This window comes from Felis catus, chromosome A1 (genome assembly GCF_018350175.1).
Source record: "Felis catus isolate Fca126 chromosome A1, F.catus_Fca126_mat1.0, whole genome shotgun sequence".
In the NCBI taxonomy this organism is placed as follows: domain Eukaryota; kingdom Metazoa; phylum Chordata; class Mammalia; order Carnivora; family Felidae; genus Felis; species Felis catus.
Genome location: NC_058368.1, coordinates 175,458,008 through 175,602,186, shown reverse-complemented (window position 1 = coordinate 175,602,186; position 144,179 = coordinate 175,458,008). Strand labels below are relative to the sequence as shown.

Here is a 144,179-nt window from a genome sequence, read left to right as displayed (position 1 = left end):
GATCAGATTTACGCCCGGTGGTATTTTTAGCCTTCTCTCTCCAGCTCGGGGAACGCACCCCACATGAAAGAGGAGACAAATTTATCTCTGTGGTTGAGAAATACTCACGTGTGAGAGGCACGTGATAGCAGGAAAGAGCACGGGCTTTGGATTGAAGACAAGCTGGGTTTGGACCTCAGCTCTGTCGCTGAACTAGGTGTTGTCCTCAAGCAAGACTACCTCACTTCTCTGCACTTTTGATGTCCCAGCTGTAAATGGCATCGGTAAGAACAGGCGTTTGTAGAACACTTAGGCTGAGCCAGGCATGGTTTTAGGTCCTTTATAAATAGTATCTCGATTCATCTTCTTATGAGCCCTCCTCTTGATTATTATCATCAAGCCCATTATAGTGATGGGGAAACTTAGACCTAGAGGGGATCACCTGCATTCAAATCCAAGCATTCCTGTCTTTTTTTTTTTTTAATGCTTATGTATTTAATTTTGAGACACACACACACACACACACACACACACACACACAGAATCCGAAGCAGGCTCCAGGCTCTGAGCCGACAGCCGCGAGCCCGACGTGGGGCTCGAACTTATGAACTGCGAGATCATGACCTGAGCCAAAGTCAGATGCTTAACCGACTGAGCCACCCAGGCATCCCAAGTGTTCCTGCGTCTTATGTGTGATGCTGTTGGCGGGCATCTCAAAAGAAGGAGGGCCCAGCCTGGGCCCTCACAGCATTTAATCAATCTTCCGCTTACCCTAAGGAAGCCACCGATGCTCAATGTTTGCAAATGTGAGCCGGTGGAGAGAGGCAAAGCTGGTTGGCTGTGTTGCTCACCAGCGTCCCTGACCCAACAGCTGGATGCCCGGAATATGCTTCCTGCCTTTCTGCCATGGAAAAATAAATGGGTTTAACTTCTCCCCACTGAACTAATGGTCCCTCACAAAGCTGTATGGTAATTATCTCACTTGCCCAGGGCCAGAGCCCAAATAGGGGCCCACATATCGTATGTCTAAATATTAGAAGTTATAAATCAAGCTAACAAACTGTTAAATAAAATATGTTCTATCCACATACCTTGACAAATATATGTGCCTAACAATCTGGAAGGCCAAGATGAAATTAGGGATCGCAGACGCCTCCAGATTTTGTGACTAACTCTGGTGACATAGGAAGACTGGTTCCAAGCGGCCCCTAACCCCAGCCTTGTTCTCTGTCCTGTACTGAGATGGGCCTTGTCTAGGCGAACGCCTGAGGGTTCTCCAGCCTGGTGTCCTAACCCCATCATCCGCTCCGTCTCCCCACCAACACCTGCACTTCGGCCTGCCCTGGCCTTCAGGGTTTGCATAAGGGCAGCTTGCTCAGCCTTTGGGAGGACAGACCTGGGGAAGGAGTCTATGCAGTCTCCAGAAATGGGCTCTTAGCCTTTTGAGCACCACATCCCTGGTCCCCAAGTACGGAGCATGATCTAGAACAGTGATCTCTGGTAGAAATGCAACATGAGTCACAGATGCGAGCCGCATGCGGAATTTAAATTTTGCGATCAATTACAAAAAGGTATTTATGAGAAATTTGCCATTGTTGTGCTGTTCCGCTTTGCCAGCACAGCTCAGCTGGCTCTAGCCGCATTTCAGGAGCTCAGCAACCACTTACCAACTAGCGGCTGCCTTATTTGGCAGTTAGGATGTGGAATTCTGCTAGGCCAAGTGTCGTCTGGGGACCGGCAACATCTATGGTACCTGCAGAATGTCAGCGCTTCCTCCCTCCAGACAGAAGCGGCACTTTAGCAAGATCCCCAGGTGATGGATACAGGCATTCAAGTTTTACAGACTGGCTCCTACGGAAGGCCCCTTGACCTGCTGACTCCACCCAGAGAGGGCCAGAGCTAGACTGGGAGCAGGGCGGGGTGCTTTCTAAGGGTGGTTTTTCCAGACTGTTCCTACTGATTCACACTGCCTCCCCTGAGTCCCTTCCAACTGGGCAGAAAAGGCCAGCACAGTGTGAAAAAGGCAAACGTGGGGGGGGGGGGGGCTTAGAGAATAAGAAAAGGGCACATAGGAAGCAGGAATGGAGATGTCTGTGAAAAGGGAAAAAGAGGAGCAAAAGCATGGTTCCAGGGGGACGGCAGGCAGGTCTGGGGAAGGGTGCTCTGCGGAGATTGTCTCAGCTGGGAGATAACGGTAAATAGTTTGCACTGGTTTCTGAGCGTGAAGCATGGGAATCTAGTAAATGAGAGAGAGCCAAGGTCACCACGTGGGAGGCTTCTGGAAATTCGTGATCACAAGTCCTTACACGGCAAAATCAGAGCTATGTCCCAACAGATTGTATTTGGTTCAAACTGACGTTTTATCCTGAAGGTAGAAGCCCGTCCCGTCACGCGCTTTTCGTGGAGGTTTGTCAAACACGCTGGAGGTGAGGGTTTCCATTCAAACTTCCATTAGTGGAAGAGTGCCTGCTTGGCTCAGTAGGTTGAGTCATACTCTCGATTTTGGCTCAGGTCATGATCTCACGGTTGGTGAGTTCACCTCCCACCTTCGGCTCTGCACTGACAGCACGGAGCCTGCTTGGGAGTCTCTCTCAGCCTCCGCCCCTCCCTCACGCATGCTGTCTCTCTGTCTCCCAAAATAAATACATAAACTTAAAAGAAAAAAAAAAGAAGTTATGTAGTGGAAATGTCATTGTCTTTGCTGTTAGCATAATGGACGTTATTTCGAGAAATTACATCCTTGGCATATTGCAGACTCTCAGTTCAAGCTGGGCCTGTGTCAGGTTGGAGCGGTAGGAGAACGCCTGGAGATAAAAAGGAAAGAGAACGAGAGAAACTAAGGCCTACCAGCTGGATACATATGGTATCTCCATGAATGGCCAAATGCCTCTCTCAAGTGTCATTCGATGCGTTGGGGGTTTTCATCAGCAAGTACTAGGATGGGCAGCTAATAGTGGCTTAAAGAGTGGTTCTCAAAATGTGGTTCGCCAGCATCACCACTATCACAGGAACTTGTCAGAAACGCCCATTCTTGGGCCTGTTCTAGACCTACTGAATCAGAAACTCGGGGAGTAGGGCCGGCAATCTGTGTTTTCATATGCCCTTCAGGTGATTCTGATGCATACTCAAGTTTGAGAAAGAATAGCTTAAACCATAAGGACATTTACTATTTCTTAATGAGATGTCTGGAAGCAGACTCCATATGGCCAGGACTGTGGAGCAGCATTTCTGGGATTCTCTTGCCTTTCCCTCGTGGTCCTAAAATGGCTGCCATGGCTGTAAGCACCTCACATCATACTCACCTTGCAGTGTCCCAAACCGAAAGGACAAGGTGAGGGCAGAAAGGGGGTCTTTGCTCCTTAGCACTTTCTCTTTCAGCAGGGAGGAAAACATATCTCAGGAACGTCCTCAGCAGACTTCCCTTCTGAATTCATTGCCCAAACCTGGGTCTCATGCGTGTCCCCAGGCAAATCCTGGGCAAAGTGGGATAGAGTCTGACAAAGACTTAAGCTAACACAGCTCGCCTCCCTGAGTTCACTGGGCTCCTCCTCCAGTGCCTGAACAAAATTATTCTCTACTTGCAAGAACACACCGGGGCTGGGGGTGGGTTAGGGGATGGCTACTTGCTGGTAACCAACAGCGTCTGTCACAATTGTCCCCATTTTACAGATGTGAAAAGTGAAGCTCAGGGAACAGCACATACCTAGGAAACAGCGGCTCTGAGATTCAAACGCACTTTCTTTGGACTCTCCAAATCTTTCCATCGCCTCATTCCACCTATGAATTTATCAACGACCCAGAACTGGGGAGGCATGAAAGATTGGTTCTGTGACGTTCCGCGGTGGCAAACATTCAGATATGGATTATAATTTGGAACACGACACATCAGCAGAAGAGAGGCCACTAGCTGGACACCTGTGCTCCTATGCTTTACTTGGTAAGAGACCTTTCAAGTTTTTGTAAACTCATGTCCAATATCTAATATGGGGAAACGTCACGTTAAAATTTCAACTTCTAGGTGCCTCTGAAGAAACATGACAGGCTCTTGCCACAGACCCAACATCCCCTCATGGCGAATATGGGTAGGAGCTGAGTGGTCTAAGTGTTTTCATTCCCCACCATTCCTTACCTCCTTACCCCTGACCAGGTTCGCCTATTTGTATCACCGGACTTGTCCCAGTTGGCGTTTTGCACGTTCCCCCCACCCAGGCCTGCCCCCCCCAACACCCGCCGGGGACCAAAGCCTGCAATGCCGAGGGTGGGGGATCCAGTAGCATTTATCCTCACCCCCACCTCCCAAATCTGCAGCCAAGAGTCCTCGGGGCCGGGCAGGGATGGGACGGTGGGAGCTTATGGAGGGAAATCTGAGCTTTCCCGTGGGACCGCCTGCCCTGGGACGCTGTCGGACTTCTCTACAGTCCTTGCTCCGTAGGCTGAGACACTACCCCAGGACGGAGGCATGGGGCACCCCCACCCCCAGGGGTATGCCACGGGAGTGGCCCCCCAGGCTGCAAGCAGTTTGGGCAAGGGGGTCTGAAATCAAGGAGGTAGGGACTAAAGCTGAGCTGCTTTACCTCCTAGAAGCTGGTTTCCACTGAAACTCCCTGAGGTTCCCGTGCAGTGTCCTACTCCTCAGGGTCCCTACATGTCCTCTGGGACTTGTTTTCGTTGTAAACACTACCTGGGGACTAATTGTCCTCTCGCTTAAGCCACTACCAGAGGAAGTTGTATATACACCTTGGGCCTATTTCTTTATTTTGCTTTTCAATTCTGAAATACCGTTTGTTTGCTTTTTTCCGAAGTACATCTATGGAACTGGGGGGGACAGTGTTGCCCCAGGAGCACGCTGTTACAAAAAGGAGAAGTCACACCAATAATAAAAATGCTGATGATAATAGTGTAGCTAAGAAATGAGGTAATGCATGGGAAAAGCCCTAGCTCAGCTCTGTGCCAGCTCGGAGGACACAAACACTCAGGGAATTCTCCATCCGTCCGGTGGGAGAGCCAGACACACAAACAGGCCATTACAATGGAATCTGATCAGGGCGGCTCCAGCAGTAAACAGGGGGTGTTCTCAGCTACGGGAGGATCAGCACCTTGAGATGGGAAAGCTTCTGGAGGAAGTGACAATTGAACCTTGGCACAATTGGCTGAGCAGAGAAGAGGGGAAGGGTGAGCAGGCCAAAGGAGGCATGGGAGCAAAGGCCGGAAATAGGTAAGAACACGGTGCAGGTGCATGGTAGCACCTGTATATTCCCGGAACTCACAGGGAAATGTTATGGAGGGCGGGGAGGGGGGAGGCTGGAGGAGTAAGGAGCAAGTCATGAGGCCCGTAGATTTCTCCTGGATGAACGGGGATGCCGTGAAGGGTCTTAGGTAGAGATGTGACCAACCGTGCTTATTGGGATGATCACCCAGGCTTCAGACGTTCTGAGAATAGAAAACAGAGGGCAGTGGATTTGAACCTAGCCACTGCCCAGGACTATTTCCTGCTAAGGAAAGAGGGAGCTGATACGTGACCTCTGTCTCCAGGGCTCTCCATCTCTGTATGCCAGAGGTGTGAAAGCAGAAATTGCAGATGTCCTAAGGCCCAGCCTCCGGAGTCACACAGCTCACTTCTGCTGAATTCTATTGATCGAAGCAAGCCACAGGCCCGTGCAGATTCTAAATAGACTCCACTCTTTATGGGAGAAGAGGCAAAAGTTAGCAGTCATCTTCGTGTGCACCATGCCTTACTTGCATATCCTTTTAAATCGTCCGCAACAGGGGCGCCTGGGTGGCGCAGTCGGTTAAGCGTCCGACTTCAGCCAGGTCACGATCTCGCGGTCCGGGAGTTTGAGCCCCGCGTCGGGCTCTGAGCTGATGGCTCAGAGCCTGGAGCCTGTTTCTGATTCTGTGTCTCCCTCTCTCTCTGCCCCTCCTCCATTCATGCTCTGTCTCTGTCCCAAAAATAAATAAACGTTGAAAAAAAATTTTTTTTAAATCGTCCGCAACAGAATAGGATACGTAATAGGTGCTTAATAAATATTTATTCGGGATTGATTGATTGACCAATTGGTTAAATCATTTATTTATTCGTTTATGTGGGAATCACTGACCATGAAACAGATCAATAGTCTTCTTGGAAGGAAGGAAGGAAAGAAGGGGGGGGGGGAGAGGAGAAGGGGGAGGGGAAGAGAGGGAGAGAGGGAGGGGGAAGTACTGATTCTTGCGGTTTGTCAAATGCCTCTCCAAAGCCTCTCTTTGTCCAGACCCTTCCCCACTTGCCCCAACCTTCTCTTGTCCCTCCACCCTGGCATTCTTGCTCTTGCATATTGCACAGACTGGCACAGATCAGTAAATATTACTGGGGGATTTTTTTTAAGTCTGCCACATCCCCCAGTCACTGCACACATACGTACACCTTGAACGCACATGCGGATGCTGTTAGGTCTATGAGAATGATGATTCACCCCACCATGTACTTCTCTAAGTCCCCGCCACTGACATCCTTGTGAGTCCGAATGGGAGCATGAACTGATGTGAGCTGATGTGCAGAAACATTGCCTACAGTCAAGAAAGAAAGAAAGAAAGAAAGAAAGAAAGAAAGAAAGAAAAGAGCGAGAGAAAGAAAAGAAAGAAAGAAAGAAAGAAAGGAAAGAAAGAAAGAAAGAAAGAAAGAAAGAAAGAAAGAAAGGAGGGAGGAAGGGAGGGAGGGAGGAAGGAAGGAAGGAAAGAAGGAAGGAAGGAAAGGTTGCCCTTCAATGTTTACTGTAACTCTTGATTTTCTTTTCTGAAATCATTTTTGCTAAGTCAGTCTCCATGTGGGATCCCCTTCGGTGGGACTTCCGTGATAGCTCTGCTATTGTTAAATTGCATCCCTCAAAAAGCCACATTGAAGTCCTGACCCTTGGTACCTTGGAAAGAGACCTTATTTGGAAATAGGGCTGTTGACAGTGTCATTCGTTGCGGTCGAGCTGGAGTAGGGAGGGCCTTAATGTGCTAGGACGCGGTGCCCTACAGGAAGAGGAGACACACAGACACGCAGGGTGAACGCCAGGTGAGGACAGAGGCAGAGCTAGAGCGAGGCAGTGACAAGCCAAGGAAGGGCAGAGATTCCCGCCAGCACCCTAAGCTAGGAAGAGGCAAGGAAGGATCCTACCCGGAGTCTCAGAGGGAACACAGACTTGCTGACACTGTGGCTTCAGACTCCTGGCCTCCAGAGCTGGGAGAGAATAAATATCTGTTGTTTTAAGCCCCCGGGGTGTATATTATGTAATGGCAGCCCTAGGAAACTTAATTGACATGGCTCCCCACAGCCGTCTTTGCATCTCCAGTAGGACAAGAGTCTCAAAGGAACAGGGTGATTGATTTCAATTGGGCCAATTGGAATAGAATTTTGGACGTGAAACGCACACCCTCTCACTGGATTCTAAAAAAGGTCCACTTCCTTCCAAATTTCCTATAAAAACTGCAGAGACATTCAAAGATTCAAGGAGGCGCTCTTTTTCTTTTCCTCGAAAACAAACAAACAAGTTCTCAGGATAACAGGGGCAGGAGGACAGCGCGACAGCGACAGTGGACAGAGAATGTGGAGTCTCAGAGCCGCCATCTTGTTGTCAGCTGCATGCTCTCGCACAGGTGGATCAGCGAGGGTCCTGGAGGAAAGGCCACTCACTGCTCATGGCTCTGATGAAGCGATCTGTGGGGAGGGACCACGTAGAGAGGTGCCGAGAAAGTTAGGGGACAAACCAGGGATGGTGAGGCAACAAAGGGAGGCTGGGACCCACTCTTGGGCCAAGGGAGCCAAGGAAGAAACCGTGTTAGTGAAATCCATTGGGAACTGCTCTCCACGGAGGTCCACAGCTCCTGGTAGACACGCATTCGAGCAAGTAGGGGTGAGAATGAAAAATGCCAACCTTCTCTTCAGTCTGTTTTTTTTCCCCAACCTTCTCTTCAGTCTGAACTTTGTCGTTGTTGTTGTTGTTATTGTTGTTGTTATTGTTTTGTTGTTTTCTCTGCCAAATGGACATAAGACTACTGACCTGACAGACTTGGGAGAAGTTAACCTGAATTATGAGGGACCCAGTGCAGTGCTTGGCACAGAGGCGTGTCCCCAATATCAATAAACATCTCGTGAACACGCAATGACGGATGGAATGGATACTTTTATAGGGCACACACCATAACTTTCCTTCAGCAAAAAAAATTATTTATTTATTTATTTTTTTAAATTTTTTTTTCAACGTTTTATTTTTATTTTTGGGACAGAGAGAGACAGAGCATGAACGGGGGAGGGGCAGAGAGAGAGGGAGACACAGAATCGGAAACAGGCTCCAGGCTCCGAGCCGTCAGCCCAGAGCCCGACGCGGGGCTCGAACTCCCGGACCGCGAGATCGTGACCTGGCTGAAGTCGGACGCTTAACCGACTGCGCCACCCAGGCGCCCCTCCTTCAGCAAAAAAAATTTAAAAAGCCTCAAGTGATAGACTTGGATAAATTGTGCCTCCACTCCATGTCATAAAAGGTGCAGAGGGAATTGCACAGCATATCAGAGATAATTAACTCCAAGTTTGAATCAGGGCTTCCAGAATTCAGGAAGGATTCCTCTAGTCAATCTTGCCCTAAAAAGGCACCGAGGCACATGCACAGGAAGGAAAATAGAAGCCAATTAATTCAAAACGTTTGGTACCTTGTAGCCTCAAGAGGTTTGGATGGGAGCACTTAGTGACTGTGACTGAAATAGCGAGCGCGTTGGGCCGCATGGTGGGTGGGACCAAGCTCCCGTCCAGAGTAGGTCCGCTTCTAGGCACTGGTGACTCAAAGGCAAAATGCAAGATGGGGTTTCCTGAGCCCCAGTGGGTTTGGAAGGGGTTTGGAACCAAAGGCCCTTTCTATCCCTGGGGAACGATGTTCGAGTCTTTCCCCGGTTGCAAGAGAGAAAGGAGGACATCATTGGGCGCCTCCTAAAATACCGAGCGGTGGGCTAGAAGGCTCCTGCACGTTGCCCCTGCGGATCCTCACGGGACCCAGGAGAGGATGCAAGAAGAACAAACAGGCTCAGGGAGGGCAGAAATGTTCTTATCAGTTAAGCCACCTTGCATTGGGGTGTTCTGTTACTTTTAGCTGAAGGCATCTGAACTTGGGCACGTAGCCTTGTCTGACCCTCTCCTCCCAGCTGGTTCCATCTCATCCTCAGGTCCAGCTCTGAGGTCACTCGCAGTCACCTCTCTGCTGGACATGCCTCCTATTGGTCCCTCCATTCCATCCTGTTCTGTTTCCTGAAGAACCCTGGTGACTCCTTAAGCTTCCCTTTTTTAGGGATAGCACTCCCTTCCCTGACTAGAATGTAGGCCCCAAAAGGTAAGGGATGCGTCTGCCTTGTTCATCTCGGGTCCCCAGGACCTAGCTCAGTGCCTGGCATACAGTAGGCACTCAATAAATCATCTCTGGGTGAGTGAGAAGTGGAGAGCTGGCATTCTAACCCGAAGCACCTCCCACCTTTGAACTCATTTGAACTTTTTTTTTTTTAATGTTTATTTATTATTTTTGAGACAGAGAGAGACAGAACATGAACGGGGGAGGGTCAGAGAGAGGGAGATACAGAATCTGAAATAGGCTCCAGGCTCTGAGCTGTCAGCACAGAGCCCGACGCGGGGCTCGAACTCACGGACTGCGAGGTCACGACCTGAGCCGAAGTCGGACGCTTAACCGACTGAGCCACCCAGGCGCCCCTCCTCATTTGAACTCTTAAAACACAGCTGACTTACAATCAGGTTCCTGGTCTGCAGTTCATTTCTCCACCCACGACTGATGACCATGGTCTCTGAGTGGGAGATCTCAGGCACAGAGTTAGAATGGCCTTCTCATCCCTCTGGTCCACCTCCCTTCCTTCTCTGCCATAGCCCCCACCTAATTTGCTGCTGGGAGGAAAAGTCATGTTGGCGATAACATCGTCGATCCCAAGAGCTCTTCGGAATGGAAACTGCAGCTCCGAAGGGAACGTGATCTGGTCATCGGCAGTGAGTGGAAGACATGGCAAGAGAACCTAGGTTTCCCCTCTCTCTCTATGTCCCAAGACCTTTCCAATAACTGGTCACTTCTCTTAGGTGGAGACAGAGAGAGTCAGGATCAGATCCCAGAATTGCCATTATCTCCAGGGTAAGCTAGAGCATGTCATTTAAATTCTGTGGGCAGCAAATTTACCCACCTGCGGATTGGGGGCTCCACCAGCCTCTTCCGGGGGGTAGGTACGTGTGTGTTTCTTAGAAGATCATTCCAGGGCTGCTATAAGGCCATAAGAGTTATAGCAATGCTAAAACCAACTTGTCCTCCAAGTCCAGGGTCAAGGGACCACCTAAATCAGGCATTTAAAAACATGACCTCTTACAAACATGCAGCCCTATCCTTAGCAAGATGTTTAACCTGAAGCATCGTCGTCTGCTGGCCTCGTCTGACGGGTCATCTATCCCAGCCGCTGGACATCTGGTGCCTGCGGCTGACCCATTAGCTGCCTCGCCTGCCCCCAGAGCAGAATGATCTGTCCTCCGCCTCCATCCAGGCCACCATGAAATATTCAAGCCGCCCTGAGAGCAGATCACTTATTTTGACTGGATTCTCCTAGGATCATGGGTTGGGTTACAGATGAGAAGTCTGACCAACTAAGAGAAATCAGAGGTCTGGAGCAGGCTGCTTGCAAAATGAAGAATGAACACTGAAAAGTAAATCACAACTCAGGAGCCCAGTCTGCAAGCAAATGCAAACTTGGCGAGCTCAAACTTGCTTCGGGCTCCTAAAGAAGTAGCGGAAACCTGAGAAGATTCCAGACAGTGGAGGATTGCAGTCTTTAGAGTCGTGGAGATCAAGGTTCCAATCCAGCGTGGCCGCTTTCTGGCTCTATTCCTTTGGTAAGTTACTGAATGGCACTGAGACTGTTTTTCTCTACCAAAGTGGGGTAGAATAAGTCCTACCTTCCTCAAATACGGTCAGGTATTTGGAGGGACCTGGTAGGCAGTGACATTATGCAAGTTTCCTCCTCTTTTCCAACCAGGGGCTTCTTTTTAATCTAGGTCAGCTTTAGGAGTGAGAGATAGCCAGGCTACATCTGATGGAGGCAGGATGTCATTCACAGATAAGAAAAAGAAAAAAAAAAAAAAGGCAACATCCTGGCAAGCAGGTGGAAACATGCATGCTAAGCATTGATGGCCCTTTCTGCCTTTAACCCCCACGCAGCCACGAGTTCTGGGTCACGCTTTTGAAATAAATTGTTGCAGTGTGAGCAAAAACAAGAAAAGGGGGAGGAGGGGGCTTTGGACTAGAGATCTCGAGAGTCACAATAATAAAAAGAATTCTTCCTACGGGGGTCCCAGCAGTAAAGGTGTTCTGTAGCTGGGAGTTCATAGCTGTAAAATTGAAATGTCAGTAGATTTAGTGCTATCAGATTAAGTGCCAACCCCCCCTAATGGCCACCAGCTCTGACTTTAGTACTAAACATCTTACAGATGTTTTTTTTTTTTATCTCCTTTATCCTCTTTTCCAGCCAGTGTTATGATAAAGTCTCAAAGCAAATGTTACAACTTCAAAGCCTTTCACCTAATGGCCCCTTTGGTTCCCCAGGGGACTCTGGGGAGCCAATTGTATACCATGAATTATCCACTGGGTTATATCCAGTTTGCATAACGGACACTCACACTGCAGGAGGAAAACCTGTGGTCGAGGCTCCAAGGTGTCTCTGAGCTCCCTAGCAGCCCCTTCCAAAAGGGAAACTCGATGAAGTCCAGAAGGATCTCTCCCTCCTTAAAGGGAGGCAACACATACTCTGGGGGTGGTTTCTTTGGCTTGGCGCCTTTGAAGTGGGTTACCATCTAAAAGGCTTTGGGCTGGATAGTTGGGGTTTGCTTTTCTGGCTGTGGCTTCCGTGGTGCGAACACAGGATGTATCTGCCCTGCTATGTGCAGAACGCCCACAGGATCTGGCAGGCGCTAGGTTCCCCCTCTTTGCCCCCACGATGTGCCGGACTTTGTCTTCATGCGTGGATTCCACCGTCCGGCTCCATACACTCCATTCATACACTCCACTGACAAGTCTCCTGTGAAGTAGACAGTACAATCCCCATTTGACCGCGAAGGGAAAGGAGGCCCAGAGAGATAAGGTAAGCGGCCCAAGGTCGCACGGTCGGCAAGTGGTAGGGCCCCAGCTAGACCCCAGGTCTCCTGACCCCAGCTGCAGCTTCAGAGGTATAATGAGGGGTTTAAGCACACACACACGGAGCAGGTCACAGAGCTGGTACTCAGACCTAGGACTCGAGATTCCAAGTGCAGTGATCGCTCCACAACACTCCACACCCTCCCAGCCTCCCGCCATCCATTTAATAAATATTTACTGCCTACCTGCTGGGCACCAGAGCTGTTGAAGTCCTAAGGATACAGCTGTGAGTAAGACGGACAGCCTCCGTGTCCACGCGGGCTCTCCTTCTAGCGGGGGGGACGGACTATAAATAAGGAAGCCGATAGGCTGACCAAATCATTCTGGTCGAGGTGAGTCTCACGGTGGAAATGTTCAGGGGCCGTGGAGGGAAGGCGGGTGGGGGTGTGGGGTCACCGATTTCGATCAGGAGGGTCAGGAGAGGCTTCTCTGAGGAGGTAGTTATCTGAGAACTGCGAGCGAGAGGGGTGAGGGCCTGGAGGTGTGAAGTCTTTGTGACAGGGACCGATACGAGGGAGGGGTGGGGGGAAGGTCGTGGATGAAGAGCTTCCGGTGAGGTTGGACAGAGGTTAGCCACAGGCCTTGAGTGCCTGTGGAGGGCTGATATTGTCCTGAGAGCATCACAGAAGCGTGAAAGCATTTTAGGCACGGAGGTGACGGGACCCTAATTTGCATCGTAGAAAGATTACTCTCAGTTGCTGTGTGTGCGTGTGTGTGCGTGTGTGTGCGTGTGTGTGTGTGTGTGTGTATGTGTGTATACGCACCCTGGGGCTGGGGGTGGGGTTGCAAGTGGGGGTGAGGGAAGCCAGGAAGATGCTTCTGTGGGGGCCCCAGCAGGCCTGGACCAGGGTGGTGGAGACGAAAATGGAGGGAGGAAGCCAGCGGATTTGGGTTCTATTTAAAAACAAAGTCATCAGGGCCTGTGGGTGACTTGAAAGTGAGCAGTGGTGGGGGTCAGTGTTCAGAATGACTTACAGGCTCTGGGGTCCCTTGAGGATACCAGGTGAAGAACAGGGCCATCTATTTGGGGGCTGCTGGAACAGGACCGCGGGGGCAAGACCTGGGGGCAGTGTGAAGGCCCTGCAGTGAGGCCCGGGTCTCAAGTCTCACCCTGCGGCAGGAGCCCATCCAGCAAGCAAGCAGAACCCTCTGCCCACAGAGCAGGCAGATCACAGTCCCCACTGTGCCCAGAGGCTTCCGGGGGGCCCCAGCCAGCCAGGCCCTGCTGCAGCCAGGGCACTGCACTCTCTAGATTGGGTTCCTGGAGAAACTGTTCAATTATTGATAAGGAACCCTCCTGACATCATTGAAAGACGACAAGGCTCTCTCCTCGCCTAAGTCATGCCTCTCTGCCCTGCAGATCTGGGTCCCCCAGCTCAGCAGTGGGGATGCAGGGCGGAGGGCGGGTGAAGGAGAGGAGGCAACAACTGAAATGCAGTCCTAACAAAAACACTCAGAACCTAAAAATGATGATGTTAATACTGTAATAACGGACATTTTCTGAATACTTGCTATGTGCTAGGCGGGATTCCAAGGGACCATACTCTTCTTAAGAACTCTAGGAGGCAAGTCCTATGGTTATGCCCACTTTACAGGTGAGAAAACTGAGGCCAAAGGAGGTTAAGTAAGTTGCCCCAGGTCACCCAGCTTCGCGATGGCAAAGCCAGGTTTAGACGCCGATAGTCTGGCTCCAGACCCCATGGAAACCCCTACTGCCCTGAACTGCCTCATGTGCTATCCCAGGTACGGTGTGGGAGCTGCTAGCAGAGGAGGCTACTTTCCTTTTCCTCATTTAAAATGAATCAGTTACGGGCTTCTGGGTGGCCCAGTCGGTTAAGCGTCCGACTTCAGCTCAGGTCATGACCTCACGGTTCATGGGTTCAAGCCCTGCATCGGGCTCTCTGCGGTCAGCACAGAGCCCACTTCGGAGCCCCGGTCTCCTTCTCTCTCTGCCCTTCCCCCACTCATGCTCCCTCCCTCTCTCAAAAAACAAACAAATGTTCAAACAAAATTTGTTTTTAAATGAATAAAATGAATTAATTAGATGCAATAATGTGGGAAACATTTAACTAAATCCCTGGTAGGGGCTTATGTTTCCTATTTTACTTAGATTTACTAACCCCCTGTGAAATGAGGACTCTTGTGAGGTATATGTTACAGAGGAGAAAACTGGGGTTGATAGACACGAGAGGGTCTACCTAAGGCTGGGCAGCTAGGGAAGGACAGACCTAGAAATTGAACCTCGGCCATTTAACTCCAACGGTGGTGACTTCTCTAGTTGCTCTGTGCATATACATATATGTAAACTCTATATATACGAATTGCTCAAGTTCATTGGAGAGAATATTGCCGTTTCAACATAGAGCACACGTGCCTTGTAGTGCGTCCCGATGTTGTGACTGAGCCTTCTCATACCCCCAGGAAGCCTGGTGAAAGATCCACCTGAAGCTAAAATTCCAGCTGCTTCCATGTTTCTTTCTCTGATCGTGAGTGTATGCCTTTCTTTCCACGACCTTAGAAGAAAGGAAGTTAGACCCTAGATCCATTTCTTTCATGTTCCACCAATTTACTGCTTTGCAACAGTCTATTGTTTCTCTTTTATTTTGCTGTCTTTGAACTGTTTTCAATATTCCTCCTTCTCCTCCTCCCTCCCTTCCTTCCTTTGTCATTCAACCAACATCCACTGAGCACTCGCTCAGCCGCTGTGATGTTGCAGGAAGATCACCAGTAGTGGGACAAAACAGGCCAGGGCTCAAATGTCCTTGACTGACTAGCTCTGTGACGTTGAGCAAGTTCTTTCACCTCTCTGGCCTCAGCATCCCCATCTGTAAAATGGGCTAATCCTCCAATGTGCTCCGCACGGGTGGCCACAAAATAGAAGCACGGTCACAGCTATGAAAGTGTCTGATAGGGAACTTGGCGTACAATGGGTACTCGTACGTATTGCTGGACACTGAGACTTTGGGTGTGACGGGAGGCTCCGAATGGACCACAGACTCCACCCTGGAAGAGCCCTCTGCCTAGAGGGGGAGACAGGGCAGAAACAAGGCAGGCTGTGACAGGGCCGTAGGAAGGGGAAGACAAAGTGTCCCGAGGATTAGCAGAAAGGAGAAAGTCTTGTCATGAAAGTGCCTTAGGTTCTACAGAACAGCCTGGAAACACATTCCTCTCTTTCTTTCTCTGAGGGGTCAGAATGATGTTTTTCTAGGCCAGATCTGAATCTGCCCTGAATCCTCAGTAAAATAGGGCAGAAGGTAATGAGAAGGAATCGAGGTGATCCTACCCGTGATTGAGGCCAGCGGGCTTAGAAGCTGGAGAAAGCTCCCTCGGGCTGCTCCCGTCTTTTGGCAAGAGCCAAAAGTCCAAGTCTGCCCGGAGTCCTGGTTCTGCCACTTCCTAACTGTGTGACTTTCGACGAGGGCCCCACCACCCTAAAGCTTCGGGCCCACCACCTGGAAAATATGACTAAAAACAGTTCCCACCTGTAGGGCCGTTATGAACACGGAGAGACCTATATGCACATTCAGGGCACATGGGATATGCATAAGGACCAGCTTTTAACTTTTGTTCTCTTCCTCGTAAATGGGGGCATACTGGGGACTCTTCTGAGACAGGTGAATTTTATTGGCCAGTTCGAATTTTGGCGGCTCCAGAACAACCAAAGGGTAAGCTCCTGACAGTTTTCGGTTTTCGATGTTCAACAGAGGAAACTCAGAAATACGTGTGTTTTGAATCAGTGGGAGCAAAGCTATGTACGAGAGAGCCGGGCTCCTGCATTCAAAAGCCAAGTGTAGGGGCAGCCCCCATCCGACCTGATCTCACGCTCACACTGCAGGACGGGTGTAAGGTAGACTTGTTGGGGAGGATATCCAGGAGCACTTTTGTTGGCTACAGCCATCAAACTGGGGCAAACATTGTGTGCGGGCCAGCACCATCGGTATCTTTCAGAGCTTCGCAAAGCACACACATACACAGGGGCTCCACTGGGCTCATTCATGCAGTCAGCTCATGCATATGCATGAAGTAACTGTCCGGTGACCAATCAAGGGACACCATCTGAGCAGGAAAGGAAAGAGCATTAGGCCAGGGAAGCAGAACTCTGTTCAAATCCAGGCTCTGTCTCTTTCGTCTCCTTGAGCCTCAGTTTCCTCATTTGTAAAAATGGAGATAAGAAACTCGGGCTGTGGGGAATATTAAATTAGAGAAGCGATATGAAAATGACCTGACACAGCCCTCGAAGAGTAGTAGGGCCTTAATAAATGCCGGTTAAATTGGAATCTGCCGAGGACTACAGGACATAAAGATTTAACGAATATTTATTGCGATCCTACAGAATGTCAGCCTCGTGTCAAGTTCTGGGCGTGTGGGGATGAATAAAACATGCCATTGTGGGGTTTATATCTTAGACAATGGGACGGACACGCAAATATCAGAAACGAAATCATAGAAGTAAAACTGATGCCCGTGTTAAAGGACATGACTGCGTTTGCAGTCAGAGACACTCCTGGGCTTACAAAGTCCCCTTTGGCTATTTCTGGCTTTGAAGAGTGTAGCCATAAAGAAAAATGAGATTCACTACCCCCAGTCGATTCGAGTTGGTGAAGAGACCCCATCCAAGGTGTAAGGGGCAGAGGTGACGTCAGGCTCCTGGCTTGGCCAGCACAAGTCTGCCAAGCACGTGCACCCACCATCCCACTCCACAAACCCAGAAACGGGCCACCACCATGGAGGTCCCAAACTTCTCTTTGCCTGCAAATGTCCCAGGGAGTCAATGGCCTCTGTGGTTATAGTTGAGACGCAGTGTTCCAGAAATCTTCCCTTTGCCCATCCAGTCCCACGTTCCCACCTCTTCCACTCTGCTCTGTGCCCTGGGGAGGCTTATCTGGGTGGATTGAATCTTTGGACCACCCTCCTTGCCCTCTGGTTCCTGGTTGGGCTCAGACAATGGGGAGCCTGAGCGGGCGATGGGAAGGAGGGAGGAGAGCAAGGCTGCAGGATTTAGTCCCCTGCCTCCGCCTTGCTGGGTCACTGTGGGTTGGCTGGGTCCCTCTACCAAAAGCCACAGCTCCTGCAGGGTGGGCCTTTCGGCACAGTTCAGGTCACCGCTCTGTCCCCTCTCCCTTCAGGCCTAGGGGAGGTGACAGCACTCAGCTATTACTGGCCCCAGGGAACTGCACTACCCCTGTGGTTTCCCCACATCTTTGTAAATAGCTCCTTTATTAAACTCTTCTCGAATCACTAATTTGAGTGTGCCATCTGTTTCCTGCCAGTCCCTGACTGACACCTCCAGGTTCTCGGCCTGGATACTGCTTTACTCTGTGCATATATTTTTCTGGACCAGTGGAAAATAAGGCTGGAAATTTGGCCATGACAAGGTTGTCCTTCCAAATCTTTGCACATCCTGTTTGCTGTTCAGTTTGGGCCACTCACAAGAGTCTTTCCTGCCAGTTCTAAGAAAAAGTGGTTTTCGGCCCTCGTGTGAGATCAGGAATCTCAGACGTCTAAGGGGACAGAACTCACACAAACCACGGGGGTGTATTCACCTACCGTATGTGGTGCTTCTCACGACTAATTTGCAATGACACACACCAAGTCCTCAGGAGAGCCCCTGACGCACAGTAGGTGCTGTTCAACCTTACTTGGTCGTATCATCGGCTTGCTTTTATTCCCTAATGGTTCACACAGACATTGTCCCAAACATCCATTCTGCTCTGTAGCCTTGTTGTTATAGATCTGCAGCATGGAGAAATGCAATTCACGTTGTTTCGAACTCCTACTGGGTGCCAGGCACTTCAGGCCGTGTGGCTGAGCGTGGGACTGACGCGGTGAACAGACATGATTTCTCTACCCATTTCCTGCCTCATCCTTATCCTAGCTCCTACCCTGGAGCCAGTTACATCAGGCCCCTGTTGATGGCTCTGCCTCCCTGTGCGTAAAATCCGTAGAATAATGGTACCTACCTCTTGGAGGTGCCATGATTAAATCAGTAAGATGTGTGAACATGCTTAATAGCACACGTGCTTATTCGAATTTTGTACATTATCTCATTTCGTCTTCAGGGCAACCCTAGAATAGGCAACCTTGCAGGTCTGTGTGACCCCAGAGCCTGGCTCCAGCCCACCGTCTCTGTGGAGATTACGTGGGGGGAACAGAGTTGGAGGAGGGATGTAACGAACGCATTGACAGTTGCCGTCAGGGTGTTGGGTTGTTGCTACGTGCATACAAAAAGGAAAGAAAGAAAATGGCTGTACCCATGGTAGGGAGGTGGGAGGCCCAGAACCCGGCCAATTGGAAAGCAGCAGCTGGCAGGACCGAAGCTGATCACAGTGACCGTCAAACAGGAAGCAGGGGAGGACTCCAACTGTCAGGTGGCCGTAATTCCCCCCTGCAGGACAGTGAAGGATGAGGACACTTTGACAAGGTCCCCACAGCCAGGCCCAGCTGTACAAAGCAGTGTCAGTGGCTCAGAAGGGACCGTATGGGGGACAAGAGCCCCAGTATATATAGTTTCTTCTCTGGGTGGGCTCCCATGTCCCGCTCTGCCTCCGCTCGATGCCTGCACCAGGGCAGGGCAAAACCGCCCCATTTCCCCCCTGAAAGGCATTCACTCGGGGAGGAGAGACGAGCAAAAAGCAATGGGGAAATAAGATCTGGCTTCGTCCGACACAAAAGGGTGGGATAAAGGACAATGTGTATCAAACCTGGCATGAAAGAGACCAGGGACGAGGCTGATGAGGTGGGGACCCTCCCGAGAGAGGCTGCCAGTGGGACCTAACAGAGGGGAGCAGCCACTATGAAGGGCTGAAACTTTGCTAGAACTAGCTCAACTGTGGGTTGAAATCTTCTGGCTGGGATGGCTTCAGGGATTGACAGCTTTGGATTCCACACCTAGCTCAGTCTCCTGGCTGGGCTTCCAGCCACCAGCCTCTACTCTGTGATCCCGCCCCCGGGCATGTTTGACTGGACCAGGGGAAGAGGTCAGCTGACCCTAAAGAGACCAATGAGAATCTCACTGGAGGGGACGCCCCCCCCCACCCCCGGGGGTTGTTTTGATTTGATTTTTCTCCCCTGTTTTGTTCACTGCTACATCCCAAATGTCTAAGATAATGGCTGGCACGTAGTAGGTACTCAGTGTATATTCACTGTATATAAACTGTCCCCGCACGTCTCATCAGGATTCAGCCTCTGCAGAGCTGGCATTGAGGAGCCTGCCTCTAACTTGGGATCGGAGGCAGCCACATTCTGCAAAATGGACTGTGGAATGTGCAGAGGGAAAAAGAGGAGGAGTAAGAAACAGAAAGGAGAGGGAAGGAGGCAGAGAGAGTCCCGACAGGCGATGGGAATACATCCCTGTGTCTTCCCGGTCATGTTCCCTGTTGGCCTTAAGCTAGCCTGAGTGAGTCTTGATATTTAAAACCAAGTCATTCTAACCAAAACAGCATGTCTCCTTAAAGTCCCTCCCCAAAGGGATTGCTGAGAATTCCTGTGCGCTCTTGAAGTATTTTTAGCTGAGTGCACTTGGAGGCATGAAGGACAACTTTAGCCCTTCACCAAATACCTTGTCTGATCTGCCTACTGAGACACGGAGGTGGGAGGGGGTAGGGCAACTCTAGAGCCTGACGACCTGACTCCCAATCCCGGCTCCTTCCCACCCATCCTGCAACCTATGGCAGGTTTTCCGACTTTTCTGAACCTCAGTTCCCTCCTTTGCAAAATGAACATGGGAACAGCTCCTACATCCGTGGGTTATTTGAGAATATAAAGTGCTTTGCGCAGCGCTTAGCACATGGTTCATGCTGGATAAGGGATAATAATGTATCCAATACATCGAACAAGCAAGATTCCTATAAAACAACTTCTTATCTTTGGCCTATCATTTCCCTTTATACCTACTCATTGTGTGCAATCTATTCCTTGCTCCAGAATGAGAATATGGTCAGGCCCATGAGTTTCCTAATCACTGTTAGGTCATAGAAGGTCCAGTGATCATCCTAATTCAGGGACACTGCTTCCATTCATTACCTCTGTCTCCTCTCCTCTTCCTGATAGGGCCTACCGCCAGCATTTCTGCTCCTCCGCGAGCTTGCGAGCCTGTTTTCTGGATCCTCCAAGAAGGTAAGGGGGATAGAAAAGTTCTCAGTTGTGTGTATTGTCGAAGGCTGGCTTTGCACTCTCTGAGTGTGACAGATGTTTTAGGTTGACACTTAGATTTTCTGGAGACGTCCCTGCTGTGACCACCTATGATTACAACCTCTCACCTGCCACCTAGGGTCATATCCCTACTTCCCCTCCTCTGCTGCCATCAGCCACGGTCACTTCCAAGAGCATGCGCCAGACCCAGGCGCCCCACCCCCCACGGCAGGGCACACGACAGGAGCTCTCTGAGAGTCCCCCATGGCCTAAGGGCTAAGGCCGAAGCACAAACTCCTTTTCCGAAGAAGTTTTCACAAACTCTTCCCCACATTTCAACAGCCCAACCCAGTTCTCTCCTCCAAAGTGGTGAAGAGCTTGGAGAAGTGTGCAACTGGTTTTTGGGTTTTTCTTTTGTAAAGGCTTCGCTTGGCTGGCCCCGCCCCGCCCGTGAAATGTAGCCGCTGTCGCACCTTGGTGCCTCTGCTAAAACCCCCATTTTGATCTCCTGTTAACCGACACATGCATTTAACCTTTCCGTTCACAAAACGTGATCAGGTGCGTTGTGTCAATTCGTCACAGAACGTGATCAGGTGCGTTGTGTCAATTCGTCACAGCAACTCTATCAAGGTGGCAATTCTGTTCTCCCCATGTTACTGATGAGGCACAGAGAGGTCGAAAAGCCTGCCTGAGATCGCCCAGCGGAAGATTTGCAGGCAGATTTGCACTGTCAGCCCGATTCCTTTTCACGGCAGCACGGAGCTTCCCGAAGAGAAAGGCACATAAGGGCTCTGTACCCTTCCTCTGTGCTGCTTGGCACTTGGGCTGCGAGCCTTCTATGGCCCAGGGTGCTCCCGATTCAAGGGATGTCCGAGAGGCCTGCCCTGAAAGGCAGCGGCTTTCTTAGCACAGGACTCAAATACAGACCGAGACTTCCTTGATGCGGATTGAGGCAGCCAGCCCTGTGACTGGCAGCCGGGTTCAGAGAACGGGCCAAAAAAAGCCTTGCTTCCTTTGCACATAAAGCGCCCATTCTCAGCCACACACACTGGCACAGACACTCACAGAGCAGAGCCTCAAAGGGCCGGACAATAAAACAGACACAGGCCAGGGCAAGAGATTTTTTTTCTTTCCAAATGCAAAACGCAGATAATACTCAACACTTATATACCATTTGCATAGGAGCTGAAATTTTTCTAGGAAAGGCAGAGATTTCTTGTGCCAGAGTTTTGGGGGCAGATGGCTGGGGGAGGTGTCTATGAAGACAGCTTTATAGCCTGCGGCCACTTCCTCATGGTGATCAGCACATGGGCCCAAAATACACCAGCTCCCTTTCCCCCCATGTTTCTCGTCTTCTACCCATCTTCCTCTCTCCTTGTCCCCTCCCTCTCTCCATTATTGATACCTTCTAGTGGCCAGCCCTGGGCCAGCTACAGAGATGAATGATAGTCAAACCTGTCCTCTCTTGACTCACAGTCAGGTAGGGAAGCAGAAAAGGAAAAACCAACAAAGAAAACCCGGGATAACAAAGACAGAGATACCTGCAGAGTGCTGTGGGACCACAGAGTGGGGAGGAGGGATCGAGAGGAGTTTCAAGATATCTTACAACTGACGCAGACAGACAAGTCTGAATGGTTGCCCAACGCATCAGAACAGATCCCAGCCTCTACACAGAACTGAGGGAATATCAACTCGTGGCGGGCTAAGAGAGAGCTTCATAGAGGAGAGTGTGCTTGAGTTGAGTGGTGAGGGCATGTTCATTAGACAGACAGACTTCAAGAGGGCGAACTGCGGGCCGAAGGAAAGGTCAAGGCAGAGACGCAGGAAAGAGAGTCCAAAACAAAGTTCCTAAATGCAAGCCTGTAGTCCAATCAAAGAAACAGCGGTCTGGTCCAACAACGGAAACTAAACCATCTTATTTATGACGTACATCTGTTGGGCAAGATAAGGAATTTTCAAGCGTGGTTTTTTACAATATACAATGCAGTACAAGCCGTAGAATTTAATGCCCCAGGAAGGTACAGTTGTGCTGTGCACAGCCTCCCAGGTTAGAAATGGTCAGCTGGTCTTCAGGTTAAAGGCCCTTTGCTCCTCTGTCCTTGGAGTGTCTGGAACCCCCTGATTCTCAGTGGCCCAAATACCTAGATTTTGTCCAAAACCCAGTACTGGTTTTCCCAGATGTAGGAACATGATGAAAATCTAATTGACCGCGACCCTGGTCTTGGGGATGCCAGCCCCTGATTCTCAGCTGCCCCAGCCTTTGTGTAATTAACCTTCGGACCCCAGAAATGAAGGCTCCATCACAGAATTCGAAGGTCGTCTCCAGGACAAGAAGGAGCTTCTGGGCTGAGACCTCTTCTCTCGGCACTCTGAACGTCAAAACCCAATCGAGTGTAACCGCCATTGCTTGGATCCATATCTCTAAAGTGACCCAGCCTGAAAGGCACCAAATAACGTCCAAATTTTACCCCCACGCAGTGAGAAAGGAAGAAAAATAAAATCAGGCTACTTCATCATGTGTCTCTCATGAACGCGTCTTATGAATATTTTGCTTTAAAAGACTAATGTGCTGAGGACTTGGGAAAACGTATTTGTGTGCATTCATTAAGTCTCCGACTCAGAAACACATTCTGGGACTAATTATTTTTTAACTAACTAATCAGCATGTTTCATTCATAAATTGGGATTTATCAGTACAGCACATGAAAGGAGAGAACATATTATTATTTTAATTTGGTTAATATGCAAAAACGCGCTGTGTTTGTAATGACCTGCTTTCACTGAAGAGAGGCAGGCTAGAAATAGCAGCAGCTTTCTCTAATGAGGGTGCTGGCTCCCGGCCCCAGCTGCTCGCCACTAGATACTCTGTTTGCTCCCTGACCTACCAGTGCGTGTGTGTCTCCTGCAAGGAGGCAGGAGCGATTTCCTCACGAGGGGAAACCCTGAACGCCCAGTGCGCTGGTTCTGCTGATAGAACCAGTTACACCCGCTTTGTTAGTGGGGGAGAAAAAGGAAATCGTGGAGCACGAGGGTGGACGGTGGTGGGAAGGAGCATTCACTTTTGTTGGCTATAAAACACACACGCGCGCACACGCACACACACACACACACACACACACACCCTGAACCTGTCAAGAATAGGGCCCGAATCCATTAATAAGAGATTCCACTCTAATCTAGTGACTCGTGTCCTCTCTCACCCTATTGTGCCTGCCATCCGAGGTGCTGTTTGTCTGTCATGCAAATAAATCCTATTCTGAAGTCCCCTGATAAAGGGATTTATTTATCAGCCCGACCTGAGTATCCCATTTGTTCCTGCAAATGAGCAGCTCCTCCTGGCTCCCACGCACCCTGATTTAGAGCCACGGAACTAGGGCTGCAGGTTCGCCCAGTTTATCAGGAGCCTGGATTATCTCCCCACCCCCTCCAACTGTCAGGTCCTGCTTTGAACCACAATTGTCTTGCCCCCGTGGCCTGCAGAATTGCTCTGGCCTCACACAGAAGCGCAGTGTCGGGAGGGGTGGGGGCAGAAGTCACCGCTGGCCTTTCAGTGACGTACTGAAGCAGGGTCCAGCTGCATTCTTTCTGTCCAGCCCTGGTGCCAGTCTGCCTCGGTCTCCGGCTGGGGACATCCTGATGTGGCACATTCTAGAACCAGGAGCTGCTTTTGTGTTTGAGAGAAGGACATTTCCTCTTCCGTTTTTTTTGTTTGTGTTTTTTGGTTTTTGTTTTAATTTTTACTCTATTTTTGGAGCTACTTTTAAATTATGAAAGAAATACAACACGCTCAGTATAGAAAATTTAGGAAAAGGGGAAAACGATCCATTAAAAAGTCTATAATCCCACCACCAAGAGTGCACAGTCCTATTTGGGGTGTTTCCTTCTGCCCCTGTGTGCCCGTGGCAGAACAGGCCCTCTCAGTGAGTGAGCAGTCGGGGCTTCCTCTATTTGTGAAGCAATACTGTATAGCAGGGTGGGGGAAAATTATGCTGTATTTTAAATGTTTACATGCAACAGAGTCACATGATTATTAAATGGCAACAGTATATCTGTGAGTAAGTGTAACTATTCAGAGTATCCCTGTGATTATTTATAAAACGGCATTTAAAGATCATGTCGAGGACTCAGCCTGGATGGCTGAGTTGGTTGTGCGTATGACTTCAGCTCAGGTCATGATGTCACAGTTTGTGGGTTCGAGCCCTGGGTCGGGCTCTGTGCTGACAGCTTGGAGCCTGGAGTCTGCTCTGGATTCTGTGTCTCCCTCTATCTCTCTGCCCCTCTCCCACTTGTACTCTCTCTCTCTCTCTCTCTCAAGAATAAATAAATAAACATTAAGAGAGAGAGAGAGAGAGAGAGATTGTGTCAAAAGGCTAAATTTGAGACCTTAAGTGAACATGAGACCCAGTCAAATTGCTCTCCTGGGTCCTGTACCCCACCCTCATGGGCTTTGTCTATGCGCCTTTGTGCTTATATTATATTAGGGATCATACTATCTTCACATTTTTATATTCTGATTTCATAGTACTTTGTTAACATTTTTACAAGTCAATAAAAATTCTTCTGCAACCAAGTTTTGATGGCTACCCAACATTCCATATGAAAACTTACCACTTAAGTTTTACCCATTTAATTGAACACTTCAGATGATTCCTTTTTCCCCCACTATGATAAATAATACTGCACTGAACATCTTTTTTTTTCATGTTTATTTTTGAAAGAGAGAGAGCGTGCGCAGGGGAGGGGCAGAGAGAGAGGGAGACAGAGGATCTGAAGCGGGCTCTGTGCTGACAGCAGAGAACCCGACATGGGGCTCGAACTCACGAACCTTGAGATCACGGCCTAAGCCGAAGTCAGATGCTTAATCGCTTAATCGACTGAGCCACACCAGGAACCCCTGCACTGAATATCTTTATATGAAAATCTTTGTAGCTCTCTGTGGTTACTTCCTTTGGATGGATTTCTAAAAGGAAAATGACTCACTCACAGGCCAGGAACATTTTAGTGTCTTGTTTCACGTTGCTCAATTTATTCCCAGATAGGTGGTACTGATTTATCACGAAAGTTAGAACATTTTCATTGCTGTAATTAGTCTTTAATTGCAGAACTCATTCACAGAATACAGGCTCTCTGTACTCTCCTCCAATCTCTGCCTCCCTCACAGGTAGCCACGGTTTGCGATTCAACAACCGTCCTCTGGTAAAGCATTTAATTTGTTATCTGAGTGTTTATATGAAATGTGTCTCTGTTGAACTAATAAAAACTTGTGTATCTCTCTAACTATAGGAAACATGATATTTTTGTGCCCGCACAATGTAAAAGTCACTTTTTTACACAAATGATATATTGTATGTATGTTGCTTGACTTCCCCCCCCACCCCCACCCCACCTTCGGCTGTCTTGGAGCTTTTACTGTGTGTATATAAATCTACTAACCCTAACTTTCCATACAGTTCCATGGTATAGATATAGCCTAGTTTTGACAACCATTCATCTCTGCACATTTTGGTTGATCCCTTTTTTTTTTTTATTTTTACGAAGAGTGCTGTGATGTATACCCTTTTACACAAGCAAGTTATTTGAACAGGTTTTTTTCTTTACAGCAGAAACCAAGAAATAGAATTTCTGGGTCATGGGCTATGTACATTTTTGACAGGCACTGCCAGAGTGTAGAGGGTGTTTTAAGTTACTTTTATTAGGGATATTCTAGAATGCCTCGGACTTAGGCTTCATTATCGGGATGTAGATCTGAAATGTTCTATTAGGTGGGATGTCACCCAAAGGTCTGTTCGTATAGTCAGTCATTCATTCATCTGTCCATCTCTATCTTCTGAGGATCCAGCATGGCCCTTCAATACATAGCACACAGTTGTCAATGAATGTGGGTTAGGTGCCCTCCTCCTCCCCAGCCGCACCCTTGAGGGGCCTCACCCCGACACCCGATTCCTTTCCACACCTGCCAACCCCTAGCTCAGCTTTCCAGACAGCGCTCAAATTTCGCCTCTTCTTGGAAGCCCTCCCCGGAGCCCAGGCTGAGTAAGGCAGCTTCTCTTCCGTGTCCCCATGGCACCCTTATTCTACTGGCTTGTCATGCTTACTGCAATTTGGAATCTAGTCATCTCTCCCCTCTTGGCCTGGATAGTCTTGGAATCTCAAGGGTGCGTCACCTGATGCATGTGTGCGGACTGCTGACTGCACCACGTGCCATGTACACAGGGCGGTCTGTCACTTTCGGAATGGAACGGGCCAAGCGTAGGCAGCATTTTTCAGACAGAGCACCATGGAAAAAGGCTGTAAACAATTAGATGGCTAATAGTTGACCCTCGATGGTGATCATGATGTTGATAAAAATGATGAACGATCAGTAAGTAGAATATATCATGAACTCTCCCCCACACACAAATTTAGAACCTGGTCGTTCACCTCGCCGGAAAGTGTTCATAACACTCCTCACTTCGATATTTCTCCGTGAAATCGAGAAGTTTCTTAGGCAATTTATCTTTTGAAATGCATCACAGGGATGACAAACAGCAGCAGAAACATGGCTCAAATAGTTGGAGTGTGGCAGCTTACTGTCATCAATCTCTGGGCAGGGTCTCAACTATGAAAAGAAATGGATGAAAAAAAGACTGGAAATAAAGATATCAGAATGTGAATAATGGTGGCGTCCGTGGAGTTAGGACAACGCATGAGGTTCTTTGTGCTTGTTTAAACCTTTTGGATTATTTTGCCATGCATATAAATTCACTTTAAATCAGAAAAATAGAAATCACCAAAAAAAAAGTCTAGAGGGGGCGCCTGGGTGGCTCAGTCAGTTAAGCGGCCGACTTCGGCTCAGGTCACGATCTCACAGTCCGTGAGTTTGAGCCCCGCGTCGGGCTCTGTGCTGACAGCTTGGAGACTGGAGCCTGCTTTGGATTCTGTGTCTCCCTCTCTCTCTCTGACCCTCCCTCGTTCATGCTCTGTCTCTCTCTGTCTCAAAAATAAATACACATTAAAAAAAAAAAAGTCTAGAGGTTAATCATATTTCTAAGGAGAAAACTTTAAATAATTGCGATGTGTGTACATAGATGACAGAAGAAAGTAGTTCCAAAAGGACTAAACTGAAATATTTGCTCTCAGATTACCTAGTCACTCATTCAACATTAATTGGATACATGGCGAGGGGCGGCGTGGCTGGATGCCCCCCTCATGAAGCTCACAGTTTAGTGGGAGCCACAAACTCAAGTACTAATGGGGGTCAGGCAGCAAAGAGAAAGAAGTGAAATCCACCTGCTGGCCCACTATTAATATTTACTAACATTTGCAGGCCCAGGGAAAGAGTATAAATGGAAGTCCATCCACCATATGTCGAAATACTTACAAGTTATAAATAGAATTAATAAACTGAAGTATCGGGTAGTCTCCTACATTGACAAATACACCTTTACAATGACCTGTAAGGCCAAGTTCAAAGTTAGAATTCTCGGACTCCTCAGACTTCCTTACCTAAAGATGATGATACGGAGAGAACCGGTCCCTAGCCCAAGATAACACACACACGTGCGCGCGCGCACACACACACACACACACACACACACTGCAACAGACCATCCACTCTTCTACTCTTCCCATGCCTGACTTGAGCTCACACAGAAAAGGACTTTGTGCAAGTGGATGGGCACCTTGGCCTGCACATTCAAGTTTCATTCCTTTCCCTCCCCACCAAAACACCCTAGCTTTCTCTTGCCATTCCTTAGGCCCAGGGTATGTATGCCATTCACCTTTGGAAGAACTAACTGACAAAGAGGTCCCTACAGGCTCTGGAAGCTGGCACAGGTCATATGGGCAGGGAGTTCCAGGGTCCCTCGGCTCCAGTAGTATGGTTTATAAGAGGTAGTGCAGGCATTCCTTGGCTCAATGAACTTCTGGCTGCATGAAGAAGGGCACCTTTGGAGAGGGGACAGAGTGGTGCCTCTAAGGCATGGGGCCAAAGGCAGGGTCCCACTTGCCTGACTCCTTAGTCGGCATTATCAGCTGGATGGATTGGGACCATGGCGAACTAGATAGCAAACGCCCTATCTTACAAGAGTAGCAACTACTTAACTCCAGCCCCAAATTGCCATATGTAGGAATGCAGATGGCCACATCTTCCATTAAAAAAAAAAATACAAGTCTTGGTTTTCTTATGAAATTGCATAATTTCTACATGATAGCAAGTAATAACTTAAAAAAAAGGTAAATTACTCTGCAAGCCCAATCTAAAGTATCCGTGAACCACCTGTCTGTGACCTCAATGGAAGGAAGGAAAATCAAAATTCCATTTATATGTTGCTTCACCATTATTTGGTTCTGAAAATGATATTCACCAATTCATTCATGTCACTCAAGCCCAGAAGTAAATGATGATATGTCTCCATTGCTGTATGTACGTTTGAATTTCATGCATCTTCTGTTTTCCAGCAGAAATCCAATTTACTTGGTACCTTCCAGTACTGACATATGTCCCCGTAACCCATCAGCAAAGGCCTGACGTACGGATTTTTTTTTTTCCTGATGCTGAGTTTCATCATGTTCTCCTCTGGTCTGCCAAATGACTTGAGCACATACCTCTCACTGCACTTCCTATACACCTGCTGTCATGAGCTCTTTATAACCATCAATTTGAGAATCATCTGTGTGTCCCCAGAGCCTACCACAAAGTCACATCGTAAACTATTTTATTTGTATATGTATTTTATTCGTTCTGAACTGAGTTTGTTGGCAGTTGGTGCTCTGTAATCACCCACATCTCCCCAATCACAAGTGAGTAATAATCATAGCTGACATTTCGTGGACATTTGCTCTAGGTGGGGAGCTCGGACAGGAGCTTTACATGCATTGCCTCATATTATCCTCGCAACTAACTGCTTAACGATTTTTATCCCTGTTTTCCAGATGCAGACACTGAGGCTCAGAAAGACGAGCAGACCTGCTCATGAGTCATCCAGCAAATGGCAAATGGCACTCTGGCAAATGGGATCGAGACCAATCCTGCCCCATTTAAAAGGTGTGCGTTCCTAACCAGTAAGTCAGTGCTTCCCTAAAAGTGCCACCGACAGTCCTTTGAGATGCTTTCAGCATAAACCCTGAATTACTAGACTTGTGTTTGAGTCCATACATGTTTATCTCAGAGTGTGTTAGGAAAAAGTAAATGACAGCATCTGTTTATGACATGACGTTGCTTTTTCTATTTATATTGGTCTACAACATTTTCCTTTTCAACTTATTTAGCTAAGTTCTAAAAAATTGAGTCCATTTACAAATAACATTGGGTGAATAATAGAAAAGGTAATATAATAATACAGCAAAAATTATGTGCTTGAGCATATAAAAAAATTAGAATTCGAAAAACTCTGCCTCGTAAACCACCATCTAGGGATTAAAAAGAAACACAAGCACAATGAAATGAATGTTTAAACTCGTACCATGCACTTGCAAGTTTGTAGAACGTTGCTTAGAAAATGCATCCCAGACCCTGCCTAATGAGGGCTCCAAGCAGCCTCTAAATTCCTAAATTTGAATCATGTTTATTTCTTTTCCCTTTTTCTATTTTTAGAACTTAAATGGCCGAATGGATTCAAAAAAACGCCTCTAAATGAAAAATGAGCGAGGGGCCTGGAGCTCTCCTCTGCCTCATTTTAACTCTGAGCAAATGGTGAATTACAGCACCCTGGACATTGTGGTTTCTAACTGCCAAGCTGCCAGGCTCTTAAATAACAGCCACACAGAAGTGTGGCCATAATGCTACCTATTTCTCTTGCTAAATTATTTATGCATTTATTATATTTTACATGGGCTGTTGAACCTGAAGGTGCTTTTGTGGGGACCGGGTCATTTCTAGAAACCCATTACTGAGAATCAACTCAGCTACCTTAGAAACGGGTACATCCAACTGTATTTTGATCATTAATATTATATAATTACTGCCTCTATAGTTGTTTTGGGGGTGGTGATGACTTTACACATATTCATATGTGTGTGTGTGTGTGTGCACTATCCAATGGCTTCAAGGCAATTCACCTCATTAAGAAGCTGTTTAACATTGAGGGTATATCAATACAGGCTTGCTTAACGCAATCGTGGAACTGTACCTAAACTTACTTGGCCCAACGAAGCTATTACCCTGTATAATGTGCCTTACACAAGACTGAAGGGGTTTACTAAGTTTATAAAACCACTCTCCAGGATTTACAGTGACTGATTCGCCAGAAAGATCTTCAGCATCGTAGAAGTGTTATGCCAATATAAACTTGGTGTATACTAATAGGAGATGGCTGTATTTTTCATAAAGCAACACAAAAGAGCAACGATAAAATCTAGAGTACTCTTTATAAGATCTTCCAAAGTGTGTTCGTTGTTAAATCCAACCTAACATGTATGACTTTGGATTTACTCGTGGCTTGTGTGTCAGAAAAAAAAAATGAAAAAATTCAACCTTAATTCATCACACACTCATGAAAGGCCTACTATGTGCTGGTATAATGTCAGGCCCTGAGGATACAAAAGAGAAAAGAGTGCCTGACCCAGAGGAGCAGCTCTAGTGACTGGGATCTAAAAAGTCATTTACATAATAGTCAATTACATGGCCAAGCGTCTCTGCCAACTTAGGAGAAGACACCACCTTTGCTGGGCGGTCAGAGGAGGCCAACGAGGGTGCTTGAGTAGGAGTTCCCCTGGCAAGCAAAGTAAGTGTTGTTGGCAAACAGACACACATGGAAAGGCCTTAAGGACGTCGTGTGATGAGCTTGGGAGACATTTTTTGACTTCTCCAAAGACTCTCCCTTTACCTTTGCTAGCAGAATTCCGATTTTGTTTTCCGTTTCATGTTGGGAGTTCTTTGGTCTCAGGAAAGGTGGGCCCAGGTTTGCTCTAGATCATGGCATATGACCTAGGTCTGACCAAAAAGATGTAAAAGGAAGTATGCTGAAGGCCCCTGGGAAAGACCTACTCTCCTTGATCAGAAGAAACCTCATGACCAGAAACTCAACTCTTTGAAGCCCTTAGTTTCTTGTCTCTGAAAGTCACAGTACGATGACTAGGTCTGTGGCAGACATCTTAAGAGCCTGAAGGAAAGGCCAAGGACATCTAGAGATTCCAACCCAGAGCTCCGACATCACTGACCAGTCACCTCCCACCAGCAACCACCCACCTCTAGACTCCTTGATGTGTGAGAAAAATAACCTCTTATTGGTTAGGTCATTCTTACTCATGCATTCTGTGACTTGTAGCAAATGGTATTTGTGACTGATGGCAGGTTCATGGAACCTCAAGTTTTTCAGGATGGTTGGAACAAGGTTCTGGGGGAGCTGCACAAAATGATGCTGAACCATCATCTGGTTGGTCAGGTGCATGGGATGCCATGTTAAGGAGTCTGGCAGTGCTTTTCAGACAGTGGGTCCTTTTCTAGTGGGGTCCACGAGATGGTTGCACGTGGTACCCAGACAACGCAGTGTGTACTCCTAAGTCGCACAGTGAGAAACTGAGTTCCCTTTCCATTCTCTTTCAGTCCCTCTAATTATGTAAAGAAGACCTGTCAAGATTGGGCTAGTAAGCCTTTAGCACCTTTCTAACCTTATTAATCTTCCTTTTTAACAAGGAGGAAGAAGCCCTCGAAATTAGGGCCTTTGATTTGTAATCTGGGATCTAGGAGAAATTCACACCATTATTTTGTTTTCAATATTTATATGTCACAGCATACTTTTAGGTTCTAGTGAATGATAATTGTTGTTCCTTTTGAGTGGTAAATCACATTACCTTGAACAAGTTTTTAAGTTTTTTTAGAAGGTAGGCCAACTTAAGGAAACCTATTAAATGCAGGAGCTACCCCCATATGGCAAAAATTGTGAGGCTGGAATGAAAATCCTTGAGGTTTGAAAAATACAGTTGAATACATCACAAAGCCACTGAAAGTGTTTAAACAATGGAGCAATTAGACTCCCCATTTAGAAAGATTCAGTGAGCAAAGCCAGGTATTAAGCCTGAAGATAGCATCTGCAAAAAAATCCAGGCGAGACCTGAGCAGACTTGAACCAAAGTAGGAGATGGAGGGAAGGAGGAAATGCTGAAGAGAGGAAATGAAGAAAACCTGGGGTCCAACTCTAAGAGGATGGAGGAGGAGAGAGGAGGAGTTTAGGATGACTCCTATGTTTGGCTTAGCCAACCGAGAGAATGAATCATGGCACCATTTAGCAAACCAGAGAAAATGGGAGTTGGACTAAGGCTGGTCACAGTGAATTGAAGGCCCAGTGGGGACGTTCAATGGATCACTAGTCCTCACAGCATGTTCCATCAAACCAGCAGCACTGGCATCACTTGAAAACTTGTTAGATGTGCAAATTCTTGGCCCTACCCCGCACCTATTCAATCAGAAATTCTAGTTTTAACTAGTCCTCCAGGTCATTCTGAAATACGCTAAATTTGAGGACCACTGGGAAGAAGAAGAGTTCTGGGTCAAACTATCTCAGCAAAATAACTGATTTTAGATACGGCCCTTCCCTGGACCTGTTTCCTCAACTGCAGAATGAGGGCACTGACTCGAGTACACAATTCAGGTACGACACTGAACTTCTCTAGGCCAAAGTGCCTCATCCATCAGTATTCACCTCCCCTATTCTTCACTGGTAATAGAGTGTCACTTTTTAACGAGTCACCTGAGCGTGAAATAAAGACCATACTTCCCAACCTCTTTTGCCCAAATTGCATATGGCCAAGTTCCTGCCGGGGGAAGGAAAACGGAAGTGATGTGTAGGTCTTTCAAAAAGTTTCCTCAAACAGAAGGGTCATGTCTTCTTCATCTTTTCCCTCCTTCCTTCAGTCTAAAATACAGATGTGATGGCTGGAGCTTGGTCAACTATCTTGGATCATAGGCAGAAGTTACATTTTAGGGAGGGAAGGAATGGGATAGAAGGAACCCAGCTTCTGATGACTTCCTGAAACCACCCCACCAGCCCTCTATTGATTCTCTCAAATCCCTTTTATGTGAGAAAGGAAGTTGTTTTTGCTTGGGCCATTGTGATTTTGTTTTTTTTCTGTGCTCTCACGTAATTTGGAGAGAATCTCTTGTACTTTAAAATTTATGAGAAAGCAGTATGAGAAAAATTTAATCAGAATATCCTGGGGGGACGGGGCCTAGAAATCTGCATTTGACAGGCTGCTAAGAGGCCCAGTGCATACTAAAGTGTGAGGCTGGATGCTTATGAATCAACTCATAACTGTTCTTTAGGAATATAAATACTCCAGGAATAGGGGACCAGGAAACTTGGATATAAAAGAAGTTAGTTACTTAGTAAAGAATTTAGCAATTTTTTTTTTTTTTTATAATGCCTTTCTTTGAACCTTTATTGGTTAAGAGTTCCAAAGTGAAACCCTTTCGGTAGTAAAAATTCCGGCTGAAAGGAAATCATCAAATTGAACCAGTGCCTATGAACTTATGGCTGTGCTGGGGCTAGAATTTGGGTCTGACCTCTGGGCCCTACGTCTTCCCTGCAAGCTCCAAAAAGCTATTCTTTTTCTAGTCTCACAGGTGAAAATCCTCCGGCCTATCCACAGGGTATGAGATGGCAGCTGTTCAGCAGTAAGGCCAGGGTTTGGTGCAGGGAAGTGAAGTGTGTCCAATCAAAACAGCAAGGGGTGATCTAGGTCGGCAGCCCATCCACATAGGTGGCCGAGGCCACAACAGTCATCCCATGTGATGCATGTCACAGTTTGGAAGGTCAACCCCCTGTTCCTGCTCACCTACATCTTTGCCAGGAGAAGGCAATTTCAAGTGAAGCATGTCTGTGTCCAGGACCTTTCCAAGCCATTTAGGCAGTAACAGTGCATTGGAGGAACTGACTTCACCACCCCCACCAAAATGGCTTGTTAATATGGACTCTACGTTAATGATAATAACCTTGAATGAGAAAGCAGGGAGAAAACAGTGTTTAAGACGCAGAGGGTTCGTGCAGATTGTAAAACAACAAACAAAAAGGGAAAATATAACCCAGCAATTAACGATAAAACAAAATGAAACAAAACAGTGTTTTTTTTTTTAAGGAAACATGTACACTTTTCAATATCAAAACAGGGTGGAGATCGGAGGCGGGGTTTAATGAAACCTACTTTCGGGACTTGGTTTTTTTTCTGTCTAGCTTGCCTTCTGGGAGTAAGCTTCCAGATGCTTGTGGACAAGAAGATATTCCAAAAGTAATTCCACTCTTCTCTCTTCCTGTACCTTCACAGGACCTGCCTCTGAATATACTACTCTTATATTTTCTTAGTTCCAGTAAAATATATATTCTACCACTACATTAGAAGGCTTATTAACAGAGCTAGGCAAAGTAGCTGGGTATTAATCTCTTAGGGGACGGGACCATGAACCTGCCCAGACTTGCCTTCTCACTACAGCTCACTACTCAACAATATCAAGGACACCGTGTCCTTCAATTCCATCACAGAAAGCTCCTGGGCCACCAACTCTAAACTCTCAATGGATCAACTGCTTTGAATGTTTCTGCATGCAATAAGAATGTGCTCATATAATTTACAGTAGTACCTAGGTACTTTTTTGTATGGGTGTCATCTTTTCACAAGGTGCCTCTGCGTTTTACTCAGATGAACTGAAGCAGGGCCGCCACGTTGTATAACTCCAGGGGGTGGCATTCCCATAGTAGTCCGTGGCGCCTTATGGAATTGCACAGTGCACAACATGAGTGGCCTTGGGTGGTGGCGCTGGTTACTAAAGTCACCAGACAGGCCCCTGGGGAGTGGGGTGTGTGCTGTTGGGAAGGCTGACGGATGCTTCAAGGGCAGTGGTGGAGGACATCAGAGTTGGGAGTGGGGCAGAGTTCACTCTGGGTGATTACGGGGTGAGATTTATATCACCAGCCAAGCTTTAAAAGAGGCCGGTGAAGGAGATATTAGGGTCATGCTTCCTGGGAGGCTTGGGTTAGGGGTGTGGTTGACCTCAAACCCCAGAGGGGGCTGGGCAACAGCCAGCAAGGTACAGGCATTCACTACGCTACAAGTTCTCTGAAGGTGTGTCAGCTCCTTGCTGGACAGGGAGGGAGGTTTATTTGTTTCGCTTTGTTTGTTTTTATCCGGTAGCACCTTAATGTTTGTGCAGAGCTTGCTTTCTCTGCAAACGGAAAGGTTCCCAGGGAGCATGCTTCATGGAGGGGCTCTCTTCTGCCAGCACAGCGTTCAAGCCAGCACTCATCTACAACTGTAGATCCCTTTGGAGATCCTAAATGGAGCTGCTGAATTGTTGTCATGGTTACCTAGGCCAGTTTCCGAGGCCAGAATGTTTTTAAGGAGGGCAGCCCTGGGGTGGGTATCCTGGGTTTCTGAGTAGACAAATGATCCAAGAGAATTGTTTCCCTCTTCCTTCTCCCAAGCTTCTCCTCCCTAACCAGGAGTCTGGTGTCTATAGTGACAATTAGCTCCAGTCCAGCCTAAACCTACTGCCCATACTTGATTTAGTCTTAAAAGAACAGGCTGACCTAGCAGCACCCTGACTGTGGCTCAGGTCTGCCTCCTCCCCGTATAAAGCAACACGGGTTCCTGGATTCTGTCATGCTCACAGCTGCTTCTAGGCAAAAGACACTTGTGAAGTACAAGTTCTCTGCACTTAATATGTTAATAAGGAACTGATATTTTAAAAAAACCTCAGCCCAGCACTTCACATGTAGCTCGTGTAATTTACTAACCTAGTGAGAGAGGAAAACATCATTCATATTTGGTCTATAAGGAAGTGGGGGCTCATAGAGGTAAAGCCCAGGGTTGTACAACCAGGAAGTAGAAGTAGAGGTGGGATTCAAATTACACTGTTGGGCGCCAAAGACAGTCCTTTTTCCCCCAAGTCATGGCTGCCATTTTAGCCACGGAGAATTGGTAGCTCCAAAAGACTCAACCATCTACTGGGTACTGAACATTCATTCATTCACTTAACAAACGTGTTCTGAGTCTGCTCTGTGCCGGACCCTACGCTGGCCACTAGGGGCACAAAGATAACCAGATAAAACCTTTGCCCTTAAGAAATGAACCCACTGACAACTAGCAGTAATTTCAAGAGAGGAGTCTACAAGATGTTAGAGAGAGGGGCGGTCAGGGCAACCATTCTGGAGGAAATGACACCTTGGACACTCTGGTGGAACCGAACCGGCAAGACTCAAGGTATGTCCCGTCGTGGGGAACAAACAGCAGACTAAGACCCAATCCCTATGCCCAAAGAACTCCAAATAGAATTGCAGAGGTAAGACTCATGGTCACGATAGAAGGAAAGAGAATAAAAATCATGGCTTCAGGCTCTAAACAGGCGTTCTACATGGAAGTGTTGGAGGATGGAGGAACTGCGGCAGAAGAAGAAGTTAGGACCATTCAGGGAAGGCTAACAGATATGAAATGGAAGCCACCTGTGTTCATGAGCTTCTTCCTAAAAGTTTTTGACCGCTCTTTTTTTCCTACTCTGGCTCTACTGTGATTCCTTCTCTTCGTTTTTCATGTCTCATTTCCTACTAAAGGGAAACACTTATTCATCATCTTTAGAGTGAGGCATTACCCTAGTCCCCGATGGCGGTCGTAAGTGGGAATGTACAAAGATGAACAAGACCAACGCTGGAGCAGCTAATGAATCACCCAAATGATAAGAGTTTGAGAGGCGGGAACTCCAAACAGCAAAAGGAATGAATTAATTCCGACTTGGTAAGGGGGCTGTCATTCCAGATAGCGCCCACTGTAGTTGGTTTGTTGATTCATTTCTTCAGCATTCATTCACCCATGTCTTCCTATCCACAAGGTCCTCTCCTCAATGAGCCCAGGTCTGGCAGACATAAGCAGCCATTACAATAAGGGATAAACGAGCATGAGACACACAGGACTAATGGGCCATGGATGCTCGTTAAGAGAATTCAGGAGGCAGAGCTGGTAGTGTTTGAACTGATTCCTAAGATGAAAACAAGAGTTTACCAAGTGGAGAATAAAGAAAAGGGCATGCTAAAAGGCACCGGGAGGGTGTTTGGAGCAGCTTGGTGTGGGGCATTTGTTCGGAGATGAGGTGTTAAGATACAACCGCCCACAGAGCGGAAAGGCCTTGAATACCAGACTAAGGAGTTTGGCCTTTTTCATAGAAAGATCTGAACAGATGAGGGAGACCGTAAGATTTTCGTGTTGGAAATGTCTCTCTGGTACGGTGTGGAGAGCGGACTAGAATAGGACGAAGAGGTCTCAACCACGTACGTTTACAGCAGCTGTATCTTTGTGCCTGATAGACTGCACCAAGTCTCCCAGCTAAGCCACGCTCGGGAGTGGGGGTGGTGGAATGGAAGGTGAAGGGAGAGTCCCGCGTGAGGTCAACAGGCAGGACAAGGACGTACGCAGTTCCAGGCTCGGCACAGAGGCTGGGGAGACCCGCCTCCCCTTCCAGATCCCTCTGGGGCGGAGCTCGGGCCAAAGCACGTGATGCCCGGGGACCCACCTTTACTGTGGGCAGGCCTCCCGTTCATCCTTGGTTTTACCGGTCGCCACTCGGATCCGCAAGACCCTGGCTCTTTTTCTTAGTGCTCGAGGGATCCGTTCTCTTCCGTGCGTCCCTACATGCAACTCCTGCAAAGAGAGGGGAGGGGAGATAAACAGCGAAGGAGTCCTGTGCCCACACTAAAGATGGCAACCTGCTGCGCTCACTCTGGGTGGGGGAGCGGGTTCCAGTCGCCAGGCCTCGCTGGGCGAGGCGCAGACGGAAGGGGCGTCTCTCGAGGTAAGCTTTCGACCTTCCTGGGAGGGGACCGGAGCCGGGGGGCGTGGCCTCGTCTAAATTCTAACAGCTGATTGGTATTTCGGCAGGTGGGCGGGGTGCCCTCCGTACCCCACCCCTCCCTCTTCGAACCGGAAGTGTCTCTCGGTCTTTCCAGCTGGTTGTCATTTCACTCGGCTCGGTCCTGAGGAGAAGGACTCAGCCGCGGCTGCGGGACCCGGACACCGGGAGGCGGTGGCGGCGGCGGCGGCGGCGGCATCGGCGACAGCAGAGGAGGAAGAGGAGGAAGAAGGAGAGCAAAAGAAGAGCCAGGCGGAGTCCGCAACAACGACAGCGGGGACTGCGGGACCGGGGCAAAGTGACGGCGGCGGCGGCGACGACGGCCCAGCAACCGTGAGGAGAAACAAAAGCCTTCTAAATTATAGATTTTTTTTTTTTAATCTGAGGGAAAGAAGAGAGAGCACAAAGGGGGGAGGCCCTTTTCTTTTAGAATAACTACACTAGTGGGTTTTCCCTTTTTTTCCTCTCCCTGCCCCCCCCACCCCCCCCAGCCCCCCCACCCCCCCCTGCGGAGAATCGAACTGAGAGAACTGAACAAACCGCCCCTGGGTCCCATGAGGGAAAAAAACCCCGGAGCCGCAGAGAGGGGAAGAGGCCGAAACTGCAGGACCTTCCAGGTCGCCCCGTTGGTCCCCGCACCCCCGGGCCGCCAGCTCCCTGTCGTCGAGTCTCGCTAATCCTTGCTGATCGCGATCCCCCCAAGAGGGAGAAACGGGTGTTTCCAACCCCTTTCATGGGGGAGAGGAGGCCGGGGGGGAGCCCAGGAACAGCGACCGCAGCAAGATCTGCACCCAGAGCCTCAGGAACAGCCCCCGAGGCCAAAACTGCGCCCCGTGAAAGAGCAGAAACAGGACCGGGAACGGCAGAGACCTCCCTGCGATCATCTTTCCATTAGTCAATGCTGATTTCCTCTCCCGCAACCAGGAATTCACCTCCCGCCCCAGATAACCTAATATAATCTATATATATAAATATATAATATATAATGTTCTTAAATTATTCCTGATTTTTTTTAACCAAGCTGCCAAGAAAAAAACGTATTCTCCTCTTAGCCCTATTCTAATTTTTATGTGAGTGAATCTAAACTGCTGAGGAAGACCATATGTGATTGTTAAATTATATATATATATATTTTTACTCCGCGCAAGGCTTATTCTTCTACATCCATAGATGCTTGAGAAGCTGTGTTTTTGTCATTCATGTACATTTTCCTTTGGAAAAAGAAAGCGCCTATTTTACTAACCAAAGACTTGAGTTTTGCCCTCTTCGTTTTTATTCCCTCCTAGAAACAAGCCCCGTCGGATTCATGTCCATGTGTTAAGAGACTTTTTTTTTTTTTTTTTTAGTTTTTTTTTTCTTTCAGAGACCAGAATTCCAAATCAGAACTATTTCGAGTGATAAGCTGCGATCTTTGAGCTAGCTATATAAATAAGACACTGCAAACAGACAACTGAAATTTCGGGTGGAGGGCGCAAAGACGCGGGACATCGGGTTGCCCTTTTTTTATCATAAGATTCTGATCCTAAAAGTGATAAATGGGGGATTACGGGTTTGGAGTGCTAGTGCAAAGCAATACTGGGAATAAATCTGCTTTTCCAGTCAGATTCCATCCACATCTGCAGCCTCCACACCATCACCAAAATGCCACCCCCAGCCCCGCTGCTTTTATAAATAATAACACAGCTGCCAATGGCAGCAGTGCGGGGTCAGCTTGGCTCTTCCCGGCTCCAGCCACCCATAACATTCAGGATGAGATCCTGGGGTCAGAAAAAGCAAAAAGTCAGCCACAGGAACAGCAAGACCCTTTAGAAAAGCAGCAGCTCTCCCCCAGTCCAGGTCAGGAAGCCGGAATACTGCCTGAAACCGAGAAGACCAAGTCGGAAGAAAATCCAGGGGACAATTCTTCGGAAAACGGCAACGGGAAGGAGAAAATAAGAATCGAATCGCCAGTGTTGACAGGGTTTGATTATCAAGAAGCCACGGGGCTGGGGACGTCGACCCAACCCTTGACGTCTAGCGCATCGTCTCTTACTGGTTTCAGTAACTGGTCGGCCGCGATAGCACCTTCTTCCTCTACAATCATCAATGAAGATGCAAGTTTCTTTCACCAGGGAGGGGTCCCGGCTGCTTCGGCCAATAACGGTGCTCTGTTGTTTCAGAATTTCCCCCATCACGTCAGCCCTGGCTTTGGAGGCAGCTTCTCCCCTCAGATCGGGCCTCTGTCACAGCACCACCCTCATCACCCTCATTTCCAGCATCATCACAGCCAGCATCAGCAGCAGAGGAGGTCTCCCGCCAGTCCCCATCCCCCGCCTTTCACGCATAGAAATGCTGCTTTTAACCAGCTGCCTCATTTGGCGAATAATCTTAACAAACCCCCCTCGCCGTGGAGCAGCTACCAGAGCCCCTCTCCTACACCATCTTCTTCGTGGAGCCCGGGAGGTGGTGGATACGGTGGCTGGGGAGGTTCCCAAGGCCGAGATCACCGCAGAGGGCTGAATGGAGGAATAACGCCCCTGAACTCCATCTCGCCTTTGAAGAAAAATTTCGCAAGCAATCATATTCAGCTGCAGAAGTACGCTCGCCCCAGCTCTGCCTTTGCTCCTAAATCCTGGATGGAAGATAGCTTGAACAGGGCTGACAACATTTTTCCTTTTCCGGTAAGATTATGTTCCATTTATAGATTAAGATGAATAAGGAAATTGTATGGTGTAGTATCGGTTTAACTAAAGAGAGTTTGAATTGTTCATGCGCGTATCAGAACTCTTCTGAGAAAATGAGTTAATTACCAGACGTTATTTTGGCGGGACAGGAGTATAATTCGGAACAAGATATTCAGCGGTTTCTTTGGGAAATTTCTAATTGTAATCTCCCCCATAGATAATAGTATGAATTGGCGTACTTCTGAATACCAGATAGCTAATGATGTCAGAATTATTAACTGTAATACCTTTCTAGCCTGACAGGATCAGCAGGGTTGGTTTTTTCCCTACTTTTTTAGGTGGGAATAAATAATGTAGAGACACAAGTATATTTCACTGTGGAAACTGATGATCATTTTCTGCCCACATGAAGTAACTAGACGACAGAATTCATGTTTTTCCTCCACTGTAGTGTAGGGTAGTGATTCAGTGAGAACCAACTATTGAATTATAGTTTTCTCCCTGGTTACATTTTAAACCTGGAACCTCTCTGAACCTTGCAGTGTGAACAGTCTGAATTCATCAATTCAGCAATTCCTCTTAAACCCCTTTGCAAATTCCGGCCTGCCCTGTTCAGTAAGGACTGGTACAGAAATGATCTAAATGTTTTCTTCATCCCCATTTATTTTCAAATACCATGAAACTGTTGATCTCAGAGTGACTCTTTCATGATGCCTTTCATCCATGTGTTTATTTTCCAGTGTTAACACTAGGGGTGTAGATAAACCGTTCCTAAAAATAGATCCAGGCAAAGATCACTTGTCTTTCTGGCCACCAGTGTATCTTTACTCTGTAAGAGTCACATTGTTTGATGTTTTTGAATTAATGAGCAGCCGGTCTGGTTGACAGATACGACATAAAGGGAATTTCGTAGTTAATTGAGCATCAGATGCCCCACTAAGTTTGTACACTTCGGGGGTATGATTGTTTATATGTGTTTAGGAAATTTATATGGGATGATAAGCTAACACTGAGTCAGGCCTCACAGTGACCCCGCAAGGTAAGTTCTATTGTTATCCCCATTTTGCAGAGGAAGAAATTGAGTATCAGAAAGATATAACTTGTGCAAAAGCACACAGCTGATTCGAGTGCCAATTCTAGGTTAAAAAAACAAGGATTAAAATACATGTCTGTATACCTGTGTATGTACATATGTGTGTATGTACATTGTGTGTGTGTGTATACACATGCATGCACCACAGATAGAGGGTTATTGTAGAGACGTTTTCTGCAAGGGCTAAAGCAGATTACAAAATAGTTGCAATGTCCCCAAATATGATGTCAGCACAAGCAGAATTATCTGTTTTGATTAATCATTTGCTTAGTGGGAGGGGAAGTTTGCTAAGAGAATCCTGTGTCATTCCAAGGAATTAAATGTCCCTTCCCTGAAGGATTCAGGTGTAACAGTTAGGATGTATCTTAAAATATTCCATTAAGTTTATTTTAGAGTTTTAAACTTTTTTTTTTTTTTTTTTTTTTTTTTTTTTTGCCTAAGTATCAAAAAGCTGTTGGCTTTTGCTTTTATAAAGGATTCTTTACTCAAAACTGAAGAGCAGTTATCTTGTGTTAGTGGTTAGGTAAAAAAAAAGGCTCTTTTAGATATTGGCAATTTCATGAAGTCTGTTTTTAAAAAAGTTGCTTTTAGTACTCTCTGGAACATAAATTTAAAGAAAATGTAGTGCAAAGGTGACTATTATGAATTATTCGTATGTTGCTAATTTTTAGATCTGAGATGGCATTCTGTACATTTCAACTGATTAAGATTGGTTCAGAACTGAATACACTTTATTTTACTACTATACTGTGACAGAATGAACTTATGTGACCTCATGCTTTATTTTCTGTTCTCAGTTTACTGATTTTTGATCAAGATTTGCTTTGGGAAAAATAAAAAATTCGGAAAATGAATAAACTATATATATGCACATTATTAGTATTTTGGGGGGGCTAATGGAATGTGTTTAACGTGAAATCTTTCGGTTCAGTTGGAGGTGTATATGAAATAATAATAGAATAGACTAAGATTGATCCTAAAACTAACTAACTAGGAAACTAACTCTTCCCTTAGGATTGTTGTCTATTATGCTGAGGATGGGAAAAAGGATGAGTCAATATACTTGGCTCAAATATGGTAGGATTAGAAAGTAGATTGTTGATTACTGCTCACCGTCCCCACCATTTTTAGGAAAGGGAGTGGGGTTCAGGGAGCCAAGAGCAAGTGTGGTGGTGATTTGAAAGTCACAATAGAAACAAGGGATTTTAAAAAATCCTAATTGGGTTTTGAAAAAAATCACACGAAGTTAGTAAACTGACTACTGTAGTGCTTACTTAAATGAATCTAGTTCTGTGTGTGTGTGTGTGTGTGTGTGTGTGTGTGTGTGTGTGTGTGTTTTAACAATTACTCTTTTGAATTGATTTTTGGCAAAAAAGAAAAAATGCCATTTTGGGTTGGTATGGATTACTTGGTTAAATTTAATATGAAAAACTCAAAGAAACACTTATTTGACTGGGAGCCTGGAGACCTAGGTTATGGTCTTGGCCCTATCAATATCATAGCATTTGGGGATCTCGGTTTCTCCATAAAATGCGGGGGATGATGGAGGTGATGCCTAAGTTCCTTATGATCCTGAAGTGAGCTACTGTGAAATTGCAATTGCTGCGACCACAACCACACTCTTTCCTAACCGCTGCCATTTTTGAATTTATTACCCTAAAAGCTATTAATTTTAGGAAAGAAATTTTATAGATATTAGTAATTCAGTTTCAATGGCTATTGTCAAGAATTCCTAACGTGTTGTGTAGAGATCTGGAAACGCACCACAGAAGTTACAGGATCCAGCTTACATGGCCATATTATAATGTTAGTGTTCAATCAAAGGCCAGCATGGTATTGTTACATTGAAAGGAAAGAATTCACCTGATACGTAACTAACACCAGGCAATGTTTGTTTTAACTTGAAATAAATCAGAATGTTTTTCACATTTGTTTAGTGCAGGTTTGAGTACGTACAGTGAATTGAAATTGAGGGTAACGTCTTCAGTTAGTTTTTTTGTCCAGCCTTAACATTCTCTTTTATCCATGTTTGCGAAGCAAGAACAGAGATTTCAAATATGTGAATAATCCTCTAAATAACTGATATGGCAAGGCATTGTATTTTGTGAATATTTTTTGTATTACAAAAAATAAGGTCTTTTTCTAGTTTTTTGTTTTGTTTTTGCTTAGTTTAAAGCTTTAATTAATACGAACTCAAATGACATGCCTCAAATCCTGTTTTCAGATACCACTAATGTATATAATTATATATACCTAATATAATTATATATATTAGGTAATTAATATAATAATAGCTAACATGCTTATGGTATTCAGTTTTACATATATTAACTCATTTAATTCATTCAACAATCCTATGGGGTAGAAGTTATTGTTACTTTTCAGACACAAGATTTGGCTTTTAACCAGTATACTACAGTGCCTCTTGACATAAACATAATACGGGTTTTGGGGGAGAGTGCCTCCTAGAAGCAAGTAAGATGAGAGGAAAAATTTTATAGTTTGAATGGTTGGTACATGCTAATCAAAAGATGTAAGTTTCGAAAGTGGAAAATAATATAAAATAATAGAATATACTTCTCAACTTTAAAATGTTAAGCTTAGATAATATTCAAGTCAATTTTTTTTTGTTTATTTTTAGTACGTACTATATGTCAGGCACTGGCATAGGACTTCTCAATCCTATGAGGTTTGGTTTTATTGTCCCAATTTGAAAATGAAGAAACAAGGTCCATATTCATGTGATTAAAGGCATGATTTGACTCTTACATTAAGGAGGAAAAAAAAAAAATTCCTTGTCCTGCCAAACACATCCTGGAATTTCAATGTCCAAACCAAATAATATATTGGGGCACTTGCCAATAATTATATTTGAATACAGCACTTCTTTGGAGAGGTGCCTATTTTCTGTCCTTACAGGAAAGTAAAGGAGAATTGTATAGTATATATTCTGATACTCTCTATCTTCAGCTCAGTTATACTCACACCTCCATTAGCCAAATACCAGCAAATAGACAATAAATAAATAAATAAATTAATTAATTAATAAAAAGGGGGGGGTGGGCAAAATCTTTCCTAAAGACCATCCTAAAACTTGATAGGGAGACATTTTGGGATTTAGAGCCCATTTGCTTTTACTTAAGACACAGTCACCATGGATTTGTCTTAACCAGGCAAATAACTCATGTCACTTTAATAACTCTGCTTGTGTTGTAAGTTTATTGATCCTTAAAATGATATATGGCATCTTATATTTGAAAACAGAAAGTTACTGCATTGCTTCACTTCTGAAAGTCATGGTGAATTATTGCAGTTGTCTAAGTGCAACCTCATTACAGTTTTGGTTTTTTTAATAGCGTCCTGGGAGGGAATCTTTGTATAGGAAACATTTTCTATTACTTTGTATTTCTTCATATTAGAAGAAGGAAAATTCATTTTTTAAACTATAAAGTATGGGTTGGATTGTTTTCGCTCCAGCAGAATTGAGATATTGGAACAACTTTGGAAAAAGCCTACCAGATACAAGTTTGTGCCTTTTTGTAGAAAACCTTTCAACTAGGTTTAATTGCTTTTCTGATGGAATCAAAACTTGGGCAGGGTAGAGTGGTTTTTTTTTTTTATTATTATTTTTTGTTGCCTTCACAGAAGCCATGGAGTGTGATCAACACATTGTTCTATGTCTTTCAGGAAAAACCTGTTTATAGCAAGCCTCATGAACTTGGTTGTTGCTAGCTGCAACTAGAAAGATGCTCTTAGTTCGTGGGTTTACGCTTTTGAGAATAATTCTTGTTGGTGTTCATGAGAAAGAATGGAAAAGTAGTCTTAAAGTTAACATATGCCTAGTTTAAATTTAACAGCCCGTGTTTATTTTTTTAAGAACTTTATCTTACTGTAAGGAAAATAAGCTTGAAGATCCATTATCACATATTTTCAACACTACATTGTACTTCAGTTTTTGGTCCCAGCACAGATAAGATAATGTATAGAATTAAGGCAGGGAGCCCATAACATGAGCATTCATTTTAATATTTCCTGACAGACTCATTTTATATTTAATTGTTCAGAGAAAATTGCTCTTGCAGAAATTAAAGTATGTTTTCACCGTGATAAATTGATAGCGATGTGTAATTTTTTAACTTCAAAATTAGTATAGGTTCTCACCACATTTTATATTATTGAAACAGAAGGGGTTCCACTTTCAGGGTTTCAGAAAATTCTTAGTAGCTAGAAAGATAAAGGTACAGTCCTCTTTTTAATCAGTTTTTGAAGGTGAAACTTGAAAAATTATCAAGAAAGCCTATTTTATGACGCCAAACAAACACGAAGTAGAGTGAAGCACAGGCTCTGGTTCTTAGCAAAACAATGAAATTACTTACAATTATGGTGTCTACGAAAGATTTTTAACAGTCCTTTGTACCACCTCTCTCATGCTATATATTTTATTTACATTTTACTCCTTTTGAATGAGCTAGATGCAATCCAGGACAGATAAAACATTTAGCAGAATTATCAATTTTCTTGAGAAGTTTTATAATTGTGTATATGCTTAAAGTTTCATTAGGATTGGCAGACTGTATCAGTACTTTGAAAAATTTTACCTGTAGTTATTTTGAGCAATTTAGAACATTTCATTGCCTTTGTATACATTAAAGGAGACTGTTTCAAAGGAGAATTTGTGATTTTTTTTGGTAAGAGATAGGAAAAGGTACCAGGGATTTGAATTGGGTATATTTTAGCTTTTATTCTGGAATTCAGTTTTGTTTTGTATATTTTAATTTATTTAGCACATATTTAATGAGCACTTCCTATGTTATCGACCAGGGGCAAGACTAGATGTCTCATAAAAGTTGTTTTGGTTTGATTTATAATTTATTTCTGATCTGTGCTAGTCCCTGAATGATACTAAACATACTTTTTTTTTTTTTTATCTCATTATAAATAAAATTGGCAATTGATAGTTTCAGGTCATTTTAATCCATGAGCTGTTTTAATTTTTTTAAATGTTTATTTGAGAGAGAGAGAGAGAGAGAGAGAGAGAGAGAGAGAAGTGAGAGAGAGAGAGAGAGAGAGAGAGAGAGAGGGAGGGGCAGAGAGAGACAGAGACACTGAATCTGAAGCAAGCTCCAGGCTCTGAGCTGTCATCATAAAGCCCAACGCAGGGCTGTAACTCAAGAGCCAGGAGATCATGACCTGAGCTGAAGTTGGACGCTTAACCGACTGAGCCACCCAGGCACCCCTCCATGAGCTGTTTTGAACTTTAAGGCAAATTAAGAGATCCACCTTTAGCTATAACAAAAGCAATGTGTTAATGGTATTTTCAAATATTTTATTAATGGTCACATTTATAAACATATGCTTGGGTGCAACATGTGCTTATTTAAGTTCTGTGGCAAAATGGCAAACTTTAACCTATGGTTAACAGAATTCAGGCCTTATGACACGTAAAGGAGAAAACTCCATCAGCCACTTACAGGTCCTCTCTCATGTTTGCAAACTGAATTAATAAAAGTTCAAAGTCTTTTTTTTTTTTTTTTAACGTTTATTTATTTTTGAGACAGAGAGAGACAGAGCATGAACAGGGGAGGGGCAGAGAGAGGGGGAGACACAGAATCAGAAGCAGGCTCCAGGCTCTGAGCCATCAGCCCAGAGCCCGACGCGGGGCTCGAACTCACAGACCATGAGATCGTGACCTGAGCTGAAGTCGGACACTTTACCTACTGAGCCACCCAGGCGCCCCAAAAGTTCAAAGTCTTAAGCCATGCCAGTACTTTTCATATTTTAGAGTATTTAGATTGGGCAATTTCTGTTTGCTGAACATTTACCAGAAATAGCCCAATCATTTTTTTTATAGATCTGAACTACATTGTAGTTAATCCCTCAGTATTATACATTTTAAAGCCATATTTATATTTAAATATTATGTAACATACTTTTAATAGTAGTTCTTCCAGGGGTTTTTGAGGAACTCATCTGAGTGCTCATCAGTAAAATAGCTGTTGTTATTTTACATCTGTAAGAACCTTTAAAATAAAAGTCAACTTAAGAATGTTGCTATTCAGAAGAATCTCCTAATTATAGTATGGAAGTCAGAGCTGGGTTCCCAATATGGCTCTGCCACTTACTGTACGACCTAGGGCAAGCTACTCAACCTTCCTGATCCTTCATTTTCTCATTTGCTTTGACGGGTGATCACATAGAAATATTGATTCAATGGGGCGCCTGGGTGGCTCAGTCGGTTGGGCGGCCGACTTCAGCTCAGGTCATGATCTCGCGGTCCATGAGTTCGAGCCCCGCGTCGGGCTCTGTGCTGACAGCTCAGAGCCTGGAGCCTGTTTCAGATTCTGTGTCTCCCTCTCTCTGACCCTCCCCCCATTCGTGCTCTGTCTCTCTCTGTCTCAAAAATAAATAAACATTAAAATAAATTAAAAAAAAAAGAAATATTGATTCAAAATCTTTCAATTAGCATGTCTTCTTAAAATATGAAAACCATTGTATAACTTGTGTCTGGTAATTTGAGCTTAATTTTAAAGAAGACTTTCATAACCCAAACTATAATTTTTTTTTTTAACGTTTATTTATTTTTGAGACAGAGAAAGACAGAGCATGAATGGGGGAGGGTCAGAGAGAGGGAGACACAGAATCTGAAACAGGCTCCGGGCTCTGAGCTTTCAGCACAGAGCCCGACCGCGGGGCTCGAACTCACGGACCGCGAGATCATGACCTGAGCCGAAGTCGGCCGCTTAACCGAGTGAGCCACCCAGGCGCCCCAAACTATAATTTTTAAAAAGAAAGTCACCGTACTTAAATGATAGTGGAATTCAAAGCTAGATGATGTTCTCACTTTCTTGAACACTGCTAAAAAAATTATTGACTTTTTTTGGTCTCTATTTTGGCAAAGTGTTTTCCCTCATGACTTTTAAATTTTTTATTAGGAAAAAAATATTAAGCATATTCAATAGTAGACAAAATAGTATAACAGAGCCCCATGTACATGTCATCGGGCTTTAACAATGATCAACTCAACAGTCTCCTGTATCTTCTTATGTTATTTTCATGTTATTTTATTTTATTTTATTTTTAATTAATGTTATGTATTTATTTATTTATTTTTGAGAGAGAGAGAGAGAGAGAGAGAGAGAGTGGGGGAAGGGCAGAGAGAGAGGGAGACACAGAATCTGAAGCAGGCTCTGGGCTCTGAACTGTCAGCACAGAGCCTGACGCGGGGCTCGAACTCACAAACTGTGAGATCATGACCTGAGCCGAAGTTGATGCTTAACCGACTGAGCCATCCAGGCGCCCCACTTTTCATGTTATTTTAAAGCAGTTTCCAGATAGTGTATCATTTTCACTGTAAATGCTTTAGTATGTGTCTCTAAAAGATTAGGAGTTTGCTCCCCCCCCCCCCACCACAACAACAGCAGCAACAACAACAACAACAACAACATTTCATGGGTGTTTTTAAGCCAAGATAGTGAGAGGGGCGCCTGGGTGGCTCAGTCGGTTGAGCATCTGACTTCAGCTCAGGTCATGATCTCGCGGTCTGTGGGTTCAAGCCCCCGCGTCAGGCTCTGGGCTGACAAGCTCGGAGCCTGGAGCCTGCTTCGGAGTCTGTGTCTCCATCTCTCTCTGCCTCTCCCCTGCTCATTCTCTGCCTCTCTCTCTGTCAAAAATAAATAAACTTAAAAAAAAAGAAAAGAAAAGATAGTGAGAAACTGAAGCAAGGCCCACATTCTGTTGCACCTGCTCAGCTTGTTTCACCACTCAAGCTGGTGCTAATCTCCAAGGAAATCACTGCTGGCTTCATTTCCTCCCTCTGGGCAGAGAAGGGTGTTGGTAGTCACTTGGCTATCAGGAAAAAAAAAAAAGGAGAGATCCAACAAAAATGCCAAAACGTATCAATTGATGACCGAAAATTTGGGAGAGGGTGGTCTAGTTTTCTTCTATCCACCTTATTCTTTCCCCAGGTTCAGGCTTCTGTGGACTTGTGAGAAGGATCTCTGAAAGGAGAGAGAACAGGACACGACTGGGAGCTTTTGGGGTGTATTTTTGTTTGTCTGTTTCTGTTTTTTAAGAAGAATTTAGCGATTTGGGGCTTTTGTTGGACTGCGTCAGATTTATTCACCTCTTGCAAATGTCTGATACTTTCAATGGTCCACGCACTGGGAGTACATGACCAAGGCAAGCAGACTTCTTGAAGTGTACAGTCTGGGCCAGAAGTACCTTCTGCTCAGGAAACTCTGGGGAGCTAAGGATATGGGGGTGGGAATTGTGAGGGCCCAGAAAGGCTGACACTGGGCACAGGCTGCTTTTTGACATTGCTCTCGAGGTTCCCAAAAAAGATGTCGTGGGTTATAGGACACGGGCCTCAGTTGAGGAATAAAGATTGTGCATTTGGGTGACCATTTTCCTTGCTGACTTAGAACCTGATCCGGCCCAGCAGACATGGAACAGAGGAACTCTGATAGGCAGTAAGCTTCCAAAGGCAGAAGAAGGGCCAGAAGGGGCTAAATGACTTCATTCCTTAGTGTTGAGTTTTAGTAGTATTTACCTATTTTCCTTAAGCTAGTGACTTCTTGCCCTGAGTAGTTTATTAAGTAGGAGAAATATTTTTTTCCATTTCAGTTTCCTATGAAAATGCGCTATAGGAAATAGCACAGCAGCTGAATTATTCAGATATAACAATTCCTAATTTAGTATATTACTTTCAGGCTCTTTTGCTATTTCACTAGAGAGAGAAGGGGCAGGAAGACTGTTTATTGAATAGATCTACTAACGACCGGGCATTTTGCACAATCTGTTCAGATACCTTATCTTTTTCCTCACCGCGATTTACTATCTTCATTTTGCTGATGAAACCAAGGTTCACAGATGCTGTGGCATCAAGATCACTTGTCTAGTAAGTGGTCATTTAAACTCAGGTCTGAGAATTTTTCCAAAGAAGACATCCAGATGGCCAGCAGACACATGAAACGATACTCAATGTCACTCCTTGTCAGGGAAATACAAATCAAAACCACACTGAAATACCACCTCACGCCGGTCAGAGTGGCTAAAATGAACAAAATCAGGAGACTGTAGATGCTGGTGAGGATGTGGAGAAACGGGAACCCTCTTGCACTGTTGGTGGGAATGCAGACCGGAGCAGCCGCTCTGGAAAACAGTGTGGAGGTTCCTCAAAAATTTAAAAAATAGCATTGCTGGGCATTTGCCCAAGGGATACAGGAGTGCTGATGCATAGGGGCACTTGTACCCCAATGTTCATAGCAGCACTCTCAACGATAGCCAAACTATGGAAACAGCCTAAATGTCCATCAACTGACGAATGGATAAAGAAGATGTGGTTTATATATACAATGGAATGCTACCTGGCAGTGAGAAAGAATGAAATCTGGCCATTTGCAGCAACGCGGATGGAGCTGGAGGGTATTACGCTAAGTGAAATAAGTCAGGCAGAGAAAGACAGATACTGTATGTTTTCACTCTTCTGTGGATCCTGAGAAACTTAACAGAAGACCATGGGGGAGGGAAAGGGGAAAAAGAAGTTACAGAGAGGGAGAGAGGCAAACCATAAGAGACCCTTGGATACTGAGATCAAACTGAGGGTTGTTGCGGGGGTCGGGGGAGAGGGGAAAGTGGGTGATGGGCATTGGGGAGGGCACTTGTTGGGATGAACACTGGGTGTTGTATGGAAACCAATTTGTCCATAAATTCTATTAAAAACATAATAAACTCAGGTCTTAGAATAGAATAGACTTTAATTATTTCTCTCTGCCAGGCAAGGTGAGAATGAACAAATAGTCAACAAAAAGAAGGGGTCTGTTGACCCAGGAATGACTAATCAAGTCTGGAAAGGCAGCCAGCTTGTTTTGTAAATTCAGTTAAGTGGTGACAAGAAGTGTTTACCATTTCAAGGATCTCTAATGCTCAAAATGAGTGTGGTTTATTTAGTGAAGGTGGAATAAAATTTTCTTCTCAAAGGCTTTCTGGAGACATCTGATTCATCAGTTCACATGGGAGCAAATGGAGCTATTGATCCAATCAGAATAAAACACCAACGACATTCACTCATTTAGTTATGGTTTTTTATAGGGAGCATTTGGTAGCCTATGGTCTCTTAAGATACTGCCTTAGTTATTAAGCTGTCATAATGAGAAAGTACTGATGGAAGAGGAAACACGTGAAGAAATATGAGATGAACCTAAGTGTGGTTTCTTCTCCTGCAGATAATTACCTCTTTGACTTTAACCTCTGACACTTGTTCTCTGCATTCAGGCCCTGTATAGAGCAAAGGACTTCATACTTGCTGGGCGTTTACACATTGAAATTTCTAGGTCACGATGAGGCTTACTTAAACAGACCACGTTTCTGAGCTTCTCTGACATCAGACTCTACCACTTACCGTGTGACTTAGCGATTAGTTAACTTCTTATAGCATCATTTACCTAAAATGGGGATGATAATTGTATGCACTTTATGTGATGGTTGTGAGGAACCAATGTATGTATATCATACATAACTCACATAAGATGCACAACACTGAACCAGGAGGAACGTGTTGGCCCCTTTAATAATGGTGGTGACAATAATGAAGGACTTATACTCTGCACATGTGGAACGTATCTGTGGCTGTGTAGATGAGTGGTGCTCACAGTCCACTGGGGGGATGGCTGTGATGGAACTTTGTCAGCATCATGTGGAATGGTGGCATGTTAGGGGGGATGGGCAAAAGGGGCTCGTTTCGGCACAGGGATTTGAGGGTCATCTGGAAGTGGACTCATGAAAGTTGACTTAGGTAGTCTTTTTTGATGCCTGTGGGCTTACATATTTAACCCAAGAGGAACATTCACATCTTGGCAAATCTTGGATTAAAACTCCCATAGTACCTTTGATTAATTATGGACTGTACTGGCATCTCAGACTTCCTATTTATCTTGGCAGCCGACATCCTGGCATAGACTTTCCTTTCAAACCAAAATATTTTCTTTTCCCTTCTTCACTAGGGAAAGTTTAAGCCAGAAAGAGAAACTTCCATTGACTGATAGAGATACATAGTTGTCTGCGAAGTGGTGATCACAGTGCTGTCTGTCTTTGTAGGGAGAGAGTGAGCGAAGGGAGTGGTAGCTGACTTTTGGCTTTGGTTCTTAATAATGTGGCTATATTCAGTTAAGTACTTTTTGTGTGTTAGATCCAGTCTAGTAATGCAAAAACATGCTAACCCAAGTATAAACAGACAAGAACGAGTAATAGAGTGGTCATGGTGGTTGAATTGTTGAAATTGAACTCGATTGTAATCTTTTTCCAAGTTAGGCGTCTCGGGGCTCGGAGAGGGCTTTGTTTTGGGTTCTGAGAGCAATCCCTTCGCTTTATGCAGAAACCTTAAAATGGGTGACGTAGACTATTTAAGCTGGACTGTGTCGTGGCCAGTCAGCCAGGATGTAACTCACAAACACAACCCCAAGTATCTAAGGAAGTTAACCTGTTGAATGTAATTGCTTAACTCCGTGCCACTCAAAGTGTGGTCCCTGGCTTCACTTAGAAACTTACTAGAAACGTGAATTCGTGGATCCTACCCAGGCCTACTGAATGAGATACTTTTGTGGGTAGACCTCCTAATCTATGTTTTGACAAGATCTCCAGATGATTCTGATAGACTCTCGAGCTTGAGAATCACCGTCTCTCATACGCTCTCAAGTTTTAGAATATCCATCTGGATGTTAAAAAGAAAAAAAAAAAGCCATGAATGATGATTTTGGTTTGTGGTATAACTGCAGTCTAGTTGTTCTTCCTGTGTCAATAGACCGACAGGTTCATGTGTTTCTTTTGGCTACTCCTGGCATGTTATGAAAAGCCATGTCATCAGATATTTGCTGATGTAAGGCTTCCTATTTTGCCATGGCAGTCAGGATCACTCAGGTGTAAGTTAAAAGGACGTGTCCTGCTGTTTGAAGTACTAATTTGTTTTATCAGAACATTATTTTTTATCAACTTGGATTTTCATATTGGCTTGTATGGTTTTTTCCCATTAGAGATGGTTCTGTGGGGTACAGATGACAGAAACTGAAACCAACCAGTTACTGACCTGCAACTCTATATGTTAAATATAACAATTAGGATTACAAAATAAAATGAGGTCTAAGTGTTGTAGTCAAGTTTGCTTTGCTGAGCCTTGAAAATAATTGGTGATACTCTTCTATCTTGTTCTAGAGTCGGAAGGCCTGGGTTCAAATTCTGCCCCTCCACTTACCTCGCACTGATACAGTTATTTAATCACTCTAAGTTTCCATTTCTTCATCTGTGAAAAGGGATAATTCCGGAACATACCTAACTGTATAGGATTTTTGTGAGGAATAAAGAAGATCATATATATAAAGCATTAGAGCTTGATAAGTGTTAGCTACTAATGTTAGTGGTATTATTACTACTGTTACTACCACTTCTCCTGTGGTTGGCAGTAAAAGCCTAGAGTGGCATTTGTGGTAGGTTTTTAATTTGTGCACCATATCTATTCGCCACCTAGACAGAAAGAAGGAAGATGAGGCTTCTTTTCGTATCTTCTTGTTACCTCTGACATAATCCTATATTATCCTTATACATACTCTTACACATTTTATTCTTTCTTTCTTTATTGAGAAATATTCCAGTGCCTGCAATTTGTTGGGCACTTGCCAGCACATTCCTGCTCCCTGGACCTTTACAGCAGAGTATCTCATTTATACCAATGTGTGTCTTTTGTTTTATTTTTATTAACATTTTTTTTCTTAACGTTTATTTTTTCGAGAGGGGAGGGGACGAGAGTGAGGGAGACACAGAATCTGAAGCAGGCTCCTGGCTCTGAGCTGTCAGCACAGAGCCCAATGTGGGGCTTGAACTCACGAACCGTGAGATCATGAACTGAGCCGAAGTCGAACACATAACTGAGCCACCCTGGCACCCCTGTGTAAATGTATGTCTTAATTAGTGTGGTCCTTTGACTGCTTACCCAAGGAATTACTGCCTGCTCTGGAGGGCGATTTAGGCTTGAATCCTGACTAAGCTGCTGAACTATGCAGTAACCTGTCTGTGCAGTAAACAGAATTTTCCTTAGTCTTAGTTTTTATCATGAAAACAGGAATAATGCCATCTAACTTAGAAGGAGGTTTGAGGATTAATTAAGACAGTATTAATAAAGTACTTAAGGGGCGCCTGGGTGGCTCGGTCGGTTAAGCGTCTGACTTTGGCTCAGGTCATGATCTCGCGGTCCGTGAGTTCTAGCCCCGCGTCGGGCTCTGTGCTGACAGCTCAGAGCCTGGAGCCTGTTTCAGATTCTGTGTCTCCCTCTCTCTCTGCCCCTCCCCTGTTCATGCTCTGTCTCTCTCTGTCTCAAAAATAAATAAATGTTAAAAAAATTTTTTTTAAATAAAGTACTTAAAATAATGTCAGGGACTTAGTAGGTGTTCAGTAAAAGATAGTTCTGTTTTTCTGCCTTTTCTCCCTTTAGGCTGCCAAGAGAAACAGGTGATGGTATGTTGAAGCAAATATGGTTTCTGGTGTTTTTTGTTTTATAATAGAGTCTTTGCCCTTTCACCTGAAATCAGCACATCCCCTTCAACAAATTGTTTTAAGTATATTTTTTTTATTTAAAAAGCTTATTTTCCATTATGTATAGCATAAGAAAATGTAACGATTGTCCTCCTAAGACTTTTAAGGCTTTGTTTCTTACTAACCTGTGATTGACTCTCACCTTTTCGTGGGCACAAAATGATGAGCTTTCATTAGTCGTTCTCAATTACATTTTTGCTTCCTGCCAATAGTCATCAATATAATTAAACTAAATCTTGGGAGACCACAAACTAAGGACATCAGATAGCTGGAAAACAAATATATTTTGGAGCTAGGAAGAGGTCATTATAGATCTAATCAAATGTTTTCCTTTTTCAGATCAGCAAAGAGGTCTGAAAGGTGAAAGTGCCCAAACTCACATGACCCACCAGTGGAGGAGTTGGGGCTTCCTAGTGTCTAATGTTCATTCCACCGATTTATGCTGATGTTCATATTTTGGTTATCAGCTCAAGTTCAATCTAGGAGAGCTGTCACTTAGCAAGTTTTTTATTTTATAGTTTACTTTCTGGGAAATGGATCCTAGAAAATAGATAAGTGATTATGATATTTGGCCCAATTAGCAGTCAAAAAAAGGCAAAGTCAAAGAACGAAATAGGGAAATCAAAGCCCTCTTATTTTGACACTTTGGTTATTGCGTAGGAAAACCAACATCATTTGTGTTCTTATTCCTTGGGTTTATTTATTTGTGTCTACTTCTCCACCTATTTCCTAGTGGCTCACTTAAATTTTAGTTTTTTTTTTTTTAATATTTTAACTTTTTATTTATTTTTGAGAGAGAGTACAAGTGAGGGAGGGGCAGAGCGAGGGGGATACACAGAATCTGAAGCAGGCTCCAGGCTCTGAGCCATCAGCACAGAGCCTGATGTGGGATTCGAACCCACGAACCATAGGATCATGACCTGAGCTGAAGTTGGACACTTCACTGACTGAGCCACCCAGGCGCCCCTAAATGTTAGATTTTGTTTTTATTTTAATTAGAGGTTAAAAATCGATGGAAAAGACCAGTGAGAGGGAGTAAATCAAGAAGGATAAACTTTAGACCCTCTCTGAGAACAGAATGTTTACTGGACAAAATGTGTGGCTTTTGAACTCTTTGAATTGCCAAGGCATCATAAGAAATAAAATGTTATACGGATGTAGTCATTTTTTTTTTTAATTTTTTTTTTCAACGTTTATTTATTTTTGGGACAGAGAGAGACAGAGCATGAACGGGGGAGGGGCAGAGAGAGAGGGAGACACAGAATGGGAAACAGGCTCCAGGCTCTGAGCCATCAGCCCAGAGCCTGATGCAGGGCTCGAACTCACGGACCGCGAGATGGTGACCTGGCTGAAGTCGGATGCTTAACCGACTGCGCCACCCAGGCGCCCCTGTAGTCATTTATAATAATTGTAATAAGGCTGGACTGTGGGAAGGAATACATATTAGGCGGTTGGCAAGAATGTGGTACTTGTGCCAATGGGTCTGTACCTTGCACTTAAATCATCAGCAGTCTGTCCAGATGCCATTCCCTCTTGAATCCACACAGAGCCTGAAAATCTTTCTCAACACATCACATCTGAGAATCAATACCAATTGATCAGAGTTTGTGTATTGGCATTTATTTGTTAATCTTGTATTAAATCGTGAGAAATGAAAGGAAAGTTAGTATGAGTGTAAAAAGGATAGAGGGTTTGTTTGTTTTTAATCCCATAAAGCATTACTGAAAATTTAAAAATTTCATTTAGGATTTTAATTTTAATATGTTCCACCAGTTACAAGTCAATGGTTATATTAGCAAAAATCTTTATGTTTCAGGCACTATGCTGGGGGAGGAGGTAATGAAGTGGCTTTGGTAAATTTCAGTACCACATTTAGAAACTTACAGGTTAAAAGGAAGCTTATTTTTTGTTTTTTTTAAATAATTTTTAAAATATTTTTTTAAATGTTTATTTATTTTTGAGAGAGAGAGGGGGCCCAAGCAGGGGAGTGGCAGAGAGAGGGAGACAGAGGATCTGAAGCAGGCTACGCACTGACAGCAGAGAGCCCAATGTGGGACTCAAACTCCTAAGCTGCGAGATCATGACCGGGGCCAAAGTCAGATGTTTAACGGATTAAGCCACCCAGGTGCCCCAAAAGGAAGTTTCTTTCTTTCTTTTTTTAAGTGTTTGTTTATTTTTGAGAGAGAGACAGAGCTTGAGCAGGGGAGGGCAGAGAGAGAGGGAGACACAGAAATCAAAGCAGGCTCCAGGCTCCAAACTTGGAGCACAGAGCCCGATGTGGGGCTCTAACTCATGAACCATGAGTTCATGACCTGGGCTGAAGTCGGATGCAGGAAGCTTCTTTATTTAATGGAAACAACTGTCATAAACCAAAACAAACTGCTTCTCTTCAGTGATCTTGTTATTCAGTGATTGGCAAAATGCAAGTTCTGGAAATTCACAAGGTTGCTTACTGCTTTAGTTGCATTAAAAAAGAAAAAAAAAAACAAAAAACAAAAAAAACCAGGCTGAGTATTCTCTACCCCACCACCCAGGACAGCTATTTTGGCAAAAGAAAACCTACAACTCTAAGGCAGGAAAGGGAAAATGTAAGAACAAACCTTAAGGAAATAGGAGGAAAGAAATATTTTAAATATTTAAAAATTACTTGAAGGCATTTATTTATTCATTGCTTCAGCAAACGCTTGTGCTTTCTACCTTTCAGATCCTGGGTGAGGCACAGTGATACAGAAATGTAGGGCAAAGCTTCTCAACCTGTTTCATATCATGACACACCTAGGAAACGTAATATTGAAACAGAAATCATCTGTTAGGGAGTTCCTGCTACATCAGTCCTGTGGGCTTAGGCGATGAATATCTTGGCACACCGCCACCCTTTGGAGTTGTACCCATTGGGAACATTTGATGGAAGACATACTTCCTCACCTTGAGAAACTGACGACATAGGCAAGTTGTCAGACACCGAGAATTCTTGCCTCCAACACTGGTTTTGTATCGGAGGTAGTAGAGACGGTGGATGGCCTACTTATCGGTGTGGCTCGCAGATTTCGGAACAGGGGACAAATCCAGCAACTGTAGAATAAGACAGTGGAATTTTGATTTAACTTCTTTCTCGAGTTATGCCTCAAATCCACCTAGCTTCCAAAAGAATAGGCAGTTTCGATTTAATTCAAGAGTTTTGATTTGATTCAGTGCTTGAGATGAGGAAGGATAAAAAAAACAGAGCAGTTGTCTCCCTTTTTGTGAACACTACTCTTTAGAAATTCTAATTCTGGCCACGTGTCCTCCTGCTTCTCTGTAGACCATATTGAGAAGGTGAAGATGATGAGGAAAGAATCGGGAAGAAAAGTGAGAAAGATACTCTGGAGGGAGTTGTACCAGGTCAGAGCAGAACAGCGTGTTAAGGCTTCTGCTCCCCATCCCCAGCTTCATCCTCTCTACCCCCAACAAAAAACCTGTAATACTCTGTTTTAAATATTGGATTATATCCAAATATAATTGTTCTTGAGCTCCTCAAGTTGCAGAGGTAAAGAAATTGGTGTCAGGGCTGTATCTTTCTCTGTAAATAAACATTAAAAAAAAAAAAAAAAGAAATTGGTATCCTAAAACAATTCATTCAGAAAACATTCTGAATGTCTACATGGTGGAGTGTGGTCAGAAGTGATCCCTATTTCAGGGAAATAGGACAGGCGGTGTTACAGAAGGATGGAGGAGAAATGCCAAGTTGATCAAAAAATGCTCTCCAGTGGAGAACTTGCTCTATCAGTCTTAGGGTTCTAGAAGTTTGCTAGGAAAGAGGAAAAGTGAGATTCCACAAATTGAAAGAAAGGGGTGGGGGATAAAATCAGGGGAACCTTTTTTAAAAAGCCAAAGCTTTGCGTTAGAAAGTAACGTAAGAGGAAATAAAGCTGAAGGGAAGGTTATAGACTCCCGCTTGTCAAATTCCTTTGGAAGCCCCTTTTCTTTAAGACGTTTGGCAGTTGTCTCTGTATGTGCACCTGTTTATTCTTCGGGTGGTTCCGAAACCTGTATTACTGCTTCCTTTCCGAGTTTAATTTTAAAATATTTTCATCTCCTACTCGTCACTTGTCAGGCTAAACTTAATCTTAGTTATCTCTAGTACTTTTCCTCCAGAAGAATGCCAGAGCGGTTGGTTCGTTGTGTATTTTCAGATTTCTCACCCACTCTTGAAATGCATTTGGTTAAGCCAGGGTTTAGACCAACAGTGTTGACCCCCTGTCTTCCCTTTAAAATTATGGCAGCAATATCAAGACTGCCTTGCCACTTAGTGGTCAAAAGACTATTGGATAACGATTTCCAAACTTTGGGTTACAAGCATATGGCTATTCGGTAGCAATCTCTACTGAATGCAGCTCGGAGCCTAAAGTGCTGAAACAAGTTTGTCAAGTTTTGCCACGTTACTGCAATCTTAAGTGGCAGACAGGTTATGAATTTTATTTTTGCATTTGTTTCATGTTGTTGACTATATGGAAACAGGTTTTAGTTGCCTTTGCTTTCTTAGTAAAAGTAAAGCTTTTATTGAAATTACTAGAAATCAAATCACTCTCTGCTGAACCCTGGGTACTTTTGTGCTTTTGATGTTTTGGAAGTGTTAAAAATAAAATGTAGTAATAATGTACCTTACACATAGAGGGAGTAAAATTGCCCCTTTTTGATCTGTGTCCCATCGGATGCAGCTTACTGTCTCCTTTTATAATTAAAAGCTATTTTAAAAGTGGTTTGTGGCTGTTTGTGTTTGCAGGATCGCCCCAGGACATTTGACATGCACTCCCTGGAGAGTTCCCTCATTGACATTATGAGAGCTGAAAATGATTCCATTAAAGGTAATTCAAAAAATCTAACTATTTGGTTTTAGCGAATAGTTAAACATTTGTATTATCTATGTAATCTCGTGAGCAATACGGCAAATATTATGGGTGCATATTTTGTATGTAGTCAGTTCCATCAACTTTATACATGGACCTCGCTTGTGAAAAAATCAAACGTATTTGGTGGGCGTCCACTGTGGGCCCTTCCCAGTACCAATTAAGAGAGCTACAAGAGTTCTAATTTAATGGGAGACACGAACCATACACTTCATTTTTTATTTTTATTTTTTTTTTACATCTGAGGCAAAAAGTGCTCAGTGTCTCAAACCTCTATGTGTCTCTGCTCTTGATAGTGACTGGACACTAGTCAGAGTCCAAATGCTGATAGAGGTTTTGGTCTAGTTTCACATTTTTAAAAACGGCCAGTAGTTTCCAAGTTAAAATGAAGTTTTATTATTGAAATAGTTTTTATGGATTATGTTAGGAAAAAATAGTGTTCTTTCTGCATTCTGGTCTCAATTCTATTGCTGACTGGCTCTGTTATTTTGGATCGTACATTTTCTTTTGCCTAGGCCTTAATTTCTCATCTTTATAGTAAGAGGCTTAGCCTCACTGTTAAAGTAAGGCACTTATAATGGGTAAGCTTTAAAAATAAAATATAGATGCCTGGACCCCATTCCACGTATGGGATGGGACTTGGCATGTCAACTTTTCAGTGTCTCACGTGATGCTCACCGGTAACCAGGACTGAGAATTACCAGACTGGGTATTCTCTAACGGCCCTTCCAGCTCTGATTTTATGAAAACTACCCCACAAAATAAGATATTTTTCTGCACATAAATGTCAGTTTACTGGAAAGCAGGGTTGGGTTTTTTTGTTTGTGTGCTTGTTTTTTTTAAAGAAATTTGGAACGTTGGATACATTTGGTCATCCCACTTACCTGTTCGTACATTCATTCATCCATTCATTTGTTCAGTGTTTATGATCCTACTTTGTGCCAGACACAGCTTTGCACTAGGGTCAAAGGTGGCAAGACAGCCTGTTGCTTTAAGTGGTGACCAGCCCGGCCTGGTTTTCCTTTGAGTTTGGTTGATTATATTACTGCTGCAGTCAAACTTTTAAGTATTTTTTTCAGCAGACGAACAATGGTACATTTTTTTCAGGAGAGCTTTTTGAGGTCTGGGGAGATGAAAAATAATATGTGAAAAAAGTATGCATCCAGCTGTTGAGATAACTTTACCATAATTAAGAATATTTTTGAAGATCTTTACTGAATTCCGCATATAATTCTGACGGGTGACTCTAACCCAGATACACAGTCTGTTTCTGAGGAAAGATGATCTCTTGTTCAGAATTTATTTTTGCCATTTCTTAGCACTCTGACTTGGGGTCAGCCTCTTTGACGTATCTGTTTTCTCATCAGAAGAGTGAGGAGAGTCTAAGGCCCTTTCTAGCACCAGAAAAACTACACACTCTTAAATTAAAAGTATAAGCTAAAGGAGAAATGTGAATAGGGTCTGTAGATTGTACCAACGGCAGTTTCCTGGTTTGTACTCTACTTATGTAAGGTGTCACCACTTGAGGATGCCGGATAAAGGGTACATGGGATCTCTCTGTACTATGTTTTGCAACCTGCTGTGAATCTGCAATTATCCCCAAATTAAAAGCTAAGTACAGAAAAAGTAGCTGAAGGTAAAGGACATTTGTTTATTCTTAATGTATTCGATTCCTTCAGCAACTTTCTTTTTTTGGGTCGGGGGAGAGCCTCTTATGTACTTGATACAAGGGATAATAAATAATCAGAACTCATTTTTCACGATAAGTGCCTGTTTCTTTTTATTTCATGATATTTTATTTTATTTATTTATTCATGATAAGCGCATTTCAGAGAAAACACAGTTTCCAAACGGTAGCAGATGTAAGCAGTTTATTACGTGATGCTTCTAAGAAGCAAGCCCTAACTAGTACTTAGGTGAGAAATAAGAGTTTGCACACATTATTCTAATAGGATTAACAGTAGCATTTCTTTGACTTATCAGATACAGCCAGAATATCTCTCAGGTTTATTTCTATTTCTTCTAGTGTGCTGAATCATCGTATAAAGTTCTGCTTTTATTCTATATTCCCCTTTCAATTTCTTCCTACCAACTTGTACCCAAATCAAGTTTCTTTAAGCTGATTCTGTAGGGATAACGAAAAATTAAGTCCGATGACAGAAAACATCAAATCTGATCGGCCTGGTCTGGAAACATAAAGGTTTTGTAAAAATAGTGATTTATAAAAGGAAGTGCGGCAAAGCAGAAAGGCCATCGGTTTTGGGGTCGGATCTGGATTTCAATTGCCATTCTGTTGCTATGGTTTATGGTGGTCGGGAGGATTGAATGCTATGATATATCCATGAGATCCAGCACACTGCCCAGCCTTGAAAGCACTCAATAAATGGCATAGATTATTACCAAATACCTGTTAAGTCTATTTTCAAGCCTATCAAATGAGAAACTTAGCTCGAACTTAAGCTTAAATGCCAAAGTGACTTAAGTATATTAAGTGAACTTTGTCCCTTTTTTCCTTTAAAGAGTAGTAAAGAATTCATACATGAGTTCTTTGTCCCGAAATGTCAGAGTATAGTTATGTTTGATTTTTGTATTAAAAAAAAAATTTCTTTTAACGTTTATTCATTTCTTGAGAGAGACAGAGCGTCAGTGGGGGAGGGGCAGAGAGAGAGAGGGAGACCTAGAATCCGACGCAAGCTCCAGGCTCTGAAGTGACAACACAGAGCCCTAGATGGGGCTCGAACTCGTGACCTGAGCCGAAGTCAGATATGTAACCGACTGAGCCCCCCAGGTGCCCCAGCTTGATTTTTTTTAAACCAAGATGATGAACTTTATATACCACCGAAATGTAGTTTGGCTCGAGGAAGTACTTTACCTCTTGTCAAGCTCCCTTGGTTTAGATAGCTACTAGGAAAGCTGTGCTCGATTTTAACAGTCATTCTATTGTGAGATTTTTTTTTTAAAGGTGATAACAGAAGTTGAATATCTTAAAAAAAAAAACAAAAAACCACAACAACATATTGTCCTTTTAAAGTAAATATATAAAACCTGCCAATCCATTTTGAAAATAAAGAACCCCTCTGGTTGCTCTGCTACTTTAGAAATGGAGAAAACAGAATATGGGCCTTGATTCTGTGAGACTAGTAGAACGTAATATGCCTCTCAGAAAAAAAAGTATGAGAATTCAATGAAAAGAATTTGAGAATTAAAAAGAGCCCACCATATGGAAGCAAATTTTATATTTGGGTTTATTTTATCTTAAAAATAATTTCATAAAATATATTATGAATGACTTCACTTATTTTTAATCCTTCGTTTGCAGTTCCTTATAGAAATGTGATTGTTGAATGTGTTTAAAGTTGATATAAGACCTAGAAGTTGGATGGATTGATATGGCTATATTATTCATCTAAATTAAAAAAAAAAACAACTTAGGAAACGAAATTTTGCTTTTCCTTTTGGGAAAAAAAAAATCTCCTTTAATGTAGTGTGGTTTAAAACTTAATTTTGCAGTCAACAGACAAAATGCTTAATAGGCCTAGGAACCTTCAAATATAGCTTTTGAGTATCTTTATGAACGTGTTGTTGATTCCAACTGGCTTGTTGAAAACCTTTCATCTTTTTAAAATTTTTTTAACATTTTTAACAAATGTGCAAAAGGAGTACCTGGCCTTCATTTCATAATTTATATTAGTTTTGTTTACAGTGGAAGTAGTTTCTCCAAGAATATTAAGGCTACTGTCATTTTCTTTTTAAAAAAAATTTTTTTTTCAACTTTTATTTATTTTGGGGACAGAGAGAGAGAGAGCATGAACGGGGGAGGGGCAGAGAGAGAGGGAGACACAGAATCGGAAACAGGCTCCAGGCTCCGAGCCGTCAGCCCAGAGCCCGACGCGGGGCTCGAACTCACGGACCGCGAGATCGTGACCTGGCTGAAGTCGGACGCTTAACCGACTGCGCCACCCAGGCGCCCCAGCTACTGTCATTTTCTTCATGGACAGAGGATTAGCTCTTTGGGAGGAAAAGGGTCTTGCCTCTACCTTATCTCCGTGTCCTTTCCCTGATCAGCTGGCATGTCTGTATGTTATTTTTATCCACGAAATTATATATTGCATTCTCCATAACCAATGCCGGTAATAGTCCGTAGAAGCCTTTCCCCAGAGACCGATTTCATTCTCTTTACTGCACACCCAGTCTCGTAAGCTAAGAGCGTGAGCCGTTGACAGATTTTGAATTTTGATCTCCCAGTGGCAGGTTGCTCATTGCCACAGAATTATTAGGCTTATCAAGTATTTCCTTCACCTGGACAGAAGAATCCTTTACTGTTGTAGGTGGTCAGCTGATCATTTGGGGGGATATTCTATCTTACTGTTATTTGTGTTTTTTCTTGCCTGTGAAATTGGTACTTACTGTTTAGAAATGGAGTAGCGTGAAATATATTAAAACCACATGCGAGCACATCTGTTTTCAGCCTTCTGAAGCATGGGCTGGACACAGTGAAATAAAAGATTCACAAAATGGTATTATATTCAGTGTATGGTAGGAAAGACCTCTGACGATTAAGGAGCCTTTTTTTTTTTTTTTTTTTTTTTTTCCTTTTCTGTCTGGGAAGGGAATGAAAGAGTATAGATGTAAACCAAAAAGTAGCTGTTAGGGAGAGGAAGCAGAGGGAGGCCGCACTGGAATAAAGAGAGAGAAATAGTACTTGAAAATGATCAGATGTCAGATGGAGTAAAGCAATCCACAGTTTCATAATAGTGGCTGAGTATTTTAAATCCTGTATATGGAAGCAACTTAGTATATAGTTTGCTTCATTTCACTAGAAAGCCAAATGAGACAGCAAAATTATTGCGAGAATAAAGGCAAATCTGTAAATTGTCAAAACATTATAGCTGCTCTTCAGGTATCAGCTAACTAAATTATGAGTCAGAATATCATCCCATTTTTTCCTCAGAATATTGTGAAATTGGAATCTTCTTGTCTTTATATTGTTACAGAATGTATCTTGCTTTCATTTTTGGAAGAGGGACTAAAAGTATCCACCCAGTGAGTTTCAGGCATCTTAAATACTTGACTTGAATGTAAGCAATAAGGGTTGCATTCAGAAGTGCAAGTTGTTTCAAGTGCCATTTTTTTTACATATCCCGTGGTGCCCAAGAAATCTATTGCATATGTAGAGTAAGCAGTGGGAGTATGTTACACACTTAGACATTACTGCCACACTTGCTTCATGCATTCATTTAATAAGAATTTATTTTGAGAGCTGGATCTACTCCAAAAACGCGATGTATTCGATTCCCGGCTGCCGAAGGTATTGTGACCTTGCGTTTTAAAATATTTTTGATACACGTTTTTCTTTCTTTATTACACGTTAAATCTGGGGGCCCTCCCCCCCACTATTTTTCATTGCTGTGGATTTGTTTGAAACAAATGCTTAAATGAGTAGGCAAGTGATGATTCCATCTGTGCCTCATTTCTTTGTTGCTAAGCAAAAGAATTTATAATGATCTCTCTAGAAGAAAATCATGAAACTCTGTTGAAAGTTGAGTACACAAAGCCTGTTTCATTTATTTTGCATAAGTTTTTTATGTCGCTGTAAGAGAATGACCTTTGGGATAATTTAAATTCCTTACAGTAGGGGGGAGGATAAAGTTAGTGCTGCTTAAAAATAGATACCATAAAAAAGAGCCAGGAAGCCTTACATTTTTCTTTGATACCCAATTCTTTTAATAATCCTGTATTCCAAATTGCAGCCATCTAATTCCGTAGTTTAAAGAACAGATGTTGCAAACTGATACAGATGTTTTAGAACATATATTGCAGAGTGACTTTATGTATACTTGAGATAGCTCCAAGAACTTTTTATGAGAGTTGTTGAAAATAGGACTACATTTAATATCATTGTTATAAAATTGGATTTTGGAGTGAATAAAATTATAAAAAAAGAAAGGAGCTCTGACTAAAAGAAGTTCCGCTGCTGTAATGTTAAAATGATTTATTTCAAATGGTAGTGAGGGGATATCATTTCTTGTAGTATTTAACCTTTATCCCAGTTGAATCAGTTTGCCTGTGGCAATTCTGCACCCCACGCCTCCATCGCTTTTGTAAAGGACAAGATGAACGTTTTCCTTTAAGGGAGATTTAACAGAGCGTGATACAAAGTACCGTAAAGAAGAAACGGATAGTGCAAACCAGCTAATTTTGCTTGTGATGCTTAATCAAATTTCACCTTCCAAGTAAATGACTGTTGCTTGGCGTCAGATGTCTTCTGGTGAATTGGGGGCATCTTTAAATATTACCCGTCTTGAAGATTCAGAGTCCACCAGGCAGCTGCTCTGAAAGTCGGGCGGGATCCTTCCTGAACTCGGCTGGTTCCTTCTTGCTCTGTTTGGGTGATACCAAGTTAACTCAGAGCGGCATGGCAGGGGAGTGGCTAAGGCCTCCAGAGAGAAGAACATGGCCTTGCTTCTAGAAGCTTCGTGAGTAATAGAGTTAAGTACACAGCAAAAAATACAATTTAAACTCGACTGCAGTGAACTGTGTGTGTGGCTGTTTAGAAATGAAACGAAGCGGTTTCCTCTCCTTTCGCTCTCTCCCTTTTATGACCGCTGAAATGGAACATCCTCAACACTCCTTCTCTTTTGCTTGGCTTAGCGGTGCCGCAGGATGGGACCTGGGCTTCTGTGTTGAGGTAACTTCTTTTGTGAGCCAGGAGAGGACAAAGTAGCGGGGCATGATTTCCTTTGTATCACCGACGCAGGGTATATTCTTAATTGTGAACCACTGTCCGCTCTCTGGTTTACCACCGGTCAGGATCTGTTGGATTCCTCAAGCACTGTGTAGGCAGAACTTACAAAGGTGTGGATTTTGACCAGCACGGCTTCACTTTTTCAGATTGGGGATTGCTTTTGTTTTTGGTTCTGTTTATTTATTTTGTTTTCGGAGGGGGGGGGGTGGTGGGGATGGCTGGGAGAACAAAATGTGATGTGTATGAACAGAGCATTGGACCTTTAGCCTCTGAACTGAAACCCGCTCTGTTCATAGTAAACACTCCTTGTGCTGTGTCCAGACCCTCCTCTGCCCAGTTTATTAACATAACATGTCGTGGTAAGTAGATTCTTTGCCCTGCACCCTCCACACATTTGTGATAGAATATTGACTTTTGTTTTTATTTGTTCTGAAAATCGTGTAAGCAGTTGTCACAAAGGGGGAGTTTGTCTTATGTCATCCATGATGTGGGTCCAGAATTACTTAAGCAGTCCTCTTAATCCTGAGCATGGAGCACAAAGAATCTTATTTTGAGTCATTGAAAATTCAGTGATCCTCTTAAAACATTGTTAAACTCCTGATTTTACCTGCGTGAGAGGTGAGGGTAAAGGGGCATGGGGGGTGGGGGGGGGTGAGAGTGAACTGTTTATAGAAGGTTAAAGATCCGAAACATTTCTTTAAAAGAAGCTTTTAACTTCATCACCTTTCCCCCCCTTTACAGTTGTGTTAAGGCTCCCATATTTTATGGCTGTTGTGGCTTAATTTTGTTGGATGTACGTTCAGAGCAGGGACTGGTGATGGAATCAACTACACGTGACAGTTAACACTTAGAGATAACAAGAAAATAGTAACTTGGGAAAAAAAGGCAGCAGTCAGGTAGCAAATTAACAAGTGCTTTTCTGCAGTGTTTTACCCTTTCAGTGTCGTGTACAACTTAGTAAGTATAGGTATTGCCTTATGGACAGGCAATAATATTATTTTTCGTTCAGAAATGAAATCAGAACGATATTTAAGCAGTAAAGTCTTCAGACTTTGCCAACAGTTTGCCAGCGTTACATATTAGGGAGCTTCCTACACTAGAAAAATAGTAGAAGGAAGTCCAGGATATTTATAGAGATCCATTTTGTTCATGCCCTGCCTCCAAATAAATAATAGTATATGTGCACCTTTTGGTAGTGTCACTTAGTACTTTTGGTCTCCCTTCTATATTCTAAGATTCTCTGGAGAGGGGACTTGCTCTCTTATTTCGTGACAGGTAGTAAACCAGCCCTGAATACTAATAGCTACATAATGAAAAGTCTTTTGATAATGGGGTAATACAATAGGGAGTAGTCTGCAAAGATCTTAAGACTTTTCCTTGACCCTGTGATCTGTAATCCTTGAATATGTTATTTGCCAACTTGGAGCTGTCATAAAAATATCCAAGATTCTCTTTGCGTTCAGTTCAGTGACAGGAAGGACAGATCAGTTGCACAGTTGTGCCACAAAATTATTTCTTCCTTGATAGGCATGGAATTTCCACATGACTAGTGTATGCAGGTGATTCATTTAGCACCTATATATATACACCCGGTACGGTGAATTTCTCTACCCCACAGCTCCTTATTTTCCCCCCCTCACGTTGCCACTATCCTCACTACTCAAGTTACAAGATGGAAAAGAGAGAAAACTCTCACAAGAGAGAGTCTGTTGTTGTTCAGCGCTAAAAGTTTGCAAAAGGAGTGCTTTCTAACTAATTTTGAACTAGTTACTGCTCTTTGAATCAGGTATTGAGATGGCCAGGCTGCCTCTGGGCTTCATTATTTTGTCTAATTGACTGATTCTGAATTCAGTCCCACGCCAGTGCGCTCTGGTCTAAAAGCAAGGCTTTGTTTTATTCTGGGTATTACCTGGTAACCAGTCAATTAAGAACGTTAGTGGAACTCTGAAGGGAAAGCAGTTCCATAATCTCTTTGGAATCCAGTTGGGCTGATGCCAGTTGCTATACATCGGGAAAGAGAAGGAGGAATCAACCAATTAGAGGACCCTTTTTCCATTCTCAAGAAACCCACAATAAGTGCAAATCTCAATTCTGAAGAGCAGTCGTGATTAATTGAAGTATAAAGAACTTAAAACAAAAAAATCTAACTTCTACTGGCCCTAATATTCCAAATAATAAATGCCTAGTATGGTTCATTAAATACGGGTGTTTAAATTAGCCACTCCATCTCTTTATTGTAAATGATCAGTGGTTGTTACCTTCTAACCGACTTTCCCAAATTGTGAGGAGTGAAAAGAGAAGCATTTAGGATCGTGCTCCAACCTGGCTCTGCCATTAGCAGTAATAAGGCCTTCGGTCCATCACTTCTCTCTAGATTTTGGCTTCCTCCCCTGGGAATGGAAGGATTGAACACCATGACCTTTAAACTACTGTTAGCAATTCCACAAAGTCTCTCTGACATGGTGTTCCTAAGTGACAAAATTGCAGAGTTTTGTAGTTTAATGACGAAAAGTAGCGAATGGGTTTCGTGTGGGTTTGGGCGTGGCAGTATTTTATACTGATTGGTTGTAGAAAGGGTATACCAGGAATCAAATAAATGTAGTCAGCTGAATGTAGGCTTTGTTTTTAGACTGCATCTTTTCTTTTTGAGATAGGCCTAAAAATATTATGTTTAGGAAGCCTTTGTTTAAACTTGGCGTCATGGAATGTTTTTGTTCTCAATTTGTGGACCATGGGCCTCTTGAACCATGAGAATTATTTGATGGGGCCCCTATGAACCCATTAGGACTAAGCATTCCAGTTAGGTGATAGATATATCATTTACATATGCAGGATTGTCTTTCAGAAGCATGTGGATGCTGATGTAATGTAATTAAAATACATTTCAAGGTGTTGCTAAATTCATAGTAGCCTTCTATTATTAAGGTGGTTTGTTGTTGTTTTACCGGTAGTATTCATGGGAGCGGGGGTCGGGGGTCTCATTTGTTAGTGTGGTGGGGAGGCTCTCCGAAACTTTTTTTTAATATTTTTTTAATGTTTATTTTTGAGAGAGACAGAGACAGTGTGTGAGCAGGGGAGGGGCAGAGAGAGAGGGAGACACAGAATCCGAAGCAGGCTCCAGGCTCCGAGCTGTCAGCGCAGAGCCCGACGCGGGGCTCGAACTCACAAACTGTGAGATCATGACCTGAGCCGAAGTCGGACGCTTAACTGACTGAGCCACCAGGCACCCCTGAAATATTTTTATTAAAAGTAGGTCTTAATAATTACAAAAGGTTATGAAACACTGCTCTAGAGAACTTCTTTAATTGTTCTTCTTTAAACTGCCATTGGAATGTACCCCGTTACCAAAAAGAGTGTAGCGTAAGGAGGAATTTAATAGAGGAGATGGTGAGGATGGAGACATAGAGGAATGAGGAGCTGAACTTGCCTTACCCTAGATTATTAGCTCCACCAAAATAGCACTTTGGGACTTTGTCTCTGACGTCTGAAACCATCTTTTTGCCCTTCGAGGCCGGGCTAGGAGCGTGGGCTGTTTAGCCTACGTCTGGCGCAATGCTAGGGCCCGGGGGAGCCCTGCGACAAGGGGCACACGCGCTCTGGGGTTGGGTAGCATGGCAGCCCCCGATAGCAGGGGGAGACAGCCTTCTTTGAGGCCCACGGTTTGAGCTCCTGCTTCCATTCCAGTTCCACAAATATTTGAGCACACTCTATGCACCAGGTAGTAGTAGATCAGAGGACACATTTGATGCCAGTCTGCGGTTTTCTTTTTTGAGATAGACCTGGACGTTCTGTGTAGCAAGCAGTGTTAACAACCACTTCCGAGTGGAAGAGCTCATCCTTCTGATACTGTTTCTCTGACTTTCACTCTGTGCCCCTTCTGGGATTTGTGTAACTTAAATCCTTACCATAACCTTTTATGTGAGTTTTGTGATCTCCATTTTACGGTTGAAGAAGTTGAAGTTCAGAGAGACACAACAGCTTCTGGAAAAGTCACTCATCACTCAACTAACTGGTACCTAGAAAGGAACACAGAGCTCCTGGTTCCTGGTTTAGTAGCTTGGGTGTTTATTATGTGGCATTTAAGAGGAAAACATAAAAAGAGCCTGAACGTTGTTTTTCTTCTTATTTTATTTTTTTTAGTATGCTTTAGACAGAGAATAGGCGTTAACGTTCCTTAATTTTTACTTAGGACACTGGGTCAGAATTGAAGATCTGCATTTTATCATAATGTACTGTAAAAGATTCAGATCTCAAATCTGCTGGTTTCTTACTGAAGGTTACATTATTGAGGGTAGAGGTCAAAATAGGATCGCTGAGAGAACGTTTCCAAGGTGGCTTATTTTCCCTGATTCTGATTCACCAGGTCTGTCATGAGACTGAAGCATGCGTATTCTCCAAGTGATTCAAATACACTGCTGTCTTGCCCCACGGTCATCTTCACTCACTTTGTGAACCACTTTGGATATAAAATCTAAAGCTGTGGGAGGCCATTCATACAACAAATACATATCAAGAATCAGCCATGTGCCAGGCGCTATTTTAGGCTGTTGGGATATATCAGGGAATAAAAGCAAAGACTCCTGGCCTCATGCATCTTATCCTTCAAATAATTAGCAGATATCTTGGAATAATAGCTTGTTTATTATTTAGTTTTGAAGGCTAGTAAGGCAGAGGAAGCCTCAGTGCCTTAAATATCGATAGGAGAAAATAAAAACTGGGCCTTCTGAGAAACCACAAAAGGTGAAATTACATCAGGTGTGAAATTCAAGTGCATTCTTCATTAAGGTTCAATAAAGTCATCAGACTTTATATTAAATAAGTGATTAGATGGGGCGCCTGGGTGGCTCAGTCGGTTAAGCGTCCGACTTCGGCTCAGGTCACGATCTCGTGGTCCGAGAGTTCGAGCCCCGAGTCGGGCTCTGGGCTGATGGCTCAGAGCCTGGAGCTTGCTTCCGACTTTGTGTCTCCCTCTCTCTCTATCCCTCACCCGTTCATGCTGTGTCTCTCTCTGTCTCAAAAATAAATAAACGTTAAAAAAAATTTTTTTTAAAAATAAGTGATTAGAGTTGAGGATAGGTATGTATGCAGAAAGCCAGTTAATGACTCTGCCGATTGCTTTTTGGGGGTTGGACTTCAGTAATCAGTTTCAGGAGCAGTTTATCACTCTTCTCTAAAGTTCTCAATCATTTGCAAGCAACTTGGCTTCTGGCATCTAGAGATTTCATAAGTTTGTCTTGATCTTTTATGTTCATGTGAGTACAGAGAGCCGTGTCTCAAAATCATTTGTACCTTGGGGTCAGATCGCTATTCGCTGGTTCTTTTAAAATGTGTCTCTTGTAACACATGCCTTTTTTAATCAAACTTTTGCCAAGATAGGAGAATTTCAATTTACTGCCTTGGCTTTTTTCTAGATTACTTAAAACTTTACTACCCGTTGGTCTGTTTTTCCACTTTTCTTTCCATTATATTATCTTTTTGTTTTTGTTTTTCAAACTGGCTTTTTGTTCATTCAAATTTGGACAAAAACTATGCCTAGTTTTTTAAGTTTGAAAATTGCTATTAATCACTGGTATCATAACATCCTCTTAAGGCAAGTTATCTTGTTGCTCTGTCCTCTAAATGTAGCATCCAGAGTCAGAAGGCCTCTGGCAGGGATAAAAATAGCCTTCCTGCTTGCTGGCTTGTTGTTGGTTTACTGGCAGTAGGAAATCTTTTGAATTCCTTAATTGGGTCAGCTGTTTGCTAGTTTCTCTCTAGACATCCCCTTCTGCCTGAAATTCTTAGATGCTTTTTGTTAGGTCTTGCAACTTTGTACCTGCCCTGAGTTCCAGTCAAAGCCATCCTTCTTTTTTTATAGGAAATCTATACTCTATGGAAACTTACCCCTTGACTTTTCCCTGTCTTACGGATAAATGTTATTGTTTGGCCACTATTACAATCTCTTACCACAATTGAAAAATAAATTTGAGGCATTGGTACAAAAGGAAGACCTCCTTGGTTTTTTTATAAGGAACATTTTCAGTTGAATTTTCAGTTTTCATTTCCTAAAACACTTCTGCTACTTTGCCAATTTGGCTATTATAAAGGTAAGGAGTTTGATGTTTTTCCCTCTTCACTCCCCCAAAGAATCACATCCATTTGTAACCAAGAACACCAGCAAGCTCTCATCTCTCTGAAGCTGAAAAATCCCCCAGATGGCCACTCCCTTCTCCAAGTTTTCAGTTTGGATCTTATTTGGCTAAAACAAATCCTTCCTCTTTCTTTCATAAGTGGAAGATTGTTGGTTATCTCTGGCTTGTGGTCTCAGAGGGGAAAAGATTTAATGTTAATAGAGCACCTCTTCTGTACCGGGGACTTTTCTGAGCATTCTGCAAAAATTGTGTCATGAATTTCTCAACAACAGCCTTGCAAAGTAAATGGAAATACTTGTTTTACCGAGGCTCATAAAAGCTACGTAATTCGACCTAGCTCACAAGACAGGAATTGGTCTGCCTCTCTACCCTTTCTACTGCATGTTCCGGGGCAGAGAGACCACCAATTGCTGGCTTTGCTTCATTTGCTTCAGCTATTTATGGAGCATCTTTGCTCGAAGCTCTGGGAGGCAAGACCTCCAAATGTGTCCTGAAAGATTTTGTTGCCTTAGAGAAAGAGGGAGTTTAGAGATAGGTAATTCAAATATCGTGTAAAGGGTGTTGTACGGAGTGCATGAGGTTGTCTGAACCAGAGAGCCAGTGGTTTGGGCAGGCAGGGATGACTTCCCATAGGATGAGAAGCTACCTGGGCAGAAGGGTGGTGGCTTGAGTGGTGAGACCTTGGGAGTAGAGAGAGGAGGGCATTCCAGACAGAGGGTGGAACCCGGAAGTAAAAGTTAATGGGCCAGTAGTTCTGGACTAGCTAATGTGGGAAGGGAAATGGCAGTGTGGAAAGATGAACCTGGGGAGATAGGCAAGAGAAGTCAAGAATTTTTAGTAAGCCCTGGGTTTTAAAGTGAAAGCCAGCTCTTTCTCAGAGAAGGGTTTTGTTTAGCGTGAAGTGTGTCTACGTGTGATTTAAATGTCTCTTTGGATGGGTGAGGGGCAAGATTCGCCAGCTGATGTCAGTCCCAGCCAGTTCCTCCTTTGTGATTTCGCACAGAGACATCTTTACTGGAGGCTGGTGGTATCACAGATAGGTTAGGGGGTAGAATAAGGTCAGTGGAATGCATTAGTAAAAATAATTACACTGGGGCGCCTGGGTGGCGCAGTCGGTTAAGCGTCCGACTTCAGCCAGGTCACGATCTCGCGGTCCGGGAGTTCGAGCCCCGCGTCGGGCTCTGGGCTGATGGCTCAGAGCCTGGAGCCTGTTTCCGATTCTGTGTCTCCCTCTCTCTCTGCCCCTCCCCCGTTCATGCTCTGTCTCTCTCTGTCCCAAAAATAAATAAAAACGTTGAAAAAAAAATTAAAAAAAAAATTACACGATTAAGTGATAGAACATATTGAACACATTTTACAATAGTTCCTATTAATATGTGTTCTGCATCTGTCTAAGTATAAATTTGGTATTCAGAAACTGAATTTTTTGTACATCTCTTTGAGCCTCGCTCTGTGTTGTCTAGGTCCCCACAGCGCCATCTTGCTGCAAGTCTCAGGCAGTGTTGGTAAAAACCGCAGATGCAGAAAGGCAGGTAGAGAGCAACAACACCTTAAAAACTCATTGGTGGCAGTATAGCTTTGACTTGCTTAAATGTGAGCTAAAGAGAATTAGCAGGGACACTGCAGTGAAACAACAAGTGTGTATGTATGTTTATGTATGTATGTATGTATGTATGTGTGTTGGTACTGTGTATAAATCTTTACTCTGCCTTAGAAATGGGCCTAAGCCTATATACTTATCCTTTTCCTGTTAGAAAATTTTAATGGTGTCCACTGAAAACCCTTCTCTTTTCCTCGGAGTATCCAGGTTTTTGTAGGGTGAGTCAATCAAAAAAACTTAGACTTTTACATCACTCGTTACTTTATATAGGACTGCATGGCTGTATTTTGGGCAACCTTGCAGTTATCCCGTATTATCATTCCTTAGCCTACACACGTCACCGACAATGCTGGCATGACTGAAAAAGAAGCTTGTGGCATGAAATCGAATAGCACTATAGAACATTTGACATTTTTCGGTGTTTGTATATGTATATTTCTGTGTTTGAAATAGTAGCATTTATTATATCATTTCCTGCCGAATCATCAGTAGCAGTAATATCTGGGTAATGTTTTAGAAAATAACTTTTTCTCTAATTTTGAAAGTAATGCATACATATATATACTCTAATGTATCAGAGTATCTCCTTCTAGTCCTTCCTCCTTTCATCTCATTGACGAGGTTACTTTAGTTTTCGTCTTAGTATAATAGTACATAGTGTTCTTTTGGGTACTTCTGCCCCCCCCCACCCCCCCATCAGCTGTTCTTATTCTGGTTGGTAAATATTGGTTCTGCAACTTGCAAATGCCTGGCATAAAATTGGCTAGCTGGGGTACAGATCTTTTCCGAGCTGTAGAATTTGGTAGTGTAGTTCCCCAGAGTCTCACACTGTATCAGTTGCCTGTATTTGGCTAGGTTGAGTCATAGCACCAAATATAGTCTCTGCCTTCTGCATGATGTATGCCGGGCTCCTGGCTCCAAATGCCCCAGCTGGTCTCCAGGGACTACTATTTTTCTGTCATAATCTCCCTTAAGATTAGGATGGCTAGCCAGGCAGTATTTCTATATATTCATAACATAATCAATACTAAGAGCCTTCCAAGATTGAATTTTATCCAGTAGGTTCACTTTGCCTGAAACCCCGGTGTCCTCCTTCTCCCTTGAGAAATTCAATTCTAAATGTGCCAAAACCTGGGTTATTTTTATAGATAGATGAGTTATCAAAAAACCAACCAAACAAAACCCACAAACACTGGATTATATTCATATTCAGATAGCTCATTTATTTTTGTTCTACTTCACTTTATTCATTTGTAAAATGCTGGTATTTTAATTTCAGTGGAATGAACTCATTGAATGCTTACCTGGTACTCAAACAGGAAACTCAAGGTACCTAGGTAAAAGTCTAATTCTTAAAGGGGGCTATTATGATAAAGAGATAAAAAAAAAAGAAATTTAGATGATTACCTAACAAGGTTGGCTGTGGCAACATAGTTAGAAATAAAACTTAGTGAGTTAATCTAGAAAGGGGGTTGCCTTTTGGGGAAGGTTGCACTGGAAAAGGGTGAATCTGAAGAGAGAAAAAAAAGAAAAGATTTGAAAAATCCCCTCCCCTGGGAACAAAGGAAGAGAGTACTGTCAGACAAAAGAAGGGATTGTCAGTGATCTAGCTGTGGAATAGAAACCGCAGAAATGTCTGTAAAAATTGGCATCCGTAGAACAGAGGGAATATTCGCACAGAAATGAAGGGTGTACAAGGAGAATGAAAAGGCTTATGGAAGACTTGAATGTCCCATGGCACTTAAAATGAGAGTTTATGGAAGATTCCCAGAAAGGAAGTGATACGTGTCATCCATAATGGATGTCATCAATGGATGACTCTAGATATTTTAATTGTAGAAAGAATTTACCGAAGGGTAGGGCAGTCAGGTTAAGGAAGCATTATGAAGTTTTAAAAAAAGTTTTTTGAAAAAAAATATCATTGCGTATATTTTCTGAATTGAAGTAGAAAACATTACTGATTACTGGTTAACAAAATGTCACAGGTGTATTTGTTACCTGGAGGCCAAAATTGATTCCAGCTTGACAGGACTCATATCACAAGACCAGGTTAGAAAATTAAAAACAAGTATCACTTTCAGAGTTAAACTATGAACTTGGCTGTCGATTCTTCAGTGCCCTATTGTCTTAGCCGAAGGGTAGAGTTACGGCCTTCAGAAGTCCGAAGAGCAGGAAAGGTGTCAAAGGTCACCTACCTTGGCGGTAAAGGGTAGGATCTCCTCAGAAGCTGTGTGTTGAGGCAAACTCAGAACTGAGTTAAGGACATTTTTGTGCCTGTCAAGTTGAAATATTCTTCTTGTCTCTCTCTCCTTAAAAGAGATACCCAAAAGGTGAGTTTCTGATAAGGTGGAACTTGGCTTGTGTAAACTGGGCCAGCCAGTTTGGTCATTTGTCTTTTTTGGATTCTCGTTGTTGGTTATCCCTTCTTGGCGTCAGATAAGAGGCATTTAGTTTATATGGAACAGTTCCGGTTTCACCTGGAATGTTAGCATTAAAAAAAAAAAAAAAATAGAATATCTTCTTAGAAGTAAAACATTTCCTTTTAACTTCGATTAATACAGTTAAATACTTTTGTTTCTGTGTTGACTTACATCAACTTAAAAAATGAAATGGTAAATGAAAATGGTATGTATCATAGTGCTCTTATTTACTAGAGGGTTTTTGCAGCAATAAAATTTATACGTGTGTCCCATTACAGAAAATCAGCTGCTACTTTGAGTTAACTGATTCAGAAACACTACTCACCCGCCCCTGACTTTTTGAACAGTTAAGGTCATGTTCTTTTTCCAGCATCACCAGTCTCTGCTTTAAAAAAAAAAAAAAAAAAGAAAAAAAAATGCTTGTGACAGATCATACGATCCAGGCTTATAGTTAAAAGCAGTTTAGACGGAATTCGCCCGACTTGGATACTTGGCTGTGTATATTAGCGTTAAATAATTGAGCCAACTTTCATGAAGAAGTTGAATATCAGAATTAACTTTTACCTCCTCCTTTCCTATTTCCATCCCTAGCTTCAGTCTAACTAGGAGCAAACTGAAATTTAAGTGAAATAATTAACAACTTAATAATAATCCTTGTATTTGGCCTTAAAGTATAGGAAAATTACGAAGTCCAGATTTTGTTTCATATTAGACTCCCAAGTTTTGGACATGGGTTAACTGAAGCTATTCGCAATAGAGCACAGTTTTCTTTTTTCATGGCATGAGGTCGTTTCTTTGGAGACTATTTCAAAGAAGCAGAATTTGAGAAATCGAAAGATAGTTGGGGCCTAAAGTTCCTTTCTGAGGAGTTGTGAATATATGGCTGGTGGAGCGATAGGACCACATATTGGCTCTGGTTCCCATAGTGTTTCCTGGAGCTAGATAGAGCCTCCTGGCTTGTTGGAAGGCTTGCCTCAGCCTTAAGGCGTGCGAGAACCTCTGCTTACCCACTTTTCCATACCTTCGGAGAGTCTGCTGTGATTCTGTGGGATTAGAGTTTAGTGTGCTATTTCCTAATGAAATGTCTGTAGTTAGGAGTCAGTTTTAAATTCTCACACTATTTCCCGATTTACAAAGTGCTGACCATGGTAGATAATTAACAGTCACGTTCTCCTATTCGTTCTTTAGACTTGTAGAGGGTTTTCCGCCATTCTTAGGAAGGCGGGTGCAGATGAACGTGTAGAATATGGAGACTTAAAACTGTTGCCCCGATGATGTTTATAATTTACAGAGTAGGACTAGGGGTATGGTGTGTACCCAGAAGTAGTGCATGGTACTATGTGGTGTAGATATTTAGAAACTCCTCCAAAACAGAAATGTAATTCCTTATAAATGGAGAGATCCACCCCACTGCTGTTTCCCTCCCTTTATTTGTGGCTACCAATTTAGAAGATGCTGTGGCTTCCAAAAATTTTAGTGCCAACCCAGCTTCTCTTCTGATGGACATCTTGGGTGTCCACTGTAGGTTCAGAACTAGATTTTGAATCACCTCAAAATCAGAAGTAAACCAACCCGGCATTTATTGAGCACCTATTGTGCTCTGGGCATTGTGCTCTGGGCTTTGATATTTTCTGTCACATGTAAGTACAGTGATATGTTTTGCTTACCTTCTGTGCATTTCCTCCCAAATGAGAATTTAAACCTATTAGTGTGTCTGTACATGTAGTTATAAGCCTGGGCTTTTGTTATGAATTATATAGAGAAATCTTCCTGCTACTTATGTACTTTTAAAAAAGCACCAAAAAACTGCACACCTGAAAACTTTCACACTTATGGAGCAAAAAAACTATCATGATGAGTTTGTGTTAGAACATAATGTGATAAAGGAAATTACTTTGTGTGGGAATTTGGAAATTAGAGAGCAAATAGTTAAATATGAGGGATATTTTATTTTCCCACTTTCAAACTTGCCCTTTTTGGATGTTTGTGAACATACTGATTGACATGTCCTCTGACTCATTGTGTTCATTAGCACAGCAAAGTTTTATCCCATAATAAAGCTTTTTAAAAATACCTTACCTATTAAAGCTATTAATTCAGCTTTGTTACAAATACGTTTAAACCATCTATGAAAAAAATAAATTTAGTAACGGCCTTCTTTTACCTTCAGGTCGTCTAAACTATTCATATCCAGGATCCGATAGCTCTCTGCTTATTAATGGTAAGTGATAATTGATTTACCCTAGCGAAGTTCACAGAACTGAACCAAGTTAGTCCTAGATGAGAAAATATAGTAGGTATGCTTTGACCGGTGGAAAAAATGACATTAGTTTGTTCTGTAATCACAATTGCAAGTTGCTATTAATCTATTAGCTGTATAATGAATAATTATGTTTCCTCCTGATTGTGGCAGGAACTTTTTAAACTTTGAGAACCAACTGATTCTCTGTCTTGAAACTGGTGACAGGATAAATGAGAATCACATACTGATACATAAAGAACGGTTTAATCTACCCTTAGATTCTGTGGAGTGACCTTTGAAATGTCAACATAAAAACCATTTCCATGTAGTTAGAAGAATGTTCCAGGGGGAAAGGAGGGTAATCAGAGATCTGAAACCAGAAAAAGCAGCCTGAGACCACAGGGCTTGACATTGTGAAGGACAAGGTCATTCACTGTTGGCTGTCTAATGAGAACAAGAAGGATGAAATTTTATTGGCCTCTACAGTGCCTTTGGTAAATTCTCCTTTCTGGTTCTAAATATTACCCCATTGTACTATCGAGTTCTCTTTTATGCGCATTTGCTGAAACAGACTACCTTTCACCAGGAAGGGGCATCTACTCCTAGAAGGAATTAAAGAATCAAAAAGTGTCTGTTTTGTTCTACTATCGTTTAATTGGGTAGAATTCAAAAGACATATTTACTTCTTTTCTACTCATCCACTATTGAATATGGATCTTAAATTTGTGTGTTCACAATGCCTTCTATCTGCCAAAGTTTAAGTCCCACCATCTCGAAGAAGTATTCCCTGACGAAATAGCCATATTCTTCTCATCATTCCAAAAAGGAAATCAAACCAAACAAGCAAGCAGAAAACCAACACACCACCTTGTACTCCTTGTCCATGGTATATCATGAATGGAGGATTACAAATTATTTTTGTGACTGGATCTGCTTTTATGTTTGAAATCAGTATTCTGAAGGACATAGGATTGTTGAGTCAGGAAAAGTGAAAAGAAATTTGATTGGTGAGAATTGCGATGGATGCGTCAGATCCTCTGGAGACCGTACAGTTGATAAAAGCCTCACTTATTATCAGACTCTTCATGCTACAGCTACCAGAAATAATGTCAAAATATAATACTTCAGCGTAAATGTGTGTAGACCGAAAACCAAACCCAGTGGTGATAATGACATCGGGATAAGGGGGAAGAATATAAGGGGTTGCCATTACAGCAGGATCTTAGCTTTTCTTGTGGAACGAGTTCCAGAGTCTGTGTGCTGGAAATGGCAGTGAACCCAAGATTTGAGATATTGATGTGTGATCTTAGGCAAAGTGGCCAAGTCTTCTTTGTCTCACTTTCCTCATGCAGTTGCTAAATTAGATCATTTGCCTCTGGGGTCCATCTTTGTTGAGGCGAGACTCTCTCATGGGTTTTCTTTAAAGCTAAATTCACTTCAAAATTTTTAGAGTCTAATATTATATATATTTCCTCCTCCCCCCTGCCATTAATATCCTTTTTTTTAATGAATAGATTAGTTTTTGTGACCCCTACTTGGCAAAGAAAAATAAGGGTAACTTTCTCCCCCAAATAATTATATTCTGACATTTTACGGGCCCACAGACTCTATGGTTTTTGCTGTTACATTCATGGAAATTTTGTTTATTAGATATACTGGCTGAGGTTAATATGGTCTCAAACTGAAAGGTAGGAAGATAAAGAACAAAGAGATGTCAAAGAGGGAGAACTTACTGGTTCCTTAAGCAGGATCGCAGAGTGGGGTTATGACTACCGTAGTCTCAGATCTAGTGTTCATCTCAGAGGGTCCTAGAACTTGATTTTGTCAGATTTGATCAAGTGTCAGTTTTTAATCACCAGCCAACTAGGACCAGATGCCAATTTATACATTTTTAATACGGAATAAAACTAGGTTGACCGGATGCTGGAGTTGGCTGACAGGGTCATTTTCTCCCCGGTAGCAAAGTCCAGATTATAGCAGATTACTTTAAAATCCTGGAATTGAAACAAAGTGGGGACGGAGGGACGTTGAGGCAGTTTTCAGTCACCTTGATTAGATGTGGGCATTGCCTGTTCTCTTCAGTCAGACTTATGAAGCATCTTCTATGGTGGATTGCTTCTATAGATAAATTACTCTTATTCATGTGTTGAGTTTTTAGTAACTTTGCTGTCAATTTAGCTCATGTTTTGGAAATCTAGTGTAAAGCATTAATTGTACTTAATGACGATAAACTCACAAATACTACCCATTTCACAGAATTGAGATGAAGATGAAATGCATGTAAACCACTTAGCATAATACATGGCACACAGTCAAATTAAAATAATTAGAATGGTTAGGAATAGATGCTAAAAATTTGTAAGGAAAAAACAAGGGATTAAGAGGAGTCTAAGAATTGTCTATAGTTGACCATGCTTTCTTTGTCTGATTATTAACAGAGGGGCGCCTGGGTGGCTCAGTCGGTTAAGCATCCGACTTCAGCTCAGGTCGTGATCTCGCGGTCTGTGGGATCGAGCCCTGTGTCAGGCTCTGTGCTGACCGTTCGGAGCCTGGAGCCTACTTTGGATTCTGTGTCTCCCTCTCTCTCTGTCCTCCCCCCACTTCTCATGCTCTCTTTCTGAAAAATGAATCAACATTAAACAAAATTAAAATAGATAACATGAAACTTACTGTATTCATTTTGAATTACAGTCCCTTCCTGTCTTATGTCCTTGCAGTCTTTTCTGAACACTGAAGATAACAGCCTAGTTCATGGTGCTGCTGTATATTCATTATTAAGTTTAAGACTTTAAGGAACTATAGGAGCTTTCCTTCCCTGCCCACCATAAATCATCTGTTCATGTTTTAAAACCTTTATAAAAGTGGTTATGTAGCTATTCGACTTTGTGTAACCTGCAGTGTTTCAGAGTTTTTTTCTTCCAAGCCACTGTTGAGTGGCAAGACATTTCTCTTTTGTTCAGATAAAAATATGTAAGAATTGTTTACTCTTTCTCCCATGAATCTCTGAATTTCGACTGATTTTTATCGTACAATTTGTTTTGAAATTTTCAGGCAACCTCCAAGTTCTTTTTGGAAAAAAGTAGGGTTTAAATCCTCAATAAATAAAAAGAAAAAAAGATTCAGGATGTTCAGAGTGGTCTACCAGCTTCAACAGTTTATATTGAGTTTATATTGGAGTAGTGTTGGGATTTGCATGTACAGAGATAAAAAGGGCTTACTCATCTGGTAGATCAAATTACTTTTTTCCCCCTTGGCCATGCTCAATCATCAGTTTTCATACTATGCAGTGACCTTCATATACCACTCATGACTTTTAAAAGACACTGCAAGTATAATTCAACAGATAATAATTGATAACTATGCTAAGAATGTTGTAGTGCACATTCTGGGGGAATTATTCAATTTATTGCCGTTATCAGTTGTAGAGATTTTTTTTTAAGGGACATTCACAGGGGAAATCCTTGGGTTTTAAGTGTATAAAACCCCCAAACTTCGTAGCTACTTTCTGGATGCCGTATTCATTTGCTAGAGCCGCCTTAACAAGTACCGTAGGCTGGTGGTTTAAACAGACATTTTTTTTCCTCGGAAGAAATAAACTCCAGCTTCCAGTCTTGGAGGCTAGAAGTTCAAGATCAAAGTGCCAGGAGGGTTGATTTCTTCTGAGGCCTCTCTCCTTGGCTAGATGGCTGTCTTCTCTCTGTGTTCACATGATTTTGCCTCTGTGCATGAATGGTGTCCTAATTTCTTCTTATAAGGACATCAGTCATTTTGGATTCGGGCCTACCTCAATGACCTCATTTAACCTTAAGTACCTCTGTAAAGATCCTGTTGTCAAACATAGTCCCATTCTGAGGTCCTGGAGGTTAGGACTTTAGCATAGGAATTTTGAGAAGGGGACACAATTCATCCCAGAACAGACACCTTTTCCAAATAAGTTTTATGTAATAGGAATATAGTTAGAACATCCATTTCATGGTTATGAAAAGCAAGCCTGAAACTGACTCAGTTTCTCAGCCAAGTCAGAAAGGAGCTTAGGCCAGACTCTCCTCAGGTCCTTCAGATTCCTTGGTGTAGCTTTGAGACAGACATCAGATTAAAAGATTAATTTTCCCTTTACCCATCTTGAGAATTTATTTTGCCTGAGAAGACTAACGTACAACTACCACCACCTCTGTATAAAAGTATTCGTGCTTGATACTTTTTTTTTTTTTTAATGCGTATTTATTTATTTTTGAGAGAGAAAGAGAGTTCAGGCAAAGCTGAGAGCGCAGAGCCTGATGACGGGGCTTGAACTCCTGAACTGTGAGGTCATGACTTGAGCTGAAGTCAGCTGCTTAACCGACTGAGCCACCCAGGCGCCCCTGAGCTTGGCACTTTTTTTTCCCAACCTCCCATTCCGCTGCTTCAGCCCATAGGATTAACTGCTTCCAAAATAGAACTTCTGGCAGGGAAAGTTAGAGAATAACAGCGGAATATATTAGGTTTTAACAGATTCATGTATGTATTTCCTTTTCTCTGTGGATGTCTTTTACTTGGAAGCATCCATTAAAATATTTGTTTGTCCCAGATAGGAGATTCGTAAGAGATCTTTTAAAGGTTAGCATAGAACAACAACTCTTAATTATAGTTCTTTGGAATGAGAGGAGGAAGATTGTTTGCTTAAGGGTTGCAGGGCGGTGGGGTGGGGGTGGGGGGGGGTGGCGACATACACAGAAATCTATGAAAAGAGAGAGGGTATAATTTACCCAGGAGAAAAGTAGATTATAGTCACTTACTGAAAATGTATATAATATGGTTCTAGTTGCTAGAATAAGGAGCATGTTGAAAGATGCCTTCCTGAAAAAGATAATATGAAAACACTGTAAACTCTAAAGTGCTCTGCGGTTGTTAGCCTTAGAATAGTAATGAAAAGCCGAGAGTAATTATTGAAGACCAACCTCAGAATATAGACACATGAGTTTACTTTTGTGGAGGGAGAAAATTACTATTTACTGAACATCTGGCTATGTGGTCATGATATATACATAGGCTATCTTTTGTTATTCTCTAATCAGCTCTCCATTTTTATAAAAAACTGAGGGTTGGGGATATAGAGAAACGAGAGTCACATCCTCTGCCCTTCTCTAAAATAGCTCTTCACACATAATATATTTGTCTCATCTTATCCGTGTCTTTGAATATCATACCAACAAGTTAGCGTAAACACAAGCCAACGTGACGTAGGAGATTCTAACTGTGAAACGTAGATTTAAAATTTGGGACACTGCGTCCATTACATTAGGGGTAGATTTATAAAATGATTTAAAATGATTCTTTGCCTCTTTGTTGAATTGTAGGCCCCAGTCTTTATGATGATTGCCTGCTTTTTGGTTCTACCATCTTCATTCTTTTAGCTTCCAGCCTTTGATTTATATCTTTTTAAGTGACTACAAATTTGACTAATTCCCCTACATACTTTTTTTTTTAGTCCTGTTGGAAGAATCTGTTGTTCGATAACATCTCTTATTCTGAGCCCTCTCCCCTTGTTTTTCCAAATAGAATTGCTATCTGTGTTCTCAGCTTGGGGGCAGTGAGAGTTGTAGACCAAAGGCCTGAGGTAGGCCAGAGTTGCCGGAGTGTGATCAGTCTTTCATTGCCTCCTAACACGTAGTAATCTCTTATCCCTCATGGCCTAAAGCCTCTTCTTTACAAAGTTGCTTTTCTTTAATGTATCATTTGTTTGTTTTTAATGTCAGTACCAAGAAGAAAACCAAAAACGATCTGTGAGCGAGTATAGTAATGTAGTTGATTAATGTAAATAATACAGAAAAGGATAAAACAAGAAGTGAAATCCTTCTTTCTTTCCCCATGCCAGTTTTTCTCCCTGAAGGTTCTTGTGGTTTTTAGAAAAAAGATTTATGCAAATTCCCACATACCTATTTGTATTTTCTTTATTTTTAAATTTACACATTATGAACCATACAGTACACACATAGGCAACTCATGGAAACTCTCTGAGAGAGCTTTAGATACCAGCACATGAATATTTGCCACTCTTAAAATGGCTACATGCTAGGTATTTACTTCTTAAGATTGTTTCACTGTTATGGATACTTGTTTCTTTTTGACAAGAAACGAGAAACGTTTGACAAATGAGAAACAATGAGAAAAAGATACTTTATAAGAAACAAATAATATTTTCATTTAAAAAAAAATTTTTTTTAAATGTTTATTTATTTTTGAGACAGAGACAGAGCATGAATGGGGGAGGGGCAGAGAGAGAGGGAGACACAGAATCGGAAGCAGGCTCCAGGCTCGGAGCCATCAGCCCAGAGCCTGACGCGGGGCTCGGACTCACGGACCGCGAGATCGTGACCTGAGCTGAAGTCGGACGCTTAACCGACTGAGCCACCCAGGCGCCCCAATATTTTCATTTTTATAATGATCTATAGAAAAAAGATCTGAAAAGTCTATCTCTACCTTCTTTGCAAATCTAGCATCCCAGAATACTGGAATGTTACTAGAGGGAGTTTAATGATGAATGTAGGGCATTTGTAAGCAATCCTGTGGAGACATTTTGGAGAGAAAGGATTTATCAATAGATCTCCTAACAGCATGCATCTAGAAATCATAAAAATTGATAGCTATGGGGCACCTGGGTTGTTCAGTCAGTTAAGCATCTGACTTTGGCTCTTCAGGATCTGGCGGTTCATGAGTTTGAGCCCCGGGTCGGGCTCTGTGCTGACAGCTCAGAGCCTGGAGCCTGCTTGGGATTCTGTGTCTCCCTCTCTCTCTGCCCCATCCCCACTCATGCTCTGTCTCTCTCTGTCTTAAAAATAAATAAAACATTAAAGAATAATTTATAGCTACAATGTTTCCAGTCCATTTAGAGCATTCTTGAATCATGTTAATACTGAACATGAAATTATTGAGGACTTTATAAGTGAAAACTAAGAAATTATAATAAAAGTAGGTAAACATATAAATAGTAGTCATTTTAAATCATATGGGGACTAGAAGATTTGTGTGTAATAATAGCATGCATTTTACAAATATCTTTAACAGTGTACCCTTTGAAAATTAAAGGAAGAATCTGGGCAGAGTTCATTTCAGCCAACTTAGCTAGAATTTTCCAAAGTGTAGATTTCTTTATACATATTTAAGTGATTTTTTTTTTTTTTTTTTTTTTTTACCCACCACTTCCTTGGATGTTTGAGAAACATGAAATAATATGTAACATTTGATGATCATGAGATTTCAAATCTGACATTTTCCTCAATAAAGTGGCGCAGACCTGTGTTTCAAGTATTCCATCATCATAATCTTAAGCCAAGTATAATTTGAAATAGTTGGGAAAAAGATGCTTGTTACATCTTTCCTATGTAGGATGAAGTGGCACCATTTACTACTCTGTTAATATCTGGGTTCTGGTTACATAGGTGTATTCATGTTCTGGAAAATTCATTGGACTCTGTACTTAATGATCTGTGTACTTTATTTTGTCATGTCAAAATCTGCATTAAAAATAATGTATGATTAACAGCGCAATAATAAGTGGAAATAAACATTCTTCTCTTCTGTGTTCTAGAATATCATTGTTTTTATCTTTTGGCACTAATTTATATTAATTTCCCTACCTCATTTGACAGTTTTTGTGGTTGTAAGCGTTGTGTGCCTATCCCTTATTTTTCTCAGTGTGGGAAAGCATTTCTGAATAGTTTTCATGAATTCTTTTTTTTTTTTTAATTTTTTTTTTTCAACGTTTATTTATTTTTGGGACAGAGAGAGACAGAGCATGAACGGGGGAGGGGCAGAGAGAGGGAGACACAGAATCAGAAACAGGCTCCAGGCTCTGAGCCACCAGCCCAGAGCCCGACGCGGGGCTCGAACTCACCGACCGCGAGATCGTGACCTGGCTGAAGTCGGACGCTTAACCGACTGCGCCACCCAGGTGCCCCATGAATTCTTGTGTATTAACCAGCTTAATTTTGTGGTATAAGATCAAAGTTTGGAAGTATACATTTAAAGATTTTTGAGATTTTATTTTTGCCTTTAATCTATAGCATTTACTGTTCCTGAAACTGTATTTATTTTTGATAAGTGGAAGCTATGAGAGCTTTATGTTAATTTTATAGCTTTTAAAAGTCTACTCTTTTCAAATATTTGTTTTCTTAGAAATCTGAGTGGCATCAGTCAACTTTTTAAGTTTGACGGAACCGAGATTTTCAAATCATTCGTTTTCCCAAACTCCCTTGTCATTGAAGTAGTTATAGGACTAGAATGTTCTTAAACAAGCACCTGTTTTTATATCTTTGTCTTTGCAACCTGTGTCAAGTTAACTGAGAAAATACCTCCCCTCACCCCAAATTTAAGACCTACCAAAGTGAAAACCTAGTTGAGGGAGATTTTATGTGGTTTTAATCCATTTGTTCAAGTATTTTGGTGAAATCCAATGTTACGTACTAGTGGGAGAACATGTATTTTGTGTGAGACACTCTCACTTTGGAAAATACCCACACAGTGCTTCTAAGTTACAACTCCCTTATAACCGAATTAAACATCTTAAGCATTTATTTAGTGGGCTAAGAACTAAAACCCCGACCAGTTTGTATAATGACTTCTTCAAGGTACGACTCCACCTTCTAACTCAAAAATCGACCCCGACTTCCTGTTTGAACACTCCTCTGCAGCCAGGTCCTCACTCGTTCCATGTCCTTCTGTTCTAGGCACCTTTTCCTGACCATGACAGCGCTCCTATTTGCTGCATTGCTAGGCCTGCAGTGCCCTTCCTCTGTTTGTTCCTTAAGGTCTCACATGCCATCCCATCTCCTCCAATGCCACACCCCCTCTCCCTGACTCTTTAATCGGAGCCAGTTGCTTTCCTCCTCTGTTTCTGTTGCACCTAACACATAACTACCACTGCAGTAGGCATGCTGTATTATCATTATTTGCTTATGCGGCTGTCTGGCATTTACGTTTGCTAGTTCTGTGTAGTCAGGGCCGTGTGCTTTGTCTGTAGTGCCCAGCCAGATCAGGCATTCAAGCAATGTTCGTTGAATTGGTTTCAGGTGTTTGGGCAAGCCCGGCTTTTAAGTGCCAGTTGGTTTCAGGGGAGCCATTTTCTCAAAAGCTTCTTGATTGAAAGTTTGTACTGCCCTTTTCCTGATATTCAAGGACATACGTATCAGTATATTGTATGCTTCTCTTAGCCGTAACTACTTGGCAATAAAATGCCAGACCTTTTACTTTTCAGCGTTTGGGACATGGTGGGAAATTTGACAAGGGACAAGAAACTTCCTTTGGCTAAAAGGAAGTTTATAAATTGCCTAAAGATTTCATTTGTTACGATTTTCTTTATGAGGGATTAATCAAGCCATCGTGTAAAATTGCTGTTTATCCTGTAGTGGTGAAAAAGTCTTGAATTAAATATCGACATATTTGCTGAATTGCTAGTTAGCAGGGAATTCTGGGACAATGTAAGATCAGTATGGTAGGAGTCGGTTTAGATCGTGTTCCATGTTACCTAGTTTGGATCCTGGGTGACAGTGATAGCCAAAAACTTCTCTTACCACAAGTAAAATTCAATACAGCTTTACAGTGTTCTCGAAGAACTTAAAAACAAGTCAGAAGGGTGTATTAAATTGACCTCTCACCATCCAAATTCCTTGTTTTTGAGACATTTACTAGGAAATGCGGAGCATAGCCAACTTTTTTCAGTTTCAAAAGCTGGTAGTTGAAATCACAGTTGATTATTTTGACAATGTTTGAAAGGTTGTTTTTGTTTTTTGTTTTTTTTCTCATTTGACATGCAGCAAGGACATATGGGCGAAGGAGAGGTAACATTATTGTTTCTAACTTTTGAATGTACCAGTTGTATTTGGAGAGGACCCAAGTTCACTCAATTTCTAACCCTTGTGGGGAAGGGGGGCGGGGGAACGCACCGTAGCTTTGATCCGTACATTATGTGTCATAGTCAACATTATAGACTTTCTAATTTGAAGGAGTCAGCATGGTAGGATTTGGATTTGAATCAATAATGTCCCCGAATTATAAACTCAACTTCTTTGTATCAGAAGATTTATTTTGCTTTTTTCCCTGCTGAAAGGAATTTCTTAGGAGAAGAACCTTAAGGATCTTTAAAAAGGAAAATATGGGGTGACTAGTCTCAAAGTACCTGATCATATTGGAAGCTCTGTTATACTTGAATACCTTATGTCTACTTTTCTCTACTAATTTCAGCATAATACTGAATGAGATTAGCTACACAAATGACAAATCCTATACATTTCCAACACTGGAGGAAAAAACTCGAGAAATTTTAGAGAATTTAAAAGAACCATTTCCTAGAGGTACCTGAATAAACCTTATTTTTGACGCCTGTGATAGCTCTGCCTTTTTACAAGCAAGGTGGATAGTCAGATAGCTCAACTCTGAAATGGAAGTGACTTTTAAAGCCCATATAGGAAATAACCTCCAAAGTCATTTTTTATCTTCATTACATAGCCCTTGAGCTATAGTTTTATGGGATAAATTCATAGCGAGTACACTGTTATTATTTGCGTTCAGTCAGGAAGGTCGAGAGGAAGGCAAGTGTGGCAACAAAGGGACATCGGAATGTTTCAGTGGAGGAAGAGCACTGACCGCTACATTTCTGTAGGATCTGTGAACAAACTCCTCAGGTAGTACCTGCAAGGAAGTTGGCAGCCCGGAAAGTCCCAAAACAGCGCTCGAGATTCTACAGTTATTTGTAGCTCTGTGTTTTCGCTTATGATTTGCAACGTTCATATTTTGCGGTCAAGTACACAGGGGAATAATGTGAACCGCTTGGGCGTCTCTGGTCTCTTCCGCTTATATTTTCTGTATCATAGGATTTTCAAACCGCACACGTAATGCCTAGTTTTTAGAATTAGCTGGCACCGGTGGCAACTGGTCCTTACTCAAACTGAAAGAAAATAGATCGTTAGCATGCCTAAGAATCTTAAATTCTGTAAGACTAGACAGTGAGGTTGGAGAGCAGCATTAAATGGGTTTCGATTAGAACCCACTCAGGTAAACTAAGGTGAGTGCTCACTTTAAGAATGGACTTGTGCATTTTAAGGACAGTCTTAGAGGAGGTCATACAGGCTACGTCATTCTGTGTTTTTGAAAAATTCAAGTGATCTAGCATCTGCTAGTCCAACTTAATACTTGGTATACATGTCTAGGTTGCCCGTGACCATTGGGGCCCTGCCAAGGCAGTGCTGTCTACTGCCAGCTGCTTCCAAAAGAGAGTGCTCCCTCCTACTATACTTCTAGTTCACCTCCCTGAAGTTTCTGGATCCCAGGGGGCTAGTTGAGCAGTCTTCTGTTTAACCGTGTGCTTTTCTCTCTGACTCCATTGAGACTTGAAAGCGATGGGAATTCAAGAGCCTACCTAAGCGATTTGTTATCTAGTGAGAAAAATAAAAGCAGCAGTTTTGTTGAATCTGCCCTTTTCCTGGTTTCTTGGGTAAGGTAATCGGTGGCAAGGAACATTTGCTGTTAGCATTTTCTTTTTTTCCTGCTTTCTATTCCAGGTCAGTCTTCACTGTTTCCAATGGAAGATGGATTCTTGGATGATGGCCGTGGGGATCAACCTCTTCATAGTGGCCTGGGTTCACCTCACTGCTTCACTCACCAGAATGGAGAGAGAGTGGAACGATACTCTCGCAAGGTGTTCGTGGGCGGATTACCTCCTGACATCGATGAAGGTATATTTACAAAGAACGGTTAACTGCACGGTGCCTACTGTGGCACATAGTAGGTAACTCATAGATGGTGGTGGCTGTTATGATACTAACAATCTTGTCTGACTCCAGGTATTCCGTTTTGATTTGGATGATTCTTTTGTTCTATCTCTCTATCCTGGCAAGTGAGAGTAGTTTACGGAGGAAGGGGAACAGGACTTTGGCAACCAGCTGAAGCAAGTGATTGTGCTAGATGAAAAAGAGTAAACATTGGAAAACCGGCTCAAGGAGTCTGTGTGGGCAAACAGTGCTTGCTGCGTTTTCGTCCGTGCGGGCTGCCTTGGCCAAATTCCACTATGTGTTTTCCTATTTGTTTCCTACCTTTTATGAGTGCCCCAAAAATGTGGTTAATTGAACATTTAAAATCTTAGATTAAGTGTGAGCTTTTGAAAAATAAAGCCTGAAGGAGGACCGCAAGAAAGGGAATCTTCAGGGTTTTATCATTCAAGGAGTATTTTTTCACTTGTCAAATATTTACAGGCTTTTAAAATGCCATGCACTGTTCTTAGGCTTGTTTATAGCATAACCAAGATAGAAAGTCCTTGTTTGCATAGAGTTTCAGTTCTAGTGGAGAAAGGCAGATAAAATAGTGTGCAACCATGTAAGAAAACATCAGAGAGTAAGTGTTGAAAAGAAAATAGTGTGATACTGGGCTATTTTGTGATACGGTGATATCTTCTTAGATTAGGTGGTTAAGGAAATCCTCTTTAGGGAAGTGATATTTGAGCTGAGACCTGAATTAGGAGCCAGCCATGCAGAGATTTAGAGGACTAATTGTCCAGTAATATTTTATTCCTCTGTGGGTCTAAATGACCTAGTAAAGACCCAAGGTGCAGACCATAGAGCAACCATATATCCTTGGTGGTGGTGGTGGCGTTGTTTGTCCTAATCTCTTTTGGTTTCCCAAATTGGAAATGGAAATAAACCAATTAATGTTACGGAGAATAGTTTTCTCTAAAAATCTGTAAAGTCTAATAATAAGGTTTAATGGCTTCCCATTAGGCTGAGATTAAATGTATTGAGTCACTTCATTTTCCTGAAGATGATCAATCTTTTGGAAGGTTGAGGCAAAAAGGTTTCAAAAAGCCAAAGACTGAAATAAACACAGTTCTCTTTTGTTTCGTTTGTTTTGTTTAATCTATGAAGCTGTGTTGGGATTTCAGGTGAGACTGAATCAGTCTCCATCCTGTCCTCAGAGGGCACAGCTTTCCAAGGTGTTCATCTTGGGCTCACCACGTGGTCACAAAATTGGCCTCTCTAAGTAAGCTCCGAAGTGCAGCCTTCTCTTTTCTCTGCCTGGAATCCTCATTTTCCCTAGTACCGTAGATTCTAGGTGGTTTTTTGTTTTGTTTTGTGTTTTAACCTTTTAAAGTCTTTATAGCCCAGATGGTGTTTAATGAGTGAATTACATGCTTACATACAAAAAGAGAGAGACGACTGAATTTTACCTGACCTTGCCTGGGATAAACTCCTCCCTGGCCTAGATAGTCTGTATTTTTTTGGAAAATTACTGAGCCATCTTAAATGTGCAGTTTCTAAAACTCTTAGAAGCACAGGTAAATATAACTAACCTGGCAAAGGAGATGGTTTAAACTGAGCCAAATTAATGGGAATTATGGTAGTCATCTTGCATTATCCTTAAGACCAAGCATATTGATAAGTTATTTCTATAACATGAAATATGCGGTCCTGGAGAATATTGTGCTATGTGGAATGGTACCTCAACAATTATAGGGTTTCTGGGGAAATAGGGTTAGAAGCAGCTAATTTCGAACCTATTGAACTTTGTACCCAAAGTTCATTCGGAAGCACCAGCAAAAAGGAAAGTAATGTCCGGAGATAACTTGGACAATGTAGGCAAGTAGGTCAGCATGGTTGGAGGTTACCTCAAGGAATACTGAAAATGCACAAAACCACTAGAGCAGAAACGCTGGCTTGCAAGCTTGGAGGCAGTGCAGATGTAACTGGACCTCGGCACCCGAGAAGGTGCAAACACTCCAGAGAAAAGAGCCCTGCGAGGTTGAGAGTATACCTCTCCAGCGAGAGAGCCCTGGTCGCTGTGCTCATTTGTAATTTTCTTACAAGAGAGAGGGACGGCTCCTGCCAGCATATCCGACAAGCTAGGGGCTTTTTCTTTTCCTGAGGAAGGTTATAGTTCTCCTCCCACTATGCTAGCTCACCGTGCCCAGGAAAAATCACTTGTGAGCCAGTAAAACTTCTGGGTTATACTGATTTCCTTCCTCTATTTACCAGTCTCTCTTACGTGAGCTAAATGGTACTGCAGAAACGGGCATCAAGAGGAGAGCAGACTGTGCTGTTTCACAATCTGGAGGAGAGAAAAACAGTTCTACCAGCTTGGAATTTGAGCACATCTCCCATCTCTTCTTTTCCTCTGACCTGCTCTCCTCCTGGGTCTTATCTATACACGCTTACCTACTGTTTCCAGAACTTCTTTGGAAATTTATTTTCCTAGAGTCTACTCAGGAGTCTGGTCATGAGGAAATGGTACGGGCTGAGAGTCATCCTCCAGAATGAATGGCCTCTATCCTTTTAAGACTGCCAAAGCTATAAAAGATAGCAAAGAATGAGAAGCTGTTCCAAGACTGGAGAATACGGATACCCTAGGGACAGGACATCTAAATATATCACGTGTCCTGGATAGGATTCTGGATCAGAAAGGGAAAAGGAGATACTACCGGGATAGGTCGAAATTTGGGTGGAGTCTGTGAATTGGGTAGTAATAGTGTACGAATATCGATTTCCTGATTGGGAGGGTTACATGGTGGTAGATGGGGAGATGGCCTTGTTTTGAGCAGGTGCCAGCCGTTGTATTTTGGGGTTATAGAGCGCGATGTCAGAAAAAAAAATGATAGGTAAGTAGGTAGGTAGATAGATAGGTTGATTTCATGCATACATACAGGTAGAAAGAAGGGCAAGAAATGTGTAAAATACTAACAGTTGGGGAATCTAGATGAAGGAGGTGTAGGAGTTCTTTGTACTGTTCTTGTAAATAGATTTGAAACTTTTTTCTAAACTACTTCCCCAAAATGATTACAAAACTATTTAAATTTACTGTTTTGTTTTGCTTTGTTGTTCTTTAGATGAGATCACAGCTAGTTTTCGTCGCTTTGGCCCTTTGATTGTGGATTGGCCTCATAAAGCAGAGAGCAAATCCTATTTTCCTCCTAAAGGTAATTCTCCAAATTTAATATACATGTGCAGTGTACCCTTACATTGTTTAATGTTTAGCCTTTTCACAAATGTTCATCTTTGCTATAAAATTTTCCACTGTTAAACTTACATTTTCCCAAATACATCTTTAAAACTTCTACCTAGTGTGTACTCTCTATTCAAATTTCATTTTACTCCAAAATACGTTTCAAGATCTCAAACTGAACGTTAATGTTGATACTATCAGACTTCAGGTAGGAATATTTAAGTTTATTAATTTTTTTTTTTTTTTACTCTTTTTCTCTTCCTTAGTTTCAGTTTATACTCCCTTTCTGTTGAAGAATTATATTTAAAAAAAAAAGAAGGGAAACAAATAAGCCTCTTTTCCCCTTTTTTTCAGGCTATGCATTCCTGCTTTTTCAAGATGAAAGCTCTGTTCAGGCTCTGATTGATGCATGTATTGAAGAAGATGGAAAGCTCTACCTGTGTGTGTCCAGTCCCACTATCAAAGATAAGCCAGTGAGTGTTGTCTAACATGAAAATAGCTTCTTGTTTTTGCCTCCATCTCTGCTTGGTTTGAAAACCCACAGACACCTTGATGTGTTTGTTAATGGATAAGTTTGTAAGTAGAATGTTGTTGCTGTCAACCTCCTAACATTGACATTCTGTATTACTCGTGCACATTCTTTTGACATTGAATTTCTTGGTTAATTAAAATATTGGTAAATCCTTACCTTTGAAAGACTTTACTCGATAATACGTTTGATAAAGTAGCTGAATTTCCTCTGAGTAATAGAACTCAAAAATCACAAATACGTATTTGTCTGTCTCCTTCTTCTCTTTGATCAAAATTTTACCCAATAAATGTCCTTAACTTTTTGCACAAGGTGTTCTCCCAAAGTAAAATGAATTATGTATATAGAGAAAGGTACATGGCTTTTTTCTTCTGTTTTAATTTTTTTTTAACATTTATTTATTTTTGAGAGACAGAGAGAGTCAGAGCACAAGCAGGGGAGGGGCAGAGAGAGAGGAGACACAGAATCTGAAGCAGGCTCCAGGCTTTGAGCTGCCCGCACAGAGCCCGACGTGGGGCTCGAACTCAACAAACTGTGAGATCACGACCTGAGACGAAGTCGGATGCTTAACCGACTGAGCCACCCAGGCGCCCCTGGTTTTTTCTTTTTGAAAAAAAAAATTTTTTTATCAAAAAATTTGGTCTTTAAGAATAGTAGCAACTGTCCTGTTTTGACAAATCTGGCAAATCAACAACTGATTATCACTCAGGTTGATCTAGTAATGGGGTGCAGTTCAGAATGGAGGTGCCTGTGGGTTCATACTGCTCAAGCAGTAATTAGTGGAGCTTCCCTCGGGGTTGTCTAGGTCGGGAACACTCTTCCCAGAGTTCCCATGGCCTAGACTCTTTATACTTGACTTGTTTATGTTCCCCCATAGTCTTCACAGTATTTGAATTTGGACCTCTGGCCTAGGACTTTGTTGATGGGCATATTGGGAATACCCCACTATGAACCTACCCATAGCCTTTGGTATGGGCATTTGTAACAATAAATAAATGCAAACAATTAGGATGAGATACATGATTCTTGGTTGGCTGAAGCAGTGGACCCATTGCTATGTGCAAATATTAATGTTTTTACTTTGCAATGCTTTTTGAAATAATGCAACAGGTTTGTTAGTATTAGGAATAGTTTGCATTTGTAGGATTGGGCACACAATCATAGTTTACTTATTAGCACTGCATTTTTTTTTTTAATTTTTTTTTCTTTTTAATGTTATTTCTTTTTGACAGAGAGAGAGAGAGAGAGAGAGAGAGAGAGAGAGCATGAGCAGGGGAGGGGCAGAGACAGAGAGGGAGACACGGAATCCGAAGCAGGCTCCAGGCTCTGAGCTGTCAGCACAGATCCCGACGCGGGGTTCAAACTCACAGATCGTGAGATCATGACCTGAGCCGAAGTCAGACGCTCAACCGATTGAGCCACCCAGGCGCCCCATTAGCACTGTAGTCTGATTAACCTCAAATACCATGCTAACTTACATTATGTAGATTTGGGGGGATCGGGTGGGATGGAAGCCCAAATAATGTGAAAAACAGCTAATTACTGATAATTGAAGTATTAGTGATTTAAGTTGATAATAGGTAATGAAACTGAACTTTCCATCTTGGTTCACTTGGTTCACTTAACATTGGTTCACTTAAAAAAATCACTTGGTTTACTCTTAAAAATGTAATGAAGGGTTGGGCTATGCTGTTTGTAAGTCTTCTAATTTTACAGCCTTATTGATCTATAATGATGTGGATTATTGTTGCTCTTCAGATACTCTGCAGTAATTTTAAACTTATTTCTCCATAAATTGTCAGCGTTAAGAATGAGACATTATGGTTTGTCTGTTCCCTAGGTGCAGATTCGGCCTTGGAATCTCAGTGACAGTGACTTTGTGATGGATGGTTCACAGCCTCTTGATCCACGAAAAACTATATTTGTTGGTGGTGTTCCTCGACCATTACGAGCTGGTATGATTAGACAAACAAAAATACCCCCTTTATTCTTTAGCATAAGAAATAACCTTATAAAGTTTTTGTTTTTTTTGTTTTTTAATGTTTATTTATTTTTGAGAGAGTGAGAGTGAGCATGCATGCGAGGGTGGGGCAGAGAGAAAGGGAGACAGAATCCCAAGCAGGCTCCGCGTGGTCAGCACAGAGCCTGATGCAGGGCTCTAACTCGTGAATGGTGAGATCATGACCTGAGCTGAAATCAGAAGGCCGCCGCTCAACTCACTGAGCCACCCAGGCGCTCCCCTTATAAAGATATCTTAGGAAAAATTCTCCGTAAGCATTTGAGTGAATGTCCAAGAGAATCCTAGAATCAAAGTATCTGGCTTTGAATTCATGTGCCCTGCTCCCAGTTAATAGTTGAGTGACGTTGGACAAGTTATTTTCTCTAATTTTCAAGGTCCTCATCAGTCCAAAGGAGTAATAAGTGTATCTGCTTCGTATGGAGTTTTGATAGTTTTGAGGATTGAGTGTGATGAGCAGGGCCAAGGGCTCCGTGTGGTGTTAGTGAGCATCACTCTTGTCATCATCTGGAAGAGCCCTTCAAGAGTAGACTAGATGTCGAGATGTTCAGGGTTTGTTTCCCAAGCCCCCAGTTGCCCACCGGCTTTTACTGAGCTCTGAAACATGGGAGGGTTTTCAGCAGTGCACCATGTCTTTAAAAGTAGGACCTACAGGAGAAATTTCGTCCCTGACTTCAAGTAATTTGAGGTTTAATAGTATAAATGAGATAAGATAAAAACGAACGAGAATGCAATTTCAAAATTTAGACATCTCATAGAGAACACAATACGTTCATTATTTCAAGTTTTTATATAAAAAATTGGTGGAAAACTAGACTGTAGGGAAAGGTAACAAGGCTTTCATGGAGATATTCTAGAACGACCTTCATACAATCAATTTGCTAGCATTCACCTGATTATTTATATTAAGCAATACATTATTACCTGTAAAGCCATGGTGGCAACATGGTAGAGAGCGGACAGACCAAGATGACTGGCCCAGCACTATCACTTAACCATCTGTGACCTTGGACAGATTGAGCGTCCATTCAGTGGCTCAATTTCCCCAGGAAATCACTACCTACTTCATAGGGTTGTTGTGAAGATTAAAAGAGACCGTACGTAAAAAAAAAAACAACAAAAAAAACAACAAAAAAAAAAAACAGCAGAGCCCCTGCCCTTATTTAAAAGATTAAAGATTGATTTAATAATTATCTTAAGGACGTGAGCTCAGAATACATATGAACTGCTTTTGATGAAACCTTTGGTGAGCGAGATGGGTTTTCCTGATTTCAAATGCCGTCTTTGTTCCTTTCTTATTTAGTGGAGCTTGCCATGATAATGGATCGTCTGTATGGAGGTGTGTGCTATGCGGGGATTGATACCGACCCCGAGCTGAAATACCCTAAAGGAGCTGGGCGAGTCGCATTCTCTAATCAACAGAGTTACATAGCTGCTATCAGTGCCCGCTTTGTTCAGCTGCAGCATGGAGAGATAGATAAACGGGTAAGTCCTAGATTACATTCTGGAAAGTTCTGGAAATGGCCCTCTCGGTGTGTCATTACCAAGATTGGAATGGGGGAATTTTAATATGGCAATAAAATTGGCAGCTGACAGTTATGCCTGTAGGACCAGTTAGGTGTGTATTCTTTAATGCATCTAAGGGTTCCTATGAATTTTTTCTGTCTCTTAGTTTCTTGAGTAGCCTAATCAGAGCCCTGCATCAATTTACTGTGGTTGATTTAATCTCCTAAGCTATCACCTCCATCCATTCACTTATTCAGTTAGTCATTCAGTAAATATCATTATATCAAGTACAAACATCAATGCCCTTGAGATCCCCTGACCTTTTTTTTTTTTTAATCCCGAGACATCATGACTATCTCAGTAAGCCCTATTTTCCAGTGTGCTATGTAACAAATGACTGAATAAATTCACTTGTAGGACTGCGTTAGAAATATTTCATTGAAACAGATTAAGTGAAAGAAATCGTAATGTTCTTATTTTTAGTGTATTCTACCACCTGAAATTAGGCAGTAACTAGCATTATCTTCAGTACTTTAAATTCCTCTTTGTTGGTTTGTCTTCTGAGTTAAAAAGCTGGAGAAAACCTCGGAGAGAGCGCTCTCCTCTGTTTTCTAAGCTACTGTATTCGAAGCTCTGTGCTCTGTTATCCGTCTTATTTCTTTGCATTCACAGATTTATTTCTTAGTTTTGTGTTTCATGCATTCACCAGATGTTTTAGCACCTAGGACAAGTAGTCGATGTTCTTCTGGGGGAACATCTCCTGAGGAGTTGATGTTCTGATAGATATAACTGTATCTTATACTGACACTGCTCAAAGTGTGGCCTGTGAGCTGACTGCCAGAAGCAACTGGTTACTGGCTTGTGGTGAGATAGGAGTTTACACCATCACACCAGATTGTGAATCCGCTACATTAGGAAGCGTGGTGTTGATTAGTTCAGCCGACTTGGGGTTTTTTGGGGTTTTTTTTCTCCCCCTAGAAAGACCCTCCTGATGAAAGAAGCAGTGTGTTGATTTAGATTCTGGTGTTAGCTCCTTATTTCGTGGGAGACTGGCACTTTCATTAGGACTGACTTAGAGATCAACACTCTGAGGCGCTGTGCTCCAAAAAGTCCTTCCTGATTGATTGTCTCGTGCTGTTCTCAATTCATTATGTAGAAACTATCAAGGCGATGGTGGTTGACACTTACTGCTTATGTTTCATTTCATGTATACGCTGCTACAGTGTCAGTATGAAATACAAGGTTAATAGTGGCCGTCATGCTGTGACTGTATGAAAAGAAAGGTCTAGATTCTAACATAAACACGGAGGGAGAGGGCAAGACACGTTGCAGTGTAAGTGAACAAGCCCACATGCTTTTAGTTCACTGAAAAAATAGCTGCGTCCGACCAAGCAGTGTCTCCTGTCTCGCCGCTTCATCCCGGCAAAGGTGTCAGAGGTGTAAGGTTGGCCGTTGGAAATGCACACTTCATTTGTATTCCTCTGCAATCAAGCCCTTTGACCAGCGTTCTCGCAGCTCCATAGATGTCACGGAGTGGCCTCGGGGCCAGAAGGCTAATGCTCTGGTTTGTCTGCTCTTCCCGTCTTCCTGTCACTCGTCTTCTTTTGTTCATGGCTAACCTTTGTCAGGATTCCTTGTCACAACTGCATGGCACCGGTGGTAGTGATGGCCTGGCATAAGGGAATTTTAACCCTGAGTCTCTCTACGACTAAAAATAACCAACTCTTTTCTCACTGGTGAATTAACAGCCAGGTTATTTTTAATGCTTGAGAGACTCAAATGACAGGTTGGCCTATTGAACACTGGAACAGACCCAGGTTTAGAAATTCACCTCTGACTTTTAGACTGAAGTAAACCATTCTTACAGAGAATAAGGCGAGGTTTTAGACTGAGTACTATGGCCGCGTCTTGTTTGCTCAGAGTTCCGAGTCTGAGTGATTATAACCCACGACGTGCACACTGTAAATAGAAACCGTGACCCAGCCTTTATTACAACTTAGACGCTTATGACACAGAAGTCAGGCATCTTCCCTCTGATGTGAATATTGAAGTGCTATTTTGTGGAACTGGGAAGCCCTTCGTCGGTTTTGTCCAAATTACAATTCCACATATGACAAAAATCCAGATCCACTAATTAAAGCGATGGTTTGTGTCTATAAAAATGCTCCTGTGGGTTTAATCTCGTAATGTTCTCAACAGTTGGCTTCCCTTTTTTATTTCTGGCGGAATTGTTTTTCCTTTGCAAAGTGTTTCTTTAATAAGACAGAAATGTAAAATGATGAGTACAAAAGCCTCGCCAGGTCCTTAAAGATGGACTGGACTGCCTTAATTTCAGGAAAAGAGCTACTGACCCTTGTTTCGGGGCACCCCGGCACAGATTGATTCAGACAGAGGTTGGAAGTGCACGCACCACAGTAAGAGGTGCCTGGACCATTCACTGCAAAGTGTAAACGCCTTCCTTTTATTTTCGATTGCAGGTGGAAGTTAAGCCATATGTCTTGGATGATCAGCTGTGTGATGAATGTCAGGGGGCCCGTTGTGGTGGAAAATTTGCTCCATTTTTCTGTGCTAACGTTACCTGTCTGCAGTATTACTGTGAATATTGCTGGGCTGCTATTCATTCTCGTGCTGGCAGGGAGTTCCACAAGCCCCTGGTGAAGGAAGGCGGTGACCGTCCGCGACATATTTCATTCCGCTGGAACTAAAGGGTAACTACAGTGCTCATTTTCAGGCCTCAGAATAAGTGCACTCTTCTGTTAATTCTGACCCCTTCCTCGACCTCTTCACGCTGGCATGTCCTTTTGTAGCAGCCCGTAACTTAACAATAGCATAACAAAAAGAATGACCTATAATATAGGCGTTTTGTAGATTCTCGTGTCACTGAAAACAGTACGTACGAACTCCTTTTTCATATTGCCATCGTGTTGCACGGAAGTTTTATTCTCTTGCTTTGCTGGAGACCAAGAGGATCCAAAACTTCCTGTGACATTTTCTTAGAGGAGAAAGAGAAATATTAAAAGAGAAATGAAACAATAGAGTATTTTGGGTTTTTAATTAAATTATTGTTAATAATATAACATATAAGAATACTTTTATTAAAATTAACCATGCAACAGTAACACTATCAGTCTGTCCTGACACAGTTTTTCCCCCAGAGAAGTGCTTTTGCCTTTTCCTTTCTTTCTCTTTTGCCTCTCTTTTTTGCCATTCCCCCCCCCCCACCGTTTTATTCATTTACAGCAGTGGAGGAAGTTAACAATTATTAACAGGAAAGAGCATGTTAAAGCAAACACAAATGCATGAGCAAGATCGAAGCAGCATTAGAACAAATTGTTAAGGGTTTCGAGGCCGAGTAGAATTTCATGACGCCTCCGAGTTACTACCACAGCAGAAAAAAAAAAAAAAATAGTAAAGTAGGCAGAGCTAGGTTTATTTTCTTTTCAACCATTTAAAAACCTTTAGAATGTAAAAATTGGGTAAATGTACTACTGAGGGGAGTGCACTTATTTATTTTTAAACTTCCTCGTCTGGTCACGGCCCCAGGAAACCTACCAAAGCTAGAATTAATGACAACTGGTGGGAAAACTAGCATTTCCTCCCCCCCCCGAAGAACAAATGTATAAATTTTATTTTTGATGTTATATATAAACTCTATATCCTAATTTAGTAAACACTCATCAGGTGTCAGCCTTTGCTCTCCATTTTGACGTTAAAAAACAAAACAGAACAGAACGGATCTAGAGATACCTCAAGGACATCAGTTTTGATTTTGTGTTAACAGTACAGTTGTAGCCAAAACTGGGAAACAAGACCAATATACAAATTGGCTGCCGATTGGCTTACTTTTAGATTTAAAGTTGCTTTGGGTATCCTGTAATTTAGTTGTAACATAGACAACGGAAAAAAAAAAAGTTAAAAAAAAAAAAGTTAAGTAGTTGCAGAGTGTTTTGCACTGTTGAACTAAGTAACTGTGTAAATCTGTGCAAAGGTACGTATGTTTATCTTACTCTTCCTATAAAATAAAAATAACATTACCGTTTCAGAACTTAGCATGGGACATAGTCAGTGTTTGAAGTGCCAACTTCATCAAGTAATGCATGCTTTATTATACATAAAATTCTAGCTTCGAAAGGCGTTATTATGTGTTGAACAGTACGCTTCAGGGGTAAATTTAAAATAGTCTCTTGAAGCCCTGGTCATGGAAGTGACTTTTATTTTAATTGACATTCTCGTATCAAATGCCCTACCCACCACCAAAAGGATTATTACCGGTGTGCAAAACATTAAAAAAAAATCCTGCTAGTTGTGCTACCTAACAGTACCGTCTTGGATCCTTCAAAACCAAAGACTTGCCCCCAGCACTACGGTGGAACCACCTGGCTGATGACCCCTGCTGATTATCGTTAGGAAAAGCAGTCCTTTATTTTTAACACAGGCTTTAACGAACTGCATACCTGTTAAGTTCCAAAGGTCAAAATGGAGGCATATGCTGTCTAATGGTCAGACACAGAAAGGGAGCTGCTTTTAAAGAATTCCCTGCAAATACGGAAAGCAGTCATGCGAATGGAGGGTGCTCTTGTGTAGCTGGTCAGGGACTTTTTTTTCTTTTCTCCTGAACTACATAATTCTAACCGAAACGTTCATTTGCCTCTTTTTATTCTTTTCGATGCTTGTAGGTGGCTTGGGGTGTGCTATTGTACTGTTCCTACTCAGTAAACAGGTGTGATGAGTTAACAAGAAATAACACTGTTTGAGAACTAGCTTTGAATAATAATTTTTCCCTTTGTACATGACCTGCTGAATTTCGGTACAGTGTTTTTGTAGCTAACTTATTTTGTCATGCACATAATGTATATTTGTTATGCACTACTTTTGTATATCTTGTTTTTCCAACAGTGAACATTTTTAGGCACACTTTTCACTGACGGGATATCTCTTTATGCAATACCTCAATTTTTCATATTGCAAAGAGTAGCTTTTTGTACTTTTATTACTGAGAGATCTTCATATACTTCATTTTTTAATATAAATAATTTTAATAAATTTTATTTTCTTATATTCTGCTTTTTATACATTTCAGTGCTCTGCATACATTTTAAATTATGAATGTTGTGCACTGGCAATGCTATTTTAGAGTCTGCAGAGAAGAGAAAGCATGTTGCTTAAACATCCTTCCCCAGCACCAGCTATTGGTGTACCTATAATTTAAGAAATAGTCTATGTAAAGTCACAAATTAATGAAAAAAAAATTCGCATGAAAATGACAGATAACACGGTAGTTCCTAAAAAGACAAAAAATTAAATGCATAAGCATAGGGTAGAAATTTAAAATAACAAAATTGTCTACAGCTTCTTACTAAGTTTTTAAAATTATTCACAGCGCAGACATTCTTGGTGAATGTTTAGCCATTTTTAATATTAATAAATTGATGTTAAGTGTTTGATTCAGAGATGTCTGCTCTTTTAATTATATATAAAGAAAAAAAAAATAGCCTGCCGTGGGACAGGTGTGTAATGTTAGTATGCATGACTAATGTAAGAAATTGTTATTCTACTAATATTTACTTGTGATTGTGTGACAAGCGTGTTTACAGATTATTTGGTTACACTTCAATTTACAGGGCATAAACAATTATTATCTATTACTCTGAACGTTATTGATTACATGTCCTTCAGATTACACGGGATTGTAGTTGGGAGTTACCATGTAACTCAAAACATAATTAACATGGAATTAGTTTACAGATTTTAGGGTATCACTTCAATTTACCAAGCATGTAGTTCTAGCACACTAGCATGGCACCAGCCATGTACTTACAATGTAGTTACAGAGTAATTACATGGTTATTTTTGCAATGTAAAATAAAGTGTTTCTGATTATTTTCTATGTAAAGGAACCCTCTCTCCCTTCCCCTTCTGGTCCCCACGCTTTGGTATAATATATATACTTCTCCATACACAGACCTCTGCAGAATGCAAAATAAAACTTGCAGTGAACGAATTTAGCATTTTATGAGAGTGCTGTTGGAAAGACTTGATAATTCACCCCTTTTGTTTTGAAGAGTTGAATCTTCTGTTAAAAGGTGATTTAAAACTTGAATGTGATGAATTGTGGCAAGTTAACTTCAAGTTATGTGCAATACTTATTTCAAACTTTTGAAAGATCTTTGCAGTGTAATTCTTTGTTTTTAATTGCAGACATTTAAAAATGTCATTTTCTACTGTTAAGAGTAATCCTCTTTCTTGCTGGTGTTTCTAAAGAAAAGAATCAGAAATCAATCTTTCTACTAATGTAAATTTGAGATTATTTTTAAAAATGGAATAAAAGAGGTTTTGGTCATTTGCTTTATTTTATTATCTTATTTTAAAGCTACTGTGATTGATAGCATTGTAAGAATTGGGACAATATTGTATTCAACTGTTTTATTTTTTATATTTTTAAAATTTAAAGTATAATTAGTTTTTATAATTTTCATCAGATTTTTGTTATATTTTTTGGAAGTGAAACTTTTAGCAAGTGGGTGTCTAGTTTTTACTAATCCCTAATGTTTTTTTTTTTTTCCAGTGTATTGCTCATATTATCAGAAGGAAAAGTTATTTAAGTATGTCAGTTAATTGTACTACTTGGCTGAATTTCCATATAGTTTTTACTGTGTATGGGGAGGTTGTAGTATTTATTATAGCATTTTAAATAAGGGTAATTCATTTTTTATTAAAGTCATTTTCACGTTAAGTTCCTATTTTTGTATGTTCTACTCTTAAGTTATATAACACAGTTCCTTTTTTAAAAGAGTTCATTTGTTGAAGTGCTAGTGGAAAATTAATGTTATTAAATAGTTTGCAAATGACTATTTATACCAGTATGCATATAATTTTTAAATATTTGTAATGTGAGATGTTGAATGAATAAAACTTTTAACTCAGCTTTCTTTTTAATATACTTATTTATTTGCAACATGAGTAGGTTATGCTTCCATGATCAGGAATGAAACCTTTAAAAAATATTAGGTGTGTATCTCGGGCCAAGGCAGAACCTACTGATACGAAAAGATGTCCAGCCATATAGGGACCAGTCGCAAGTATGCATTGCTTGTGTAAGTTTGTAAATATCTGTGGGTTGTTGTCTTTGATCTGCACTATATTAGTTCACACGTTGCCCTGCAGAGTCCTTTTTTTTTTTTCCCTTTCCTTTCCTTTTCTTTTCTTTCTTTCTTTCTTTCTTTCTTTTTTTTTTTTTTTTTAAATAGCCTCCCGTGTATATGGGAGGCCTCGGCCGGGATTCGAGCATTCGGTCACCTGCTGAAGGCCGATGTCCAATAAAAGTAAGGAAAGGTCAATATGTGGGGGGTTTGATTTGTGGTCTTTGCTAATGAAGAGCCTTGATTTTTGGCCACCGTACAAGAGGATCTTGGGTAATAAGTCCGGACTTTCAAACCCCTAGTTTTTCCCCGGATCCTAACGTCACAGGATATGGCCTCTGGGATAATAATCTCTGTAGCATGTGAATTGAAAGTACGATCTCTGACTCGATTCGTTAATCACGTGGACTACCGAGCGCCACAGTGTATTCGTGTTTCCATTTTACACCACATCTTCAAACTTTTAACTTGAGGACTTATTATGGCACGAAGCGTAACACGGAGAGTGTTCTGTTTTGTCAAATTTAATTTCTGTTCTTTCTCACCTCCAGGATAGTAGTCTTAAGACAAGAAGAAGCCGTTCTCGTCCTGAGACAAATGGACTGTAGAGGTCTTTTGCATCTAACTTGTCTTTGCAACCTGTAGCTCTTCCAGCTGTAGGGGAGCCTGAGGGGCCTTAGCCTGAAGGGCTGAGCAGCGCTTAGATATCCCCGGGAATACCGGGTCACTCAAGCTTTGGCTGACAATAGCGGGAAAACTTAGGTTCCCAGTTCAGTGAAGGGCCCCTGAGGAAGCCCCAGGGGACGTTGGAGATGTGGGTGGCGTTTGGTCGCCACTTCACAACATCCCTGGGCGTTCTGGGTTGGTTTAGGCACTTAAAGTAGGGGCAAAAAAAAAAAAAAAAAAAAAAAAAAAGACCTAAGTAGATTCCGGGGTTTTTTTTTGGTTTTTGTTTTGTTTTATTTTTGTTTTTGTTTTTGTTTTTTTTTTAGAAATATTTATGTTAGGCAAGTGCACATCAGCTGTAAGTGATACAACAATTAAATCTGAAAATAATACGTAGGCGCAACACGTGGGTGTTTTAAATCACAGAACGGTGAATCTGTAGCGTGTGAGAGGCTATTTGGGCTGCATTTTCTTATTCACTGGTAGTTCACCCAAATTCACCCAAAAAGGAAAGTTCTCTACCCCATTCTTCACCATCCTTAACAATCAAGTTGTTTCATAACCTCTTTTGGTAATGGCTTTGTATCCACACCCAGTTCAAAAGGAAAATGATTTTTTTATGGATTTCTTTCTTAAAGTTGGATAAATACTCCCTTAAAGTCTGATCAAAAGTCATGGGGAAAGTAAATTCCTGATTTTAGAAATTAAGGAACTGTGGAGATGTCAATGATACAAAAGAGTAATTCTTTTCTGAAGTATGTAATGGCAGAATAATAAACAAGGAACTCCATATTTATTTCCCAAATCGGGATCTTCAAAACAGTAAGGTAATCCTTTCTGTAAGAAACAGACAAAAAAAAATGTGAAGTTCGGTCATTAAATAAACATAGAAAATAAGGCACCCTGTTTCGTGGAAAATCAAATCGTGCAATTAGCTTGCTGAGGCTTTGAGAGGTTGGACAATGAAGAAACCCATTTTACTTTGTTTAAAAGTGCCTCCCCCCCCCACCACCAAATTTCTTTGCCTACGGTCTCTGTTTACAGATAACACAGGGCCCCATGGGACATACTTGGGATCTATTGCTCTCCATTTTAGTATGTGTACTAGTATCAGGAAGTCAAAGAACCTTACCGTTTTTTGTTCTAGAAGGTCTCTTGGTCCTGTCCCTCCTTAGTTATTCCCAAGGCTGGTAACCATTGTCCATGTTAACTTTACGAGGCTTCGAAGTCATTGCCTAGCTTCTAACCCCTGCACCATTTCCGGTTTAGCTTCTTAATTCCCCTCCCTCTACTCCCAGTTCCAGAAGAGAGAAGTTTCTTTGCAGAATGGACCGTCACCTTAGGAAGCGATTGTTGATCGTGCCTCTCCCTGGCTCAGAGCGGCCCTTACTGCTCATGCGTGCCACGGCAGGTGCTGCTTCAGACAAGCACCTTGTGGTTTGAATCTGCCCTTCGTGACATGCTGTCTTCCTGATAATTCATGTCATTCCCCAACTTTGAAAATTTTCCCTCGCAAATGTCCCCCGCACCCCCTGCCAGTGCTCCGAGAGCCGGGACCGCAGGCTTTGAATAAACTCTAAGAATTCAGAAAATGAACATTCGTGCCCTACTATGAACTCTTCTGCAGTACCAATTCAGTCTCTTATTAAAGAACATTGTGTTTTTGGCATGCCTGAACCTTGTCAGAATATTTTTAAGTTGGAATCTTGTTTCCTAGTCAAATTGGGTGTCATTGTTGACTGGCTGGAAAAGGAGAGAAGAAAAAAAAAAAAGTGTCTTACTGTGATTCAGTGCGGTGACCAGAGTTGGAAAAGAGCCGTGTGTCTCAAGGAAGTTAAAAATGAACAGCGGTGTCCAAATCTAAGCCCGAGCTCTCTTTATCCTTTTCATTGGAGTTCTATTTCGGTAAGCAGGGCTTCGATACCATAAAAATGTCAACGTGATTAAGCAAATGTCACCATTTAAAGAGATTATTCTCTACTCGTCTCCCACCACCCCCCCCACCCCAACCCCCAACACCACGAGAGAGAAAAGGACCAAACATCCCCAGGAATGACCCTCCCACCCCGCTGCAGAACCCGCCACAGGCGGCAGGACATTCAAAACGTGTTCTGGAGCGAGTGAGGATGAGAACTGGGTGTAATAAACATGTGTGAAACTGCATAAAAGGTCTTAGGCGGGGTCCAGTACAGACCTGGGCCGCCTTATCAGAATGCACGGAGGCATAATTCACCTCTCATAGTTGAGGGAAAAGGGAAGCGGCCCCTTGTGTGTTTAGCCGGCTATTGAAGATTTGATTCCAAAGACCTGCTCTAGGGTTGGGGGTAGGGGTGTAGAGTGGCCTCATCTCTCAGGTGACTCTCAGCTCGCCTGACTCGGCAGTGAGGGAATGGTTTGATTCTGGAAGAGGCAACCCGTAATTGCTGACTACCTTGGTATGTTAGGCACTTACATACATGAGCATAGTCAGCACCCTCCCTTCCCCGCTCCCCCCACCCCCACCCCCCGCCCTGGGAGCTACTGAACAGGAGACAGAACTATCTCCAGGAGAAGTTGGGTGTCCTGCAAGGTTACACAACCCGTATGAGGTAAAGGCTGGATTCAAGCCCCATCTACCAAATCCCACGTTCTTTCCCCGTAAACCTCACTGCCACGGGGATGGCAATGGACGGGATTTTTTTTTTTTTTTCTTCCAATTGGTATTTGCTTTTAAAACAGAAGCTTCGTTCTTAAAACTAATCTGGGCGCAAGGTATCACGTTTGAAAGTATCGAGACAGGGAGACAAAACAAAAGTTGCAGGCGAGAATGGGGAGTTTTGATTGGGTCTGGGCCATCTCTACGATTCTTGTCTATCTACTGGCTTCCCTAAGTGTGTGTCTTTGGTTCAGTGACCAGACTTGGTGGACTTCTCCAGGAGTAGGGGCAAGGGAGTTGAAGTGTCATTTCTATTCACTTGGAGGAGCTACAGACTTCTTAATGCATACCTTTTCTTTTTGACTGAACCACCAGTGAAAGACCGATCAGTTTGGGGCGGGCAACAAAGACCAAAGGAAGACCCTTTCCTCCAGCACCATGAACCCCCCAGTTCCAGAATCACAAACAGTTCTCGAGTAAGAATAACAATTACAACAGCTAGTGATGAGGTGTTTTTTTTTTTTTTGGAGTGAAAGTGGGGTTCTGGAGCCAAAGACCAAGGAAGAATTCTTGAAGACGTCTTTGGTGCAAAAGAAGGTGATTTTACTGAAGCACGGGGACGGGACCCGTGGGCAGGAAGAGCTGCCCCGGGGACCACGAGGAGAGACTGGGTATATACTATGGGGTTGAGGGGAGGTAAAGTCCAGGGGAAGTTTCCAGTGAGATTTTCATATATTAAAGAAGACTCCCAGGATACTGGAGGCCTGGCTACTGTCAGGCTAAGGTTGTTTTTCTTTTCCAGCAAAGCATTAAGACAGTAAGGAGTTCCTGGACGTTTTACTCTGCCAGCCTCAAGTATTTGTCAATGGGCGGCGGCCGGTTATAAGGAAATTTAGTTCTATCCGCCATTTCCTTCTGCCTTCGTTTCCCACATCACTGTGGAGGGGTGATGGAGACTGAGGTCCTGCGGGACTATGATCTCTATCAGTTAACCATTTGTTTTTCCCCTTTCCTTCATTCTTGGGCAGCCAGGAGTGCCCAAGGAATAGCACACATCCCACCTGGTTGGGGGTGGGAGTCGGGGGGGGGGGGGTGCAGCCCCTCAGCTCGCCTAACGCTCCCCCATCAACTAGCATGGATGGCGTGCCTACCAGATGCCAGGCATCCCGCTTGCTATAGGCGTTTCCTCTTTTCAACCTCCCACAACGCCACGAGGTAGGTACTGTTCGTGTGGCTGATGTTCGGAAGGGTTAACCAGTCTGCAAAGCCAGGATTCCAACCCAGGCACACAGACGCCCAGGTCCTGTTTGACCTCACCCCCCTTTTAACTTTCCAACCAATCAAAGAGGAATTGCATTAAAATTTCACCAAGAAGTGATACTGCGGGGCGCCTGGGTAGCTCAATCGGTTAAGCGTCCAACTTTGCCTCAGGTCATGATCTCACAGCCTGTGAGTTCGAGCCCCACGTCGGGCTCTGTGCGGACAGCTCGAACCTGGAACCTGCTTCAGATTCAATGTCTCCCTCTCTCTCTCTGCCCCTCCCCCGCTCGTGCTCTCTCTCTCTCTCTCTCTCTCTCTCTCAAAAAAAATAAACATTAAAAATTAAAAAGAAATGATACTGAAAGAATACCATTTTACAAATCCATCGCAAAATCATTGCCCTTGATTGTCTCTGACAAGGATGTCTTTAACAATGCTGTGATAGCTATTTTTGGGGGTAGTTAGTTACGTCATCTCCTAAATTGAGAAAGCCAAGGAGAAACCCGACCAACCAAATCACATGGGTGTCAAGAAAGGATATCTAGTTAGCTAGACGGATGGATGGGCAGATGGGTGGGTGTATGGATGGACAAATGGGTGAATGGATAAGCAGGTAGGCAGGCAGACAGACTGAGAGATTTGCATATGTATTATATACCTCTATACATCTGATATATTTTTTTAGATTCAAAGAAACTCTCACCCAGGAGAAAGGGTTTTATTTCTTCCTATAGAACTATAATTGAACATGTTCTATATAGAGATCGTACAAATCAAGCCTCCCCTCACGCATCTCATTCTTGAGACTGCAAAGTCTTTGTAATCTCCTCCAAATAATCATGAAATCCAGGGTGCCTGGGAGGCTCAGTTGGTTAGGTGTTTCTTGATTTCGGCTAAGGGCCTGATCTCACAGTTGGTGAGTTTGAGTCCTGTGTCAGGCTCTGCACGGCCACCACGGAGCCCGCGTGGGGTTCTCTCTGTCCATCCCCCGCTTGCGCGTGGGTGCACAGAAACTCTCTCTCTCTCAAATAAACAAACTTAAAAAAAAAAATGGTCCTGGGGCACCTGGGTGGCTCAGTCAGTTAAGCATCCGATTTCCGTTCAGGTCATGACCTCACGGTTTATGAGTTCAAGTCCCGTGTATCGGGCTCTGCGCTGACAGTGTGGAGCCTGCTTGGGACTCTCTCTTTCCCCTCTCCCTGCCCCTCCCCCCTCTCTTTTTCTCTCTGTCTCAAAATAAAAACTTAAAAAAAAAAAAATAGCTCCGAAATCCAAAAGAGCAGGGAGAGGCCTTCTTACTGACGAGTTTTCCTGGTGAATTTTAAAATGGCACATGAATATTTTGCTTCTGGACTGAGATGTCAGAATCATTAAAATAGATTTCTGCAGAGAATATATATTCTTGATTATATACATATATATACATATATACACATATATATATTATATATACCCCATATATATCATATTTTATATATCATATATATTATATATACCCATATATTATATATATGACATATGTAATATGACATATATAATATGTATTATATGTATATATATACATATGTATATATATACATATGTATATATGTATATATATGTATATATATGTATATGTATGTGTACATATGTATATATGTACATGTACATATATGTATATATGTATATAAAGAGAAAGAAGTGTTTGCCATTTTTAGAGCACCGGAGCTCTGGAATACACAGCTTTGATCATTGCTGCAGCCTGAACAGCTGTTTCTGAACAGATGTGATGCTAGAGAGCCTAGAAGAACCAACTTAGAATGTTTGAACATAGATTTGCAGCAACACCCTTCTGAGGGAGACATTAAGGCCACAGCCAAATACAGTCATCAGCAACTTCCTTTTTCTTTGCCCCCCAAAGAATTCAAACCTAACAAAGAGCAAACTCGACACTCTAAAACTGGAAAGGATGCAAATGGGGACTCAGATTTAGTCCCCTAAAGTGTCCTACTTAAGTCAGAATCAGCAGTCCTCCCCAAGGGGTGTCCCGGGGCGGGTCCCGGGGCGGGGGGAACGAGGGTGGGTGAAGGTGGATAGTAGGGGGAGTGGGAAGAACTGGAAGAGGCGGGCAGTGGAATTCAGTTAAGAAATACAATTTTGTGTCAGAGGTCAGTAGCCCCACCCTCCACACACGCTGCAAACAGCTGGGGCCACAGCCGTCCACACCATTTCCTCTCTCGTCCGGGTCGGGGACATTTTGCAATGATGGCAAGTAGTTGCCCACGATGGCAGAAAATTGGAATCTTTCCTGGATTTCGGTGTGATTTATTTTATATCATTTTTCCCTTTGAGTTAATACGGAGAGCGCAGCTCCACGACCTTCAGACGTGGGGTCTCTGGGCGCCTTGATTTGTTTCCGTCCGGCAGTTAGTGCCCTCAGTACGTGTTCATCATTATTAGCATCCGAACGACTGCTGTTCTTATTACTCTCTGTGCACTTAGAAAGTGCTGGTGCCTGTGCTGGGTTGGGGGCAGGACAGGGTGGCAGGGTGGCCGTGCGTGCGTCAGGCAGGAACCCTCTTGCTGCCGCTGTCCTACATCATTTCCCTTCTGCGTATTCTCAGCATTCTGTCCCATCCAGCCGGCAAGGGTTGCCATGGTGACGGGGAAAGTGTGGCGACTCCAGGCCAAGTGCCGCTGCTGCGCCCTGTTCTTGCTGTCTCTTTTCCACGTTGGGAACGGGATTCCTCCCACGGTGGGGAACCATATCCTGCACAGAGGGTCAGGACTCTGCTACCGATTTGAACACAAACTCCCAGGGACTGTGCCCTGGAACCCTGGTGTTCTGGAGAGTTTTAGATGAGCCAAGAATCTTTCACTTTAGGGAAATAAGGAGGAAAAGAAGGGGAGGGGCTGGAGATTAGGCCTGGAGTCTGCCAGCTGACAGCTCCGTCATGCTGCCTTCCAGCAAATGCGACTTTCCCTTCCTCCGCTATTTCCCCTTTGCCCTTATAAACGGCAAAACGTAGTCAAAGGTGGCCCCAGGCGTGGTGTTGGGTGCTAGAGGTGACTTGGATTTAGAAGTCAGGCTCATACCCCAGAGACAGGGGACATAGTTCTAGGGTGAGACCCCAGGATTTCTGTCCCTTTGCCACCTCTGGGTGAGTGAATTTGCCCACTTCAGTTCAGCTCTGAATATTGTTTGTCTCACCAGTCAGAAGGGGTAAAAAAATGAAATCCCCATCTTCGGGGCGGAGGTTAAGTCTTCAATGAGGCAATCGTAAAAAAAGCAGCATTTAAACAATAAACTTTGGAGACTGTCATTATCATTACCATTATAGTGCCAGATCTGGCCATCGTGGCCTGCCAATACCTTGGGGAAGTCCCTTCCCCTCTCTGAGACAGTGCACTTGCTATCTCTGTACGGAGGGGACAAGGACACCGGTCTCCAGGGCTGTGGTGAGGACCAAGTCAGGGGAACGCCCGGCCCCCTGCCCCGCCTCAGCGTTGCCTCCTCGCGGTCACCCTCCCTGCTACTGCCTCCACCTGCTACAATTCCTTCCCCCCAACACCCACCCCACCATGTTAGCTGGGGTCAAACAGAAATCTGGCTCTGCCCTTGCCTTGCCAAACCCTCCCACAGCATCCCATGGCCCTGGAGATAAAACTGCTTGTGTTTTCTCGGGGCGCCTGGCTGGCTCAGTCGGTTAAGCGTCTGACTTCGGCTCAGGTCACGATCTCGCGGTCTGTGAGTTCGAGCCCCGCGTCGGGCTCTGTGCTGACAGCTCGGAGCCTGGAGCCTGCTTCGGATTCTGTGTCTCCTCCTCTCTCTGCCCCTCTCCTGCTCACACTCTGTCTCTCTGTCTCTCAATAACAAATAAATGTTAAAAAAGCCAAAAAACTGCTTTTGTTTTCTCAAGCCCATAGGCCTTATGGGATCTGGCCCCGGCCCCCACCCCCACCTCTCTCCACTGTGCACTCCAGCCACACTGCGGCCCTCCTCCGATGCAAGCCCCTTCTTCTGGGGCATGGTCTTCCTACCAATTGCCTCCTCAGTGAGAAAGTATCTGTCTACCCCACCGCCGCTCCCCGACCTCAGACTTCAACTCAACTCCTCCACCCTGCAGGACTTCACTTAGACATCACCTCCAAGAGGACTTCCTGAATCGCTCCTTCTCAAGTCTCCCCGTCCCGCCTCCCCACCCATCACACTTTGTTATCAGAAGCACACCTTCGGACTAGTATTTCTTACAATGTGTAATTAGCATTATACATCATTTGTTTACCCGGTTTTTTGGGGCGGGGGAGATATTGTCTTACCCGTGCTTGTGTCCTCAGGAGCAGTCATGTGCCTTGCACAGCGTAAGTGCTTAATAAATGTTTACTGAATGAGTGACTCACGGGATTTGGATATAAGTTCTCTTTCCTAGACCTGCTCTCAAAACAGCCGCCAAAGGATCTGTGCTTCAGGAGGGCCTGAGAGCTGATGGGGCCCCAAGGCTCAGGTATTTCACAAGCAAAATAGAGATCGGAATGCCAGATAAAGGTAGCTCCGAGCCCTGCAGTGCTAATGGGCACCAAGTTCAGCTAGGGATATTGTTCAAATGCAGGCTCTGATTCAGCACTCCTGGGGGCCTGAAACTCTTGTCTTTCTAACAAGCTCTCAGAACTGCTTCTCCGAACTGCTGCATCGCAGACCATGTGGAGAAGCAAGAACTTTGGCCTCGTGAAAACCTTGAAAAAATTTTTAAGTTTATTTATTTTGAGAGAGAGAGAGAGAGAGAGAGAGAGAGAGAGAGAGGAGAGAACCAGTGGGGGAGGGGAGGGGCAGAGAGAGGACAGAGGATCCCAAGCGGGCTCCGCCCTGACAGCAGAGAGCCCCGTGCGGGGCTCGAACTCACAAACTGTGTGATCATGACCTGCGCTGAAGTCAGACGCCTAACCGACTTAGTTACCCAGGCGCCCCCAAGCCTTGAATTTTTAAACCTTGGGGTCCCAAGGACAGGGCGAGCATAGTGGCTGGGAGGGGTGGTGCGCACACCTCCTGAGCTGGAAGCTTCTCAGACCCAGGATCCAGGGGCCAAGAGGGGAGGGGCGTCCTCTGGATATGGAGAGCAGAGCAGCCAGATGGGGTGAAAGGTCAGAATCGGCTTTGTTTTAGACTGTGCCTCCGTCTCACAGAGAGACTTCTACTCGAGTTTGCTCATTCATGTATCCCTCATTTCTCCAGCAAATACCTGCTGAGGATATTACGTATCCTGAGGATACTGTGGGGACGAGACAGGCAAAGTCTCTGTCCTCTTGGCATTTACGTCCTGTAAACAAAGACCTGGATTTGAGACCTCACCTGTGTGTGTAAGAGAGAGAGGTCTGGGTGAGTCATTTCAACTTCTGAGCCCTGGCAAGATGCGATGCCTGTTCCCAACATGGGGAGCTGCCGGGAGATTCTCAGGAGACAGTGCCTTACAAAGATAAGGCATTATTATGCACAGAACCACTCATCTGAATTTTGAACTTGCCCTCTATTAGCCAAAGGTGGAAATCTGCAAAGGAGAATTATATTGAGGGGTTTCCTTGGTCAGTCAATCATTCATCCAAGTGTTTGCACTGTTCTGGGCTCTGGGGATATTGTGGGGGCGAAGTCTCTGTCCTGTAGGCATTTACATTCAGAAGCAGAAATCAGATAATCAACAAACACATATATTAACAGGAAAATGTTCTGAGAGTCACGAGGAAAATAAAACCGGGTAACTTGGTGGAGACGAGAAGTGGAGCTACTTGAACTGGGAGGTTCGAGAAGGCATCTCTAGGCGAGATTTAAGCCGAGACCTGAATGAGGAGAAAAACAAGCCAAGGTGACATATAAGGGAAAGGTATTCTGGGCAGAGGGAACAGCACATGCAAGAGTCCTGAGGCAAGACCAAGCTTGACATACTTAAGGCAGAGCAGTGTGGCTGGACACAGCAACAAGGGGAAGAAGAGGTCGTGGCATGAGCTCAGAGAGGCCAAAGGGCCAGATAAAGCAGGGCTCTGTTAGCCGGGGCAGAGGCTTTGGGTTTTGTCTTAAATCAGACGCAGAGCTGCTGAAAAGGAGCTGCAGGGCAAGGGTGGGAACTGAGTTGGGATTACTCTGGTGATGGTGGGAGACTAGAGGGGAGCTAGAGTGGGGGCAGAAGAACAATTTAGGAAGGGATGGCAGGGGTGTCTGTGAGTGAGGACGGTGGATGTTGGTAGATGACAGAGGCATGGGCCAGAGCGATGGCAGAACGGAGAGAGGTGGGCACGGGAGGGCTAGAGGTTGGAGTGAGAACGACTCGGGTCCATGCTGTGCTAATTTTGGAGGAAACACAATTCACCAAGCAGTACTAATCCCATTCCCTTGGCACGCTTCTGCAAAGGCGAAACCTTCGGGGAACCAGGAGGAAACGAGGCAGTTCTAATCCTACCTAGACACACAGAAGCTTCAAAAGGAGCATATCGCTTACAAAGGGAAATTCTTACCCCGTTCCCCTCCCTGTCCTGGGAGGTCTCATTGAAATCCTTTGCTTGTTTGAAAGGGCAAGAGAGATCCTGCTTTAGCAAGTAAGGAGCGGCGCTTCGATGCCTTGGATGGGCTCTAATTCGGATTAAGCATTAGTTTAATGCGGAGGGGTTTTCCGGAAAGAAGCTGAGATAGATGAATGACACAGACAATTTAATTAATCTTAGAGATGGGGCTTAAAAACCAGGGGCCAAAGCATGTGCGGGTGCATGTGTATGTGTGAGATGGGTGTTGATTTGGTGGTGTAGGCAGCAGGGGAGGGAGGGAATACTTGATTTCGCTGCCACCAGGTTTAGCGAAGTTTCTCTGCATTCCCCACAGGGCGGGGTCCTCCCATCCATTCAATCCCAACTTACTCAGTGTTGAGCTGCGTCCCATCCCGTGGTTCTCTCATTCACAAAGGGCCAAAAAAAGGGAGCGGGTAGACCTTATCTCAGGTGAAACAAAGGCCGCAGAAATCTGCTGACAGGTATGAGAATAGAATTGAACCGTCACACGCCTTTAAACTCAGGTACCATTACCTCGTCCTCTGCCTGTAACACATAAAGGATCCAGTCTTAAAGAGGAACCCCTATAATTCCTTGGGAAACACATAATTCTAAGTTGTATTTTGGGGGTGAAAGCTTTATTTGTTTAATGTAAGCATTTTAAAATATATCACAATTTCTTCCTGTTAAAAAACCTACCGTCCCCCCTGCTTCCTACCCCCTGACATGGAATTGGCCTGGGCCGCTTTCTTTCTCAAGGAGTCCCTGAGGTTAGCTCTTTGGAAGTTAGGGCTCAGCAGCAAGGACCGGTCCAGGTCCCCCACGCTGTACATTCCCAGGAATGAGGCAGAAGCTGCGGGAAGTACTCGTCAGAGCCAGTGGAGGGTGAAGGAACAGCACTTCAGCACAGATGAGGTGGGAAGGCCCTTATCCGACAGTCGTCAGCGGCTGCCTCCTGGGGGGGGGGGGAGCCATATGTCCCCAGGCCTGCGACTGGCCAAATGAAATTCATGGCTAGGAATATGCATCCGTTGGTTTTTCTTTCGGCTCCTGCAGCTGTCTGATGAGGGGCGAAGGAGGAGCAAATATCTCTTTTGTGGGCTGAGATGCCTTCTTATCCAATTGCCCCTGGTCTTTCTATGCAGCACTACCCCAGCCTGCCCGGCCAGGACCACTCGCCCCACGGGACATATGGGTTGGGAACGCACCTTCTCCAAGTGTTACTTTCGAAAAGCCAAAGGAAAGAGTCGTGGTTTGAATTCAGGCTACTAACTCCTTGGCAAAAATAAAAACTGAGTGGTTTCTCCTTGAAAGGGGCGATCCTCTTTTATATGGGAGCTGTGACTGCCACCTGGTGGACGAAGTTAGCTGAGCAACTTCCTTCTCTTTTTGGCCTTTTCTAATGCGTCTAGCCACTCATTTCGTTATTTCTTCATAAATACAACAGGGGAGTGTGGAACGTGTGTTTCGGGCACTGCGTTAAATGCCTGGGGACAGGCTGTGGGAACAAAAGGGTGAGGGTCCTTGCTTTCATGTAGCAACTGGAGGGCTTGTGAGGTGACAAGTGGCTTGTGGGGTAAGCCACTCCATTAGAAAGAACCTCGTAGCCCGCGGGAAAGACATTGGGTGAGGAAGGGACTTGGGCACAGAGGCTGCTTTGGAGAGAGGGACCCCAGGGGGCTACTCTCAGGAGGGTCCTTTGGGATGAGATCTGAACCCTGAGAAGGTTCTGGCTTTGGGAAATGCTTCCACCCACCTGGCTCTCTTGACATCCTGCTGGTAGTCCCGTCAGAGGCCATCCCCACCGACTGCCAGTGGAGCACAGGGTGGGCCCAGTGAGAGTGAATATACTGGTGAGGCGTGGAAGCCGGTCTTCTCTGGTCCCTGCCTCTGCCCCACCCCTGTGGTGGCTGGGGGGGGGCGGCACTAGTTTGTGTCAGGTCCAGCGTCTCTCCTGCCAAGAAGACCATCAAACACTAGAGAAGCACCAAGAGGACTCTCCACCATAATTCTCCCCCCTCCCCAGATGCTGCCCAGGTTATGAGTGGCAGCCTAGCGTTCAAGGTCACCCAAGGAGGGCCTAGTAAATGCCCCAGGCTTTACATTGGGACATCTGAGGAACTACATTCTAAGGAGCAAGACTGAACAAGATACACACCGACCTTTATAAAGACTCAAGCGAAGCTATAAATCAATTCAAACTCCCCTACCCTACCTGCCTGCCAGAAATGAAAGATAAATATTATCCAGACTCTCAAATAATCTATAGTTCTAATTATACATTATCTGGCATGCACAAATTCCCCAGAACACCAGGATTCAAAAATCAAGTAACCAAAAAACAAGAAAGAAAGAAAGTGGTTGCACGGGTCCTAATGGGATGGGAAACCACTCTGATCAATACGTTCTAGAAAATATTCCGAAGAAATTCAGAGGCAGAAAACTCAGTTTCCATTTCATCCCAGAACTGAAAAACGTAACTGAAATTTAGAACTTGATGGCAGGTTAGTGAATTCGTGGCAAGTGGACTAGTGGACTGGTCTACAGAAAATAACCAGACGGAAGCGACGACGGAAACAAGGACGGAAACCACAGGAAAGAGCAAAAGAAATATACGGAACAGGGTACAAGAAGACTTAATATGTGTAGCGGAGTCTCAGAAAAAAAGGGAAAGAATGAAGCAGAAGCAACAGCTGGAGAAATAATAGCTTAGAATCTACCAAAGCGGACAAATGATAGCAAATCACACATTCAAGAAGCACTATGAAGTCCAAGCTGGATAGATACAAGAACACCACACTCAGTCGACTATTTCGTGATAAAAGTGCTGAAAAGCAAAGACAAAAAGAGAATCTGAAAAACAGGCAGAGGGGAAAATTGCATCACTTTTTTTTTTTTTTTCAATGTGTAGTTTTGAGAGACAGAGACAGAGCACAAGCAGGGGAGGGACAGAGAGAGAGGGAGACGCAGAATCCGAAGCAGGTTCCAGGCTCTGAGCTGTCACCGAAGAGCCTGACACAGGGCTCGAACTCATGAACCGTGAGATCATGACCTGAGCCGAAGTCGGATTGCTTAACTGAGCCACCCAGGCGCCCTGAAAAATTGCATCACTTTTTTTTTTTTAATTTTTTTTTTCAACATTTATTTATTTTTGGGACAGAGAGAGACAGAGCATGAACGGGGGAGGGGCAGAGAGAGAGGGAGACACAGAATCGGAAACAGGCTCCAGGCTCCGAGCCATCAACCCAGAGCCCGACGCGGGGCTCGAACTCACGGACCGCGAGATCGTGACCTGGCTGAAGTCGGACGCTCAACCGACTGCGCCACCCAGGCGCCCCAAAATTGCATCACTTTTAAAGGGGCAGGAATCTGACTGACAGTTGACTTCTCAAAAGAAACAGCAATGACAAGACAATAGAATTTCTTCAAAGTGCTGAAAGAATAGCGGGCGAGCTTGAATTTGATAGTCAGCAAAAACATTCTTTAAAAGTAGTTACAAAAAAGACTAAGTGAATTCATCACCAGTACAACCACACTAACGTAAAATGTTAAAGTTGTTCTTCAGGTAGAGAGAAAATAATCCCATTTGGAAAAACAGGTATGTGGGAATGAACGAAAACACAACAAAGAAGGTAGATTTATCAAAATTTGGTAAGTCAAAATGAATACTGAGTGTATAAAACAATAATAATATTAATGTCTCATGATGTTTAAAATACATTGTAGAATTACCAAAAAAAAAAAAAATCTATATGCTGTTTACAACAGACATTATAAGGAAAAAAGGTTGGGGGTAAAATAATGGAGATATACCATGAAACAATAACCACCAGAATATATTCCAAGAAGCATCATTAGAGCTAACACTTCATAAAAATCAAAGGGTCAAATTACCAGAAGATATAACAATTGTAAATGTGTAGGCATCTAACAGCAGTTAAAGACCTACAAAGCAAATACTGACAAAAAGAGAAGAAAAAATTCAGAGCTATAGAGGATGATTTTCAGCACACCTCTGTCAGCAACTTATAGAACAGTCTGACCTTATTTAACGGATAGTACAAAACAGATAAAAAGAAATCAACAAGGATACATTAAGAAACCTAGATAAGGGGCTCCTGGGTGGCTCACTCAGTTAAACATCTGACTTCCGCTCAGCTCACGATCTCACAGTTTATGGGTTCGAGCCCTATGTCAGGCTCTGTGCTGACAGCTCGGAGCCTGGAGCCTGCTTCGGATTCTGTGTCGCCCTCTCTCCCTGCTCCTCCCCTGCTTGTGTGTGTGCCCGTGTGCACTCTCTCTCTCTAAAGTAAATAAATATTAAAAAAAAGAAACCTAGATAAGACACTTCATAAATTTGATCGAATTTGCATATATAGAACACTAGCCCCAACAACTACAGAATACACATACTTTTCAACTGCACAAGGTAGTTCCCAAAAGTAGACCACAGGCTGCATTCTAACACAAGTTTCAGAAAATTTCAAAGGAATGAAATCATTCAGAGTATAGTCACTGACTACAACGGAACTAAGTTAAAAATAAATAACAAAAAGACTGAAAAGCTCGCAAATGTTTGGAAATGAAACAATATACTTATAAGCAACCCATATGTCTAAGAAACTACAATTAAAATATTTTGAATGGAATAACGGAAATATGAAATACAAAACTTATGGCATGCAGCTGAAGCTATGCTCAGAGGAAAATGTATCATTTTATGTGCCTGCATTACAAAAAAAAAAAAAAGGCTTAATATCAACGATTTAAGTATCCATCACAGGATGTTATAGAAAGAATTAAAGGACCACAGAGGGAATTGGCAAAGCCAAAAGTTAATTCTTGGAACAGATTAATAAAACTGATGGTCTACTGTGGAGACCAAATCAGAAAAAATAGTGCAAAAATTATCAATATTAGGAATGAAAAGGAGGATCTTGCAAGGCTCCTAGAGACATTAAGAAGATAATAAAAGAATATTTGAACATTTTTTGCTACTAAGCTTTAAAATACAGACTGAACAAATCCTAGAACACAGTTTACTAAATGGACCCAAAAAGGAATAGAAAATCTGAATAATTCTATAACTACTAAAGATCTTCTTACAAAGAAAACTTCATGCCCCGGTGTCTTCATCAATGAATTCTACCAAATACGTAAGAAAGAAGTTTTAAGTCATTCTCTGTCGTGAACACAGAAGTGGAAAGTCTAAAGAAAACATTGAAAAATAAAATTTTTCATATAAATGAAATAAATCATTTCATTTATAAAGGAAATAAATCATTTATATAATAATATAACATATTATTATATAATATATAATATATATACAATATATAATATATAATAAATATAAATGATATAAATTTTTCATATAAAATGATAATATGCCACAAGCAAGTAGGATTTATCCCTGAATAGAGGGTTGGTTTAACATTATAATTCAATCAATGCAATTCATCACATTTACAAAGGGAGTAAAATTATATAACCATCTCAATAGATTATAGTCAAAGTATTGGATAAAATTTAACACCAAACTAAACTGAAAATAGAAGGGAACTTCCTTAATCTGACAAATACCATGATTAAAAAAAAATTTATAGTGACTACAGTACTTAATTATTATTATACCTAATAATAAAACATTGAAACTTTACCTTGAGGGCAGAAATAAGACAAGGATGTTCACTATCATTTGTATCCACCTTATACTGGAGGTTTTAGCCAAAATGAACTAGATATCCATATAAACAAATAATGATTCTTAAAGCTCTATATTATACTATTCCTAAAAATCAATTCCAGGTGGATTGAATATTTAAATGTGAAGTGTAAACAATAAAGCTTCTAAAAGATAGCCAAGAACTTCTCGGGATAGACAAAGATCTATTAAATCAAACACAAAAAGTATAATTCTAAAGAAAAATACGGATATATTGGACTAAAGTTAAAAACTTTTATTTATTAAGAGTTTGTAGACAGCATAAAAAGGTGAGTCACAAGGTGAGAAAAAATTACAATACGTATGACTAACAAATAACTAATATACAGAACATATTTTTAAAAAGTCCTCTTAACGACTGAGAACCAGATGAAAATCCCATATAGAAACAGACAAGAGATTTAAACACAAAAGATGATATCCAAATAGCCAACGAGCTTAACTTCCTAAGTAATCAGGGAAATGCAAATTACAAGAAATAGACAAGAGATTTAAACACAAAAGATGATATCCAAATAGCCAATGAGCTTAACGTCCTAAGTAATCAGGGAAATGCAAATTACAAGAAAGCATATCACACTGTGTTGGTTAAGTTCATATGTCCCGTTGGCTAGGCCACAGTACCCCGATATTTGGTCAAACATTATCATAGATGTTTCTGCAAAAGTATTTTTTGACGAAATTAACATTTAGAGGACAGCCGATTATCCTCCATAGTGTGGATGGATCTCATCCAAACAGTTGAAGGCCTTCATAGAAAACTAATGACCTCTCTTGAAGAAGGGAAAATTCTGCCAGCAGTTGGTCCTCAGACCTGAACTACAAGCATCAACTTTTCCCTGGGTCTCCAGGCTGCTGGCCATTCCTGAAGATTTTGGATTTGCCAGCCTACATTCTTATGTAACCCAATTCCTTAAAACCTTTCTCTCTCTGTCCCTCCACACACATACACACTCACATCATTATTGGTTCTGTTTCTCTGGAAAGCCCTAATACACATACCCATCAGAATGACTAAAATGAAAAACACTGACAATGCAAAATGAACATGTGGAGCAACTGGAATTCTCATGCTTTGCTGGTGGAAGTGAAAATTTGTACAACCACTTAAATACCTGTTTGTCAGTAGTTACTGAAGCTGAACCTATGAGTACCCTAAGCAATAAAGTATACCCCTTGTGATATATGTTCAACAAAAGATATATTTTAATGTTCCTTGCAGCACTATTCATAATGGCCTCAAACTGGAAACAACCAAATGTTCACCAACAGTGGAACCGATGAATAAATGGCGGTGTAGTCAAATGAGGTACAAACTCGTGCCATACCTTGTACCTCACAAACACAACTTGAGTGAAGGAAGTCAAACACAATGGGCAAACCTAATTGCTGCGGTTTGAATTGGGAAAGAAGGGAAAGGGATTGGGCCTGGGTGAGGACATGAGGTGCTTCTGCATTGCACCATTTCTGAACGTGGGTGGCTTTGACATGGATATATTTAGTGTGTGAAAATTCATCCATCTGGATACTGATGATCAGTGCACTTTTCTGCACGTATTTATAATTCAATTAAAAAGATTCATTTTAAGAAAAATAGGTCTCTGCCTATTACTTTGGGGGAAGTCACTCATTTTGGAGCTTCAGTTCCTCTGCTAAAAAATGCTGCATGGATTTAAAAGGGTGGTCTATGGGAAAACCATTTGTAAAGTATAAATGTAAAGATATTACCATGGGCACTTCATAGGGTATGTACTCAATAAATGTGAAATGTTAAGTCTAAGTCTAAGGGAACTATCTCTATGTGCCAGATGCTTAAAATGCCTTATTTTGATTTAACAACCCAGTCATGCGGAGTCTACATCTGGGGAAACGAGGTTTATGGAAGGAAAGTAGCCTCCAGGTAATCCAGCTGGGAAGCAGCAGAACCACGATGGGCCTCAAGTCGGCATGCGTAAGCCGCCTACCTCAGGCCCTTGGCCCCGCACAACATATGCCATGCCAAGGTCTCACCGGAACCCTGTGGCAGTAAGGGGTGCCGTTTCCCCTCCCCTCCCCCCAGGCCCCCAACTTCATTGACTGACACTCCAGATCGGTCAAGTCCTGGGTCAGCTCATCACTCGGAAACCTTTCTCACCCTCAGCCACGGGAAAGGGAGCCCCGGTGGCCCGCTTCCTTTCCCCCATCCTCTTCTTGGTTCAGCTCATTTCTTCAGAGGGCTGTGCCCCCACGGTCTGCTCCCCACCCCCGAGTGATCTGGTCCCCAAACCTCAACACCACTCTCCAGCGGAGTGGTCCACCATCCCCGCAAAGAAACCCTTCCGGGTCCCCCGCCCTCTAAAGGGTGGTCTCCCGAGTGATCACCGGGCGTCCCTCCTTCCTCACGCACATCCCCTGCCCACGGCCTGCCCCGCGATCACGCACCAGCGCTCGCCCCTCAGCCCCCGCCCCGCCCCGTGGCCCGCCCCCTTCCCCCCCCCCCCCGCCCCCAGTCCGCCGACTTGCCCGCTCACTGGACGTCGAGCTCCGCGGGTCGCTGAGGAAGCTCCACGGCGGTTGCGCGACCAAGGCGGCGATGGCGGCGGCCGGCAGGGAGCAGGAGCGGGACCTGGCGCGCTTCGTCTACGTGACGCGCTTCGGCTCGCACCGGTGCGGCGTCGTCTTGCAGCTGGGCCGCCGCCGGGCTCGGGGCCGCGGGAGCACCGGGCGCGGGGCCGGCTGCAGCCCCGAGGAGCCGCGGGCGGCGGCCCGGGCCGGCGCGGAGCCGGCCCCCGGCCCCCGGGCTCCCGCGGCCTCCCCACCGGCGCCGGCGTCGAGCGCGCGGAGCGGTCCTCGGGCTGCGGCGCGAGCAGGTGGCACCTAGGGGGCGGCGGGCGTGCGGGAGCGGGGCGCGCCGCCCGTCGGGGGCCGGTCTGGGAGTCGGTCCCCGCGTCCCCTGGGCCGCCGTCTCAGGGCGGTGGGGCGCCTCGGGCCTCGGCCTTCCGTCAGCGTCCTGTCAGCCCTCCCGCCCAGCGGTGGCCCGCGGCCTTGGTGAGGGGCGGGGCACTGGGGCCGTCGGCGGCCAGGCTCCGCCTCCCGTCAGTCCGGCTGCCGGCGCGGGGGGCAGAAAGACGGGTCCCGCGCGTGCCCGGCGTCACGCGTGCGGCGGAGAGGGCGCCCAGGGGCACACGCCGGTCATGTGAGGTCAGCCCGACGGACAGGGAAGGGCACCGGAGGGAGCCGCCGGCGTCCCCCAGAATGAGGGGGGCGTCGGGGTGCTTGTCGGCGTTCCTAGCGCTCGCTGAATTTACAAATTCGCTTGAGCAGAACTGACATCTTTACCCTGTTGAGTCACTTCCTCTCTGAAAACATTTCTTCCATCTGCTTCGGTGTCCTTCGGGAATGTTTTCCATTTGAAACGTTTCCATAGGTTTTGCGTATATCCTCTTAAATTTATTCCAGGTGTTTGGCCTTCTCGTCTGTTCCTCTTCCGTAAAGTCCTCTAAATGCTTGTTGTTTGTATATAGGAAACTTCTTGATCTTTCAAAAATCACCTTTTGTTTAGGATTGATTTATATACATTTTGAGGCGGTTGACAAGGTTATATTCTTTAGTAACTCACCACCGCAGTTAAGATAGAGAGCAGTTCCTTCTGGAAAAGTCCTGCCCCTCTTTTGAGGGCTCATCCCTCTACATGTGCTTTTTTTTTTTTTTTTTTGGAAAGTTTATTGAGATATCCACAGTTCATTCAACTCGCCTATTTAAAGTGCACAATTCAGTGCTTTTCAGAGTTGTATGACCATCACCACACTCAATTTTGGAACATTTCTGTTGCCCTCCAAAGAACCCTGTACCTATTAGCACCCTACCCTGTATCCATTGACACTCACTGTTCCCTTTTACGGGCCTCCCCTACCCGTAACGCCAGCCCTAAGCAAGTGCTAAACTTTCTATCTGCATAGATTTGCTTTTTCTGGACATCTCGTATAAATTGTGTCATACAATATATGAGCTTTCCTGATTGTCTTCTTTCACTTAGCCTGTTGGTGTGTTAATTTTAGGTCCTAGCACTTCACTGCATTCTTTTATTATTAGAATAAGTTTTGTCACTGTTCAGGTATACTATGGTATTATTTGTAAGTAGAGATCATTTCACTTCGTTTTTACCCATTCTTATGCCTGCCATGTATCAAAATATCGCCTGTTTTTATCTGACTGCACGCATAATACTGCATACATCAGCTAATACCTCGAGTACAATGTTGAATAGTAGTGGAGATTGTGGGGTATCCTTGCCTTATTCCTGACCTTAGGGGAAATGTCTCTAGTGTTGCCCATTATATAAGGTACTGGCTTGAGGACCAAGGCATTTATATTTAAAATATTAAAAAGTATTCTTCAACTTTTATTTTTTCAGTGTTTTTATCATAAATGGGTGTTGAATTTTTGTCAAAGGCTTTCTCAGATCTATGGAGATAAATATATTTTATCCTTAGATTTATTAGTATGGCATATGATATAAATGGATTTCCTAGTATTGAACCAACCTTGCATTCCTGAAATAAAGCCTACTTGGTTATGATGTGTTATTCTCTTAAAGTAGTGTTGGACTCTGCTAAGAATTTGTTTAGGTTTTGGCATTGGTATTTGTGACAGATAGGGATCTGTGGTTTTTCTTTCTTTGTATGTTTTCATCTGGTTTAGGTATCAGAGTTATACTTACTTCATAAAAGGAATGAAAATAAACTTTTCCTGCTTTTCTATGCTCTGGAATAATTTATAGAACAGTGGGACTACCTGGTGTTTGAAGGTTTGGTAGAGTTCTTCTGTGAAACCATCTGGGTCTAGTGCTTTTTGTGGGATAATTCCTTAACTTTCTTTATACCTTGTATGGATATTGCTCTCTTCAAGGTTTCTAAGTCTAACGGTAATCTGTATTTCCCTAGGAAATTATCTATTTCATCGTTTCCAAATCTGTTTGCATAGAGGTCCACAAGTGGTATTTTATGATTTTTAAAAAATTTCCTGGGGCACCTGGGTGGCTCAGTCGGTTAAGCGTCCAACTTTGGCTCAGGTCATGATCTCACGGTTCATGAGTTCGAGCCCCACATTGGGCTCTGTGCTGACAGCTCAGAGCCTGGAGCTTGTTTCAGATTCTGTGTGTGTCTCTCTCTCTCTCTGACCCTTCCACATTCATGCTCTGTCTCTCTCTGTCTCAAAAATAAATAAATGTTAAAAAAAATTTTAAAAAATTTCTTGTGTTTCAGTGTTTATTTCCAAATTGTCTTTTTTTTTTTTCTGTATGTATGTGCTTTCTCCCTTTTTCTTGAGCAAGTTAGCCAGTGTCTTGTCCATTTTGTTAATTAAAAAAAAACCAGGATTTTGATTTATTAATGAGACATCTTGTTTTTCTGGTCTCTTCCTCATTAAAAAATGAAGATAGATAATAAAGATGAAACGTGCTTTCTTTTGGTTTACTGTGTTCTTTTTATACTTATTTTCAGCAGGACATTTCATTCATTTATTTTTATTCTTTTTATTGATAAAAATATTTAGTGCAATGAATTTTCCTTTAACCACTATTATAAATCCCATAGATTCTAATACGTAGTATTTTCAGTGTCACTATTTTTTTTTCATTCTGTAATTTCAGTTTGTATTACCCTTCTCACTGTGGAGTTAAAGTTTAAAAAATTTTTAATTTTCAGGACTTTTCTGTTTTGTTTCTGTTAGTAAACTCTAGTTTTATTGCACTGTAGTCAGAGTGTTTGTAAGGTCTCCACTTTATGGGTACTACCGATGTTTTCTTTGTGACCTAATTTATGATCCTTCCTTTTTGTTCTTTTTCTCCCCTAGAAGCCATGCAATTGAAAGACTGTCCCTTTAAATCATGCTTGCCCTTTTAAATTGAGTTAGTCCCATTAAATGGCATGTTTAGTACTTTATGTGGTGTCTAGGCCTTTAAATTGACCATTGAACTCCCTTCCCTGTAATTTGTGCTATGATCCATAGGGTTTTGTCTTAGTGTTTTCAGATTTAGGGTGGATTCAGTCTTTCTGTTGCTCCAGCTCTCCTGCAGGCACTTTCTCTAGTGCCTTCCTTTGGCTTCCCTGTTGGCTGCAAAGCCCTGCTTGGGGTGGGGGGGGGGGGGAGCACATGGGATCATAGCTCTGCGATTCAATAGATTTTTCTTATTTTACTTCCAGTTATTTTGCAGTTTCAGTGTTCTGTGTCTTCAAGTAATGCTGAGGGCGTGGTTTTATGTAGAATTTTCAAAAGGTGAAGCCGTTTGGGGTGAAATTTTGGGAAGTCAGTTACCACGCCTTCCCCATTGTCTTCAGTGACTCTGAAATCCTAAACTGAAAGGTTTTGAACAAGAGAAGTGATGAGGTTGGATTAATTTAGGCCATTGCTATCTATATAAGGGAGATTGAATTGGAGGTAGGCAAGACTGAAGCCCAAGTTGAATAATCTATATTCTGTATATTCTATAATCCATATTCTATAATCTATATTTGTGTGGTATCCTTCCAGATTAAATTTGCTGTGATAATTTAGATGTATAAAATGGTACTCTGTATAATTTGATTGACTCCTGAGAATGAGCTGTGGTGGGAAGCCTTCAGAGATACCTAAGCAGGGTCATTATTTTGGACTTCAATCCCGTCTGATGGCCTCATTGTTAAAAGGCACTCAGGTTTTTGTTTTTGGGTTTTTTTTTTTTCCTGGCCCTTCTGCTGGGGATTAAAAAATCCAGGGGTAGTATAAAACATTTTAGCCCTGGGTTTCCAGCTTCTTTGAATAATAGAAACAAATAAAAGTCCTGTTCTAAGAAGAGGAAAGAGTATGGTGGTGGTGGTGGTGGGGAGCTCTACAGCTTTGGCAGGAAGCCAGGACAAATACAATGGATTCAACAGAAAGCCTGTATTGCTTTAGGGCCACAAATGTGAGGACAAATAATAGTCCCTCAGCAAGGTAGTGGATTGGAAGTGAAGAACACTGAAAGCAGGTGAAGAAGCTGGCGGGGAGAAGGGAGGGGATACATGAATTCCTGCTGGAGATCCCCACCTATGTCGGTTAGAAGTAACTGGGTAGGCATGATTATGAAAGCAGTGTTGCGCTGTTGTAACTTTACCCTGTGCAGACCTAAGGTGTCCGTCTTTCCTCTAGTTGGCTTCTCTTTTGGGATTTTTGCTGCTCCTTTGTGGCAGGGGTGACAGGATCAGATCTGGAAGAAGGAGAACTACGATGGGGTTGGCTGGGAGACACTGGAGTCTACAGCACAGTGGTAGGGGGCACAGTGGTCCAGTACAGAGATGAAAGGCCTGACCTAAGGCAGAGCAATGGAGCTGGCACACAGGACCAATGACTGACGGAAAGATGGAGAAGGAAGGGTTCATGCCAACTCTGAAGTTTCTGTGCTAGGCAGCTGGGCAGAGGATGGAGCCCTTAACTTCAGAGCCCCCCCTGCTGTGCTTGGGCAACCAGGAATAGAGTTAAGGGAGAGAGGTCCTGGCATAGATTTATATTTAAACCAAGCCAGAAAGTGCTTAAGTTATACTCAGTTTTGGGTGGATTTAATATTAATATTACAGGGACATTTATTAAATGCTTATGCCTAGCTCTTCTTGGGGAACCAGCTGAATTACTTGTTCAACAACATGAACGTGTCCCCCACTGTGGACGCTAGATTAGGTGCTCGTGACATAGATGGATCAGACAAATATTCCGCTCGTAAGGAACTTCTAAATGAATAATGTGAATATAAGCTAGTAGACGTGAATGCTGTAAGATGGACCCCATCAAAAGGCTTTGAGAGTTTAGGGAAAGGAGAGGCATAAAGGCAGGAAGTCAAGGGACATGAATGGAGAAATTCCTAGTGGGATGGTAGAAATTATCAAGGGTATTGGCTTTGAAGTCAGAAAGACATAATCTTGGCTCTGTCATTTATTAGCAGTGCGATATTGGCCAAGTTAGTTAACCACTCCGATCCTCAGTTTCCTTATATGTAAAATGGGGATAATACTTCCTACCTTAATAAGTCACTATAACGACTAAATGCAGTATGTAATGTATGCATAGGGCCCAGCCCAGTGTTTGATATGGAATAAATGACCAGTGAATGTTGGCTTACTGAACAGAGATGGCTTGAAGGGAAGGGGGTGGTTATTCCAGTGAGTGGTATATAGTGAGAATGGACTAAATATTTGTAGAATGAATGAACAGCAAGTTTTGGACCATATTGTGGAATGCCTTGGAGACAATAATTTTATAGTCACTGAAGATTTTTGAATGGTGGAGTGAAGCTATCAGAGACAGTTACACTTCTGGAAGATCAGCAACTTTATCTTCGGCTGTTTGTAAGATGCAGTGGAGTTTAGAAATCCAGGGACAGGCAAATCAGGAAACTCTTCTAACATTTCAGGCAAGACTGATAAGTTAGTTCTCACAGAACTTGGGAGATGTATTCATAATTGATATATCACAGGGGATGACAAATACTATTGTGGAGGTACAAGTAAATGCTTTCAGAGTGGTGAGTAATTTGAGGATGAGAGAATTAGGGAAGACTTCACAGTGGCAGAAACTCCACGAGAGTCCCACATGTTGCTGAGCTAGGAAGGAATTATATGTGGGAAAAATGTGTGAGCATAACCCTGGGAATGGATCCATGATGGAGAGTGATGAGGGAAGAACTAGAAACATATTTTGAGTGTGTAGAAACTGTGCAGAAAGAAGGCTAGAGGAAGCTTGGAAACACGAGTTGGGACAAAGCCTTTGGTATGTACTGGAGGTACCTTCAGTGAAGTATGCAAAACAAGTAGAAGAAATGATTTCGTCCTTTCTCTTTTTCGCATCCCCTATACTCCTTGACACGTTTTAGAGCCCCGATAATTACAGGTCGACTTGATGGCTCCTATCCTGACCCCGGGGAGTAATGTGTAGGTTAGGAAAGGCTTACAAATGGAAAACATTTGGAATGATGCAAGTATAGTATTCCAAAGGCTTAGGCATTTAGGGGAGAAGGGTCCATATGGGTAAATGAAGAACAGAGATTTCCCAGACTTGAGTTCTTTTCCTATGCCCTATCTGCATTTCATCTGTACTATCATTTGCTTAATATATTTACTTAATATGTGCATTTTCCCCTCTCGACTAAATTTTCTTTTTAGAACACGTTACATCATTACCTCAGCGGCAAGCCTGTACCATTTGCCACAAATAGAAATTAATTAAAAGCAATCTAATAAAGGAACAACAATATTATTAAATTCTAGCCAAATAGCTTGTCTAATAAAGGTGGTCTGTGGTCATAAAGAGAGAGGAGCAAGTCTCAGGGAAGTCTTAATGACATACTACTTCCAAACTTTCTCCTTGATGTAATCAGAATGAAAAAGAATGGGAGAGAATGAGTTTCTCACTGTGTGAGTCAATGTTCTTTAGTGCTGTGTGTGTGCCCCACACGGAATTCGTGGTGTGCTTCTAAGAAATTGGGCAATGCCATTTTAGAACATACTCTAATTCGCTAACAAATGGAATGCTTACTGCATTTCTAATGTGTATGGTATTAGATATTGGATCTCTAATAAAGAATAAAACAACATGGTAAACGTTATGATTACTGAGCATGTAGGGTGCTTTGTGAAATCAGAGAAGGTTCCTGGAAAGCTAAATATTGAATGAGTGGAAGAAAGCCAGGTATAGAGTGGTGATGGCAGGGTAGGAATAAGGTGGGTAAGTGTTCGGGTAGGGGAATATAAAGGCTTTCAGGGACCACATGCTTAGTGTTTTATGATTTTGTCTTTGGACACACAAGCCCTTGGGTTTTCTTCTCACAGTTAATATTTGGGAAGGCAGCATGGTCTGGTGAGTAGAGGGAGGAAGCTTATTCATTCCTGACAAACCTTTATTAGTACCTACTGTGTGTCTGGTAGTGTGGCTAGAAAGATGACTAAGACCCACATAGTTATTACCCTCTGGGAGGTCACAGCCTAGTGGAGGAAACACATTATAAACGTGTGATATAAAAGTGTGCTAAGGGGGTGCCTGGATGGCTCAGTTGGTTAAGCGTCCAACTTCGGCTCAGGTCATGATCTCACGGTCCGTGGGTTCGAGCCCCAAGTTGGGCTCTGTGCTGACAGCTCAGAGCCTGGAGCCTGCTCCACATTCTGTGTCTCCCTCTCTCTCTGCCCCTCCCCTGCTCATACTCTGTCTCTCTCTGTCTCCAAAATAAATAAAAACATTAAAAAAAATAAAAAAAAATAAAATATAAGTGTGCTAAGTACTCTGACCTAAGCGTTCCTAGAGCCAGTGCTGTTCAGGGGACTGTAGAGAGGAGGTGACGGTGTGAGCTGAATCTTGAAGAGCAGGTAGAAATTTGCCTGGCAGGTGTGTGTGTGTGTGTACACATGCATGCACACAGAGTGTTTTAGCCAGATAGAACAGCATGTGCAAAGGCTAGGAAGGATAAGAGCAAAACATTTGAAGAACCCCAGGCATTTTGAATAGTTGAAAGCATAATGTGTGTCTGGAGTTGAACGGAGAAGAAAGGAGAGTTTGGAGATGCATTGGGTTAAGATGTGGCCTCTGGTATTTGTTTATTCTATTGCTGATTTTTTTGGGACTCGCCTTTCAAATCAAAAAAGAAAGGAGATTTCTAAGGGATTTCTAGACATTTCTAAGGGAGTTTGTCTCTAGTTTTCTTGGTTTTCTCCCCCAGCATAGTATTAGCTGGTTGGTAAACCGGTAGCATCTTGTGATCAGAAATACACCAACGAGTGTAAAAATCCCCAAAGAGAGCTCAGGAGACATTTATAATTGTCTTTGTTCTCAGGATAGTGAATCCTTTAAAATATGTGCTGGCCTTGATATTTTACCTTTCACTCTCTCTTTTTTTTAAATTAGGTTTAACCCAGAAGAATTTAGCTAAGCAGTTTGATTTCCCTATACCTTTGAATGAAGCTTCGAAAGTAATGAAGAAAAAGAAAAAGGTATATTATTATAAAGGAGAATGAGCAATATTTGAATTTTAGATTAACTTCTCTAAATACAAATGTGTGAAGATATTCAACAGTAAAAACAGTTCCATCTTTTGAAAATTTAATTTACTGAAATGAGAAAATAGAATTAATTTAGCAGAAATAGAACTGGGTTTGGAAATATTTATTGACTATAGAGAACAGTCCTTCCAGTGTTTGAAGATATGAACACATTTTAATCAAAACATAATGGGAGATTTTTCAAAGCATAAAAATATATGTTCCACAGAATATAACAAACTCTGATAGGTAGTGTAATATAAGGAGAAAATCATGGATTTCGCAGAAAAGAATAATGTATCTGTATTAATGACATATTGCTCTTTTAAAGACAAGGGACATACATTTACTTCCTAGAAGAAAAGCTAACGAGGATGAACCTTTACTGCCGAACCATTTTCACCTCTGGTTGTCCAAATGTCATGGCAACTTGAGTGTTTTCAACATAGTCGAGATCAGTAGCTCTACGAATCTTTGTTTTCCACCATGGATCTTAAGCACTTCAGCTTAAAGAAATCGTTAGTTGATAATGACACGTCAAATTGTATTGTTTCTGAGCTTTGAGTTTATATGAGTTATAATCCATGTATAGTGTAAAACAGCATTCAAGGTGACTAACCCCAAATGTAATTTGAGTGTGCACCTGATCTTCCCACTGTACTAAGAAATATTTCCTCCAAGAATCAATTCCTCTTGGGTGAAGAGAACAGAGCAATAGCCAATATTTACTTGTAACTACAATATGCCACACATTGGGGTACGTGCTTTACGTATATTTTTCATTAATCCTAATAATCCAGTGTAGGAAGCTATTAGTAGATGAGATGTAAAACACTTGCCCATTAAAAATCGAGTAATTTCCCAGTGGAATAGAAATTCAGTATTTTCATAACTGTTGAAAACAAAATTGAATGTGTTAGAACCATTTAGATAGGACCTTATAGGCATTGCCTTCATCCAGGGTAGCTCATTTAAATAGTACAGAGAGGAAATGCTAGGAAATTAGCAGAAGAGATCACTGATCATGGGAAAACCGTCACATTTAAGTTTTAGGTCTGTAAGTGCTAGAATTGCCTTAGCATGGTTTCAGTTGAGGTACAACACAGTTCAGTCACTGCCAGTTGCCTCTGTCAAAATGTATTTCCACCTTTCTGCTCGGTGTTCCTTAACTGTGTTTATATTTTTAAGGTTCGCGTATGGAATAAAGTATACAAAGTCATTTCTAAAATGCTTGAAGAAAATGAAAAATACAGACTCAGGCTGAAATACCAACAACTATCCAGTGAAAGCAAGTTAACACAGTTGATTGTATGAAAGAAGACTGGCTTTCCTAACAGGTTAGTCACCCTTGGGTCACATTAGTCTAGTAGGTTTCCTAATTGTCACATGCGATGTGCAGAACTGTAGAAATGAGGCTACAACTATTCAACGTAATTCAAAAGCACAAACAATGTTAAAGCACTGAGTTATAGACTAGACCGCCGATGTAGGTGTGAGTAGAGAAGAGCAGAAGGTAAATGTTGATGAGAATTTACTGAGCGAAAGGACCACACTTGCTTGTGATTTAATGGCAGCTTTAAAAAAATTTTTTTTTTTTAACGTTTATTTATTTTTGAGACAGAGAGAGACAGAGCATGAACGGGGGAGGGGCAGAGAGAGAGGGAGACACAGAATCGGAAGCAGGCTCCAGGCTCTGAGCCATCAGCCCAGAGCCCGACGCGGGGCTCAAACTCATGGACCGTGAGATCGTGACCTGAGCTGAAGTCGGAGGCTTAACCGACTGAGCCACCCAGGCGCCCCTAATGGCAGCTTTTTAATAGAGATTACAAAACTCATCCATATTGATGAAGACAAACATTTTAACTGCAATATAAAATTACACATCCTGTGTCACTTCTTATAGTCACTTCCTTTCCATGGATGCTGCAGTATAATTTAATGCTTTTGACAAAACTGCTCTTGAATTATGGCCTTGATGTCATTATTTCATTCCTGGGAAACAACTCATAAATTAACCTATGTTCTAAAGCTCCATCAACAAGGAGGCAAACCATAAGAGACTCTTAAAAACTGAGAATAAACTGAGGGTTGATGGGGGGTGGGAGGGAAAGGAGGGTGGGTGACGGGCATTGAGGAGGGCACCTGTTGGGATGAGCGCTGGGTGTTGTATGGAAACCAATTTGGCAATAAATTTCATATTAAAAAAATAATGAGTTGATATTGTGGCCGGAGAAAAATTAGATGTGATCTAGTATATTTATTAAAGTCACTGGAAATTCTGGATTCTCAAACAATTAAGTTGGATACAATTTATGTAACTGATAATGCCACATCAATTGATAAATCATAATAGTTGTTTCCTTTCCTTCACATGCTTGTCCTAATACACATGTTACCATGCTGAATGCTTCTGTAGGCTCTTACTACAGTCACTCGATGACAACTTCTATTTTGACAGTCAGTAAATCTGCAGAATTTAATTTTGTGAAGAATATTTTCATAAGATAATAATTAGGACAGAATGCCATTTTGTAAGCAATGTTACACTGGAAACTCATGACTGTTAGTGTAATATTGCGTCAATAATAGCATAAGTTGTTTGCTATAGTGGCATGTAAACAATGTTCAGATTAGTGATACTCGGTTTTATTTGTTCAATTAAGGAGAAGAATGAGGCAGATGGGGGGATTAGGAAGAAAAAGTAGTTCGTGATTTATTGGGAGAAAAAGATGTTTGAATAGGCAGAACAATGTGCAAGAAACCTGGACATTGTTCCAAGTGTTAATCCAGATCCAGTTACTTTAATAAACATATTAGATTACATCTAATTTTGCTCTGGCCATAACCTTGATCTTGTCAGTCTCTTGTGCCTCGGTAAGAGGGCTTCTACTAAACATCAAGTAATCTTGTAAGAATTATTTAGTAATTTAAAGTAATATGCTATGCTTTTCCAGAAATAGCCTGTTATAAACAAGTATCCTTGTAGTTCATTATTTTGCCTTATAATTTTAAACCAGATTACAAAAACTAATAGAAGTACATTTAGAAATGTATTATGACTCTTATTTCCTAATATGTATTTATTAATGGGAAAACCAGGACTAGAGGCCAAGTTGAATTTTCCCATATATTTTATGTTGTTCGTAGACTCAGATTACACAAGATGAATCTTCTTATCATCTTCTGGTAAGAATTCATTTATATGATAATTATAAAGTATAGACTTTGTTTCCTCCCCTTTTATATCTTCACTTCTCCAACTTTTAGTGTATACCCATTGCTAATTCCAGCCTGTTTCCTTCCTTAAACCCAGTAAGGCCTCATTAAATATTTGTTGAAATTTAACAAGCTTCATTTGGGCCCTGTCTTAACAGTGCTATTGTAACTACTCTTTCCATGGTCCACGGTTTTTGGTTTTTTTGTGTGTTTCTGTTTGTTAATATCTCTTAGTTCTATTTTCTCTTTGAACTTTTCACATTTAATATTATCTCACTGCTACTTTCAGTCTTTCTTTTTTAGTGTCCTGGGAACTATGACATGGTTCACTTTCTGCCTTTCTGACTGTATTTTCTGTGTATTTTTTAATTTGTCCCTTCTGTTACCACTTGATATCCAACGCTACCCTAGGAGTAGTTGTTGGGTCAACTCTCTCTTTACATATTTATTCTGAAATAATTTACCCATTTTATAGCTTCAATTACTCTTTCTTGATGTATGACCCCTAAATCTCTCTTCTGCCTTTGACCTCTGAATTTCTTCAGGCTATTCTACAGTTATTTTAAAATATTACATGTTTTAAATCAAACGCATCATCTCTCCTCCATTTATTTCAGTTGTGTCTTGATTTGCTAATTCCCTGGGCTCATTAAATTTCTAGGGAGAGATGACACCAGTTTAGTGGGGTTTGGAAAGTACTAGAAAAGTAAGATGGGTGTTGGAAAAAAGAAATCAGACTTTTGTACATGGGAAGGTGGGGGAGGGAAATATATTTTAGACATGGACGTGAGCAAGTTCACGGAGTCCAAGAAAACGTCCAGGAATATGTAGTTTGATCAAAGCTCGTTTATGGAGTCCTTGTGAGGGAAGGTATAAAAGTCCACTGAGACTGTATTTCAAAGGGTCCTATGTGAGCACTGGACCAAGGATTTGTACTCAGTTAAGTAAACAGTAAAGCAACATGAAACATTTTCTTAACCTTTATTCTAAATGATTTCAAAAGTACAGGAAGTTTTCAAGAAAAATTCAAAGAACTCCAGCACAACCTTTACCTAACTTCACTGATTTTTAACATTTTGTCACATTTGCAGGTTCATTCGTAGGCACTTTCTCTCTTTGTCTGTGTGTATGTATGTGTGTTTAAAATATTACCCCTTGGGGTACCTGGCTCAGTTGGTTAAGTGTCTGACTCTTGATTTTGGCTCAGGTCGCGATCTCATGGTTCGTGGAATCGAGCCCCAATGTTGGGCTCTGCACTGATAGCATGAAGCCTGCTAGGGATTCTCTCTCAGCCTCTCTCTCTCTCTCTCTCTCTCTCTCTCTCTGCCCCGCCCCTGCTCATGCTCTTTCTCTCTCTCTCAAAATAAATAAACATTAAAAAAAATAAATAAAATATTACCCCTTAATACTTTAGTGTGTACATCCTAAGAACAAAGATATCTTTCATAAAGCCACCCAACAATGATCAAATTCAGGAAATTTATGTTTCCTTTTGTAATTAATAAGTATTTTGTGGAAACTTAATAAAAGACTATGCAAATACCTCAAACATCACCAGTATAGAACATTTTAGAGCAGTGGATTGATCAGATCTGCATTTACATCAGATCTGATGTTACTAACGGTTTGGAATGGAGGCAAGATAGGAAATGAAAATCCAAGGATTCTAACAGCAGTCCAAGTGAGTGAAATGCACTTAAATGGAAGTGGCAGAGTTTGTGGAGGGGAGACAAAGGATTGGCCATAGGAGATAAGAGAGATCATCTTGAGTTCTGAGAATGAGGAGATAAGAAAGAAGGAAGTCAAGAGAAAGAACCGATTTTGTGAAGCTACTGAGTTTCATTTTGGCCTGTTGAATTTTAGGTGATAGTGAGGTGTTCAGGTAGAAATTCCAAGCGAGCAGCTTGAAGTTTCAAACTGAGGCTAGTGTGCAGTCTATGGTGCGTGAAGGTCGTAGGTAGTTCTGGCAGTGGATGTGCACGAAAACCTCAGTGTGAGGATGGGAGGCGAGGAGAGGAGGAGAACAGAATGTCGGTGATGTCTAGGATGAAGAGCAGTTCTCAGTTTCAAAGAGTGATTCTGGGTGCTTAATCAGGAGTAATGAGAAGTGATGGTGGGGTGGTGGGGGATACGGATGAAGCTTACAGGAGACCAGGGGCTCAGCAGTCCAAAGGAGGGCAATGGCCTTGTTCAGTGAGAATGTAGGGGTACAAAAAGTAGGAGTGTAGAAATAAATCAACTAGGAACAATGTCAGAGTTCCTAGAAGTAAGGCACAAGTGCCAAATGATGACATTGCCCAAGCAGTACCCTGGCTTGTGAGTGCCTTGAAGTGGCCTGGAGATTAAGGCCTTTGTGACACAGTTTTTGTGACACAGTTTCTGTAAATGGGGCTGTTGAAGTCGTCAATATTATTGGCCGGTGCTGGAATGGAGAAGAAAAATCTGGAAGTAAAAGTTACCAAAACAGTGAATACAGAGAATGGCTAACTGTTGCTTTGCAATGTTAGAAAAGTTAAAATATTTTAGTGACTATTAACCGTTTTATAGTAACAAGAATCACTTTTGTCATCTTTTATTTAGGATTAACCTATCTTTGGATCCGTTTACCAAAGAAGACTGTGAAGAGTTTAAAGATGGAACTTTAAATTGAATCATAATTATATGTTAATTTTGGTGTGTTTTGTTGGTATTGGGACTTTAATATTTGAATAGAAAAACTACCTTCTTTATAAATTAATAGTATTTGTTTACAAATTAATTAAATATGGTTGTATGCACGCAAGCGTTATGCAAGTGTTTTTCAAGGGTGAATTAGTACTTATTCTGTATTCTTTTAAATTAATCTTATACATAAAATTTAAATTGACATAGCAATACAATTGCAGGCATTTATATTTACCAATGTTTCCCTTTAATGAATGTGTCTGCAAACCACCACTTTATTCATCCCTCATTATGATATAACTGCTTTAAATTAAACTTCAATTCATTTAAATTGTTTCTGGCTTTTTCTAAATTTCCCAATTGTCTTATGATAAAAACCTACAATTTACATAGTGACAATTATATTCGGTGTTAAAAGTAATGGTTATTTAAGCCATCTTTTCATCCTAAAGAATGTTAGAAAAGTTATGCAAATTCTAAATTGTAATATGGAGTATTTTAGGATAATTTTGGGGCAAAGATCAAAGGAAACATTCTTCTCCTTTTCAGGCCCCTAACTAATAGATACATTAGTTTTTTTTCAGTCAACAAGTGAGAGATTTAGAATTCTGAAAATAATTTAGAAATGTTTCTCCGTGAAGAACCATTATTTTCTACTCAGTATTAAGTAGTAATCAGCTGTTACGTAGATCATTTTATCTGCTTTTTGTTGATGCAGTCTCTTTCCCTGCATTGTTTTAAAGGCCTATGTGGAACTGAAAACTTAGGAGGAAAGGACAAAAAGAGTTTGCCTGTGATAAAAACAAATAAAACAAAACAAGACCAAAAAATCCCATATGGAGGTCCTGGATGACTCAGTTGGTTAAGGTCTGACTTTGGCTCAGGTCATGATCTCGCAGTTCATGCTTTCAAGCCCTGCGTTGGCCTCTGTGCTGACAGCTCAGACAGAGCCCGGAAGCTGCTTCCGGATTCTCTGTCTCCCTCTCTCTCTGCCCCTCCCCCACTATGCTCTGTGTCTCTCTCTGTCTCTCTGCCTCTTTCTCTCTCAAAAATAAATAAACATAAAAAAAAAAAAATTCCACATCCATCCTGAATTTCTTGCCACAAAAATTGAAGCACGTGCGTGGTAGACCTCTTTGGTTCTAAAGGCAGTACGTTCCTCACCTAGAAATATTGACCAGGCCCATCTATTAGCTGACACAGAAGGTTGCCAACTTTGAGCGGGACCCAGTTCAGGAAAGGGCTTTGCAGTAGGTCCAGCCCCGGAAATAAGCAGTCCTGCTCCTTGAATTATATGATTTGGAAGACCCTTTGGTGTTGGAGATATCATTAGTGGGAAAAGATGTAGTATGAAGCTTATGAAAAGCCAACCAAAGGGGCCCCATAGTGGAATTATAAATCAAGGTCATCCTGTCCACAGCATAAAATTAAATGCCATTTGAGAGACAGCTTTAACATGTTTGAGGCTTTGGTAGAAACAAATCGCTTGGCCATGAGGCAAAAAACAAAAACAAACAAAAACCAGCAGCAGACTCACAAAATGGAAATAGCACATCTGCGAAGGAAGACTCCCCAGCAGAAAGTTCCTAAGTGGGGCCAGACGGCACAAGCAGCAGGCTGTGTGAGCAGATAGTCCAATCCTCATGTCACCGACATCAGTTGTACTAGTTCCCTTCCCTCTGCTTGCACCTGTGGCCATATAAGCGGTCCCATACAACCAGATAAAAGAGGAGGAAAAGTCTGAGCTTTGGTTTACGAATGGATTTTTCCATTGTGGGTGCAAGTCAATATAGATGGTGTTAGTACTATAACCATGTTCCAGAGTGGCCCTGAAAGATACTGGAAAGGGAAAAGGGCAGAGTTGTGAGCTGCACAAATGGCTATCCACTTTGTGTGATAGGTGGGGTGGTTCAAGGTGAGAATCCATATGAATCTATCGATGACCTGGTCATCTAATCTGGGGCGTGGTAGGAAGGACTGGAATATTGGAGACAAAAAGATCTGATACAGAGGCATATGGATGGACATACGGGAAGGGGCACAAAGTGTGAATTTTTTGTATCACTTGCCAGTGCTCATGAGAAAGTATCCACTGCTGAAGAGATACTGACCAACTGAGTAGACAGAATCATGACCAGTTGGTGTCAGCCACCTGTCATCACTGGCTGCCCAGGAACTTGATCGATTTCTTTAATTTCAATTATTTTTTTCCTATGCCTGCTTTGGGCTTATTTTTTATTTTTTGTAGATTCTTAAGTTGGGGGCTTAGATTACTGATTTGAGACATTTCCCCTTTTCTAATGTATGCATTTAGTGTCATAATTTTTCCTCTCAGCACGGCTTTAACTATGTCCCACTTTTGTATGTCGCATTTTCATTTTTTATTTAATTGTGTATTTGTCTATGCTTTATGTTCTATCAGTTTTTCTTTACATATTTTGTATATTACTTGGTGCAAACATATTTAGTATTGCTCTGTGTTCTTTGTGAATTGACCCTTTATCATTATATAATTAATGTTCCTCCCTGTGTCTGGTAATTTTCTTTACTCTTAAGTCTACTTTATGGGATCTTAATATAATTACTTCTGCCTTGTTTTAATTAATACATCTTTTTCTAGCCTTTGACTTTCAACTTGCCTATATCCTTCATTATATTTGAAATGTTTATACACAGCATATAGTTGGGTCATGTTTTTTAACCCACTCAGCCAATCTCTGTCTTTTAATTGATATATTTATACCATTTATATTTTTTCTTTTTTTTTTTTTTTTATTTTAGAGAGAGAGAGAGAGCAGGGGAGAGGCAGAGGGAGAGAGAGAAAAAAAAATCTTAAGCAGATTCCTCATTCAGTGCAGATTCCACGACCCTGGGATCATGGCCCGAGCAGAAATCATGTGTTGGATACTCAACCGACTGAGCCATCCAGGCACCGCATACCATTTATATTTAAGGTAGTTCTTGATATATGAGGGTTTAACTCTTCTATTTTATTTTATGTTTTCTGTTTCTTCTTTTCTCTGTTTTCTTTTTCCTGCCTTCCTGCTGCTCATGTGATGTCCATTGACACTGTGTCAACAATGGAAAGGGGGGAGTAAGGGAGTGTGGGAAGAAAGAGAAGCCTCATTACTTGCCAGTGGGGTTAGAAATTCTGGCTCCCGGGACGCCTGGGTGGCGCAGTCGGTTAAGCGTCCGACTTCAGCCAGGTCACGATCTCGCGGTCCGGGAGTTCGAGCCCCGCGTCGGGCTCTGGGCTGATGGCTCCGAGCCTGGAGCCTGTTTCCGATTCTGTGTCTCCCTCTCTCTGCCCCTCTCTCGTTCATGCTCTGTCTCTCTCTGTCCCAAAAATAAATAAAGGTTGAAAAAAAAAATAAAAAAAAAATAAAAAAAAATTCTGGCTCCCTACTTGGCCTTTTCTGACATAACCCCATTGGGTTATGAGGGGGCATTTCAATTCAGGGGAAAGGTGGAAGTCTGAAGTCTCCACTCAGCCTTTGCTGCCATGGGTGTTATTTGGGATCCAGTTTTTTTTTCTGTGGTGTTTGGCTGGAGAAGAGAAGTTATTAAAATTTTCTGTCTTTCTAGGCTATTTTTTTTTCAGGTAGAGCAGGCTTTTATTGGGAATTTTTTGTTTGTGCCCATTGGCATTTCCAGGTTGCTGGCTTCTTGGGTACTCAGGTTCTTAGCTGATCTGTCTTCTTCACACCTTTCAGAGTCTTCTTATGTTTGTTATATATATAATATCCAAGGTTATATATATAATACCCAAGGTTTTAGTGGTAGGAATAGGGAAAAGTATATCTATTTTCCCAGAAGCATAAGTCTCGGTATTTTATGAAGAAAAAGTACAAAAGGCAATTCAGTGAAGAAAAGAAGTCTTTTCAATAAATAATGCTGAAACAATTGGATATTCATGTGCAAAAATATGAACCTGTACCCAAACCTTACACCTTATGTAAAAAAATAATCAAAATGGATCATACATGTAAATATAAAATGTAAAACCATAAAATGTTTAGAAGAAAACATAGGAGAAAGTCTTAATGACATAGAATTAAGCAAAGGGTTCAAACTGGATTGGTCTGATTTCATCAAATAAAAATACATGATACTTATAGCATCTTTATTTATAAGAGCCAAGAATTGAAAACAACTCAGATGCCCTTCAGTGGATGAATAATTAAACAAACTGGTGTCTCCATACCATGGAATACTACTCAGCAATGAAAAGAAGCAAACTATTGATATGCACAACAACCTGACTGAGTCTCCAGAGAATTGTGCTGAGTAAAAAAAAGGCCAGTCACAAAAGGTTACATACTGTATTGTTCCATTTATGTACCACCCTTGAAATGGGAAAATTATAGAAAATAAGAACAGATCAGTGGTTTCCAGGGTTTAAGGAGGAGGTGGGGCTTGGGAGAAGTGCATGAAGCTCTAATAAAGTGAATTACATTGGTTGATTATAAAACTCTGAGCAAGCCTTGCATTCCTGAAATAAACCCTGCTTGGTTGTGATGTAATATATACATTTTTAATGTATTATCGGAATTGACTTGTTATTATTCTGTTGAAGATTTTTGCCTTTATATTCATGAAGGATATTGGTTTATAGTTTTCGTTTTTTTGTAATTTCTGTCTCGTTTTAGTATCAAGGTAATGCTGTTCTCATGCAATGTGATTAGGTGTATACACATTTAGAATGGTTTGACCTATGGTAAAGGAGACATTGACAACTTTATCATTAGGTAATGTCTTTTTATATTCTCGGTAATAATCCTTGTTCTGAAGTCTACTTTGATATTAACATAGCTATGCTAGTCTTCTTTTGGTAGGCACTTGCCTGGTATATCCTTCTCCATGCTATTAGTTCTAACATGTCTG

At 42.5% G+C, this 144,179-nt stretch overlaps 1 protein-coding gene and 5 long non-coding RNA genes across 12 annotated transcripts; 3 read left to right on the top strand and 3 right to left on the bottom strand.

Annotated features, from left to right (window-relative positions):
- Nucleotides 1-4,907: 4,907 nt before the first annotated feature.
- Nucleotides 4,908-29,480, top strand: LOC109502888. Its single transcript, XR_002161785.3, has 3 exons — nucleotides 4,908-5,194; nucleotides 20,211-20,276; nucleotides 29,205-29,480. It is a non-coding gene; the product is annotated as an uncharacterized LOC109502888 (long non-coding RNA).
- On the bottom strand, nucleotides 11,422-12,773 carry LOC123379518. The gene is made up of 2 exons (XR_006584008.1): nucleotides 12,347-12,773; nucleotides 11,422-12,045 (listed from the first exon to the last, which is right to left on the bottom strand). It is a non-coding gene; the product is annotated as an uncharacterized LOC123379518 (long non-coding RNA).
- Nucleotides 29,481-38,188: 8,708 nt separating the features above from the next.
- On the top strand, nucleotides 38,189-105,392 carry CPEB4 (cytoplasmic polyadenylation element binding protein 4). 4 transcript variants are annotated; one of them, XM_019838717.3, is made up of 10 exons: nucleotides 38,189-40,757; nucleotides 60,194-60,275; nucleotides 79,384-79,434; nucleotides 89,247-89,270; nucleotides 90,990-91,163; nucleotides 94,301-94,390; nucleotides 94,771-94,889; nucleotides 96,786-96,900; nucleotides 98,266-98,447; nucleotides 100,946-105,392. In XM_019838717.3, exons 1-10 carry the CDS (start codon nucleotides 39,633-39,635, stop codon nucleotides 101,171-101,173), a joined length of 2,190 nt encoding a protein of 729 aa, XP_019694276.1. In that variant the 5' UTR covers nucleotides 38,189-39,632; the 3' UTR covers nucleotides 101,174-105,392. The 4 variants fall into 4 exon arrangements, with proteins under 4 accessions (XP_019694276.1, XP_011283696.1, XP_006927972.1 ...); XM_011285394.4 differs by lacking the exon at nucleotides 79,384-79,434; XM_006927910.5 differs by lacking the exon at nucleotides 89,247-89,270.
- LOC123379516 lies at nucleotides 58,084-61,642 on the bottom strand. Its single transcript, XR_006584006.1, has 3 exons — nucleotides 61,202-61,642; nucleotides 58,357-58,503; nucleotides 58,084-58,206 (listed from the first exon to the last, which is right to left on the bottom strand). It is a non-coding gene; the product is annotated as an uncharacterized LOC123379516 (long non-coding RNA).
- A 10,434-nt stretch (nucleotides 105,393-115,826) lies between the features above and the next one.
- LOC102899162 lies at nucleotides 115,827-125,044 on the bottom strand. 3 transcript variants are annotated; one of them, XR_002744868.2, is made up of 5 exons: nucleotides 124,535-124,791; nucleotides 118,432-118,629; nucleotides 117,045-117,221; nucleotides 116,649-116,814; nucleotides 115,827-115,976 (listed from the first exon to the last, which is right to left on the bottom strand). It is a non-coding gene; the product is annotated as an uncharacterized LOC102899162 (long non-coding RNA). The 3 variants fall into 3 exon arrangements; XR_002744867.2 differs by lacking the exons at nucleotides 116,649-116,814; nucleotides 124,535-124,791 and adding an exon at nucleotides 124,911-125,044; XR_002744864.2 differs by lacking the exon at nucleotides 116,649-116,814 and having other exon boundaries at nucleotides 124,535-124,781.
- Nucleotides 124,973-139,626, top strand: CA1H5orf47. 2 transcript variants are annotated; one of them, XR_002744860.2, is made up of 5 exons: nucleotides 124,973-125,249; nucleotides 133,282-133,367; nucleotides 134,604-134,752; nucleotides 136,563-136,601; nucleotides 139,212-139,626. It is a non-coding gene; the product is annotated as a chromosome A1 C5orf47 homolog (long non-coding RNA). The 2 variants fall into 2 exon arrangements; XR_002744861.2 differs by lacking the exon at nucleotides 136,563-136,601.
- Nucleotides 139,627-144,179: the final 4,553 nt, after the last annotated feature.

Bases quoted from the DNA above. Each gene is read 5' to 3' on its own strand.
- CPEB4 (XM_019838717.3), top strand. From the start codon at position 39,633: ATGGGGGATTACGGGTTTGGAGTGCTAGTGCAAAGCAATACTGGGAAT. The intron at 40,758-60,193 runs GTAAGATTATGT...TTGTGTTTGCAG, and splicing joins ACAACATTTTTCCTTTTCCG to GATCGCCCCAGGACATTTGA. The intron at 91,164-94,300 runs GTATATTTACAA...GTTGTTCTTTAG, and splicing joins ACCTCCTGACATCGATGAAG to ATGAGATCACAGCTAGTTTT.